Source organism: Apium graveolens, chromosome 7 (assembly GCF_009905375.1).
Source record: "Apium graveolens cultivar Ventura chromosome 7, ASM990537v1, whole genome shotgun sequence".
Lineage (NCBI taxonomy): Eukaryota > Viridiplantae > Streptophyta > Magnoliopsida > Apiales > Apiaceae > Apium > Apium graveolens.
Window position 1 is genome coordinate 221,113,076 of NC_133653.1, and position 144,179 is coordinate 221,257,254.

General features: G+C 36.4%; 3 protein-coding genes, 2 non-coding genes and 1 pseudogene across 5 annotated transcripts; 2 read left to right on the plus strand and 4 right to left on the minus strand.

Moving 5' to 3' along the window:
* Positions 1-43,368: 43,368 nt before the first annotated feature.
* On the minus strand, positions 43,369-43,475 carry LOC141676363 (small nucleolar RNA R71). Its single transcript, XR_012556957.1, has one exon. It is a non-coding gene; the product is annotated as a small nucleolar RNA R71 (small nucleolar RNA).
* A 13,104-nt stretch (positions 43,476-56,579) lies between these two features.
* Positions 56,580-56,686, plus strand: LOC141675719 (small nucleolar RNA R71). The gene has a single exon (XR_012556358.1). It is a non-coding gene; the product is annotated as a small nucleolar RNA R71 (small nucleolar RNA).
* A 23,814-nt stretch (positions 56,687-80,500) lies between these two features.
* Positions 80,501-88,396, plus strand: LOC141671497 (conserved oligomeric Golgi complex subunit 8). The gene is made up of 12 exons (XM_074477774.1): positions 80,501-80,755; positions 81,076-81,228; positions 81,839-81,987; positions 82,383-82,460; positions 82,794-82,887; positions 83,000-83,074; positions 83,487-83,783; positions 84,575-84,642; positions 84,732-84,786; positions 85,003-85,141; positions 87,631-87,815; positions 87,933-88,396. The coding sequence occupies exons 1-12, from the start codon at positions 80,606-80,608 to the stop codon at positions 88,248-88,250; spliced, it is 1,761 nt and encodes a 586-aa protein (XP_074333875.1). The 5' UTR covers positions 80,501-80,605; the 3' UTR covers positions 88,251-88,396.
* A 421-nt stretch (positions 88,397-88,817) lies between these two features.
* LOC141672644 (protein NUCLEAR FUSION DEFECTIVE 4-like) lies at positions 88,818-90,860 on the minus strand (annotated as a pseudogene).
* Positions 90,861-91,806: 946 nt separating this feature from the next.
* Positions 91,807-92,268, minus strand: LOC141674487 (secreted RxLR effector protein 161-like). The gene has a single exon (XM_074481191.1). It carries the CDS (start codon positions 92,266-92,268, stop codon positions 91,807-91,809), a length of 462 nt encoding a protein of 153 aa, XP_074337292.1.
* Positions 92,269-92,583: 315 nt separating this feature from the next.
* On the minus strand, positions 92,584-94,152 carry LOC141674488 (uncharacterized). The gene is made up of 2 exons (XM_074481192.1): positions 93,054-94,152; positions 92,584-92,939 (listed from the first exon to the last, which is right to left on the minus strand). Exons 1-2 carry the CDS (start codon positions 94,150-94,152, stop codon positions 92,584-92,586), a joined length of 1,455 nt encoding a protein of 484 aa, XP_074337293.1.
* Between the last annotated feature and the right edge of the window lie 50,027 nt (positions 94,153-144,179).

Here is a 144,179-nt window from a genome sequence, read left to right on the forward strand (position 1 = left end):
TATTCCCGAAGAGAGCTTTGAGCTACCAGATCAGGTGTAACAGGATAAGTAGTAATGTTTGATTGAATAAAAAGTTGTGGGGTGAGATTGTAGATAAAATAAAGTTTTGTAACAAAGAGAGTTTTTGAGACAGGTTGTTTTTATTTGGGATTGTAATAAAGTTAGTGTGTCGTTCTTGTTTTCAACTCTTAACCTTAAAAGATCCTAAGTAGCAGTAGTTTGGGATAATTATTATATTTATATTCCGCTTGTGCAGGTTTAGTTGGTAGTTGTTATTAATAATGCCCCAAATCTATACCCGGATTTGGAGGGTGTTATAATTTCTAATCCTGTTAATTATTCTAGAACCAAGCACATTGATGTAAGGTATCATTTCATTAAAGAACATGCTACTAATGGTAACACTGAGCTCATTTATGTTCCAACAAAAAAATAGTTAGCTGACATTTTCGCTAAATCTTTGGATGAAGTAACTTTCACAAGACTTGTAAGTGAAATTGGTATGCTTAATTCTTCGTCCTATGGCAAGAACTCAGCTAACATATTGCAGCATATTAATTCTCAATGAATTAAAACTAATTTGATTTAATTAGAAATTGATTGGAATATAATTTATAAATATTTTAGAAACCTCTGTATATTTGTTTTTTAAAAAATAAATCTAACTTGGAATTTTTCTAATTTAAAAAAAACTGTCCAAATATTAATTCATATTGTTGGTATGTGAAATTAATATAAGATAGAGTCATGTCAAAATAAAAGTATATAGAAAACAGAGTTCTCGGTAAGTCTAAATGACTTCTCGATAAGTCTTTAAGGACTTCTCAATAGAGTTCTCGATAAGTTTTTTATGGCTTCTCGATAAGTCATGTAGAGATTTCAACATACTTATCATTATAGAGTTCTCTACAATACAAATCTAGACTTCTCGATAACTAAGACTGGAATTTAATTCATTAAATTATTTCAAAAAAATGCTTTTAATATAAAATCTATTCTAATTCTGTGATGTATTTCTTACAATATAAATTAGAATAATTTAGTCCTAGTGGGCAAACTAGGAATTTGTATAATATATCGATATGTCACTATCTAGTTCTCGATAAAAGTCAAGAAAAAGACATCTCAATATGATTTCTCTACACGCTCCATGTGACTTCTCGATATACTTTTTCACCAATTCTAATTCTCTTGTCGTGAAGTCGCATCTCTACACTATAAATACCCAAACATCTTGACATAACCCCTCTTTATGCTTTCGAGATCTCAATTGACCTAATTACAACGATTTTTCACTATTCTCAACCTTTCAAGCTTTCTCTCTCTCTCTCTCTATCATAAACACTTACCCACTCATTTTTCTTAAGCTTTCTAATGGAATCCAACACAAACACCCAAAGAGCAGAAATTCACAAGGATAAAACCAACTATCTAGCCTTTGTAAACCCAACACAGGCACCTGATAATTTCAAGTGCTTTATAAAGTTTGTATCTGATTCCTATCTAGCAGGTGCTCTTACTGCAAACCCAACCTTGTACTTAGATGTGCTCAACAAATTCTGGAATAGTACAGTTCTTCACATCAATAAAGATGATAATCAAGCAGTTTCCATAATGGTGACTTGTACAATCAAAGGTGTATGTTAGATATATTTATGACGTCATGTCTAATAATGATTTGTGTTTAGTTTTCAGATCTTGACTAACAGGACAAATCGGGACTTAACTGGAAATCAGTACTTATAGTGAAGTCAGAACTTAAGATATCAGGACTTAAGTTATCAGAACTTAAGATATCAGAAGATATTCATCAGGAGATAATATCAGGACTTAAGAAGACTTTCAGATAAGGAAGGCGGCTGATTGAAGGAAAAGAAGATTGAGACTAACACAAGAAGAGATATGCATGGAGAAGAATTCTATGAAGAATAGAAGACTTGAAGGAAAAGATAACTAATTGATATATTTTAGGATGCAGAATTATATTCGATATCAATTAGAAGATTATCTTGTAACTGTGTGGTATATAAACGCAGCATAGGGTTTACACTAGATGTGTTATCATAATCGAGAATATTATTCATTGTAACCCTAGCAGCTCTCATGATATTTGTTCATCATTGAGAGAGAACGGTTCCATTGCAATACTGTTTTATTGATAATATTATTCTTTGTTATATACTTGTGTTCTTATTTCGATTTGATTGTACTATACACTATATTCAATCCCCTTCTACAGTGTGTGTGACCTAACAAGTGGTATCAGAGCCTATGGTTAACACAATTACAGTAAAGATCCAAAACAATCATGTCTGAAGAAGAACAAACTCCAACTAAGCCCACCAAAACTGAAGAAACTCCAAAAATTCAAATCCACAGTCGATATGAGACTATTAGGGTTCCCATCCTGAGACCTTCTTAGTATCCCATATGGAAAGTAAGGATGGCTATGTTTCCGGAAGCTACAGATCCAGAATACCTTGACAAAATTAATGAAGGGCCATATAAGCCAACCAAGCTCTCTATTATAGTTGCAGATCAGCCAGCAAAGACTGTACCAAAGGAGAAAAGTGAGTATACAGCTGAAGATATCTCATCTATTGCCAAGGATGCAAAGGTAAGGCATTTGTTGCATAATGCCATTGATAATGTCACGTCAAATAGGGTAATTAACTGCAAGACTGCAAAGGAGATATGGAATGCCTTAGAGACAAGATGCCAGGGAACTGATGCAATTAAGAAGAACAGGAGGACTATACTCACTCAAGAGTATGAACACTTTGACTTAAAACCTGATGAGTAATTAACTGGTTTATATGACAGATTTGTCAAACTCTTGAATGATCTATCACTGGTGGATAAGGAATATGATCTTGAAGATTCTAATCTTAAATTCCTTTTAGCTCTTCCTGAAAGTTAGGATTTGAAGGCAACTTCTATAAGAGACAACTATGCTCTTGATGAAACTACTCTTGATGAAATTTATGGTATGTTTAAAACTCATGAACTTGAGATGGAACAAAGAAGCAAGAGGCATGGGAGAAAGTCAAGAACAGTTGCTCTTAAGGCTGAGGAGAAATCCCCCAAAGTGGCTGCCTCAAAGAAAGGCAAAGGAAAGGCTCTCATAATAAAGTCTGATTCAGATTCATCAAGTTCTGATAATGATGAAGATTCAGAAACTGAAAGTCTATCTGAGATGGATGTTGATGAAGAGATGATGAAATTGTGTGCTCTTATGGTGAAGGGTATCACAAAGATAGCCTACAGGAAATTCAGAAAGGGAAAGAAGGTTTCCAGGAAAAGTGGAAGTTCTGATAAGAGGGGATTCAGAAAATCTGAAGGCAAAGCAGGAAAGTCTGACACAGGAAATTACTCAAATGTTAAATAATACAATTATGGTGAGAAAGGCCACATATCTCCTGACTGCAAGAAAGGAAAAGGTGACAAAGGCAAGGCACTTGTCACAAAGAAGAAAAGCTGGACAGATACTTCAGATTCTGAAGATGAGGTGAACTATGCCTTGATGGCAAATGCTGATAGTAGTTCTGAAGCTGCTGAGTTAAAGGTACCTCAAACAACTTATGTTTTTCATACTGATGATATTACTAAGTTGAGATCTTATCATAAAACCATATTCATTAGTTGTAGAGATCAGACCTTAACATGTGATAGGTTAACTTCTGAAAATCTGGATTTTAAGAAAAGGAATGACTATTTAGAAAAAGAGTTAGTTATGTTCCATCAAACTCAGAAAGAAAGAGATGATGCTTTTTATGTTAGAGATGAAGTGTTAAAATTGAATCAATCTCTAAAAACTGAGTTAGAAAAGGAAAGAGAGATTATCAGGACTTGGACTAACTCTGACAGAACAACTCAGAATTTGCTTAGGTTATGGAGATGATAAAAGTGAAATAGGAACTGAACTAATTAAGCCAATTATTGTTAAACAGACTAATAAGCCAAAGGTAAATCATGTTAAGTTTGTAGCTAAAACTGTAAAGTCTGATTCTGAAAAGATGAAGATATTGAGACAGAAGTTAAGGCAGAGTCAACTTCTGATAAATTAAAACAAGATAAACCAGCTGAAGTTAACATAGGCTTAATGACAAAGAAGCAGCTTAAGTATAAGCTGAAAGAGATTAAGAATGTAAACAAGGTCAAGCCACCTAGGAAAAATAGGAATGGAAAGGAAGGTGTGAATAAAAGCAATAATTATAAGCCAGTTCCTAATGCTCCTAGAAATAAATGTTATAACTGTGGAAACTCTAACCATCTTGCTTCTTTTTGCAGGAAGAATAAGGATATAAACTCTTTACCTCCTAAATCAGGAGTTAAGAGTCAGTATGTTAGATTTAAACCACAAGATCCTTGTTTTCATTGTGGTAGTTAATGGCATTCCATTTATACTTGTAAGGAATATCATAGTTTGTACTATGATTATTATCAAATAAAACCTTCTTTGAAGAAAGTTGCTTTAATTCCTTCTAGTGTAAGTTCTGATGCAAAGTCTGATACTGTAAAATATGATATGAAAAATGTTAGCATAAACTCTGAAGTTAAACCCGCTGCAAATGCTAACAAACTTAATAAGGCCAAAGGATCCAAGCAAGTCTGGGTCTTTAAAACTAATCATTAGTGGTTTTTGTGATTGCAGGGCAACAGGAAAAACATCCTAGTTCTGGACAGTGGATGTTTAGGACATATGACTGGAAATAAAGCCCTGCTATCAGACTTTGTGGAGAAAGCTGGCCCAGGAGTTTCTTATGGAGATGGCAACATGGGAAAAACTCTGGGATATGGCAATATCAATCTTGGGAATGTCATCATTGAAAAAGTAGCTCTAGTCTCAGGACTTAAACACAATCTGCTGAGTGTTAGTCAAATCTGTGACAGAGGTTATCATGTGAATTTTTTTGAAGAACACTGTGAAGTTGTAAGCAAATCTACAGGCAAAGTTGTTCTAAAGGGATATAGGCATGGTAACATTTATGAAGCCAAGCTTTCAACAAATTCTGATGGTTCTGCAATCTGTCTGTTAAGTAGAGCATTAATTGAAGAAAGCTGGGATTGGCACAAGAAACTCTCTCATTTAAATTTTAACAATATAAATGAACTAGTCAAGAAAGATCTTGTGAGAGGACTGCCAAAATCAGAATTTGCTCCTGATGGCCTTTGTGATTCATGTCAAAAGGCAAAACAAAGAAAATCTTCATTCAAGAGCAAGACTAAATCTTCAATTCTTGAGCCTTATCACCTACTACATGTTGATCTATTTGGTCCAATGAATGTCATGTCTATTGCAAAGAAGAAATATGCTATGGTCATAGGAGATGAGTTTACCATATACACATGGGTGTATTTCTTGCACACAAAAAGTGAAATTGCATCTATCTTGATTGACCATGTCAAACAACTGGATAAATTGGTCAAAGACTCTGTGAAAATCATAAGAAGTGATAATGGCACTGAGTTCAAGAATATGATCATGGAAGAGTTCTGCAAAGACCATGGAATAAATCAGGAATTTTCTGCTCCTGGAACTCCACAGCAAAATGAAGTTGTTGAAAGAAAGAATAGAACTCTTATTGAAGCTGCAAGAACTATGCTTGATGAAGCAAAGTTACCAACCTACTTTTGGGCTGAAGCTGTGTAGACTGCTTGTTTTACTCTGAATGCAACACCTATCAACAAGCATGTAAAAACACCATATGAGATGGTAAAGAAAAAGAATCCAAATATGAAGTACTTTCATGTATTTGGATGCAAGTGTTTTGTTCTTAAGACTCATCCTGAACAGCTATCCAAATTTGATCTAAAAGCTGATGAAGGAATTTTTGTTGGATATCCACTTTCCATAAAAGCCTCCAGAGTCTACAATTTAAGAACAAGGGTTGTCATGGAATCTAACAATGTCTCTTTTGATGATAAGAAGATTACTGGACTTGAAGATTTCAATGATCATGATCAGCTCAGATTTGAGAATGAAGTTTTAAATTCTGATTCTGTAAATTCTGATAGTCTAAATCCTGATGCTACAAACTCTGATGGGTTAAACTCTGATGTTATTGAAATTGTGATGACTACGCCAAAGGAAAATGCACCTGTGCAGGGGGAGCATGTTGAAGATCCAACCACATCTCAAGAAGCATCAGAACCTAGAACAGGCTCTTCAAGTTCTGATGGGCCAAGTTCTGATAATTCTGGAAACTCAAATTCTGATTCACCAAGTTCTGATGGGCCAAGTTCTGATAATTCTGGAAACTCAAATTCTGAAGGATCCAACTTAGAGAGCATAATTTCAGGAGGAGTATCAGAAAATATTGATGGAGACAGCATGGATCATGAGGGAGTATCCAGTTCTAGAGATCACCTTCCATCTGCAAGGAAGTGGACTAAAGCACATACACCTGACTTGATTATTGAAGATCCTGAAGCAGGTATTAGAACTAGAACAGCAATATCAAATAAATGTCTATATCATTCTTTTCTTTCTCAGGCTAAACCAAAGAAAGTGGAAGAAGCTCTTCAAGATGTTGATTGGGTGCAAGCAATACATGAAGAGTTAAATAAATTCGAAAGAAATAAAGTCTGGACCCTAGTGCCAAGACCAAAGAATAGATCTGTTGTTGGTACAAAGTGGGTGTTCAGAAATAAAACTGATAGTGATGGTATAATTACAAGAAATAAAGCAAGGCTGATTGCAAAAGGATATTCTCAACAGGAGCGAATTGATTATGATGAAAAATTTGCAATAGTTGCTAGATTGGAATCCATAAGGATATTTCTGGCTTATGCTGCTCACAAAAAGTTTAAAGTCTTTCAAATGGATGTAAAAGTGCTTTTCTTAATGGAGAATTGGAAGAAGAAGTATATGTTGAACAACCTCCAGGTTTTGTAGATTCAAAATTTCCTAATCATGTCTACAGACTTGATAAAGCACTTTATGGCCTTAAGCAAGCTCCAAGAGCATGGTATGAGACATTAGCTCAGTTTCTTCTGGAAAGTGGATTTGACAGAGGGACTATTGACAAAACCTTATTCTATCTCAACCATGGAAAGGACTTACTTTTGGTGCAGATATATGTTGATGATAGCATTTTTGGTTCTACAAATGACAGACTTTGTAAAAGGTTTGCCAAGCTAATGCAGTCAAGATATCAAATGAGTATGATGGGAGAACTTAGCTATTTTCTGGGCCTTCAAGTCAAGCAGAATGAAGAAGGAACTTCTATTTGTCAATCTAAGTACACCAGAAATTTGTTGAAGAAATTTGGAATGCAAGACTGTTCAAGTGCATCCACTCCTATGGCCACTGCAACTAAATTAGATAAGGATACTGGTACATCAATAGATATTACTAATTACAGAGGTATGATTGGCTCACTACTCTATCTAACTGCAAGTAGACCTGGTATTATGTATGCTACCTCTCTTTGTGCAAGATTTCAAGCAGATCCAAGAGAACCTCACTTAACAGCTCTGAAAAGAATTTTCAAGTACCTTAAGGGTACAGATGATCTAGGATTGTGATATCCTAGGGAATCAGACTTTAAGCTAATAGTTTACTCAGATGCAGATTTTTCAGGGTGCAAAATAGACAGGAAAAGCACAAGTGGAAGCTGCCAATTTCTTGAAGGCAGATTAGTTTCTTGGTTTAGCAAGAAACAAAAGTCAATTTCCATATCAACTGTAGAGGAAGAGTACATTACTGCAGGAAGCTGTTGTGCACAAATTCTTTGGATGAAGAATCAGTTACTGGATTATGGGTTAGAATTTTCTAAAATCCCTATTTACTGTGATAATCAAAGTGCTATTGCTATGACAGGTAATCCAGTTCAACACTCAATGACAAAGCACATCATCATTAGGTACCACTTCATAAGGGAACATGTGATGGAAGTTACAGTGGAAATGCATTTTGTTCCAACAGATCAACAACTAGCAGATATTTTCACAAAACCACTATGTGAAGCTACTTTTACAAGATTGGTAAATGAACTTGGAATGGTTTCAGGTTCTTTCTCTAAATCTGTTTAGTTTATGTTCTGTTACATCAGACCTTATAATCAGTATTTACAGATATTACTATCTTTATGTAATCTGTTCTTATATTGAAATTTACCTAAGTGCTGATTGTTGTTTGATGTGAATTTCTAAACTCTGATAGTGATATGAATGTTTCTGTGACTATTCAATCCAATGAGGATAACTGTGCTAGATGCTGATCTAGTAGTCTCTAATATACTAAAGATCTCATGTTTGAAGTAATTGTTTATATGGAAATCTTATAACACAAGAAAATTCTGATATTGAGCTTGGTTAGGTTTACTTTGTGTATCTTATTACTAAGTCAAAAACTAGAATAGTGCTTCTTATCTGTTAAGTTCTGATGTTGGTAAATCTTATGGATGTACTAAGTGCTGATAAGCCTCACTTATCAAAAGAAAAAGTAAAGAAAAGAAATAAATATCAGGTACTCCTTTGAGATCTAGAGAAAAATGTATGTGGAAGGGAAGACCCAAGTGCATTGCTGGTATTAAGTAATATGCATTAGAAAAGCAAAATAAAATTTTCTTGGTGACTTTTCACATTCTCTGATTACTAAAGAAATACTCTGATAATAGCATAAATTCTGATAAGCAGTTATGACTCACTTACACTGAGGAGCTCCTGTGAAAAATAATGTAAAAAGATGCATAAAATGAGCACAAAATAGTTGAGGTGGACTCATGCATGAACTCATTCTATAGTAGACTTCAGACTAATGACAGATTTTGAGCAAAGTTCTTAGTTATGCCTTATTTCTAAGATGTACTGAAGTGAATCAGACTTTTCTCTTTGTCTGATATTTAGCTTACAACACACACTTACACTCCATATGAATGATGAAAATTACTGTGGTGATCAATGTTGTTTTAGATGAACAGTTTAAGTGTCAGTTGTATAAATTCTGAGGACAAGTTTTGATGGAAGTTCTGATAATTAAGTTCTGCAGAAACCATATCCGTATTTTTGTGAAGAATTACAGAAATAAACATTCACTTTTTTAGTACAGAAGCCATATTCTAATGACCTTTAAATTCTGATAATAAGTCAAGTTCTGATGCTTACGTGGCAGTATTTATTTCCTTGATTTATTTTTGGGTCAATACTTGAACGGTTATATTTTATCAGAATATTGGTTTAAAGTGAGATAAAGACAGTCATAATTACTTGTTTAGTGGGAACAGTTTTTTTTTTGAAAAACTGCATGTGTATAGTAATCATTACTTATTTCTCGTGCCCATTAACTACTGTCTTAACTACTGCATTGCTGACAGGTGTAAAGACTGTTCAAATTCATTTTAACTGCTGTCAAGTGGCGTGTATAAGTAAAAGAGAGAAAAGATTTTAAATTTTTATCTACTTTTGTATTCAATACTCTCTCTTTTCTCTTATTCTCTCCATATTCACTGACGGTTTTTATACAGGCATTTTACCAAACACCTTTCAGGCATTCTTATTTCTCACTTCTTTTTCAATGGCACCCTAGGATATAATCTTTAATGGAGCAAAGTTCGTCCCCAACAACTACGCTGCCATTCTTACTAAGAGTGAAGCTCCTTCGGAACTTCATTTTATTCAGGATTTCTTATCTCATAGTGAAATTGGGTTCGCTTTGACGCAGCCATCCATTTTATCTGGAACTCAAGTTCTGACGTTCTAGCGAACGGGACTTTATGATGATGGTGGTAAGCATGGGACTCCAAGCATCGTGTTTATAGCAAAGGAGGTTGAGTATGTTGTTACTCCGGCAACAGTTCGAAAAGCTCTACACCTACCTGAAAACTGTCAATTCAGTTCTGCTGTGGAGGAGCCGTTGCTACAGCAAATGATGGTTAATCTAGGGTATGAAAAGAGTTTGGCTAAAATGGGTCAACTCAAACGCCCATATATTCAAAGGGAATGAAGCTTCTTCTTCGATTGCATCACGAAGACGTTTTCCAATAAGTGATCAAATTTTGATGTCATTCATATTCTGACACAACAAATTGGGTATGCACTCTTAAACCAGTCTCATTTTAATTATGCAAAGACTGTGTTATGTTTTATAGGAGATAGAATGAAAGAGGACAGGAATGTAGTTTACTTTGCTAGGTTCTGTCAGTTAATTTACAATTATTGTACATCAGATGAACCACAACTAGCAAGTGAACTCATAGAACCGTTTAGATTAGCTAAGAGAGCTTTTACTGATCTCTTATCTGCTGACAACAAGAAGGAAGTTTTGAGACCCCTTAGAATTCCTTTATCAGTAAAGCAAGCTCTGGTAAATGCTGATTCTGATACCTATTCATTGCTATATCCTGATGTCCAACCCACCAACACACAACAGCCATCAGCACCTACTACTGTCACTCAACAAACACTCACATCAGAACATGCCAACCAACCATCAGCACATAATCCAGTGAAGCCTTCTTCTTCTAGATCAAAGAGGACTAAGACAGTACCTCAGGCACAGCAGAAAAGAAGGAAGATTATTTTAAGAGATGAGTCTGATGATGAGATATAGGTTCAACCATCAGAACCTGTTGCTGAAGTAGCTGAGAAGGTCTCTTCTCAGAAAGCTCAAGAAACTGGGAGTTCTAGGCCCCTAAAGAGGCTTAGAAAGCTAAACTCTGATGATCAAGCTCCTAGAGTCTCTCCACCAACTAAGAGACTTAAAAAGTAAAGAGCAAGGAGGGCTGTAGAAGAATCAACCTCTAAAGAAGTAATGGAAGCAGCAGCTGTGGAAGGGGTCAGGAATCTCTGATCCCACAAGAACCTATTGTAATTGAATCTCCTCCAAGTGCTGAGCCAGAACTTCATGAAGCTCATAAATCTCCAATCAAAGAGCCAGAGACTTCTCAAATGTCTACACCTCCTGTGTCTCCAATAAACTCTCCAGTACATGCTGAAAACCCAGGCACGAGTGCTGAAATTGATATCAACAATTTGGATGTGCCTATGGTCTTGTATCTGGAAGCTCCATTCACTTCACACCTTTCTCAGCACACTCCACCAGCAACTCCACTGCTAGATGTTGATGTTCATGCAGATGAATCTTCTATTGCTTCACATACAATCATTATATCACAAGATGCTGATACTGAAGATTCTACAAGTTCTGTTGAAGTAAATGCTGACAATACTGGTGAAGCTGCTACAAATGTAAATGCCGATGCAGCTGGTCCTTCAGGACATGCACCTCTTCAGACAATTGATAAAGCTGATTTGATTAAGAAGTTTGTGAGAGAGGATGAACCAGTACCTTGGAGTGAAACCTCCAGAGGAAGAGAGTGGATCAAGGAGTGGAATAAAGTTGATTTTGTTCCTACTATAAATATTCTTGCTGAGCACCTGGCTAAAGCTGATGAGATGCTAATGAATGATAACTTTTAAAGCACAGCTCAGAGTTACTGTATTGAATACCATGAACCTTCAAGGTCAACACTCAATAACTCAAGCCAAGGTGGACAAACTTCAAGAAACATTTATTAAACAAGACATGAATGTCACATTGGACAAGAAAAGGTTCTTTAAGCCAGCCTTTGACCGTATTGGGTATATAGAAAAGACTCAAGAACAGCAGCAAGCTCAAATATCTGATATTTTAAAGAATCAAGCTGCTCAACAAATCAACTCAATGAAATTCAAATCTCTATGGAATTGCTTGTCTCCCTGCTTCTACCAGATGATGCCAAAAAGGGGAGAAAGTGATTAAGTCCAAATGCAAAACTGATCAACCACTGAAGGGTAAGGATGATGATAATGAAGACCGGGGAAACTCTGAAAGGAGTAAAGGTCTAAGTCGAGGCAGAGGTTCTTTATCAAGGGAAGCCAGAACTACAAGTCAAAGAACAAGTTCTGATACTGGTAAAAGGATAAATTCTGATGAACAAACTCTGAAGCTTGATGAAGAGATCTCCAAAAGGCTATTCCTAAAAGATAATCCAGGCATGGATATTGAAAGTCTGAAGGAAGAAGAGATTAGACTGAAAGCTGAAAATGACAAATCTAAGTCAAAGTTCAAAACTCAAGTCACATTAAAGAAATCACCTAAGCTTAAGGGTATTGTGATCAAAGAGAGGACATATACTGAAGCATCTAAGGCCAAGTCCAAATCACAGGTGGAAGTTGATCCTAGATTCAAGGGTAAGGCAAAAGTTGATGAACCTGTAAAGATATATATGCCAACCATGGATCTGGAAGCAAAATCTGATGAAGATACAAATCTGATTTTGAAGGATAAAAGGAATATTCAAGCAACCTCTGGCAGAGCTCAAGTTGTCTTGACATCAGAAGAAAAGGAAACCTCTGACATTGCTCATGGTAAACCTTCAAAAGTTCTACTACCTGGGTTTACTAAAGCTCAACAATCTGCTCAACCTATGAAGACTTCAAAAAATGTTTTTAAGGGTAGATTGCTCCAAGGGAAGGAAGCTAGAGATAAAACAGGACTGGGTAATGCTGATGAGAAAAGAGTAAACAACTCTACCTTAGATCCTACATCTCTTTCTGGAGTTGTCCCTAATCTTGGTTCAGATTTTAAGTAACTGGCAGCACCATCTGTTGACCTGTTCTTCACTTGCAGTTCTTCATAATACTTCAACCGAATTGCATCCTTTCTTATCTGGAATACTCTCCCATCTGTCATAAAATAAAGCATTATGTCTTCTTTCAGCTTGGAATTGTAAACCATCTGTACAGACTCCAATTGATGGCATCTGTAAAGTCTTTTATCCAAAGTACAGAGCTCACAGTGGTGAATTAGTTGAGATGAAGCCTAATACCGCCAAGATCACTACTTTTCTGGGTATTAAGGGTGTTGAATTTAATGTGGAGTCTGACAAAGCTTATTTGATCAGACTGGATCAGGAAATAAGGAAAACAAAGATTAATGATCTCAGGGCTGCTATCTTTCAGATAGGAGAAGATACAGTTGAAATTAAAGATGCTAAAAGGAGGATGATAAATGAACTTGAATATGCTGAGAGAACTCTTTTGAAGAACTATCTCAGAACAACTCCTGACATTCAAGAGATCACAAACTGAAGCCAAGTCAAGGACTACAACTGTTAAATTTTGAAGGATATACAGGCTAAAGCTGATATCAGACTTTAAGGATGGTAAAAGCTACAAGGACTGTGAGTTGTAGTTATCTAGTCAAATTATCATATGCATTTGTACTTAATGTTTTTGACATCATCAAATATCTATTGAACTTGTATATTATGCTAATTTACAAGTTGGGGGAGATTGTTAGATATATTTGTGATGTCATGTCTAATAATGATTTGTGTTTAGTTTTCAGATCTTGACTAACAGGACAAATCAGGACTTAACTGGAAATCAGTACTTATACTGAAGTCAGAACTTAAGTTATCAGGACTTAAGTTATCAGAACTTAAGATATCAGAAGATATTCATCAGGAGATAATATCAGGACTTAAAGAAGACTTTCAGATAAGGAAGGCGGTTGATTGAAGGAAAAGAATATTGAGACTAACACAAGAAGAGATATGCATGGAGAAGAATTCTATGAAGAATAGAAGACTTGGAGGAAAAGATAACTAATTGATATATTTTAGGATGCAAAATTATATTCGATATCAATTAGAAGATTATCTTGTAACTGTGTGGTATATAAACATAACATAGGGTTTACACTAGATGTGTTATCATAATCAAGAATATTATTCATTGTAACCCTAGCAGCTCTCGTGATATTTGTTCATCACTGAGAGAGAACGGTTCCATTGCAATACTGTTTTATTGATAAGATTATTCTTTGTTACATACTTGTGTTCTTAATTCGATTTGATTGTACTATACACTGTATTCAACCCCCTTCTACAGTGTGTGTGACCTAACAGTGTAGCTGCGAAGTTCAATGCAAATAACACCAACAAAGCACTGGGCCTCTCCACAGAGAACATAGTTGAAGCTCCTATCTCTTAGAAACTGACTGAATTCATGGACTTCATCAACTACAGTGATAAAATTGACTTGGCCGGGTTGAACAAGAAGAACCTAAGAAGAGAGTGGTCCTTTGTGTTTGACACAATAATCAGGGCCTTCACATGCAGGAAGATAGGCAATGACAATATATCAAGTGTGGTCCAAAAGCTGGTGTACTCAGTGGCCTATGACAAACACCTTGATGTTGGAAGCCTAATTCTTGGAGAGCTGAGCACAAGGATAACAATGCCTTTGGTAAATAGAGGTAAATAAATCTTCTTTCCCAGATTCATTATGCCCGCTTTAAATTATAAAGTGAAAGACATACACTTAATTGAAGGGATTTATGCTAGTCAAATAGGCATTTGTAAGTCAATGTCCAAAATTTTATTTAGATCACTAAATACAAAGAGCCAGGTAAAGGTGAGCCTAAATGTCACTAACTTAATGTTGTAGAAATTTAAGCTTTACCTTTACCTCATGCCTAACATGAGGAGTAGTGCAATTGCCAGTATTGCTATGGCTCATAGGCCTGTAGAAGTTCAAAAACAGGCATACCCACATGAGCCTATAACAGTTGCAGCCGTTCCTTCTCAACCCTTAGATAGTAGTAAACCAACTACTTCATCCTCTCAAAAGGGCGGAGTTAGTAAAAAGAAGAGAAAGCAAGTGACCCTAGCTGTTATCAATGAGAGTGGAGAGGAACCAAGTGAGGACTTGATTCACCTGGTCAAAAAGCCAAGGAAAAAGAAAATTATGTTGACCACTCAACTGGCCACCTCTGTATCTTCTTAAAAAGATGTAGTTATAAATAAGGAAATCAACTAGACTCTGGTGACATCTTCTCAACAAGATGTCACTATTGAACCAAGCACTCTCCCAAGTACATCTTGTATAGAGTTTGCACCCCCTCCTGAGCACTCTCAAGAGGATGAAAGATGTCAACATGTTGGCACACACAATATTGAAAGCATATCTCTTGAAACTCCCTCATCTATTCAAGGGGAGTTGCCAACACTCACAACTGAACTCACATACCTTAAATCTCAAATATCTTCTTCATACAATGAAGGACTTGAATCCACTTCTCAAGTCGTGCCAAAATCAAATGACATAGTTCATGAAACTGTGACACCACTCAGGAACTAAATCTAGATAGTGAGAGGTCAAATGCTGAGTTGGACCTTGATGACACCATAAAAAATACAGGGATTTAAGGGTAGTACTCCTGAGGGGGAGCTACTCAACACCTCTCCAATTCAACTGGAGGGTTCTCTAGGAGGATCAACTCCCCTCAAAACCCCAGGTTAGATTGCTTTGATAATAGAAGCTAGGAGTCTAATTGCCAATGATCCACTCACCGGGGAGGCAAGTACTCAAGCACATTCAGGTGCTAGTTTTTTTGCAAAAAGAACAGGGGGTTGAGTTCATGGTACATGATAGTAACCTGGTCAACTCACCTCCAATTCAAATGGATGTTCACTCACAAGGTGAATAACACACTGTCAAAACCACAGTTTCAACTATGAGTTCAACCGTGACTCCAGTCACAGGTAATACACTACAACACTTCCCATCCACCTCAACCATACATACTGAACAACCTTCCACCTCAACTATAAACTCAAATCAACCAACTACCTCTTCACAACAACCCTCTCACCTCTTGCCACAATGGCTTCAAGACACTCAAGCTCAACCTATCACTGTCAATGATTTACTTGTAGATCAATGTGAAGGCCTTGTATGTATAACTCAATAGCTGCTCACCACATATATGTCAAATCAAGACTCGCAGGACATCCTACTCTCATACAAGGAAGAAGTTGAAGATAAACAAGCCAAGATAGTGAGGAAGTTGAACAAGATGGCAATGTTGATGTCTGGCTATCCAAGAACTTCAGTATTGATATGGGGGAAGCATTGTCCAGATTCATGGAGGAGTATGTCACCATACTAGGTTGTAATGCCAAGGTGCTTACTTCTTAGGAGGTGTATGATGCATTAAAAGAGGTCCATAAAGCTCAGCTCAAAGCTTTCCATTTTATTGGTAAAGCACTGGAAAAGAATCTGGATGATCATCAAGGGGGTCAAGGAATTGGTAGGGAAGAAGATTGATGAGCTTGTTCATTCACAGATAGAAATAAAAATAAAGTTCAACAAGTTTTCTGAGAAGATGGCTAGTTTGAGTCTGACTGAGGTAGAGACAAGCATCAAAAACCTGAAGGAGTCATTTTTGGCCTTGCACAATGTTATCCAAACTCAAATCTCCAACAACAATGATACCAAGATCAAATTGGATCAATTCCACAAAGCTAGATATGAGCATTAAACTTCAATGATGGAAGAAATTAGAAGAGTGGTGCATGACACCTTTGGAACTGCAACTTCTACCAGTGTACCTTCCACTTCCTCATATGCAGAAATTAAAGATCTTGAAAACTAGGTGGCTGAACTTTAAGCTTCTAATTCAGCTCTTGTATCTCAAGTCAGTAAACTCACAGCTCTAGTCCACAACCAACAGAATGACATTAAATCCCTGATAGACTCCCAAAACTATTTCCAAATACAGACATGTGTGTCATTGGGAGCTATCATGGGTGCATTTAAAGTCCCTCTTCAAGAAACACCAAAAATTATCTGGGCACAGATCCCCCAAAATCTTATCTTTCCTGCTACCAAGTCTAAGGAGGAGATGAATTCCAAGCTAAAATCAAATCAAGAAGATGTTGGTATGGAGGGGAGACTCAAGATGGCTACTGAGGGCCATTGTTATGACAAGGAGTTCATTGACTTTCTAGAGGGCCTGAGAGTCTCTATGAATCACAACTATCACGTTTACAAAAAGTCCTATTAATAATAATATAAATTTTATGAGAGTGGTTTTAGTCACCGAGGACATGCTAAGGGAAAAGAGAGTCATGGTCAACATCAAGGACTTTGGAGTTAAAAGATGCATGCAGGTATTATTAGCATTTCTTAAATCTAGGAGAGCCTCAAAACTGTACATTGTTGAGTGGCATTTATGACACTTTATAATGCTCTAATAAGCTTTGAATTGATGTATTTGTACTCAAGTTGTTAAGTGTTTTAACGTTTTTCCGAGTGTTTTTGCATTTCAAGCATTATCTAGGTAATCAGGTGAATTAGCATTATTTTGGTGCTAATTTGGTGTCAAGGTGGTGTTGGAATAAAAGCTCGCGAAGAACGGCTCGAATCTGCAGAATAAAGAAAAGAAGTTAGTTTAGGCTGAAGCCCAGCGCGCCCGCGCTGATCAAGCGCGCGGCCGCGCCGTGTCGGGTTTCAGAATTCTTGTTTTGAATAGAAGACTGATTTTCTGGAGTTCTATGCTGATCAGGGCTACTATATAAACAACTCTAGGTCATTTTTAATAATATAACAAGCCAGAGACGAATCAAGGAGAGCCGTAAAAAGACCGTATTAGCACGATTCAACGAAGACGAAGAAGATCTTGTTTTACTTGTGAATCTTTATTTTAATTTGTATTTGGATGCTAGTTTTCTTATTTGTGAACCTTACTCTTGTTTTGTACTTGGTTTTATTTATTCATTATAAAGACTACGTTTGTTATACCATGCTTTCATCGGAACCCACGTTGATGATGAGTCCGATTATGGGCTAATCGTTATTGTGGGGTTCTAACAGATTTATTTATGGATTTCTTTAGCTAAATTGTTTCGATGCCTTAGTATATGGTGATTGTATGATAACCTACTATTGGTTGTGCGTATTCGTCTTATGAGCGTCGTGAACTTATAAGATAGTGTGTTAATTCTTAATGAAGTGACAGTGAATTTAAGGATTTAGAACTTGCCATGCTAGCATAGGTTCATGTAATTGTTATGCATGATTCATAGGTAATTTTAACCATCTTACTTGCCCTGTATAATCAAGATAGATAACTTGCGCTTAAACTATTATGTTGTCAAATTCTATAGACATAGAGGGTCTCAATATAATTGGTATCTATTCAGCTTCTATCTCTTTTGTGGATGTCTAGTAGTATGGTACTCCTGTAATGAAAGTTAGTGTTTATTAGTTTTCGTGTTGTCTGATTAGTGTCATCACCATTGTAGGCTAAGGTTGAAAAAAAAATGGCTATTGAATGAAGTATTTAATGAAGTTAGAATCCCATGTTTGTCATATATATTAATTTAATCAATCTTATTCTTTTAGTTATAATTGTTAGTTTAATTCTTAGTTATAAACAACCTCAATTTGTTATCGTCTTAGCATTGAATAATAACCATACATTGTTTCTTAAGTGCGTGAATTAATTAGTTAACCAATACAGTCTCTGTGGGAATGAACTAGAAAAGATTATATACTACTTGTGAACTCGTATACTTGCGTGTATTATTAGCGCGTATTTAGTGACTAACAAGTTTTTGGCGCCACTGTCGGGGACTACAGTGTTAATTTATAGTTTATGTGCTTTCCATAAGTGGTCGTTAAAGTTCATTGACTCGGACATTGTTACTTATCCATTTCCTTTTCTTATTTTAGGTACTCTAGTGAGGGTGTATTGTTAGGCACAAAGCATGCACTAATAATTCACGCAAGTATACGCGTTCACAAGTAATATAGAATGATTTCTAGTTCATTCCACAGAGACTCTGATTAATTATATTTAATTAACACTTACTCACCAATGTATGATTACTCTTCAATGTCAAGACAATAACACTTAAGGTTGATTAACTAATTATCAACTATGAGAATTAAACACTTAAATTAACACTTGAATTAACAATATTAAACACACATGAGATCATAACTTCATTACTACTTCATTCAATAGTTATTGTTATTACCTTTAGCATGTAACGGTGATGATATTAATCGAACAAACGAAACTGATAAAAGCCAACTTTCGTTGCACAAGTACCATTCTATCAAACATCCACAATTAAGATAGAAGTTGAATATGCATCAATTATGTTGAGGCCCTATATGTCTACAGAATTTGACAACATAACGATTTAAGCACAAGTTATTCATTATGATTACACAGGGCAAGTAAAACGGTTAGAGTTACCCACTAATCATGCATACAATACATGAACCTATGCTAGCATGGCAAGTTCTAAATCTCAAGATTCATTGTCGCTTCACAAGAGATTAACAGGCTATCTTATATGTCCGTGACATACATAAGACGAATAAACACAACCTATATTAGATATCATACAATCATCACATACCAAGGTATTAAATAATTAACTAAAGAAATCCATAGTAAATCCGCTACGATCCCATGATCACAATTAGCCCATAATAAAACTCATTGCAACCATGGGTTCATATGAAAACATGATATTAACACAATGATATAAACTAACAAAAATACTTAATAAAAACAGAGTACGTCACAAGAGTATTAAGGTTCAAAGTAAAGAAAACTAGCATCCACTGTTACAACGAATTAAAAGAATCACAAGATAACGTATGCTTCCTCTTCTTCATTATTGCGTGCTAAAACGGTCTTCTTAATCTTCTCTCCTTGTTACTTGCTCCTTGCTTGTTGCGAAAATATCTCCCAAGATTACTTATATAAGATTCCACAAGAAACAGCAGTCTCAGAAGCCCAATAGAACTCAAATTAGAAAATCCAGAATCTGAAATTCCGACCCCAGGCGGCCGCCTCCAATCCCACGCGGGCGCCTGCTCCCCAGGCGATCGCCTGCTCTTCCAGGCGGGCGCCTGCATGCTTTCTGGAAAATTCCACTTTTTACTTCTGATTTTTCTGATTTCTTCGCACAACTCCCCGCAACTGATTCCAAGTACTTCCCTAGGCTTATTATGATGAAATCTCCCTAGCTAAGCAAGTTATACCCTGAAATGCAAAAACACTAGAAAAATGCATCAAATACACAAAATACTTGAATTCAAGACATCAATTCAAGTCATTATAAGACATTTTAAGTGGTATAAAATGCCACTTATCACACCCCCAAACTTAAATCGATGCTTGTCCTCAAGCGTCACAGACTCAAAACAAAATAAAAACATGCATGAATGCAAACTACATGAATGCAGTGATCCCCATCGCGATGACTAAACCAACCAACACATGACATCTCAACAAATGCAATTAGGCGACTAAAGATCAATCAAATCATGAAAGCTATCATACAACTAGAAACGTGGTGTGTGCGAATGCTTAACAGATATGCTTCAAAACTAGATCAATTATCATACTCAACTATCCTCAAGGAAATCACAAGATTATACGAAGAATATATTCTAGACACAAAATGACTTATAACACTTCAAGATCACTGAAGCTTATTACGGAATCACGCTTTTATTCAACACAATAAATAAATGCTTATTTGATCGTGCAATGAGTGAGGTCCACAAAAGATTTATGCAATGGTATCCATTTAGCGAGCGTTAGGTTAGCGGATCTCAGACTATAAAAGCCTTAGGTCACTAGGCACAAAGTCCCCTAAGAACTTAATAACTCGAATACCAAAGAGCTCACTCGTAATCAATTATGCATTAAACCATAATTTTTTTCTTTTCTTTTTTTTTTCAATTTCTGAGCAAGTGTGTTTCGCTCCATCTTGCTCAACCCTAGACTACTCGCATACAATACGAGCCGGCTACTAGCCATTTGACGCCTAGCCACAACTAGCAATGAATTCCAATTTTTACTCCAATTTTATCTTTTCATGTCTTTTATCATTAAGAGCCTATCATACATTCTAAGCATAAGCAATAGATTAACCTTAAAAACTATCAAACCATGACAACAATCTAGTCCTTAAGCATACTTTAAGACTTAGTGAAATTATAAGTGTTTCTAGCATGCATGCCAACCTAACAAGATTTAACATCACTCTAACGCTATCACTACACTCGCATCAATATCACATATCAATCGGTAAAGCAACACAAAGGGATTATAGTATATGCATGAGCTAAATGACATGATAAAACTATAAAATAAATAATAATAAAAAAACTATATAGCAAAAATATGAAACTATATGAACTAACTATCATAAATATCTACATGACACACACACAAATATGTTCCTCAACTACCACCCCAAACTTAAAATCTTCATTATCCCCAGTGAAGGTAATAGAAAGGAACACAGGGTATACCTACTCAGAAGAATCATCATCATCACCCTCAGAGGGTGGAGTGTCAGGAGGTGGATAAGCAGAGTCCTCACCAAAAACGGGCCAATGGATGTCAGCTCCAAGGCCTCTGAAAGCAGTCCCAAGCGCTAGGGTGAGCTCCTGCACAAACCTACTCTGTGACTCATACATCGCATCCATCCTCCTGGAAAACCTCATGTACTGGACATCAGCCAACCCTGAACCATCTCCTCCCTGGGCTCTAGAAGAACCTGCCTCACCATGAGCCTGATTGGGCCTAGCCATCATAGCACCAGCTACTAGACGTCCTCCTGGGAGATGATATCCCAAACCATACTCCTCAGGCTCTCCACCCATCCACTCCTGCATCGCATTCAGCGTCGATGAATCAATAGGAGTGGCCGGCCTCTGCAGCTGCTCATAAGAAGGCCAATGGACTCCAACTGCATTGCACAACTTCGTGATAATAGAGGCATACAAGATATTATACTGCGACTTCCCCTCAAAAACTTCAAAATCCCTTGGTAGATGAACTCACCAAGGTCCACATAATACTCCTCATTCAAAATCCCCCACAACAACCTGGCTCTCTCAACTGTAACCTCATGTGCATGCGAAGAAGGGAAAATATTAGCACAAATAAAGGCATTCCATGCACGGGCATACCTGTTCATCGCAACAGCCAGAAAAGAACGGTACTCGTTGGATACCCTCTTAAACTTCCATACCGTGCCCGGCTGACAGAGAGTAGCAATAATCAAATCCGAGTCAAAATCCTCAGGGGCCTTTTCATTCCAATTCTCCTCATGGGGCTTCCTTTATCGCTGCCCAATAGCACAGCGAATCATCGCAGGCTGATAATCAACAGTAAGCCCACGAACAATAGAAAACCCATTCTTGTCGGCCTTGGCGTTCACATAGAACTCGCGAACAACAATCATCGGGACGGCCTCAAGTAACTCGCAAAAGCAATCCAACCCTTCTCTGCAATCATCGGCAACAACTCACCATTCCCCTGATGGTAAAAACCCCCTCTCCTTCATAATCGGCTTCGTCAGAAGCCTAGCATACTCCTCCTCAGCAGCCCTATCCACCAATCGGGGCCTCGCAACAGTACTCCTTGAAGAATCAGCAGTCGGAATGGTGCTGCTGCTATCTACAGTTCGAGATCTCTTTGGGGCCATTGAAACTGAGAATAAGAGTTGTAGAGTTGTGTTTTGTGTATAGGAGAGAGTTGTAAGTTGAAAGTATAATGGATGTGTATGGAGAGGTTGTCTGTATATATAGGATAAGATTAGGGTTAGAATTAGATTAGGAGTGGGGTTTGTGGTTGATTTGTAGAAGGAAATCGTGGGTTAATGGGGTTTGTGGTGCTGTGGTTTTGTTTTTGTGTTTTTTATTTTGTTTTTTTAAAAGGCTGAAACTGATTTTTCTCGGTCCAGGTCCGCAGGCGGTCGCCTGGAACCAGCAGGCGGGCGCCTGGAACCAGCAGGCGGGCGCCTGGAACCAGCAGGCGTGCACCTACAAGGTTCCTGGAAAAAAAATTTATTGCCCTCATTTTTCTGATTTTTTGGGTTTTTGGATAGAGTACTAAATTCTAAGGTGTCCTATGGTCTCATATATTGGGTTGCCTCCTAAGAAGTGCTTATTTTACGTCATTAGCTTGATGTAGAGTAGTGCGATCAAGTTGACAATAAAATGGTACTAACCACTTCCCGGTTTTCCGTATCCCCATAATAGTGCTTCAATCTCTGACCATTTACCTTGAATGCTTGGCTAAGATCGTTCTCAAAAATCTCCACCGCTTCATGTGGAAACACAGTTTTGACGATAAATGGTCCAGACCACCTAGATTTCAACTTTCCAGGAAAAAGTCGGAGACGAGAGTTGAATAGAAGAACTTGTTGTCCCGGCACGAATGACTTAGGAGGGAGCTTCCCGTCGTGCCACTTTTTTACTTTTTCCTTATATATTTTGTTATTCTCGTACGCTTGAAGTCGAAATTCATCAAGTTCATTTAACTGAAGCATTCGCTTCTTCCCAGCTGCATCTAGATCAAGGTTTAACTTCTTTAGTGCCCAATAAGCCTTATGTTCAAGCTCCGCAGGTAAATGACATCCCTTACCATAGACAAGTTGAAACAGGGACATCCCAAGTGGAGTCTTGTATGCTGTTCTATAAGCCCAAATAGCTTCATCGAGCTTCAAAGACCAATCTTTCCTTGACGGACAAACAACTTTATCTAGAATGCGCATGATCTCTCTATTGGACACTTCAGCTTGACCATTAGTTTGTGGATGATAGGTAGTAGCGATGCGATGATTCACATTGTAGCGTTGCATCATAGAAGTGAACTTACGATTGCAGAAATGCGACCCTTCGTCACTTATGATAACTCGCGGCGTTCCAAACCTTGTGAATATCTGCTTATGAAGAAAACTCAACACTACCTTTGCATCATTAGCCGGTAGAGCCTTGACTTCTACCCATTTCGAGACATAATCGACTGCCAACAAGATGTACTGATGATTGCAGGATGAGATAAATGGTCCCATGAAATCGGATCCCCAAACATCGAAGACCTCAACTTCAAGCATCACATTTAAAGGCATCTCATCCTTTCTAGTAAGATTCCCAACTCTTTGGCAATGATCACACCTTAAAATGAACTGATGTGCATTCTTAAACAACGTAGGCCAGAAAAACCCTGCTTGAAGAATATGAGCTGCTGTCTTTCACCACCATAATGTCCACCATAAACTGTGGAATGACAGTCTCGTAATATCCCCTTCGTCTCACAAAATGGGATACATCTCCTGATGATCTGGTCAGCTCCTTGTCTAAACAAATATGGTTCATCCCACATGTACCACTTCACCTCATGCAGAAGCTTCTTCTTTTGAGCCGCATTCATATTAGGAGGCATTATATTGCTGACAAGATAGTTCACAATGTCTGTGAACGATGGCTCTTCCTCTTGAACTGCGAACAACTGCTCATCCGGAAAAGATTTGTTGATCAATGTCTTATCATGTGAAGTAGAATCGGGATTCTCCAATCTAGAGAGATGGTCAGCTACTTGATTTTCAGTACCTTTTCGATTCTTGATCTCTAACTCAAATTCCTGTAGCAAGAGCACCCAACGAATAAGTCTAGGCTTCGAATCCTTCTTTGAGACCAGATAGCGAATGGCAGCGTGATCAGTGAATACTGTCACCCTTGTCCCAAGTAGATAAGATTGAAATTTTTTGAAACCAAAACTATAGCCAAGAGCTCCTTCTCAGTAGTGGTGTAATTCATTTGAGCTCCATTTAGCGTCTTACTAGCATAGTAGACCACATGAATGATATTATTTTTATGCTGCCTAAGAACTTCTCCCATCGCATAATCACTTACATCGCACATCATCTCAAAAGGTTCTGTCCAATCAGGTGCCGTAATGACTGGTGTAGTTATTAAACTCTTCTTGAGAGTCTCGAATGCTGCCAAGCATTCATCATCAAATTTGAAAGGCACATCTTTCTCGAGCAAGTTGCACAACGACTTAGATATCTTAGAGAAGTCCTTGATGAAGCGTCGATAAAAACCCGCATGACCAAGAAAACTACGGATTCCTTTCACAGAAATAGGTGGCGGAAGATTTTCAATGACTCCCACCTTGGCTTTATCCATCTCAAGGCCTTTGCTAGAGACCTTATACCCAAGAATGATGCCTTGTTGCACCATAAAATGACATTTTCCCAATTGAGCACTAGATTGGTTTCCACACACCTTTTGAGCACCAAACGAAGATTATTCAAGCATTCATCAAATGAATGTCCAAAGACGGAGAAGTCATCCATGAACACTTCGACATTATTTCCAATCATATCAGAGAATATGGCCATCATGCATCTCTGAAAAGTGGTAGGTACACCACATAAGCCAAAAGAAACTCTTTGAAAAGCAAACGTGCCAAATGGACAAGTAAAAGTAGTCTTCTCTTGATCTTCTGGTACAATGCAAATCTGATTGTAGCCCGAATAGCCATCCAGAAGACAATAATACTCATGACGAGCCAACCTGTCAAGCATCTGATCAATAAATTGAAGAGGGAAGTGATCCTTCCTCGTGACTTTATTCAACTTCCTGTAGTCCATGCATACCCTCCATCCTGTGACTGTTCGAGTGGGGATGAGCTCGCTCTTCTCATTTGCTACCACAGTAATACCTTCTTTCTTAGGTACACATTGCACGGGGCTCACCCAAGAACTATCGGAAATAGGATATATGATTCCTGCATCCAGCCACTTTGGAATTTCTTTCTTCACCACTTCTTTCATGATAGGATTAAGTCTTCGCTGTTGCTCAATAGTTGACTTGCTACCTTCCTCTGGCAGAATTTTATGCATGCAGTACGAAGGGCTAATCCTTTTTATATCTGTTATAGTCCATTTGATGGTCGATTTGAATTCTCTTAAGATCCTCAAGAGCTTGTCCTCATCACTACCTGAAAGGTCAGATACAATAATAACAGGCAAAGTAGATGAATCATCTAAAAAAGCATACCTCAAGTGTCCAGGCAATGGTTTAAGCTCCAAAGTAGGTGCTTCCTCAATAGATGGTTTGAGCTTTCCCTCAGCATTCTTGAGATCAGTATCACCAAGAGATTCCAATGGCATGTCTAGCTTTCCCTTCCAAGGAGAAGCATTTAGATATTGTAGTTAATCATTGCCTTCCTCATCATCACTGTCAAATTCCCCCAATAAGGCTTTTTCTAAGGCATCAGACCTTAGCACATGATCAAGTTCTGAAGTTACTACAGAATCAATCAAATCCACCTTGAATCACTCATCATCTTCTGTAGGGAATTTCATCGTATTGAATACATTGGATGTTACATCCCGATCTTGCACCCTCATAATAAGTTCACCTTTTTGCACATCTATCAAGGTACGGCCTGTAGCCAAGAAAGGTCTTCCTAAGATTATGGGAATCTTCTTATCTTCCTCGAAATCCAGAATGACAAAGTCTGCAGGAAAGATGAGCATGTCCACCTTTACTAACACATCCTCCACGATACCTCGTGGGTATGTAATCGAACGATCAGCCAATTGTAGAGATATGTAGGTGGGCTTCGATTCAGAAAAATTCAGCTTTTTGAAGATAGACAACGGCATCAGTTTGATGCTTGCTCCCAAATCGCAAAAGCACTTGTCGAATGACAACTTACCAATTGTGCAAGGAATGGTGAAGATACCTGGATCCTTAAGCTTTTGAGGTAATTTTTGTTACAGCAGGACACTGCACTCTTCCGTCAGAGCAACAGTATCAAGATCGTCCAATTTCACCTTCCTTCAAAGAATACCTTTCATGAATTTTGCATAACTAGGCATTTGCTCCAGAGCCTCAGCGAAAGGTATGTTAATGTGAAGTTTCTTGAACACCTCCAGAAACTTACCAAATTGCTTATTCAGCTTTTGTTTTTGCAATCTCTTAGAAAAAGGTGGTGGAGGATAGAGCTGTTTCTCCCCTGTATTACCCTCAGGCAGAGTGTGTTCAACAATAGTCTTCCTTGGTTCCCCCTCTTTCTCCTTTTGCTTTTCTTCTTCATCTACAACTTCAGTTTCTCCATCTTTTGCTTTTTCAGCTTCAGCAACTTTTCCAGACCTTAAAGTGACAGCTTTGACTTGCTCTTTAGCTTCCTTCCTGCCTGGCACTTCAGTATCGCTGGGAAGTGTGCCAGGTTGATAATTTAGCAAGGCATTGGCTATTTGACCGATTTGATTCTCCAAGGTCTTGATAGAAACAGCCTGACTTTTGCACAATAACTTTAGCTCCTCGAAATCAGCACTAGAAGGTGGAGCAACACCTCCTTGTTGAGCATATGATTGCCTTTGAGCATATGATTGCCTTTGAGCATATTGCTGAGGTTGCTGGAATCCAGGTGGATTAAACTGTTTACTTACAGCTTGTTGATATGGTTACTGAACAGCATTCTGATTGTTGCTCTAGCTGAAATTGGGATGATTTCTGTTATTAGGATGATAAGTAGCTAGCACAGGCTGTTGCGGTTGCTGAAAATTGTTCACATACTAAACATATTCATTAACAAGAGAACACTGATTTGTAGCATGAGAGCCTGCACAAAGCTCACAGACAATAGCTATTTGATTGACTCCATAGTTGGCTAAAGAATCGACCTTCATAGACAGCGCATGGAGCTGCGCTGCAATAGCTGTAGCTGCATCAACTTCCAAAATACCTGCTACCTTTCCAAGCATCATCCTTTGAGTTGGGTTTTGATACTCGTTTGCAGCCATAGTTTCAATGAGATTATAGGCCTCAATATAGCTTTTGGCCCACAAGGCGCCTCCAGAAGCTGCATCGAGCATGGGCCGAGATTGGGCCCCCAAACCATTGTAAAACCCAGTGATCACCATCCAGTCAGGCATACCATGATGTGGACACTCAATATCTTCTTATAGCTCTTCCAAGCTTCGCACATAGATTCTGTTGGTTGCAGCGCAAACTGAGTAAGAGCACTCCTCATAGCTGCAGTCTTGGCCATTGGATAGAACTTCACCAGAAACTTTTGCGCAAGATATTCCCAAGTAGTGATGGACCCAGCTGGTAAAGAATGTAACCGGTCCTTAGCTTTATCCCTCAGAGAGAATGGGAAAAGCCTCAGCTTGATAGCCTCATCAGTGACACCATTATATTTAAAAGTACTGCAGATCTCGACAAAATTCCTAATGTGCATGTTGGGATCTTCAGTCGCAGCACCTCCGAAAGAAACAGAATTCTGCATCATCTGAATAGTGCCCGACTTGATTTCGAAAGTATTGGCCTGAATAGCCGGATGAATGATGCTTGACTGAAGGTCATCAATTTTAGGCCGAGAAAAGTCCATAAGAGTTGGATCTGCTGGAACTATACGATCATCCATTGTTACAGGTTCTTTCTTTTGACTCTCTTTATCTGAATCTTCAAAATCTAACTTCTCCGGAATGTCAAGAGTTGCATCTGTCTCCTCAGCCGTATCTAGAGTCCTCTTGCAAGTGCAAGAACGTGTTTTCATAAACGCTCACTAGAGTACCTGAAACACAACCGAAAACAGTAAGTAACAAGTCTTAATCAATGAGTCCTAATGACCACTGATGGCAAGTACATAAACTAAACAAATTAACACCGAGTCCCCGGCAGCAGCGCCAAAAACTTGTTAGGCACAAAGCATGCACTAATAATTCACGCATGTATATGCGTTCGCAAGTAATATATAATGATTTCTAGTTCGGTCCCACAGAGAGTCTGATTAATTATATTTAATTAACACTTACTCACCAATGTATGATTACTCTTCAATGTCAAGACAATAACACTTAAGGTTGATTAACTAATTATTAACTATGAGAATTAAACACTTAAATTAACACTTGAATTAATAATATTAAATATACATGAGATCATAACTTATTACTACTTCATTCAATAGTTATTGTTATTACCCTTAGCATGTAACGGTGATGATATTAATCGAATAACATGAAACTGATAAAAGCCAACTTTCATTGTACAAGTACCATTCTATCAAGCATCCACAATTAAGATATAAGTTGAATAGGCATCAATTATATTGAAACCCTATATGTCTACAGAATTTTGACAACAAAATGATTTAAGCGCAAGTTATTCATTATGATTACACATGGCAAGTAAAACGGTTAGAGTTACCCACTAATCATGCATATAGTACATGAACCTATGCTAGCATGGCAAGTTCTAAATCTCAAGATTCACTGTCGCTTCACAAGAGATTAACAGGCTATCTTATATATTCGCGACGTACATAAGACGAATAAGCACAACCTATGCTAGATATCATACAATCATCACATACCAAGGTATTAAACAGTTAACTAAAGAAATCCATAGTAAATCCGTTACGATCCCATGATCACAATTAGCCCATAATAGAACTCATTGTCACCATGGGTTCATATGAAAACATGATATTAACACAACGATATAAACTAACAAAAATACTTAATAAAAACATAGTACGTCTCAAGAGTATTAAGGTTCAAAGTAAATAAAACTAGCATCCACTGTTACAAAGGATTAAAAGAATCACAAGATAACGTATGCTTCCTCTTCTTCGTTGTTGCGTGCTAAAACGGTCTTCTTAATCTTTTCTCCTTGTTACTTGCTCCTTGCTTGTTGTGAAAACGTCTCCCAAGATTACTTATATAAGATTCCATAAGAAACAACAGTCTCAGAAGCCCAATAGAACTCAAATTAGAAAATCCAGAATCTGAAATTCTGACCCCAGGCGGCCGACTCCAATCCCACGCGGGCGCCTGCTCCCCAGGCGGTCGCCTGCTCCCCAGGCGGTCGCCTGCTCTTCCAGACGGGCGCCTGCTTGCTTTCTGGAAAATTTCACTTTTTACTTCTGATTTTGCTGATTTCTTCGTACAACTCCCTGCAACTGATTCCAAGTACTTCCCTAGGCTTTATATGATGAAATCTCCCTATCTAAGCAAGTTATACCCTGAAATGCAAAAACACTAGAAAAATGCATCAAATACACAAAATACTTGATTTCAAGACATCAATTCAAGTCATTATAAGACGTTCGAAGTGGTATAAAATGCCACTTATCATGTATTGAAAGGCATATGTCATAGCCTATTTATTTATTCGAGGAATTAACTCAACTCAAATAAGAATGTAACAAGTAAATAGTGGTTCTATTGTCAGAGAGATCTCTCAAAGTAACATATGTCATAGATTAAGTAACATTGTTCATCTACAGACTTGATGACTTAATTCACTGGAAGAAGCTCAAGAAATTGATCACGCCTCAGTGATATAAATCAAGATTGTGGATTTAATCAAGTGATAGAGATCTCGTCAGGGTATCAATTAATTACAAGGATTTATTCTAAAGAAAATCAAGAGTATCAAAGTCAAGGCATGAAGAAACGTCACGGAAGTTAGTCACTCATGAACCAGACAGTACATCAAGTGTCAACATTGAAGTGGTGGAATTGATTCATAATTGACAGTGATTTTCAGAAGATTTTCAGAAGAATGGTTGTTGTTCAAGAGTAGTATTAATTCTCTATTAATTAATTAAGTCATAAAATTTAATTAAGAAAATAAATTATATCTGCAAAGATTAATTGAATTAATTGATTAATTAATTCTGAATTAATATTATGTATTTTCAGAATTGATTTTGAATTAATATTATATATTAATTCAGCAAGACTATCTTTTGTATTAACAAGACAATCGGTATGACAATCAATAGTCATACCGAAAGTCATGCCAGTTCAAATGAATTATCTTTCCAGTTTAAATGGATTGTCTTGCCGAAAGTCTTTCTAGTTCAAATAGATTGTCTTGCCGAAAGTCTTTCTGGATCAATTGGATTGTTTTGTTTACTTAACAACAACAGCTGATTTTATAAGACACATAATTGAATATAGCCAACTACTCAAGAACACAGAAAGAAAAACAGAAAGCAGTGAACTTATTATTCTCAACTGCAATATCTCAGGACATTCATTTCTAGTATTTATTGTTAAAACTTATCCACTAGAAATCCTTTTCTTGTTCTTGTGTAACTATCTAGCGGATCAAAATCCCTAGAACTTAATCTCAAATTGCAGTTAGCATTTAATCCTTTTATCACAAAAATAGAAAAAGTTCATGTCGAATTTATTCTAGATTTGGAATAATTTATTTGAGATTAATCCCTTATAAACGATACCGTTGTTGTAACACCTTTCAAGTTTAATAATAGTTTTATTTAACTTGAATTTTGTTTCACTTTTTTATTCCGCATTTTATTCGATTAAACGGTATTGTTTGTATTCAACCCCCCTTCTACAAACATATTGAGACCTAACAATTGGTATCAGAGCCTTTTGATTAACGAACAAATCAAGATCCTAGACTTTTGTGATTCTTTCACTCCTTGAATTTTTATTTACTCAAAAATTCATAATGACTACACAAAAAGTTGGAACCGTTAAAATTCCACTATTCGATAAAGAAAATTATGTTATGTGGAAGAAGAAGATGCTATTGTTTTTATAAGTTGCAAATTCCAAATATCTGGAAGTGTTAAAGAAGGGTCCTAAAATTCCGATGGTTATTGAACCAGAGGTAATAGAAAATGATGTGGTGATTACCAAAGCAAGAACTTATGTGAAAGATCCTGAGGATTTTTCTCCTGCTGTAAAAGAAGAAGCCTCCCTGGATGCTAGCCTTCAATTAATTTTAGTAGATTCCCTTGATGAATAGACATGTGATGAACTGTAAAGATTCCAACCACATCTGGGAAACTATTGAGGTTATTAATGAAGGCACAGAGGAAGTTAGGGAGAACAAGTTAGAAATCCTAAACTCTGAGTATGAATACTTTAAATCCAATCCAGGAGAAGGAATCACTGAAGTATTTGAGAGGTACAATGCATTGATCAACAACCTAAACATTAATGGTAAATACTATTCCATCAGGGAGGTCAACAAAAAGTTCCTTTTAACACTGCCAACTCATCTCGAACATAGGATCACTGCCATAAGAGAAGCAAGAGATCTGAGTGAGATTTCTTTGGAAAGGCTCTATGGTGTGTTAAAGACTTATGAGTTGGAGCAGATTCAGCAGAAGGAAGTCTACGGGAAAGGAAGAGTGGTCAGCACGTCTACTGCTCTAGTAGTTGAAGAACAACAACAACAACAATCTCAACAGTCAGAAAGAATGGTACAGTCTTCCAAGGTTGAAGAAAATGTGATAGTAGCAGAATTTGATCCTCCTACTACAAATCAATCAGGAGATGATTTTTATTCCTTCGAAGAACTGGAGCAATTGGAAGATGAGTCAATGGCCCTGATTGTCAAGAGATTCTCCAATGTCAGATTCAAGAGGAATCCCAAGTTCAAGTACAAGTCCAACTACAACAGATTCCAGAAAGGTGGATCTTCATCCTCTAACACCAGCAGTGGTGGGTACAAAACAGGGATGGTTGATCGAAGCACCATTCGATGCTTCAACTGCAATAAATTGGGACACTTTGCCATAGAATGCAGGAAGCCAAAACAAGCTAGGAAGAACTCTTATGATTCTAATCAGAAGAGTAAATCTGAAAGGGCTTACCTGGAAAAGGGAAGAAGCTGGGATGATACTGACAGTGAAGATGAAGAAGTTGGGAATCTTGCTCTCATGGCTAGTGATGCAAACACCTCATCGTCAAGAAAAGAGGTAAAATTTACTGATGCTGAATTAGTTTATCATCTAGGAGGTTCCTTAGATTGTGCTTGTCGTGATAATGAAATGTTAAATCAATAAATCAAAGACCTTGAGAAAGAGGTCAATGAATTAAGACTTGTGCGCATTAATCAAGATAAATTAAAAGAACAAGTATCTTTTCTAGAGAATAGAGTTGACTGTTATAGACAACTCGAAACTATTCTCAAAGACAAGATCACCAGTCTTGAGGCTAAGGTTAAAGCTTACTTTAATTCTTGTTCGAAGTCCAAAGAGTTTTACAATAAGCAAGCTGTTAATCAAACATCTGGAATAGGTTATGATTACAATGTTGCTATTGGAAAATTAGGCATAAACTCCCCTCCTCATATATGTGCTAAAGGTAGGGAAGTACCACATGTGCTTAAGGGTGTTGATGAACCCCTCTATAAAGAATCAATTGATGAACCATTTGATGAGACCTCATTTATTATTCAAGAAGAAATCCGTGTTGAAGATCTTGCTAATGAGAAAGCTGTTTCCAAGTCAAGTGTGTCAAAGGTTCCAGTCAAAGTTATGAAAGCAACTGAGACTAACTCAGACACACATGAGTTGGATAACACAAATGCCATGTCTACCATGCATAAGTTGCCTATTGTTAATCCCTCTCATAAAGCATGTGGTGTTGTTGATTGTATGTCTTGTGCTTTTCATTTGATGTATGTTTATTTTAATAGTAAGCATGTTTCTAATGATAAGACTACTCCTCGTCAGCATGTGAATAATAGGAAGCATGATAGGTCTAAGACTTCTAGTCCTCCTAAAGCTAGAAAGGAGACATTCGTGCCTAAGCCTAAACAGAAATTTGTCAAGGTTGTTCACAAGGTCAAATGTCCAGTCATTGAGAAAGTTGAGAACATTAAAGTTAAGGATGTTGTTTTGCCTGATAAAGGCCAATTTTACAAGTATGCCGGACCCAACCAAGCTTGGGTTCCAAAGAAGGTCTAATCCATTTGTATTGCAGGGCATTAAACAGGTACAACCGGTAGTGTGGATTCTTGACAGCGGATCGTCAAGACATATGACCGGAGATAGAGCCCTGCTATCAAATGTGGTTGAGAAAGCTGGCCCAGTGGTTACCTTTGGAGATAACAGCAAAGGTTTAACTGAGGGATATGGCTGTTTGCTAGCTGGAAATGTTATCATTGAAAATGTGTATGTTGTGCAAGGACTTGAACACAATCTGCTTAGAATTAGTCAGTTCTGTGACAACGGCTACAATGTTTTATTCGATAAGCTGAAGTGTCAGATTCTGCACAAGAAAAATGAAAAACCCTCCTTGATGGGAATCCGAAAAGGAAATCTGTTCGTAGCTGACATGAACTCTGGAAGCAATCCTGAAGTCAATTGTTTCTATGCAAAGGCATCGTCTGATGAGAGTTGGCTATGGCACAAGAGACTTTCTCATCTCAATTTCAAAACAATGAATTCTCTTGTCAAAAGAGAATTGGTCAGAGCTCTGCCTCAGCTGGAATTCTCCCCAGAAGGACTATGTGAGGCTTTCCAGAAAGGAAAGTCAAAGAAAGCAAGTCATAGAGGCACTGACACATCCTCCATAACTGGTGTTCTGCAATTATTGCACATGGATTTATTTGGACCAGTTAATGTTCTTTCGATGTCAAAGAAGTGTTACTGTCTTGTGATAGTTGATGACTATTCCAAGTATACGTGGGTTTTATTCCTTCACTCTAAGGATGAAACACCACAAGTTGTGATTGATCATATCAAGTTGATCGAGTTAGATTCTAATGTCCCTGTTAGAGCAATAAGGTCAGATAATGGAACAGAATTCAAGAATTCACTTCTCAATGGATTCTGTACAGACAAAGGGATTACCAGACAATTTTCAGCTCCTAGATACCCTCAGCAAAATGGAGTGGTAGAAAGGAAGAATCGTACATTGATTGAAGCTGCAAGAACGATGTTAAGTGAATCAGGTCTTCCAATGTACTTTTGGGCTGAAGCTGTCAATACTGCATGTTATACTTAGAATCGAACTCTAATCAACAAAGACTTCATGAAAACTCCTTATGAGATTTTGAATGAACAGAAACCTTCTATCAAATACTTTCATGTATTTGGTGCTAGATGCTTCGTGCTCAAGGATGGAGATGATCGTCGTGGTAAATTCGAGGCAAAAGCATATGAGGGTATTTTTGTTGGATATGGAAGAAGATCATACAGGGCGTATATCATTGATCAACACAAAGTAACTGAAAGTGTCAATGTTAGATGACACTAAACTCCCTAGTATCCAAACTGAAGATCCTTCTGAGAAACTGAAGTTTGATGCTATGTCAGATTCAGAATCAGAACATGATCAAGAACCTGAGGTTGTTGCTGGTGAAGAACCTGTTAATCATAATGATACTCGAGGTAATGGTGATGGAAACTTTGGCATCAATGGAGATACCACTGCTACTGACGGAGAATCTTCAAGTCAACATGGCAACAACTCAGGGGAGATGCTGAAGGATCAACTAGTAGGACACAACATCCCAATGAATTTCAAGGCGAATCATCAAGATCAAATCTTCCAAGACAGACTGTCTGGAAGAAAGCTCATCCTTTTGAGTTGATTATTGATGATCCAGATGTTGGAGTCAGAACTAGACGTGCTACTCAAAATGAGTGTCTGTTCTCAGGATTTCTTTCTGAGATGGAACCTAAGAAGATTGAGGAAGCACTGACTGATCCAGATTGGGTGATTGCTATGCAAGATGAACTCAATCAGTTTCAACATCAACAAGTCTGGAAACTGGTACCTAGACCTACACACAAGAAAGCTATTGGTACTCGGTGGGTATTCAGGAATAAACTAGATGAAGATGGTGTGGTTACAAGAAATAAAGCAAGACTGGTAGCTAAAGAGTATTCTCAAGCTGAAGGCATTGATTATGATGAAACCTATGCTCCAGTGGCTAGACTAGAGGCCATCAGGATATTTCTGGCATTTACAGCATTCTCTAACTTTAAAGTTTATCAAATGGATGTCAAGAGTGCCTTTCTGAATGGAAAGCTGGATGAAGAGGTATATGTAGAGCAACCTCCTGGTTTTGAAGATCCAGATCATTTGGATTTTGTCTACTTTCTTTTCAAGGATATCTATGGACTCAAACAGTCTCCGAGAAAATGGTATGACACTCTCTCTAAATTTCTTATTGAAAATAGCTTTGTTAGAGGTGTCATAGACAAAACTCTCTTTTCTAAAAAGCATAAGAATGATACTATATTAGTCCAAGTCTATGTGGATGATATAATATTTGGGTCTACTAATGATAATCTCTATAAGAGATTTGCTAAGTTAATGCACAGCAAATTTGAAATGAGCATGATGGGAGAGCTGAAGTTCTTTCTTGGATTACAAGTAAATCAAAGGTTAGATGGAACTTTTATTTCTCAATCCAAGTATCTCAAGGAACTCCTCAAAAAGTACAATCTAGAGGATTCTGCATCAGCAAGGACTCCGTCAACTACAGCTGTCAAGCTTGGACCATGTAAAAACTCCATTAAGGTATATGTCACAAGCTACAGAGGTATGATTGGCTCATTACTCTATCTTACTGCAAGTAGACCAGATATTATGTATGCTACATGCTTATGTGCAATTTTCCAAGCGGATCCGAGAGATATTCATCTCGTTGCTGTTAAATGAATCTTAAGATATCTTAAGGGAACACCAAATCTAGGTATTTGGTACCCTAAAGAATCTGGTTTTAACCTAGTTGGATATACAGATTCAGATTACGCAGGCAGTGTTGTTGATAGGAAAAGCACCTCAGGGAGTTATCAATTCCTAGGTAGCAGACTAGTCTCATGGTACAGCAAGAAACAGCAAACAGTTTCAAATTCAACGGCCGAGGCTGAATATATTACTGCTGGAAGCTGCTGTGCTCAGATCTTGTGGATTAGGAATCAGCTACGGGACTATGGCTCTGTAATGAACAAAATACTTATTCTATGTGACAATACAAGTGCAATAGCCATCACCAACAACCCTGTGCAGCATACAAGGACCAAGCACATTGACATCAGGTATCATTTTATTAGAGAGCACGTCATGAATGGTATTGTTGAACTATTTTTTGTTCCAACAGAAGAACAAATAGCAGATATTTTCACTAAACCTCTTGATGAATCCACATTTACCAAATTAGTTGGTAAATTGGGTATGTTGAATAGCTTTAGTGATTAAACTTGTGAATATCTGAAATCTGTTCTTGAGTGAATTTACAAATGAATTTTTCATAAATGAAAAATTCATTTGCAAATTTATTTTATCATATTTTCCATAATACTTGCTTATTTCTATGTAATTTTTATTATCTTATCTTATTTATTTATTCAACTTGTTAATTTTAATGTCTCAGAATATTTTATTTTCTCTAAAAATATTTTTCTATGAATTTTATTTGCTAAAATTCAAAAGAAATCTATTTTTGAACTGAAAGTATAATTATCTCTGAAATATTTTATTTGGGTAAATATTTTCTGCCATATCTATATTAGTATTTATTGTAGTTTTTTCTGTAATTTTCTTTAATATGTTATGTATTTGTTAAAAATTGTTAATATTTGTTTTATATAATATTTATATATATTTGTTTGTTTTCATTTGATACTTGAATGACAATCGGCAAGACAATTTTTAGTATATTTATATAAATATTTAATTTATTTTATACTAGAATGACAATCGGCAAGACAATTGAAATTGTCTTGCTGAAAGTCATTCCAGTACATATAAGTGTTTATCTTTTAAGTCAGTTTAATTTTATAACTGGCAAGACAATCGGTATGACTATTGATTGTCATGCCAGTAATAAAATTTATACCAGTTAATATTTGTTTTTATTTATACTGGTATGACAATCGGTATGACTATCAGATTGTCATACCAGTTATATTATTACTATGTTTTTTTTGTGTTTTGTTTTCTCAATTTGCCTGGTATGACAATCGGGAAGACAATCGGTATGACTTTCCTCGATTGTCATACCAGTTGTTCTACTTAGTGTTTTTTTGTTGTGTTTTGTAATTCATTCAGTTCTCTTTCAAAAAAAACCAACAGTCTTTTTCTCTCTTATTTGTCTCTCTCATTTCGAGCAGATCTTAATCAAACCTCCATTGTCTTCTTGCTCGAGTTTTTACTCAGCTTCTCAAAACTTCACTCTTGTGATATATACATACACGTATATACATACAGAAGTGCTGCCCATTTTTATTTGTTTTTAAATTTTCACTTCGTTTTGTTCCCCTCAAAATCGTTTTGTGTTTGTTTATTTTTGGGTGTGTTATTTAGTTAATTTTGTTTTGTGTCATGTGCATTTTTCAGATCTTGTGTTGAGAGTTAAGAACTTTAACGAGATACATTACTTTCTAAATTTTTCAGATTTAATTGATTTAATTCGAATTATTAAATTAATTTAATTAATTCGAATTTTCTTAATATTACTCTTAAAATTCTGAAAGTGTGTGTCTTATTATTTTTTTTAAATGGCTCTTCCAAATTGTTTCGCATAATCTTGTTGGTTATTTTAATCCAGATAAATGTGATGTTGAAAAATTTAAGCCGTGGATTAGATTTTTAAATGACCATTCGATTGTTAGCTCTGCTATTAAATCAAATGTGATTTTAAATGTTGATCTGCTCAGACTGATTTGCACAACCTCTACTGTGGCCGATGATTTTAAATCTTTTTCATTCACCGTGGCAAATACACAGTATGTGGTTGATAAAACAGTCGTCAATCGAGCGTTAAATTTTCTATTGGACAATTTCTGTAATTTGCCCTCTGAAAATGATATTTCAAACTTTTTCAATGCTATTCGCTATCGGGGGGTGATTAATTTAACCAAGTTGTCTAAATCCAATTTGGTTTCTGAATGGGACATTTTCTTCGATACACTTTCTAAAGTGTTTGCCAACTGCACTAAATCCAACTTTCACACAACATCACTTCCACTCTGCAGTATATTGGTCTTGCGGTTGTTTTCAATCAAAGGATCAATTTTGGCAAACTACTTTTACCCATTCTTCTGAGACGTCTCACTATTGCTTTACGTGATCATTTTACAAATCGTAGGGTTTCTTGCTACTACGCTCGTTTTCTCATGCTCATAGCAGAACATCTTCTCTCACCTGAGCATAAAGCTCTTTTTGCTAACTCTTCAGTAACCGAACCCCCTCCAATAAGCAAAAAGATTTACACTCGCCAAGACACAGCCTTCAAATTTATGCAAGTTCCAGTACTTGTATCTGCTTTCATGGCCACTTATATTCCTTTACCTATCTTCAATCTTCCCGGCATGAACAGCAAGCTCAACCTCCAGTGGTTCAAACCACCCAGGCTCAAACATCAGATGCTCTTCCTCTACAGGTAATAATTCCTCAAACTCAAACTATTCCTCCTTCTGCTGAAAGACCCCCAGTGGTTGATAGGACTGACCATGAAGTTGTAGAACCACAGCTTCAATCCCAGGTCATAGAGCTAAACACAGAGTCACAACCTATCTCAACCTCTTCCCCACTGTCTAAAATGTTGCCTAGAAGGTTAGTAGGAAGTAGTATATTAGTGGATGTGAATGAACCCTCAGCTCTACCTCCACCCAAGAAAAGAAGAACATTTACTGAGGCATCTGAAAGCCCATCCTTGTCCTCCCAACAGGACATGGACTTTGAAATGGCCACTGAACAGTTACTAGAGACATTCTCTCAACAGGATGAATCTATTGAAATTTGCCATAGGGCCATGGTTTCCTGTACTGAGTCAAGCACAATTCTATTAATCATAATGGAAGCATACAGACCAATAGATGATACTCAGGACACAGAGCGAGGAGTGCACATTGAGTCGGTTACAGTGTCTGCCATAGTTACGGCAGAAGAGCAGTCACAAGCTTCTGAGGGAAAATCTGACTCTCAGCCACCTTTAATAGAGTCATTTTCTCCCCTCCCAGATCCAACACCTCTGGCTCCCTCACGGGATTCTCCACTCGCAGATTTATCTGGAGAAAGTGGAGGGAAACTCGGTCAATCTATCCCTCAAGCAATTCAGACATCTATTTCACATGAAAAGATAGGTTTGACTGAGGACCGGGACTCGCGAATTCCCATTGCACCACCACAAACCTCTCTTGAAGAGGATAGGGTGATTTTAAATGCAGGTACAGAAGATCAGCATCAGGAAGACTCCTCACGAGCAATTATATTGAGAGATACACAAGCACGTGAGTTGAGTAAATCAAACAGGAGAGATATTCAGGTGAGCGCACACACAGACACAAACACTGAAAATCTGTTAGCTCAAATTGCTGATCTCAAGGAACAACTTGCAAAAAGTCAGGCTGAAGCTAAATCATTCAAAGCACAAGTGGTTGAACGGTCTTCTTCTTCCACCTCTGTCAATAATCAGCTGGCTCTCATCAGGACTGAAATATCAGATTTGAAGACATCTGTTGTACCAAAGCTTAACTCAATCCAGGCATCTCCAACGTTATCAGCTGAAGACATTTCAAACTTCTGCTCTCTCCATACAAGAATGACTTCTCTTAAAGACTTGGTTGAAATGAATCATTCACTGGATTCCTCCAGATTTCTGAAGATAGAGACGGGTATGGAACATCTGAATGAAGGGATGAAGCACTTGTACTTCATGATCAAAAATTCTCACTGCCCTAATGAAGAACAAAGGACTTTCTTTGAAGGGCCGTCTGGTGGAGGCTCAGGCTCTGGAGGTGATGGAGGTCATGGAGGATCTAAGGGAAAGTCTGTAGAGGATTCCTCAACTAAGGGGGAGAAGAAAGGGAGAAGTGAAAAGGGAAAAGAAAAAGATTCTTCTGCTGGAGGCACAGGCAAGGCTGATGATGTCTACTATAGTGGAGAACAGGATGACTTTGATATTTTTGACATTCCCACTAAACCAGTCTTGGAAGATAAAGATGGTGTCTTTGAAGCTGAGGAGGTAAGTGATTTTGGAGAATGGGAAGAGGAAGCTCCAGTGGATCCTGTGTTTGAGAAAGATTTTCAGCAGCAGCAGTCAGAGTTGAAAAGAATAGAAGCTGAACAAAAAAAGGTATCCCAAATCATTGACATGAGGAAAGACATCCAAAGAACAGAAACTCTTCAAAAGCAACGTCTTCATGACATTAAAGCTAAAGAAAGGAGAAGAGATGTCAGACTAAAGATTGGTGAGAAATAGGATGAAGCTAGGAGAGTACTTGATATGCTTCAGCTAAGTACAAACAATGATAGACAGTTTCTACATCTTCTTGACAAGCTGGAGATCTCTAATCCAAACAATGACGTGTACATGAATGCTATAAAGACTGAAGTCTCAAGGATCACAGCTGCCTTTGACAAATCTCTAAATGAAATGAGCATATTTGTATACTGTCAGAGCGAAGGATCTTTCAAAGTATCACTTCATCTGTTTGAGAATCATTCTTTATTAGAGATTTGGGTTCTTCTCAATAAAGTCAAGAGAAGCTCAGAATTGAATGAACTTCTTCGAGAAAGGCTCAAAGAGTTTGCCAGCAGCGCTAGTCCTTAAGTGGTCAACAATCCTCATCAGGTAAGATTCTTTAAGTCTGACTGTCTTCAAATCTGCCAGCTCGATTCACAATCTCTTAAAGACTACTCAGCTAAGCATCTTGTCTGGATGGAACATCACTTAAGAACTGCTGGATATTCATCTATGTTGAAAAATCAAGCAGCTGATCTGATTCAAGCTTATTGTGAAAAGAATATTAAAAGGTACGATCAGTTCGAGAATAAGCTAAAGTCAGTTAGAGTTCAACTAGTCAGACCAGTCAGCTTCACTTCTGAAAAGGATCGTGTCTTTGACAAGGAGTTGCTTGAAGATTTGGAAGAAGGTGAATTCGGAAGAGAAGACAACTGAATTCAATAAGCTCAAAACTTAATGTAATATGATTAGGGCTTTATGAATCAAGATAGACTAATGTAGTTATATGTTCAGTCTAGAGGAACAGCTATCTTGTATTCACTTGTAAATTTCTTTTGGAATCTGGAAAATATTAAATATAATCCAGAACTTTTCTGCTATTTACTTTGCATTACTGTTTATATCTTTTTCTTATTTGTTAGTTGACTTATCCTCTAGGTATTTGTTGTTATTGTCTAACAAACAAATAGGGGGAGATTGAAAGGCATATGTCATAGCCTATTTGTTTATTCGAGGAATTAACTCAACTCAAATAAGAATGTAACAAGTAAATAGTGGTTCTATCGTCAGAGAGATCTCTCAAAGTAACATATGTCAAAGGATTAAGTAACATTGTTCATCTACAGACTTGATGACTTAATTCACTGGAAGAAGCTCAAGAAATTGATCAGGCCTCAGTGATATAAATCAAGATTGTGGATTTAATCAAGTGACAGAGATCTCGTCAGGGTATCAATTAATTACAAGGATTTAGTCTGAAGAAAATCAAGAGTATCAAAGTCAAGGCATGAAGAAACGTCACGGAAGTTAGTCACTCATGAACCAGATAGTACATCGAGTGTCAACATTGAAGTGGTGGAATTGATTCATAATTGACAGTGATTTTCAGAAGATTTTCAGAAGAATGGTTGTTGTTCAATAGTAGTATTAATTCTCTATTAATTAATTAAGTCGTATAATTTAATTAAGAAAATAAATTATATCTGCAAAGATTAATTTATTGATTAATTGAATTAATTGATTAATTATTTCTGAATTAATATTATGAATTTTCAGAATTGATTTTGAATTAATATTCTATATTAATTCAGCAAGACTATCTTTTGTATTAGCAAGACAATCGGTATGACAATCAATAGTCATACCGAAAGTCATGCCAGTTCAAATGAATTGTCTTGCCAGTTCAAATGGATTGTCTTGCCGAAAGTCTTTCTAGTTCAAATGGATTGTCTTGCCGAAAGTCTTTCTGGATCAATTGGATTGTTTTGTTTACTTAACAACAGCAGCTGATTTTATAAGACACAGAATTGAATACAGCCAACTACTCAAGAACACAGAAAGAAAAACAGAAAGTAGTGAACTTATTATTCTCAACTGCAATATCTCAGGACATTCATTTCTAGTATTTATTGTTAAATCTTATCCACTAGAAATCCTTTTCTTGTTCTTGTGTAACTATCTAGCGGATCAAAATCCCTAGAACTTAATCTCAAATTGCAGTTAGCATTTGATCCTTTTATTACAAAAATAGAAAAAGTTCATGTCGAATTTATTCTAGATTTGGAATAATTTATTTGAGATTAATCCCTTGTAAACGATACCGTTGTTGTAACACCTTTCAAGTTTAATAATAGTTTTATTTAACTTGAATTTTGTTTCACTTTTTTATTCCGCATTTTATTCGATTAAACGGTATTGTTTGTATTCAACCCCCTTCTACAAACATATTGAGACCTAACATGTATGCATACGCGTTCGCGTACTCGTAAGAGAATACTGGATAAAGCTGAGGAAAAAGTTGTGGTAGTTCGTAAGAAAGTTTTCGAGGAAGAAAAGAGGGTAGAAGAAGAAGAGAAAGTTGAAGAACCAGGTTTAGTAGAGATGGGTGATCAAGCGGAAAATCCTAAGGCTTTGATGGACTATTCTCAGCCTAAGATTAATGACATTCAGTCAAGCATCATCAGACTAGCCATCAGGGCTAACACTTTTGAGATCAAATCAAGTATGATTCAGATGATACAAAACTCAGTTCAGTTTGGGGGTTCTCCTACTAAAGACCCCAACATGCACATCAGGGATTTCATCGAGATCTGCGACACTTTCAAGTTCAATGATGTGACTGAAGATGCTATCAAGCTACGTCTCTTCCCATTTTCTCTGAGGGAAAAAGCTAAGATCTGGTTACACTCTCTACCAGCAGGGTCTATCACCACTTGGGAGGATTTTGCGCAAAAGTTTCTCACTAAATTTTTCCCCATGGCGAAGACTGCTGCAATCAGGAATACTCTTACCCAGTTTGCTCAGCAAACAGGAGAATCTCTGTGTGAGGCTTGGGATCGATATAAGGAGATGCTAAGGAAGTGCCCACACCACGGCATGCCTGATTGGATGATTATCAACTGTTTCTACAATGGATTGGGTGCTACTTCTAGACCCATGCTGGATGTAACATCAGGAGAAGTCTTGTGGGCTAAGAGCTACGATAAAGCTTATGAACTTATTGAACTGATGGCTGCTAATGAGTACCATAATCTTACCCAGAGGCTGACTCAGGGAAAATTCGCAGGAATTCTGGAGTAGGACGCAGCAACTGCTATCGCTGCCCAACTTAAAGCTTTGATGATGAAGGTGGACACTTTGGCTAATTATGGAGTTAATCAAATCACTAGTGTCTGTGAGCTTTGTGCTGGTGCCCATGATACTGATCAATGTGCAATTTCTAGTGAATCAACTCAATTCGTGAGAAACTTCCAGCGATCGCAACAACTAGTGCCAGCCATCTATCATCCCAACAACTGCAATCATCCTAATTTCAGCTGGAGCAACACTCAGAATACGGTTCAACAGTCTTATCAGCAGTATCCAGCTAAGCAGTACAACCCCCTGGTTTTCAGCAACTGCAGTATACACCAAGAAAACAACTCCAGCTGCAACAAGCTAATGAAAAATCTGAATTTGAGGAGTTGAAGCTTATGTGCAAAAGTCAAGATGTTTCTATAAAGACCTTGGAAAATCAAATTGGGCAAATTGCCAATGCCTTGCTAAATCGTCAGCCTGGTACACTACCTAGTGACACCGAAGTGCCAGGAAGAAGGGAAGCTAAGGAGCAGGTAAAGGCAATCACTTTAAGGTCTGGAAAGGTTGCGAATCCCGAACAAACTCAAGAATTGACTGAAGAAGCTGGGACTGAGAAAGAAGTAGAGCAGCAGGATGAAGAAGTGGAACCAAGGAAGGCTACTATTGAGCACACTCCTCCTGAGGGTAATACAGGGGAGAAATAGATCTATCATCCATCGCATTTTCCTAAGCGGCTACAGAAGAAAAAGCTGGACAAGCAATTTAAGAAGTTTCTGGAGGTGTTCAAGAAACTTCATATCAACATACCTTTCACTGAGACTCTTGAGCAGATGACTAGTTATGCAAAGTTTATAAAAGGTATTCTCTCTCGAAAGGTGAAGCTAGATGATTTAGAGACTGTTGCTCTCACGGAAGAATGCAGCATTGTATTGTAACAGAAGTTACCTCTAAAGCTTAAGGATCCAGGAAGCTTCACTATCCCATGCACTATTGGAAAAGTGTCTTTTGACAGATGCTTATGTGACTTGGGAGCTAGCATCAATCTGATGCCTTTTTCAATCTTTAAGCAGTTGGACTTATCTGATCCCAAACCAACATATATGAACTTGCAGTTAGCCGACCGTTCTATTACATATCCGCGAGGTATTGTGGAGGATGTCTTGGTCAAGGTTGATAAACTCATCTTCCCTGCTGATTTCGTAATTCTTGATTTCGAGGAGGATAAGAAGATTCCCATAATCTAGGAAAAACCTTTCTTGGCAACGGGCCGAACCTTGATAGATGTGCAGAAGGGTGAGCTCACAATGCGAGTTTTAGATCAGGATGTTACTTTTAATGTGTTCAACGCTATAAAATTTCCTACTGATAATGAGGAGTACTTAAAAGTGGAGTTGGTTGATTCGGTGGTCACATCGGAACTTGACCAATTGCTAAGGTCCGATGCCTTAGAAAAAGCCTTGTTGGGGAATTCAGATAGTGAAGATGACAAAGGTAAAGAACAATTACAATATTTAAATGCTTCTTCCTGGAAGAGGAAGATTGATATGCCTTCTGAAACTCTTAGAATGGAGGAATTGAACAAAGCTCCTAAACGCCTCAAGCCATTTATTGAGGAAGTTCCCACTCTTGAGCTTAAGCTTTTACCTAAGCATTTGAGTTATGTGTTTTTATGTGATGCATCTACTCTGTCTGTTATTATTGCATCTGACCTTTCAGGTAGTGATGAGGAAAAGTTTTTGAGGATTCTGAGAGAGTTCAAATCGGCAATTGGATGGACTATAGCAGATGTCAAGGGAATCAACCCTTCTTATTGCATGCATAAAATTCTGCTAGAGGAAGGTAGCAAGCCTACGGTCGAGCAGCAAAGAAGACTTAATCTGATCATGAAGGAGGTAGTGAAGAAGGAAATTCTTAAGTGGCTAGATGCATGGATCATCTACCCTATTTCTGACAGTTCATGGGTAAGCCCGGTTCAATGTGAGCCAAATAAAGGTGGAATTAATGTGGTAGCAAATGAGAAGAATGAGCTTATTCCTACTAGAACAATCATAAGGTGGAGAATTTACATGGACTATAGGAAGATGAACAAGGCCACTAGGAAGGATCACTTCCCTTTGCCTTTTATTGATCAGATGCTCGACAGGTTGGCTGGTCATGAGTATTATTATCTTCTGGATGTTTATTCGGGTTGATCAAATTTGTATCGCTCCAGAAGATCAGGAGAAAACTACCTTCACTTGTTCATTTGGTACTTTCACCTTCAGACGAGTTTCTTTTGGTATTTGTGGTGCGCCAGCCACATTTCAGAGATGTATGATGGCCATCTTTTCTGACATGATTGGACAGAATGTGGAAGTGTTCATGGACGACTTCTCAGTCTTTGGCGATTCATTTGATGAGTTCTTGCAAAATCTTGGACACGTTCTCAAGAGGTGTTGTTGAGACCAATCTGGTTCTGAATTGGGAGAAATGTCACTTCATGGTGCGACAGGGCATTATTCTTGGGCACAAAGTTTCTAGTAAGGATCTTTAGGCGGATAAGGCCAAGGTTGGGGTCATTGAGAATCTTCCACCACCCATTTCTGTTAAGGGAATTCGCAGTTTTCTTGGTCATGCGGGGTTTCACGGGCATTCCATCAAAGACTTCTCTAAGATTTTGAAGCCATTGTGCAATTTGCTAGAGAAAGATGTTCCTTTCAAGTTTGATGACGAGTGTCTTGCAACTTTCAAAACATTGAAGAAGAGTTTAATCACGACACCGGTCATAACTCCACCTGATTGGAATGAACCTTTTGAGATGATGTGCGATGCAAGTGACTATGCAGTTGGAGCAGTTCTTGGATAGAGGAAGAACAACATATTTCATGTAGTCTACTATGCTAGTAAGGCCCTAAATGGTGCCCAACTGAATTATACTACTACGGAGAAAGAGCTTTTGGCTATTGTCTATGGTTTTGAGAAATTTCGATCTTATTTACTTGGGACTAAGGTGACAGTTTTCATTGATCACGCTGCAATTCAATATCTCGTCTCAAAGAAGGACTCGAAGCCTAGATTGATTAGATGGGTTCTTTTGCTTCAAGAATTTGAACTAGAGATCAAGGACAGAAAAGGAACTGAAAATCAAGTCACTGATCATCTCTCGCGTTTAGAAAATCCTAATGCTACTTCATTAGATAAGACATTAATAAATGAGTCTTTTCCTGACGAGCAGCTGTTTGGAGTGCAAGAAGAAGAACCGTGGTTTGCGGACATTGTGAACTACCTTGTGAGTAATATCATGCCTTCCGACTTATCTTACGCTTAAAGGAAGAAGTTCTTACATGAAGTAAAGTGGTATATTTGGAATGAACCATTTCTTTTTCGACAAGGAGCTGACCAAATCATCAGGAGATGTATTCCTTACAGCGAAACGAGGGGATCTTATGAGATTGCCACTCAATGGCTTATGGAGGACATTATGGAGGAGAAAAGACAGCAGCTCGTGTTCTCCAAGCAGGTTTGGTTTGGCCGACATTATTTAAAGATGCTCATCAGTTTGCTTTGAAATGTGATCGATGTCAACGTGTGGGTAATATGTCTAAAAGGGATGAGATGCCTCTTAATGTGCTTCTCGAGGTTGAAGTCTTTGATGTTTAGGGAATTGACTTCATGGGGCCATTTGTCTCATCTTATAACAATCAGTATATCTTGTTGGCGGTTGATTACGTGTCGAAATGGGTTGAAGTTAAGGCGTTGCCAACGAAGGATGCGAAAGTGGTACTTAATTTTCTTCACAAATAGACACTCACAAGGTTTGGAACTCCAAGAATCATAATCAGTGATAAGGGGTCGCATTTTTGCAATCGCAAGTTCACTGCTATGATGAAAACGTATAATGTGAATCATTGCATTGCTATGGCTTATTATAATATCCCATATTTTCAGATATTATTTTTATAATTATTTGGAATTGTTTATGTGATTTTATGTGAATTTTGGTGAATTATTGTTAGGGCGAAAACACGCACTAATATTCACGCAAGTATACGCGTTCGCAAGTAATATAGAATACTTTCTAGTTCGTTCCCTCAGAGACTCAGACTAAATTATTGTCTAATTAAACTCACTCACCAATGTATGATTACTTCTCAATGTTAAGATAATAACACTTAAAATTGTTGATTAAATATTAACTATAATTAACTACTTAATTAACCACTTAACTAACACTTCAATTTATCAATAATAAAACACTCATGAGATCACAACTTCATTATTACTTCCTTCTATAGCCATTGTTATTACCTTTAGCATGTGACAGTGATGATATTAATCGAATAACACGAAACTGATAAAAGCCAACTTTCATTGTACTAATACCATTCTACCAAGCATCCACAATTAAGATAGAAGTTGAATAGTCATCAATTATGTTGAGTTCCTATATGTCTACAGAAATTGACAACACAACGATTTAAGCACAAGTTATTCCTTTTTGATTACATAGGGCAAATAAAACTGTTAGAGTTACCCACTAATCATGCACAACGTACATGAACCTATGCTAGCATGGCAAGTTCTAAATCTCAAGATCCACCGTCGCTTCACAAGAGATTAACACCCTATCTTATATGTTCGCGACGCACATAAGACGAATACGCACAACCAATACTAGATATCAAGCAATCATCACACACTAAAGTATTAAACAATTAACTAAAGAATTCCATAATAATTCCGTTGCAACCCCATGATCACGATTAGCCCATAATAGAACTTATCGCCATCATGGGTTCATATGAAATCATGATTAACAAACACAAGAAAATAATAACTAAACTAATTATATTAAAACAGAGTACGTCACAAGAGTAAATAAGTCAAAGCAAGAAAACTAGCATCCAACGTTACAACGAAACAAGAATCACAAGAAAATATGCTTCCTCTTTGTTGCGGTGTGCTAAATCGGTCTTCTTCCTTATCTCTTTCGCTTCTTGCGTAAAACACAATCTAAAACATAATCCCCTTAATACTCTCTGTGAAAACGTCTCAAATCTACCTATATAATAGTCCCATAAAACTCAGATTACATAGAAGTTGGAAGCCAAACAGAAGTAGAAGTCTAAAATAATTTATCTTTTTCCCCGACCCTGCGCGGCCGCTCAGCATAGCTGCGCGGGCGCGCAAGCCTCTACTGGAAAAAATCCAAGTTTGCTCCGTTTCTTCACCGTAATCTGCCCGTTCCTTTCCTCTCGCAATGGTGAACACATGCCAAGACTTATTCTTGATGATTCCTCCCCCGAAATGCAACTAATACCCTGAAATGCATAAACACTAGAAAAACGCATCAAATACACAAAATACTTGATTTCAAGACACCAATTTAAGCCATTTTAAGACGTTCTAAGTGGTATAAAATGCCACTTATCACACCCCCAAACTTAAATCGATGCTTGTCCTCAAGCGTCACAGACTCAAAAATAAATAAAAATATGCATGAATGCAATCTATATGAAAATGCAGCGATCCCCCTTACTACAATTAACCAACCAAATTGTCACATCTCAACGAATGCAGTTAGACAACTAAAGATCAATAAACTCATGCAAACGGACATACAGCCAAAAACGTGGTGTGTGCAAATGCTTAACAGATATGCTTCGGAACTAGACCAATTACTATGACTAGACTATCCTCAAGGCAATCCTACAATTATACAAAGAATAAAAATTCTAGGCACAAAGTGATATACAACACTACAAGAACTCTGGAGCTTACTACGGAATCGTGCTTTTTATTTACAACTCAAATGCTTATTTGACCGTGCAATGAGTGAGGTCCACAAAAGACTTATACAATGGTATCCATGTAACGAGCGTTAGGTTAGCGGATCCCAGACTCTAAAAGCCTTAGGTCACTAGGCACAAAGTCCCCTAAGAACTTAATAACTCGAATACCAAAGAGCCCACTCTTGCTCAATTATGCAAATTTTTTTTTTTAATAACTTCTGAGCAAGTGCGTTTCGCTCCATCTTGCTCAACCCTAGACTACTCGCAACATATGCGAGCCGGCTACTAGCCATTTGACGCCTAGCCACAACTAGCAACAACTTCCATATTTTTTTTCTCCAAAATTTTTTCTTTTTTCATGTCTTTATCACTAAGAACCTATAATCGAATTCTAAGCATAATAAGTAGATTGACCTTGAAAACAACCAAATCATAACAACAATCTAGCCCTTACGCATTCTTTAAGACTTAGTGACTTACAATTGTTTCTAGCATGCATATCAACCTACACAACTTAATATCACTTTAATGCTATCACTACACTCGCATCAATATCACAATTCAGTCGATAACTTATTGCAAAAGGGATCATGGTAAATGCATAAGCTACATGACATTCATAAAAAAAACTAAATGGCATAAATTATGCAACTATATGAACTAAACTATCATGAATATGCAACTAAATGACATACACACAATATTCCTTAACTACCACCCCCAAACTAAAAATCTTCACTGTCCTCAGTGAAAATAGTAGAAAGGAACACAGGGTATACCTACTCGGAGTCATCATCATCATCACCCTCAGTGGGTGGAGTATCAGGCGGTGGGTATGCAGAGTCCTCACCAAAAACTGGCCACTGGATATCAGCTCCAAGGCCTCGAAAAGCAGTCCCTAACGCAAGGGTGAGCTCCTGAGCAAACCTGCTTTGCGTCTCATACATGGCATCCATCCGCCGTGAAAGCCTCCTATACTGGGCATCACCCATCCCAGCACCCTCCTGAGCTCTCGAAGAACCATCCTCACCACGCCCTGGCCTAGCCATAGTAGCACCTCGTGCTGGACGCCCTCCTGGAAGACGATAAACCCAGCCCATGCTCCTCAGGCTCACCACCGGTCCACTTCTGCATCCCATTCAGAGTGCCAGAATCAATCGGAGCTGCTGGCAACTGCAACTGCTCATGAGCCGGCCAGTTCACTCCCACTGCTAGGCATAGCTTCGTAACCGTGGATGCATAAGGGATGTTCATATGCTTTGCTCCCCTCAAAAACTTCAGAATTCCTTGGTAGATAAACTCACCAAGGTCCACATAGTACTCATCATGCAGAATTCCCCACAACAACTGTGCTCTCTCAACTGTGACCTCTTGTGCATGTGAAGAAGGCAAAATATTAGCACATATAAATGCATTCCATGCACGGGCATACCTGTTCATGGCGATCGCCGGAAAGTGACGATACTCATTATTGCCTGGACTGCGGGTCTAAACTATGCCCGGTCGACAGAGAGTCGCACAAATCAAATCCAAGTCAAAATCCTCAGCAGTCTTTTCATTCCAGTTCTCCTCCTCGAGCTTCCTCTCTCGCTGTCCAATCACACGGCGAATCGCCGCAGGATGATAATCAACCGTCAGCCCACGGACTACAGAAAACCCATTCTTTTCAGCCTTCGCGTTCGCGTAGAACTCGCGAACAACGCTCATCGGTACTGCTTCGGGTGACTCACAAAAAGCTATCCACCCCTTCTCTGCAATCATGGGCAACAACTCACCATCCTTCCCTGATGGTAAAAACCCCCTCTCCTTCAGAATCGGCTTCCCCAACAGCCTAGTGTACTCCTCCTCCGCAGCTCTGTCAGTTAACCGAGGCCTTACAGCAGTACCCCTCGATGAATCAGCAGTAGGAATTGTGTTGCTGCTGTCAATAGTGCGTGCTCTCTTGGGTGCCATTGATTCGTGAATTAAAGTGTGTAAGAACTGATTTTTGATGTTTGTGAGAGGGTTTAAGTGTAGGAAGTTTTGTGGGAGATAAGTAGGATAGGTGAATGTATATATAGGGTGTGGATTAGATTAGGGTTTGGGAATTAAGGGATAAAATGATGGGGTAGTGGGAACAATTCGTGGGTTTATGGGCTAAAACTATTTTTGTGTTTTTGTTTGTTTTTTTTTTCTGAACTGTAAAAAATTTTCTGGAACTCGACCCTTGCGCGACCGCTCAGCATAGCTGCGCGGGCGCGCAGGGGGTCACTGGAATTTTTTTTTTCAGCCCCTGTTTTCTGATTTTTTATGTTTTTGGATAGGTTATTAACTTCTAAGGGTTCCTGTAACAATAATTCATGGGTTGCCTCCCATGCAGCGCTTCTTTTTCGTCATTAGCTTGACGTTCCGTACCTTTCTCAAGTAGTCAACAAAATGGCACTAACCACCTCTCGGTTTGCCATGTCCCCATAATAGTGCTTCAACCGCTGACCGTTAACCTTGAATGTTTGGTCCGAATCATTCTCAAAAATTTCCACCGCTCCATGTGGAAACACAGTTTTGACAATAAAAGGTCCAGACGACCTTGATTTCAACTTCCCAGGAAAAAGTCGGAGCCGAGAGTTGAATAAGAGAACTTGTTGCCCTGGCACAAATAACTTTGGATGTAGCTTCCTATCGTGCCACCTCTTCACCTTTTCCTTATACATTTTGTTATTTTCATACGCTTGAAGTCGAAATTCATCCAGTTCATTAAGATGAAGCATTCTTTTCTTACCAGCTGCATCTAAATCCAGGTTCAACTTCTTCAATGCCCAGTAGGCCTTATGCTCAAGCTCCGCAGGTAGATGACATCCCTTACCGTACACCAACTGGAACGGTGACATCCCAAGTGGAGTTTTGTATGCTGTTCTATAAGCCCAAACAGCTTCATCGAGCTTTAAAGACCAATCCTTCCTTGACGGACAAACAACCTTCTCTAGAATACGCTTTATCTCTCTGTTAGACACTTCCGCTTGACCATTTGTTTGCGGATGATAGGCAGTAGCTACTCGATGATTCACATTATAACGCTGCATCATAGAAGTGAACTTACGGTTGCAAAAATGCGATCCTTCATCACTTATAATTACCCGATGTGTTCCAAACCTTGTGAAAATTTGCTTATGAAGAAAATTTAGCACTGCCTTTGCATCATTTGTCGGTAAAGCTTTAACTTCGACCCATTTTGAGACATAATCGACTGCCAGCAAGATGTACTGATTATTGCAAGACGCGATAAAAGGCCCCATAAAATCGATTCCCCACACATCAAAGACCTCGACTTCAAGCATCACATTTAATGGCATCTCATCCTTCCTTGACAAATTTCCCACTCTTTGGCAACGATCACACCTTAAAACAAACTGATGAGCATCCTTGAACAAAGTAGGCCAGAAAAAACCTGCTTGCAGAATACGAGCTGCCGTCTTCTCACCTCCATAGTGTCCACCATAAACCGTGGAATGGCAGTCTCGTAATATCCCCTCCGTCTCACAGAACGGGATACATCTCCTGATGATCTGGTCAGCTCCCTGTCTAAACAAATATGGTTCATCCCACATATACCACTTCACCTCATGCAGAAACTTCTTCTTTTGGGCGGATGTTAAATTAGGAGGCATTATGTTGCTGACGAGATAGTTTACAATATCTGCAAACCATGGTTCTTCCTCCTGAATTGCAAACAACTGCTCATCCGGAAAAGATTCATTGATTAACATCCTATCTTGTGAAGTAGAATCGGGATTCTCCAACCTAAAGAGATGGACAGCTACTTGATTCTCAGTACCTTTTCTATCTTTGATCTCTAACTCAAATTCCTGAAGTAAAAGCACCCAACGAATGAGTCTCGGCTTCGAATCCTTCTTGGAAACTAGATAGCGAATAGCTGCATGATCAGTAAATACTGTTACTTTCGTACCAAGTAGATAAGATCGAAATTTCTCAAAGCCAAAGACTATAGCCAAAAGCTCATTCTCAGTAGTGGTGTAGTTCAATTGGGCACCATTTAAAGTCTTACTCGCATAGTAGACCACATGGAAGAGATTTTTCTTGCGCTGTCCCAGAACTGCACCTACCGTATAAACACTCACATCACACATCATCTCAAACGGTTCTGTCCAATCTGGTGCTGTAATGACTGGTGCCGTGATCAAACTCTCCTTGAGAGTCTCGAATGCTGCCAAACATTCATCATCAAATTTGAAAGGCACATCTTTCTCAAGCAAATTGCACAATGGCTTAGATATCTTTGAAAAGTCCTTGATGAATCGCCGATAAAAACCCGCATGACCAAGAAAACTACGGATTCCTTTCACAGAATTAGGTGGGGGAAGATTTTCAATGACTCCCACCTTGGCCTTGTCCACCTCCAGACCCTTGCTAGAGACCTTATGCCCAAGGATAATGCCTTCACGCACCATAAAATGACATTTCTCCCAATTAAGCACCAAATTAGTTTCCACGCATCTTTTGAGTACGGCGCGCAGATTATTCAAACATTCATCATATGAGTGTCCAAAGACGGAGAAGTTATCCATGAACACTTCGACGTTATTTCCAATCATGTCAGAGAATATAGCCATCATACATCTCTGAAAGGTGGCTGGTGCGCCACATAACCCAAACGAAACTCTGCGAAAAGTAAATGTGCCAAATGGACAAGTGAAGGTAGTCTTTTCCTGATCCTCTGGTGCAATACAAATCTGATTATACCCGGAATAACCATCCAGAAGACAAAAATACTCATGACCCGCCAATCTGCCAAGCATCTGATCAATAAATGGAAGGGGGAAGTGATCCTTCCTTGTGGCTTTATTCAATTTTCTATAATCCATGCATACTCTCCATCCTGTAACTGTTCGAGTAGGGATGAGCTCATTCTTTTCATTTGCGACCACAGTGATACCTCCCTTCTTAGGTACACATTGTACGGGGCTCACCCACGAGCTGTCAGAAATAGGATAAATGATGCCTGCATCTAGCCATTTCAGAATTTCTTTCTTCACCACCTCCTTCATGATGGAATTCAGTCTTCGCTGCTGTTCCACAGTTGGCTTACTACCTTCCTCTAGCAGAATTTTATGCATACAATATGAAGGACTTATCCCCTTGATGTCTGCTATGGTCCATCCAATAGCCGATTTGAATTCTCTCAAAATCCTTAAGAGCTTGTCTTCCTCACTACCTGAAAGGTCAGATGAAATAATAACAGGTAACGTAGATGAATCACCTAAAAAAACATACCTCAAGTGTTCAGGTAATGGCTTGAGCTCCAAGGTAGGTGTTTCCTCTATTGATGGTTTGAGCTTCCCTTCAGCGTTCTTGAGGTCAGAAGTACCAAGAGATTCAAATGGTATGTCCAGCTTTCGCTTCCAGGGAGAAGCGTTCAGATATTGTAATTGCTCATTGCTATCTTCATCATCGCTGTCAAAATCCCCCACTAAGGCCTTTTCCAATGCATCAGACATTAGCATGTGATCGAGTTCCGAAGTAACCGCAGAATCAATCACATCCACTTTTAAGCACTCCTCATCTTCTGTAGGGAATTTCATTGCCTTGAATACGTTGAAGGTCACATCCTGATCTTGGACCCGCATAGTAAGTTCCCCTTTTTGCACATCTATCAAGGTACGGCCAGTAGCCAAGAAAGGCCTCCCCAAGATTATGGGAATCTTCTTATCTTCCTCAAAATCCAAAATAACAAAATCTGCTGGAAAGAAGAGCTTATCCACTTTGACGAGCACATCCTCAACTATGCCCCTTGGGTAAGTAATGGAACGGTCAACCAATTGTAGTGACATGTACGTGGGTTTTGGATCAGGCAGATCCAGTTTTTTAAAGATCGACAACGGTATCAGATTAATGCTTGCTCCCAAATCACAAAGGCACTTGTCAAACGTCAGATTGACAATTGTGCAAAGAATGGTGAAGCTCCCTGGATCTTTCAGTTTTGGTGGTAACTTTTGTTGCAGAACAGCGCTGCATTCTTCCGTGAGAGCAACGGTTTCAAGGTCATCCAGTTTCACCTTCCTTGAAAGAATAGTCTTCATAAACTTCGCATAACTAGGCATTTGTTCCAGAGCCTCAGCGAAAGGTATATTGATGTGAAGTTTCTTGAACACCTCCAGAAACTTCCCGAACTGTCTATCCAGCTTTTGTTGCTGCAATCTCTTAGGAAAAGGTGGTGGAGGATAGAGCTGTTTCTCCCCTGTATTAGCCTCAGGCAGAGTGTGTTCAACAGTAGTCTTCCTTGGTTCCGCCGCTTTCTCCTTTTGCTTAGATTCTTCACCTCTAATTTCAGCTTCTACTTCTTTTGCCTTTTCAGCATCAGCTACTTTTCCAAACCTTAAGGTAATAGCCTTGACTTGCTCTTTAGCTTCCTTCCTGCCTGGTACTTCCGTGTCACTGGGAAGAGTGCCAGGTTGATGATTGAGCACTGCATTGGCTAATTGGCCAATTTGATTTTCCAAGGTCTTGATAGAAACCGCCTGACTCTTGCACAACAGCTTAAGTTCCTCAAAATCAGCACTAGTAGGTGCAGCTGCACTTCCCTGTTGAGGATATGATTGTCTTGTAGCATACTGCTGTGGTTGCTGGAATCCAGGTGGGTTAAACTGTTTACTCACTCCTTGCTGATATGGTGGCTGAATAGCATTCTGATTATTCCCCCAGCTGAAATTTGGATGATTTCTGTTGTTAGGATGATAGGTCGCTGGCACAGGCTGCTGTTGTCGCTGATAATTATTCACATACTGAACAGATTCGTTTACAAGAGAACACTGATCTGTAGCATGAGAACCTGCACAAAGCTCACAAACCATAGCTATTTGATTAACTCCATACGTAGCCAAAGAATCAACCTTCATTGATAGCGCTTGGAGCTGGGCTGCAATAGCGGTGGCTGCATCAACTTCCAGAATACCTGCTACCTTGCCTGACGTCATCCTCTGAGTTGGGTTTTGATGCTTATTTGCAGCCATCATCTCGATAAGATTATATGCCTCGGTATAGCTTTTAGCCCATAAGGCGCCTCCAGCTGCTGCATCGAGCATGGGCCGAGATTGAGCCCCCAAACCATTATAGAAACCAGTGATCACCATCCAATCCGGCATTCCATGATGTGGACATTTTCTCAACATTTCCTTGTAGCGTTCCCAAGCCTCGCACATAGATTCTGTAGGTTGTTGCGCAAACTGAGTAAGAGCACTCCTCATAGCGGCAGTCTTTGCCATCGGATAAAACTTCACCAGAAACTTTTGCGCAAGATCTTGCCACATAGTGATGGACCCAGCTGGTTCAGAATGTAACCAGTCTTTAGCCTTGTCCCTTAGTGAGAATGGGAAAAGCCTCAACTTGATAGCCTCATCAGTCATGCCATTATACTTAAAAGTGCTGCAGATCTCGACAAAATTCCTTATGTGCATGTTGGGGTCTTCAGTTGCCCCTCCTCCAAAAGAAACAGAATTCTGCACCATCTGAATAGTGCCCGGCTTGATTTCAAAGGTGTTAGCTTGAATAACCGGATGAAGGATGCTTGACTGAATGTCATCAATTTTAGGCCGAGAAAAATCCATAAGAGCTGGATCAGCTTGAACAATACGATCTCCCATGTTTACTGGTTCTTTCTGCTCAGTTCCTGAATCTGAATCCTCAAAATCTAACTTCTCCGGAATATCAAGAACTTCGTCTGTCTCCTCAGCTGTATCTAAAGTCCTCTTGGGAGCACGAGAACGAGTTTGCATAAACGCTTGCTAAAGTACCTGAAACACAACCAAAAAAATATAAGTAACTACTACGTCCTAATCACTGAGTCCTAATGACCAATGATGGTAAGTACATAAACTAAACAAATACGCCGAGTCCTCGGCAGCGGCGCCAAAAACTTGTTAGGGCGAAAACACGCACTAATATTCACGCAAGTATACGCGTTCGCAAGTAATATAGAATACTTTCTAGTTCGTTCCCTCAGAGACTCAGACTAAATTATTGTCTAATTAAACTCACTCACCAATGTATGATTACTTCTCAATGTTAAGATAATAACACTTAAAATTGTTGATTAAATATTAACTATAATTAACTATTTAATTAACCACTTAACTAACACTTCAATTTATCAATAATAAAACACTCATGAGATCACAACTTCATTATTACTTCCTTCTATAGCCATTGTTATTACCTTTAGCATGTGACGGTGATGATATTAATCGAATAACACGAAACTGATAAAAGCCAACTTTCATTGTACTAATACCATTCTACCAAGCATCCACAATTAAGATAGAAGTTGAATAGTCATCAATTATGTTGAGTTCCTATATGTCTACAGAAATTGACAACACAACGATTTAAGCACAAGTTATTCCTTTTTGATTACATAGGGCAAATAAAACTGTTAGAGTTACCCACTAATCATGCACAACGTACATGAACCTATGCTAGCATGGCAAGTTCTAAATCTCAAGATCCACCGTCGCTTCACAAGAGATTAACACCCTATCTTATATGTTCGCGACGCACATAAGACGAATACGCACAACCAATACTAGATATCAAGCAATCATCACACACTAAAGTATTAAACAATTAACTAAAGAATTCCATAATAATTCCGTTGCAACCCCATGATCACGATTAGCCCATAATAGAACTTATCGCCATCATGGGTTCATATGAAATCATGATTAACAAATACAAGAAAATAATAACTAAACTAATTATATTAAAACAGAGTACGTCACAAGAGTAAATAAGTCAAAGCAAGAAAACTAGCATCCAACATTACAACGAAACAAGAATCACAAGAAAATATGCTTCCTCTTCGTTGCGGTGTGCTAAATCGGTCTTCTTCCTTATCTCCTTCGCTTCTTGCATAAAACACAATCTAAAACATAATCCCCTTAATACTCTCTGTGAAAACGTCTCAAATCTACCTATATAATAGTCCCATAAAACTCAGATTACATAGAAGTTGGAAGCCAAACAGAAGTAGAAGTCTAAAATAATTTATCTTTTTCCCCGACCCTGCGCGGCCGCTCAGCATAGCTGCGCGGGCGCGCATGCCTCTACTGGAAAAAATCCAAGTTTGCTCCGTTTCTTCGCCGTAATCTGCCCGTTCCTTTCCTCTCGCAATGGTGAACACATGCCAAGGCTTATTCTTGATGATTCCTCCCCCAAATGCAACTAATACCCTGAAATGCATAAACACTAGAAAAACGCATCAAATACACAAAATACTTGATTTCAAGACACCAATTTAAGCCATTTTAAGACGTTCTAAGTGGTATAAAATGCCACTTATCAATTATCTGATAAGTGGAATTGATGTTTGGGTGATTAGATGTGATATTATTTGAGTATTTGAATTTTTATATGTCCAGAATAAAATATAGATAATTATGATATTTTTCTGGTAATTTTTGGACTGTTATATGATTTTATATTGATTTATGAATTATTAATTATTTTTGAGTAATTACCAAAATTATTTTATAAAGCCGGGAATCTTCCGACTTCAACCGTTTTTGCCTTTTTACAACCCGAAACTCTTCCGAAAACTCCTTTCTAACCTAACCTGGTAATTCCGGACATTTTTCGTGTTTTGACTTTTTCGATCCGGATTACGGTTTGACCCGTGCGCGGCCCGGCGCAAGATTTTTGATACGATAGTTATTTCGGTAATCAATAAAACCCGTATTTTTGAGAGACGGGATATTTTTACATTATTTTCGTATATAGTGTTTTATAAAAAGCCCGGTTTGGATAATTATCCAATTTTGGTATTGAATCGGATCGTTATTGCAGTTACTTAGCGGCTAAGCAACTAATTTAATGATCCAAAATGATCCAGAACGATCCAATATTCCATAAATATAAATAGCCTATTTCTTATTTCGTTTATTCATTTTTAACCAGTTAAAATACCGTAAATACAGAGAAAACCCGAGAAAACCGATACGTTCCCGAGAATCAAACACACGAACGAAGGCGTTATCGAACTCCGATTCGGGCGTTCAGCATATCAAAACGAAGCTCTCGAAATCTTCTTTCTGAAACAATCATCAGTTTTTGTCCAGAAATCATGGTAATTTTCTTATTTATTTATTTATATTCGAATTATTTAATAATTAAATTATGAAAATTTGTTCTTGAGGTTGTTGATATGATTTGATGATTCCATGTTGTAGAGCATTTTTTCTGGTCAATTTGGTATATTATACTTCCAAAATAGAGTTCAATATCATGTAGTAATTAAGATTTGATTTTCTGAAAATTACTTGAATATGTGTTCTTGGTGTTCTTGAAGAGTTCTGAAAATCAAAGTCAATTTTGAAGGTGTTATTGAACACCAAATCACAAGTATTTGTAACCGTTGTGAAGCCCTTGATCTGTTCTACCTATTTCAACTATCAAATCGTTTAAACGACTGGTAAATTTCAAATTCGTATTTTAGGGTTCTAGACCCGAATTGGGGCTTTTTGATTTTGGAGTTATTGGACGAATTTGATGATAAGAATAGCTTCCAGATGTGATTTAGAATTGATTTAAATAATTATTGATATCAAACGATTCCTAGAAATACCTAGCCGAGTTCATGAAATTTTTAAAATTTTAATTCGATTTCTTAGGTTGATTATTAATGTTATGATGTTATAATTAATTGTAAATGATTATATGTATCCTCAGCTTTATTTTGATATGTATTTCATGAATTTTGGTTAAGAAATGGATGAAATTCGAATTTGGCCGGAGAAACTTGAACTTTGGATTGATTTTGGCCGGATTTTCTGTTGCGAGTGTTGTTTGATGATGTTATGATTGGTTTTGAGTTTCTGGTAATGCGTAGAATGAATTAGGTGCAAAAACGAGCTTGAATGGTGTAGGATTGGCTTCGTTTTGGTGTTGCCGGACGTCGGCCGGTTTCTGGAGTTTCCCAGATTCCGGCGACGTTCTTACCACGCCGGTCACCTTCTCCAGTTCTCCGGTGAACCTTTCCCCTGCTGTAACCACCGTTTGATCTTGCAAACCTGAAAAAATTTCCTGAAATCTGTTTCTGGATTTTCTTTTTATAAATAATTCAAAAATCATATTTTCATTTCTAAAAATTCATTTTTAATTCCTAAATTCATAATTTTAATTCCAAAATTCACTTTTAATTCAAAAATAAATCTAATTTATTTTATTAATTAATTTTAATTAGTTCTTAATTATTTTAATTAATTGATTAATTTAATATTAATTGATTAATTAACTTAATTAATTATTAATTGATTTTAATTGATTTAATAATTAGATTTAATTATTTATTATTGATTTAAAAATCCCGAAAAATAGTTCGAGCTTTAAAATATTATTTTAAATTATTTTCCAAGCTCGATAATTTTTATAAAATTATTTTAGGGTGTTCGAACCCTATTATTTTATTATTAAATGATTCGGAGATCGTTTTTTATTCCGAAAATGTTCAAAAATTCATATTAAATCAACCGTTCGTCCGTTTAATAGGAAACGAACGCGTACAGACTCTGAAAAATATTCTGCTTTCAATAAAAATACTTTCGAGACCCAAATCCTTTTGTTTCGAAAGGTCGCTTGTCTTACAAGTTATTCTGAGTCGATTATTGATCGATAAATCATGTTATTGACCCGATTTCAGTTTTAAACATACCGAGTCGGATGTTTTGATGAACCGAGTCATATGTGATATGAATTATGTGATACATGGACTATGTGCTTATGTGCTATGTGAATTATATGCATATGTGGGTCAAAAGTCCTGTGATTATCTGTTATAATTAAGTGTGGGCTATCGTATGGGTAGACGATAGGCTTTTGACGCGTAGTTCGTCGAGTGATTATCGATTAGACGATTAAAGTTTTATATTTTAATTATAGAGGCGGATCTCTCGAGTTGATCGGGACAAGACGTTGGATAAAGAGTAAGATGGAATGGCATTGGATGTCTGGCTTCTAGCAATCGCAGGAGCAGCATATCGGTATAGTGTTGAAAAGAAGACGGTGATGCTTTGAGACAGAATGTCAGAATAGATGCGTGTTTGCGAGTGTGACTAACTACTAAAACCCAAAGGCAAGTATTTCTATCATCACATATTGTTCAAGTGATATTTATTTTAAATCTTATCATGCAAGTATTGCTTTCCCTATTCAATTCAGAATAGATAAATGTTTTACATATCGCTGATTCCGTTCATGCAAGTATTCTTCTGCTATTCTATGTTCAAAATAGTTAAGTGATTTTACTTATCAAATTACTGGATTTATAAATATTTTGGGTTTTGAGAAAAATGAGTTGGTTTTGCGAGTATTCCTGCCCAAGTAAATGGGGAAATAAAAGTTTATAAGGGTGTCGAGTATTATGACCCCTCTCAATAAAATGTTTTAAGATTGGATGATCACAAATTGCGTAAGAGGCCGTGGCGGCGGTCCAGTGTGAGCTATGTGTTATACAGGATATAACAACTTGCTAGGCCAATATGTGCCTTGGGTGCCCCATTTGTTTAGTTGGATATGCTTAGGCATACCGGTGTTGCTCCGCGGCTGATCACCGGCGGCAACATACCGTCGTTCGAGGATTCCAATCTAAATTATTATATTGCTTTTGATAATCATAGAATAAATGATTTATCAAGTGTTTTGGTTTTGGATAAAAGGTGAAATGCAGTTTTGATTAAATTTCTGCCTGAGGTGGATATTTAGGTTGTTGTTATATATCAAAGGTGGTATTAGTATAGATGATTGATGTTGACTTTAGTATGGAATGTTGTGAGCATCAAAGTTCGTATTGATATCTAATTTGATATGACAACAAAATAAGTATTAATTTCAAGAGTTCAATTTTAAATAAAGTTTATGATTCAATCCATAATCATTGTTTCATGTTATTGTTGTTTACGATATTTCCATAAACACTGTTTTACGAGTTTTATTCTCGTCAAGATTCAAAGTATGGCTGAAGAATTTTGCTCGAAAATATCAAAAAGAGTTTTGAATACGGTGATAAACAATTATCCAATTCTTTAATAAAATTTTCTGATTCAGCAATTATGATTTTAAATGTTCTGCGCTATTGTAGATGTCGGTTTTATATCAAAATGACCCTATATATATTATAATGATCTTGCTGAGCATTTCTTTCGCTCATACTTGCCTGTTTTTAAATTTAACCTCTAGTGAGGATTAGCTTGCGCTATTTAGCTGCGTAATTCGAGGAAGCAAAGAAGAAGCTTTTGGAAGGTGGTTGGTCCAGGGTTTGCAGACTAGTGTAAGTTTTATTGTATAAAGTTGTTTATATTATATTATATAATAGTGAGTTGTATATATTATTTGGGCCTAGTATACTTCATTTCGAAGTTATACTAGTGGGTTTAGTTTTGATTTGGAATTTATTGAACAGAGTTTTGAAAGAAAGTGAAAAAATTATTTATGGAATTTGGATTTCTTGTTTCTAGAACTGTAACCTTAAAAGATCTTGGTTTAGTTTGGGGTCATTTATGATAAATATCTTCCGCTGACATTCATTTATTGATTTAACAGGTTAATTTGGATTGAGATTTCATAGTGACGACCAAATCCTCTGACCCCGGATTTGGGGGCGTTACAGGTTGGTATCAGAGCTGAGGTTATAGTAAACTAGAAACGAGAGTGTGTAGGAGTGTGTATAGCTATGTGTGAACGTTTGAGCTCATATCGAGTTCGTGTTGGACTATCGGATATAGTACCAACGATTAAGTTAAGATAAGGCAGATTCGTTTGAGATGATTATATTGAGCTGGATAGAACTCCGGGAGGCTGCAAACTTCTATTGTGGAATTTTCTGAGACTACGATTCGACGACGATGGAGATTATCGATATCCTTAGAACATGAAGAAGTGTCTAGAATCGGATGACGAGTCAACAGAAGAGTTCAAATAGAAGATAAATATTAAGAGCTTGGCAATACCTTCTCTTTTTATAATTTCTTTTGACTTCTCTCAGAAAGGGATATCTGTTGGAGGATATATTCCCTAACACTCATTTTCAATCATAACTGTGTTTTAAATGTGCCAGAGGTTGTCATGAAGCCTATTTTTTAGGTTTTGATAGCTCTGCTAAGTTATGATAATTTAACTTCCACTTTTCTTATTTGGTGGATAGTTTCTTGGTGATGTGACACCACTTGCTCATTTTGTGCCAGAATTTTATTCTCTGGATTTCATTTCCTTCAGAAATATCAGCTTTGAAATCTTTTCAGTTTTATTCATTTGATTTTGAATTCCTCTAATGCTCTTTTATTCTGACTGAGATGAACAACCCTAACTTTAGGGGACACAAGGTATACCTGTCTCTGTGATAGGAGTTGGATGGGACGTCATCACCTGTGTGTGTTGTGACTACAAGAAGGTTAACAACCTTTAGTAGTGTCTTAATTTGGACACGCAATACCAAGTTCATTTGATCATATTGATCTCTCAGTTATTCTTTCATTTTAACAACACTTTTTCACAAATTCAGATTATGTTCCTGTATAAAATTCTTTTCCCTTTGAAATTCCATGATTATATTATTTCAAATACTCGAAGGTATGCCAATCAAATTGAGATGAGTTATTTAGGTCATTGGAAAGTAAGATGTTGAACGAGATTACCAACATCAACAGTGGGATTGCAATGCGATTAGAATATCAGTGACGTATAACGAAGTTAATCTGTTTCTTTACTCCTCTCTTTTTCTTTCTCTCTATCTTTCTTTTCTTCTATCTATTTTTCTTTCTTTTCTTCTTTCTCGCGATCAGTAAAAAGTGATTCTACTGAAGAATTGGTCAAAGGGTGTGAATGGAACAGTGGTGCATAGTGAAGCTCCTGTAAGAGTTTTCTTATACAAGGAATACAAGATTTATTCGAGATTTTGGAAAATTGAGGTTATTTGGAAACGGAAATTTGTGATAAGATCCCTAGTGCTCTCTTCTGCTGATTCTGAGGACGGAATCCTTATAAGGGGGGTAGATTGTAATATCCCATATTTTCAGATATTATTTTTATAATTATTTGGAATTGTTTATGTGATTTTATGTGAATTTTGGTGAATTATCTGATAAGTGGAATTGATGTTTGGGTGATTAGATGTGATATTATTTGAGTATTTGAATTTTTATATGTCCAGAATAAAATATAGATAATTATGGTATTTTTCTGGTAATTTTTGGACTGTTATATGATTTTATATTGATTTAAGAATTATTAATTATTTTTGAGTAATTACCAAAATTATTTTATAAAGCCGGGAATCTTCCGACTTCAACCGTTTTTGCCTTTTTACAACCCGAAACTCTTCCGAAAACTCCTTTCTAACCTAATCTGGTAATTCCGGACATTTTTCGTGTTTTGACTTTTTCGATCCGGATTACGGTTTGACCCGTGCGCGGCCCGGTGTAAGATTTTCGATACGATAGTTATTTCGGTAATCAATAAAACCCGTATTTTCGAGAGACGGGATATTTTTACATTATTTTCGTATATAGTGTTTTATAAAAAGCCCAGTTTGGATAATTATCCAATTTTGGTATTGAATCAGATCGTTATTGCAGTTACTTAGCGGCTAAGCAACTAATTTAATGATCCAAAACGATCCAAAACGATCCAGAACGATCCAATATTCCATAAATATAAATAGCCTATTTCTTATTTCGTTTATTCATTTTTAACCAGTTAAAATACCGTAAATACAGAGAAAACCCGAGAAAACCGATACGTTCCCGAGAATCAAACACACGAACGAAGGCGTTATCGAACTCCGATTCGGGCGTTCAGCATATCAAAACGAAGCTCTCGAAATCTTCTTTCTGAATCAATCATCAGTTTTTGTCCAGAAATCATGGTAATTTTCTTATTTATTTATTTATATTCGAATTATTTAATAATTAAATTATGAAAATTTGTTCTTGAGGTTGTTGATATGATTTGATGATTCCATGTTGTAGAGCATTTTTTCTGGTCAATTTGGTATATTATACTTCCAAAATAGAGTTCAATATCATGTAGTAATTAAGGTTTGATTTTCTGAAAATTACTTGAATATGTGTTCTTGGTGTTCTTGAAGAGTTCTGAAAATCAAAGTCAATTTTGAAGGTGTTATTGAACACCAAATCACAAGTATTTGTAACCGTTGTGAAGCCCTTGATCTGTTCTACCTATTTCAACTATCAAATCATTTAAACGACTGGTAAATTTCAAATTCGTATTTTAGGGTTCTAGACCCGAATTGGGGCTTTTTGATTTTGGAGTTATTGGACGAATTTGATGATACGAATAGCTTCCAGATGTGATTTAGAATTGATTTAAATAATTATTGATATCAAACGATTCCTAGAAATACCTAGCCGAGTTCATGAAATTTTTAAAATTTTAATTCGATTTCTTAGGTTGATTATTAATGTTATGATGTTATAATTAATTGTAAATGATTATATGTATCCTCAGCTTTATTTTGATATGTATTTCATGAATTTGGTTAAGAAATGGATGAAATTCGAATTTGGCCGGAGAAACTTGAACTTTGGATTGATTTTGGCCGGATTTTCTGTTGCGAGTGTTGTTTGATGATGTTATGATTGGTTTTGAGTTTCTGGTAATGCGTAGAATGAATTAGGTGCAAAAACGAGCCTGAATGGTGTAGGATTGGCTTCGTTTTGGTGTTGCCGGACGTCGGCCGGTTTCTGGAGTTTCCCAGATTCCGGCGACGTTCTTACCACGCCGGTCACCTTCTCCAGTTCTCCGGTGAACCCTTCCCCTGCTGTAACCACCGTTTGATCTTGCAAACCTGAAACAATTTCCAGAAATCTGTTTCTGGATTTTCTTTTTATAAATAATTCAAAAATCATATTTTCATTTCTAAAAATTCATTTTTAATTCCTAAATTCATAATTTTAATTCCAAAATTCACTTTTAATTCAAAAATAAATCTAATTTATTTTATTAATTAATTTTAATTAGTTCTTAATTATTTTAATTAATTGATTAATTTAATATTAATTGATTAATTAACTTAATTAATTATTAATTGATTTTAATTGATTTAATAATTAGATTTAATTATTTATTATTGATTTAAAAATCCCGAAAAATAGTTCGAGCTTTAAAATATTATTTTAAATTATTTTCCAAGCTCGATAATTTTTATAAAATTATTTTAGGGTGTTCGAACCCTATTATTTTATTATTAAATGATTCGGAGATCATTTTTATTCCGAAAATGTTCAAAAATTCATATTAAATCAACCGTTCGTCCGTTTAATAGGAAACGAACGCGTACAGACTCTGAAAAATATTCTGCTTTCAATAAAAATACTTTCGAGACCCAAATCCTTTTGTTTAGAAAGTTCGCTTGTCTTACAAGTTATTCTGAGTCGATTATTGATCGATAAATCATGTTATTGACCCGATTTCAGTTTTAAACATACCGAGTCGGATGTTTTGATGAACCGAATCATATGTGATATGAATTATGTGATACATGGACTATGTGCTTATGTGCTATGTGAATTATATGCATATGTGGGTCAAAAGTCCTGTGATTATCTGTTATAATTAAGTGTGGGCTATCGTATGGGTAGACGATAGGCTTTTGACGCGTAGTTCGTCGAGTGATTATCGATTAGACGATTAAAGTTTTATATTTTAATTATAGATGCGGATCTCTCGAGTTGATCGGGACAAGACGTTGGATAAAGAGTAAGATGGAATGGCATTGGATGTCTGGCTTCTAGCAATCGCAGGAGCAGCATATCGGTATAGTGTTGAAAAGAAGACCGTGATGCTTTGAGACAGAATGTCAGAATAGATGTGTGTTTGCGAGTGTGACTAACTACTAAAACCCAAAGGCAAGTATTTCTATCATCACATATTGTTCAAGTGATATTTATTTTAAATCTTATCATGCAAGTATTGCTTTCCCTATTCAATTCAGAATAGATAAATGTTTTACATATCGCTGATTCCGTTCATGCAAGTATTCTTCTGCTATTCTATGTTCAAAATAGTTAAGTGATTTTACTTATCAAATTACTGGATTTATAAATATTTTGGGTTTTGAGAAAAATGAGTTGGTTTTGCGAGTATTCCTGCCCAAGTAAATGGGGAAATAAAAGTTTATAAGGGTGTCGAGTATTATGACCCCTCTCAATAAAATGTTTTAAGATTGGATGATCACAAATTGCGTAAGAGGCCGTGGCGGCGGTCCAATGTGAGCTATATGTTATACAGGATATAACAACTTGCTAGGCCAATATGTGCCTTGGGTGCCCCATTTGTTTAGTTGGGTATGCTTAGGCATACCGGTGTTGCTCCGCGGCTGATCACCGGCGGCAACATACCGTCGTTCGAGGATTCCAATCTAAATTATTATATTGCTTTTGATAATCATAGAATAAATGATTTATCAAGTGTTTTGGTTTTGGATAAAAGGTGAAATGCAGTTTTGATTAAATTTCTGCCTGAGGTGGATATTTAGGTTGTTGTTATATATCAAAGGTGGTATTAGTATAGATGATTGATGTTGACTTCAGTATGGAATGTTGTGAGCATCAAAGTTCGTATTGATATCTAATTTGATATGACAACAAAATAAGTATTAATTTCAAGAGTTCAATTTTAAATAAAGTTTATGATTCAATCCATAATCATTGTTTCATGTTATTGTTGTTTACGATATTTCCATAAACACTGTTTTACGAGTTTTATTCTCGTCAAGATTCAAAGTATGGCTGAAGAATTTTGCTCGAAAATATCAAAAAGAGTTTTGAATACGGTGATAAACAATTATCCAATTCTTTAATAAAATTTTCTGATTCAGCAATTATGATTTTAAATGTTCTGCGCTATTGTAGATGTTGGTTTTATATCAAAACGACCCTATATATATTATAATGATCTTGCTGAGCATTTCTTTCGCTCATACTTGCCTGTTTTTAAATTTAACCTCCAGTGAGGATTAGCTTGCGCTATTTAGCTGCGTAATTCGAGGAAGCAAAGAAGAAGCTTTTGGAAGGTGGTTGGTCCAGGGTTTGCAGACTAGTGTAAGTTTTATTGTATAAAGTTGTTTATATTATATTATATATAGTTGTATATATTATTTGGGCCTAGTATACTTCATTTCGAAGTTATACTAGTGGGTTTAGTTTTGATTTGGAATTTATTGAACAGAGTTTTGAAAGAAAGTGAAAAAATTATTTATGGAATTTGGGTTTCTTATTTCTAGAACTGTAACCTTAAAAGATCTTGGATTAGTTTGGGGTCATTTATGATAAATATCTTCCGCTGGCATTCATTTATTGATTTAACAGGTTAATTTGGATTGAGATTTCATAGTGACGACCAAATCCTCTGACCCCGGATTTGGGGGCGTTACACTTATCATCCTCAGACGAATGGTCAAGCTGAGGTATCTAACAGAGAGATCAAGCGCATTTTGGAGAAAGTCGTATGTCCATCAAGGAAAGATTGGTCTTTGAAGCTTGATGAAGCTGTTTGGGCTTATAGAACAGCTTACAAAACTCCCTTGGGAATGTCACCATTCTAGTTGGTTTATGGTAAAGGGTGTCATTTACCTGTGGAGCTCAAGCATAAAGCATACTGGGCTTTGAAGAAGTTGAATCTGGATTTGGATGCGGCTGGAAAGAAGAGGATGCTTCAATTAAATGAATTCGACGAGTTTCGACTTCAAGCTTATGAGAACAACAAAATGTACAAGGAGAAAGTCAAGAGGTGGCACGATCGAGGTCTAGTGCTCAAATTATTTGTACCGGAGCAACAAGTTCTTTTGTTCAACTCTCGTCTCCGTCTTTTTCTTGGAAAGTTGAATTCAAGATGGTCAGGGCCGTTTATTGTCAAAACCGTGTTTCCACATGGAGCGGTGGAAATTTTTGAGGATAATCCGGGCCAAGCATTCAAGATAAATGGTCAGAGGTTGAAGCATTACTATGGTGATACGACAAACCGCGAGGTGGTTAGTGCGAGATTCTACGTCGAGCTAATGACGTAAAAGAAGCGCTTCTTGGGAGGCAACCCAAGTATGTTATACAATAGTAGATAGAGGAAACAAGAAGAAAGGAGAAAAATACAAAAAATCAGAAAAAGAAGAAAATTCAGGGCCAACTCCAGTGACCAAGCGTGCCCGCGCTGATCCAGCTTGCGGCCGCGCTGTTTTTCCAGAAGGTGAGCGCGCCCACGCTGATCTAGCGCGCGACCGCGCCGATTTTCCAGAAAGTGAGCGCGCCCACGCCATCCTAGCGCGCGGCCGCGCCGGGTCCCTGTTTGAAAAAAATAAAAAATAAAACAACAGTTTTAAGAGAAAATCGGGATTTTTAATTAAAAATCAATTCCAAACCGATTTTTACTCTTCCACATCCCATAATTCCCTCTCCAAATTAAACACATTATTCCCACGATTCCCATAATCAATTCCCACTTCTATTCCTTATCAGATTATGTTAGTCCCTTAATAATATGACAAGAATTACAGAAGGGGGGTTGAATGGAATTCTTGAAACTTTTTCTTGAAATAAAATGTTATAACTCAAATATAAATATAAGTGTATTGATTAGCACAATGCGGAATAAAAACTTAAGTGAATCAAAACACAAGTAATTAAAAACAAGAGTATTTAAAAACTTTCTGGTGGATTTGAATGATTCCACCAGAGATATACATTATATATCGAGAGAATCCTGTGTGCAGAAATGCTCACAACTGCTTACAACAATTGAACTTCTAAGACTACATAGAAATGCTAGGAATCCTGCTTACAAATGTTTCTCTGCTTTCTTGCTTAGATTGATAGTGTCTTAGTTGCTACTACTTGGTTTATATATCACCAAGATTACAAAGTAATAAGGCAAGATAATAAAACAAAAACTATCTAGTCTATTACAATGCTACTTCATTACTCTATTTCAGCATCTTTGAATATCTTCATAATAGCATGAAAATGGCAATGCTTCTTTGTTCTCGAAAACCCAGTTGAATAGGCTACCACATTCCATTTGCATCCACTCGACGCATGTGACTGTGTTGTCACTGTCAACAGATATTTGAATTCTTTATCCGTCGGATTCATGATCATCCGTCGAGTTATTGATCATCCGTCGGGTTGTCTATTTGATCATCCGTCGACTTCATTGTAGGTTATCTGTCGGGTAGCAAACTGACACTTGACTTCATTTCATTTATGCAGAATTACAAGACATCATCTATGTACAATTAATCAACCTATTCTGCATATCTAGTTAAAGTCAACAAGACTTGAATACTACTTACATAATTTATACAATGGTGAATGCAGAATCTATACACTTAAACTTTTATTTTCTCTTATTCAATCCCAATGGCACCCAAGAGACAAAGAACACAAGTTGGCAGCAACACCACCGATTCTTCATCTGCGGGTGGTGTGAGGCCCAGGTTTTCTACTCTTGAGGCTGTGGAGGAGTACACGAGGCTTATCTCAAAGCCTATTGCTAGGGAGCGAGGTTTTCTGCCATCAGAGAAGGATGGTAAACTGTTAGAGATGATTCTCGAGATGGGCTGAGTTTCTTTTTGTGAGGCGCCCGGTGTTGTGCCCATGAGTGTTGTGCAGGATTTCTATGCTAATGTCAAGACGGAGAAGAATTGCTTCACGGTGGTGAGAGGGAGGACTGTTAATTACAGTACTGATGCTATCAGGACGGTGATTGAGTAGCCCACGAGGAAGGTGGGTCAGGATACTTGGAACGATAAGACTCCAGAGGACTTTGATTTGGATCTCGCCGTTGCTACTCTCTGTGTGCCTGAGACGCATTGCAAGTTCAAGAGGGGCACTACTGATTACTCCACGTTCTCTGCTTCGTACATGAACAGGTTTTCATGGGCCTGGAACTCATTTATTTGTGCTAACATCATGCCATCTTTGCATGTGTATGAAATTACTATGGAGCATGCTCGTCTGCTATGGGGTATTCTTTAGGGTGATTACATTGATTTGGGGATGGTGATATATCAGGGGATTTTGAGATTTTTGAGAGGAGGTACTACAGATACTATTCCGTATGCATCCGTTGTGACGAAGTTGTGCGTGGCGGTTGGTGTTCATTGGCCCGCACATGAGCAGTTTCAGCTTTCCAGCACTCCTATCGACAGTTCTACATTGTTGAGCATGCAGGAGTGGTATGGAGGGAAGCCCGATCCTAAGGGGCTTGGGTACCCGTATGATCACCTGTCATGTGGTAAGCCTATGGAGGCAGCTACGGCGGGAGGTTCTCAGTATGCCCGTCGAGCAGCTTGGAGAGCTCAGTTAGGAGAGGAGGCTGGACCGTCAGGATCGCAGCAGTAACAGCAGCAACAGGAGGCAGCATATATTGGAGCTGGTTTGAGTTCGACGCAGTATAGGCGTCTTGCGAGGTGGATGGATGCGATGCACGACATCCATAGTTGGTTTGCACACCATCTCACCTAGGCACTTGGGACAACTTTTAGAGCCACCGGAGTTGACATCCAGTGGCCAGTTTTTGGTGAGGATTCCGTGTATCCGCCTCCAGAAATGCCTGACACTCCACCCGTTGAGGGTGAGGATTCTGATTCGCAGTAGGTATGTCTGATTCCGTACTATTACCTTCACTGAGGACAGTGAATATTTTAAGTTTGGGGGTAGTAGTTGAAGGAATATATTTTTGTGTGAGTCACATATAGTTGCATGTTCATGATAGTTTAGTTCATATAGTTTGCATATTTTGTCATATAGTTTTTTTTTATTATTTATTTTTGATAGTTTTATGTTATTTTGTTCATATAGTTTTCAAGCATTTGCATTATAACATGATCCCTCAGATAATTTTTCCGATTGATTTGTGATGTTGATGCTAGTGTAGTGATGTCATGTTTAGAGATGTTAAGTCGTATTAAGTTGATTTGCATGCTAGAGACACTTGTATTTCACTAAGTCTTATAGGTTGCTAGAATGCTAGATCATGGTCATGTTTTGTTTGTTTGTCGAGGTGTAATCGCTTATTTATATTTAGAATTTAGGATATTCTCTTAATAATAAAAGACATGGATATTTAAAAAATTGGAGAAAATTGTATTTCATTGCTAGTTGTGTGGCTATGTGTCAAATGGCTAGTAGCCGGCTCATATTCATATGAGTAGTCTAAGGTTGAATGAGATGGAGCGAAACGCACTCATTCAGAAATTCGTTGAAAAAAAAGAAAAAAAGAGAAGGAAAAAAAATAAGTGTTATGTATAATTAATCAGGAATGGGCTCTTAGTACTCGAGTTTAAGTTCTTAGGGGACTTTGTGCCTAGGGACCTAAGGCTTTTATAGTCTGGAATCCGCTAACCTAACGCTCGCTACATGGGTACTATTGTATAAGTCTTTTGTGGACCTCACTCATTAGACGATCAAATAAGCATATCTGTTTGTTTTATTGTGAATAAAAGCATAAATCTATATAAAACTCTGATATAAGAATTGAAGTGTTGTAAGTTATTCTGAGTCTAGATTTTATTCTGTTTATAAACTTGCGATTGTCTTGGTAAGTAGTGAGTCATGATTGTTGATCTAGTTGCGATTGTACATCTATAAGCAATTGCGCACACACACACACACACACACACACACGTCTCTAGTTTGTAAGTTGCTTTGTGAGGTTTGACTGATCTTTATGCGAATAATTGCATTTGCTGATGTATTGCTTGTCGATTGGTTTAGTTATTCTATGGGGATCGATGGATTCATATAGTTGCATCTATGTATTTTTGTTCTTGTTCTTTGAGTCTGTTTATGCTTGAGGACAAACATCGATTCAAGTTTGGGGGTATGTTGAGTAGCATTTATGACACTTTATAATGCTCTAATAAGCTTTGAATTGATACATTTGTACTCAAGTTGTTAAGTGTTTTAATTTGTTTTCGAGTGTTTTTGCATTTCAGGCATTATCTAGGTAATCAGGTGAATTAGCATTGTTTTGGTGCTAATTTGGTGTCAAGGTGGTGTTGGATTAAAAGCTCACGAAGAATGGCTTGAATCTGCAGAAAAAAGAAAAGAAGTCAGTTTAGGCAGAAGCCCAGCGCGCCCGTGCTGATCAAGCGCGCGCCCGCGCCCGAAGTACAGAAAGCCAACGCGCCCGCGCTGATCAAGCGCGCAGCCGCGCCGTGTCGGGTTTCAGAATTCCTGTTTTGAATAGAAGACTGATTTTCTGGAGTTCTATGCTGATCAGGGCTACTATATAAACAACTCTAGGTCGTTTTTAATAATATAACAAGCCAGAGACGAATCAAGGAGAGCCGTAAGAAGACCGTATTATCACGATTCAACTTAGACGAAGAAGATCTTGTATTACTTGTGAATCTTTGTTTTAAGTTGTATCTGGATGCTAGTTTTCTTATTTGTGAACCTTACTCTTGTTTTGCACTTGGTTTTATTTATTCGTTATAAAGACTACGTTTGTTATACCATGCTTTCATCGAAACCCATGTTAATGATGAGTCCATTATGGGCTAATCGTTATCGTGGGGTTCTAACGGATTTATTTATGGATTTCTTTAGCTAAATTGTTTCGATGTCTTAGTATATGGTGATTGTATGATAACCTAGTATTGGTTGTGCGTATTCGTCTTATGAGCGTCGCGAACTTATAAGATAATGTGTTAATTCTTAATAAAACGACAGTGAATTTAAGGATTTAGAATTTGCCATGCTAGCATAGGTTCATGTAATTGTTATGCATGATTTGTAGGTAATTTTAACCATCGTACTTGCCCTGTGTAATCAAGATAGATAACTTGCGCTTAAACCATTATGTTATCAAATTCTATAGACATATAGGGTCTCAATATAATTGGTGTCTATTCAGCTTCTATCTCTTTTGTGGATGTCTGGTAGTATGGTACTCGTGCAACGAAAGTTGGCGTTTATCAGTTTCGTGTTGTCTGATTAGTGTCATCACCATTGCAGGCTAAGGTTGAGAATACAAAGGCTATTGAATGAAGTATTTAATGAAGTTAGAATCCCATGTTTGTCATATATATTAATTTAATCAATCTTATTTTCTTAGTTATAATTATTAGTTTAATTCTTAGTTATAAACAACCTCAATTTGTTATCGTCTTAGCATTGAATAATAACCATACATTGTTGTTTAAGTGCGTGAATTAATTAGTTAACCAATACAGTCTCTGTGAGAATGAACTAGAAAATTTTCTATATTACTTGCGAACTCGTATACTTGCGTGTATTATTAGCGCGTATTTAGCGACTAACAGACATCTTCATTAATAAAATTAAAGTGATGATCCAGGAGGACACTCATTTGCTAAGGGAGCTCAAAGCAGGCCAAGAAGGAGATTTTCCTGAGGCATATCTTAAACCTGGCAAGGGAGTGACCTACATATCAACTACCAAGAAATGCAGACACTTTATAATCCCAAAGCATCGTGTCATGAAGAACAAGAAGATAATGACGGTGATTGAGACTGGGCTGAAAACTAAGAAGAATAAGAATGTTGAGGATCTTGAGATGATCATCATTTTTGGTAGATATCTTAGAAATGCTGATGTTAAAACTGCTACTAATGAAATAGAAGATGACAAGTATGATAATAAGCAAAAACAAGATAAATACAAATCTTTTGGCTCAAATTCGAGTCAATCTAGCAAGAGCAGTGGTAGTCAAAAAGATGTGAAGAAGAGGAAGGATGAAGACAAAAAGAAGAAGAGTGGAAAAGATGGAAATGGAAACAAGAAAGAAGCCACACAACAACGATCTACAACTTAACAAACTCAATGCAAACACCTAGCCAAACAAAAACTCAAACCATCCAAACCTCCAAGCCTAAATACCTTTACAAACTCACATCCAACTCTCTACTTAAAATACCTATCTTAGCCAACAAAACCTTCTTAAAAAAATTGACTAAACCCCCATCATTCAGACCACCATCCAAAACACACTTCAAGTCTACTGGAAGAAAGTCAAAGAAAACAAAGATTATAATAGGTGCACTATGGAACTATTTTAATCAAAAAGATTTTCTACCAATTTCAGAAGAAATTTCAGAACATGACTAAACAATCAACTAGCTGAAGATATAGTCAAAGTCCGTGTGGAAACTCTGGGAGAGGTGAAAGATGGCACATACAACTTACTCAACAGATAAGTAATTGAAAATTACTCAACCGTAGAACTTGAAAGAGTGATTAATCTGATGACCGATAAAGATGATTTTACTAGAATGAGGAAGGTTGAGCTAGCTAGAAGGTTGAAAGAAAGAGATGAAAGAAAAGCAAGGGAGAAGACTGAGATGAAATCAAATGCTATTAAAAAAGTTAAGGAGATGGAAATGTTTGAGAAAAGGTCAAATAAGCTGAAAGCTAGAGGATTGGACAGAGTTTCTGAAGATGGTGTATTTCTAAATATCAAGACTTACAGATTCTCAAGGTTCAGAGTCAAGTATCTTGATAGTTACCCAGTAAATGAATGGCTAAAGCTTGTGGAAGCACTCAGAGGTACTAAGATCATTAAAGAACTAGAGTGTCTTGATAGACTCAATGACTTGATTAGGTCTCAGCCTGGTTATGAAGACTTTAGCTAATTAAATAAACTCTTATCTCTTTATAACTGTTAAGTGACATCCATGTATAGAGGTCTATATCTTTATATTTCTGTTTGTCTTTCAAATTTTAGCTTAGGATTAGTCTTGTTATCAGGCATGAATTTGTGACAAATAGTCTTCTCACAAATTGGGGGGAATTATTGTGCAAGACATGCCTTCACATAACAACACTAAGTCACTTTGACAATACCAAGATTTAGTTGATTTGTAATCTTATGTATTCTGTAATGATGTTTCTTGAGTCTATAAAATTGTTAAGTAGACTGGACTGAAATATTTTTCAGTAAACAGCCACCAAGCCAATAATAGATTTCTGGAAGAAGATCAAGCCTAATCATGTCTCAGAATGAAGATAAAGTACTTGGTGAAGAATAATATTGTAGATTAAAAAATGTTCTAAGTCAAGTGTCAAGAAGAAATAGATCAAGTGATTTCGAGAAGTCTATCGAGAAGTCGGATAAACTTAAAGAGAAGTCACTCTAATTATAGAGAAGTCATTATACTTGTAGAGATGTCACTATACTTGTAAAGAAGTCCAAGGCTATGAAGAGAAGTGGAGATTGCGACAAGTGAAAACTGCATGTAGAGAAGTGAAGATATCGACAAGTCAAAACTGCATGTAGAGAAGTGGAGATATCGACAAGTCAAACTGCATATAGAGAACTAAAGATATCGACAAGTCAAAATGCATATAGAGAACTGGAGATATCGACAAGTCAAAATGCATATAGAGAAGTGGAGATATCGATAATTCATTCGACATATCGATATGAGACATCTCTATACAGTAATGCAGGTCTCGATAACAGCTTAAATTACATAATGCAACCAACTTGAAGATCCAATATTATCAGTCAACAAACCGTTCGATCATCAGAATGGAAAGTCTATAAATGCAGCTTGAGAAGTGCAAGATCAAGGGCTAAGATGAATTGGACAAAGGAAGGTTACATACCTGGAAGATTATATGCAGATTTGCTGCGCTTAAAATGGATATAGACAAAAGGACTTGAGAAAATGTGTTATTCCATTTTAGTACAATTTCTTTAAACTGTGCATGTTAATCTATAAAACATGTCACGGGTCCTTAGTTCAGTGGTAACAAAACAGATCTAAAAAATCTTGTATTTTTCAAGAGAAGTAGTTGAGTTCTTATTATTCAAGAACACAGATTTATAGCGCAACTAATTTGATTTTTAATAAAAGATATAGTAAGTTTTGATAATTGCTTATGTGTCTTCTACATTAAGTCAATTATCACTGCAAACAATATCTAGCTATTAAGTTCCATAGCCTAAATACCAAACTTAATTTTTAAGTAAGAAAAAACAAGAAACACACATTAACCCCCTATGTGCATTTCATACCTAACACTGGTTAAATTTAATTTTACATGTTTACTCGCTCTAATATAACTTGTTAATCTTCGTTGTAATAATTGTTAAGATATATTCTCTCTCGCTCCCTCTCCCTCTCCCCCCTCGCTCCCTCTCCCCCACCTCTCTCTCTCTCTCTCTCTCTCTCTCTCTCTCTCTCTCTCTCTCTCTCTCTCTCTCGCTCTCTCTCAATACACTTTGATATATCTTATCAATTGTTAGTTGATTTATTTGCTAGTCATATCTGCTCTCTGATTTTATAATGCCTTGATATAACTTGTTGACTATTTGTTCTTTAAATTGCATGTTATACTTGTTCTCTCATTTTAATATGCTTGAATATAACATGTCAATTTATTCGTGGTATATATATTGATTTTATTAGAATACTAATATAAGATTCTACAAAGGGTCTGCCTCTAACACCTTAAGATTTTAGAGTGACTGATTCCTTAACATGGTATCAGAGCTCAGGCTGGCAGAGGACTCGGGTTCGATCCCTGCCGCCCCCAATATTCTCACAATTTATCGTGGCACGAAGGCAAATTTATGCCCCAAAAGATGGCGTCTGTGATCCGCTCTCGACCCATAAAAGGGCTTTCGAGTGAGGGGGAATGTTTGAATACTAATATAAGATTCTGGAAAGGGCCTTTCTCTAACACCTTATGGTTTTAGACGAACTTGTTACTTAACTACTTCCGCTCTAGTTCTTGTAATTGCATTCATGATATATATATGTACATATTTGGCACACACTACAAATATATGTATTAACTCCCATGTTTATATATATATATATGCTTACTTGATTTAATGTGCCTTAAATTATATATTTATATATATATAATTTGTTTATTTACACTTGTTATATACATTCTTAAATATATTATTTATTATATAACATCTTACTAGGTTATTTGCACTTATTTTATTAATTAATAATTTGGTTACTATTATATTTGCCTATTGTATAATATATTCTTATATATTATATGTCTTATTTTACTCTTGTTATATCATGCTTAATTGTTTTATCAATTTATATAACTTGTTGTAAAATTAGTGCATGTATATTTCTAATAAGTTGGACTTGTTAGTTGTATGTTTGCTCTCTCAGATTAATATTTGTGTAATATTAGTTCATTTATTTACTTGTGTTATACCATGCAAATCGCCATATCTTTTGTATAACATGTTGTAAATTCCTTGCACTTATATTTCTATTAGGTTGGACTTGTTAGTTATATATTTGCTCTCTTGAATTAATATTGTTGTAATATTAGTTCAATTCTTTTATTTTATAAAAGGGAATTTGTAAATGTTGTATATTAACTTTTGCAGTTAGGTGAAGTGAATTGAGGTGATCTTTGTTCTAAGATCCAAGTCTTAAACACGCCGACGGGGAGTTGGGTATTTTTGCACCGTGAGGAAAAAGAAAGACCCAAGACCTATGAGTTAAGATACAAGACCGACAAAGGTTAGTGATACAAGGAATACACAAGGCTTACATAGGCTTTGAAGAGGTAACAGAGAGTTATCGTTTAAGATAGGTCGTGTAAGGATTCTTTATACATCAATTTGAGCAGGTAACGCGGAGTTACGCTCCAAGATAATTCTAATATATTTGCTACTTTACTTTGAGGGGGTAACGGGGAGTTACGGTCCAAGATAGGTTAGTAGTGGTTTCTACCTATATTTGAGATGGTAACGGGGAGTTACGCTTCAAGATAGATATTAGTAGGGTTCGTAAGGCTTCTCCGCCTACGTGAAATAGTGCGTTTTTAGTGATAACTTTCGAGATCGGGGAAGGTCTCGGGGACTGGATGCAGGGATGTACATATCTATTAGAGGTATATATATCGCGAACCAGGTGAAAAATCATCCCCGTGATTTGTTGCTCTTTTCTCTTTACTTGCACTTACAATTTGTTATATTGTTAAAACACATTTTCAAAAAGAGAAAATTTTGTTTTGGCAAAGTTTTTTGGGGCAAGTCATCTTAGTTTTTCAAATCCGCTCTACGGGGAGTTTACATAATTGTTCTCGCAGGGTTAAAATCAATGTCTTAGATCGGAGGATTTTAATAGCTCTCTAGCTTTCCTCCGGAAGTGGTTGGTTGATCTCGAACGGTTATAGATTACTTGTTTTCGTTAGAGTTACTTTAACGAAATTTTTTAAAAGCGCAATATAAATTTAAATCGGTGATAAGTTGTTCAACCCCCTCTAGCTTATTATTACGTCATAGCGGACTTCACAATAACAGAGATTGCCTTTGTTTATATCGAATAGCAAAATAGTATTTTTGCAAAAAAATAAAAATAATCATGTTTTTTGCAAATAACCCAAAAAAACATATTATTTGCAGAATTTTCAAAAATTGTAATTAAAAACTTTTTTTTGGAATAATGACCCTAAATCTCACAATTTGAGAGTAAATTATCTAAAATATGACAATTTAGCAAAATGACCCTTACTATATAACTGAATAACGCAACCAAATCTTACATTTATCACTTGTTTTATAAACCCCTCTTTTTAACCGGGTTGTGTGCCTATGAATTTTTTGAACGCATTATATACATGTGTTGAAATGAGAGAAACATATTAAAGAACCGCAAAGATTGCGTTTACTTGTAAAACGCACTTATAATACGTATTTTCAGTAAAAGAATAATTTTTTTTTCTATATTAAATATTTTAAAATTAATGAAAATGCAAAATATAGTTGTGTTTTTCAAAAACACGTATAAAAAAAATATTTTTTAGAGGGATAAAAATGGGTCATTTTTAAGTCATTCGAGATTTGGAGCATTTTTTCTGCAAGCTTTTTGTTATTCTCGTATTATAAATTTAAGAGAAAGAAAAAGAAGAAAAAATAATAAAAATAACCGATTTTTTTTTAAATTAACAAAAATAACTGTCCTCAAAAAATTTAATACTGCACTCTCAATTGGCTCTCAATCAGGTATTTCAATTTTATATATCATCCTGTCAATTTTTTATTTTATATAAAAATAGGTTAAATAACGATATTGAGCATTTGAAAAAGCAAGGCAAGCCAAGCCGTGAAATAGCGGAGATCTGAAGGGTGAATTGAATTACGAAGGGAACCAGAGAAGAATGGTAGATTCCCAAAATCCGACCAGATCGTCGACGGCAACAGTTGATGATAATGATGAACTTTCCGGTGGTTTTCTCCCTCTTGCCTCCGGTCCTCAGCAACCTTATGTCTCCGAACTCCTCTCTTTCACTCTCGATCGGCTCCACAAAGTCAATTACTCTCTCTCTCTCTCTCCAGTAGATTAGTATAATTGTAATGTGTGCTTACGTAGTAATGTGATTGAGTAGTTGAAAGAGAGCCGGAGCTAATATGTGTTTGTAATATGTGTGTGCTAGTGTGTGTATTTCAGTATTGATGTGATTAAATAAATAATTCGAAAACGAGATGTGTAGTGTCTCTTTGTGTCTGTATGTGTGTCAATATGTGGCTTGATGTTGACGTGATTGAGTAAATGATGCGAATGTTTTATTTATTTATTATATGTTTGTGTTAATGTATTGTTCTGAATTGATGTGTTTGAATTAAAAAGGAGCCGGAGCTTCTACGAGTAGATGCCGAGAGAATTCAGAAGCAGATGCAGGAGGTGGCTGTTAGTAATTACCGTGCTTTTATTTCTGCTTCCGATGCATTGCTTGCTGTTCGACAAGAAGTTTCTTCTATTGACAAACATCTCAGTTCTATGGTACTGTATTTCTCGGTGCTTTTACTTCAATTGCTTATTTGAAATGCATTTCTGCTAGTATAGAATGGGATTCATGAATGTCACTATTAATTTGAACTTGTTACCTATTATGAACTATTTGAAAGTTATATACGGTGATAATGTACCTTATAGCTTGTATCTATAAAGTAACAATTGACTAGGGAGGCCACTGTTTGCGTATCTTGTGGCTTGTATGTCGTAATGAAAAATAAAAAAATGAAAAAAAATGATACTTGAGACATATTATGAAATTGCAAAGAATAGGCTATAGCATTCTTATTTCAGTGAACACGTTGAATTAACCTTCAGTGCGTCAAAATGATTCCATCTGTCATATTCCAAGTGTTGATGGTTATATTAGTTGTATAATGCTAAATAACATGCACAAAAACTGACGCTTGAGCATTTTTGAAATTGCAAAGCAGAGGCTATAGGCCTACATCATTCCTACTTCAGTGAATACGTTAAATTTACCTTCAGTGCATCAAAACGATTCCATCTGTCGTATTCCAAGTGTCGGTGGTTGTATTAGTTGTATAATGCTCTAGTTTATTTTCTTTTGCACTTATCTTTGTTTATTGCTGTGCAGATTGGTGAGATCCCGAAGCTAACATCTGGTTGCACAGAGTTCATCGACTCGGCGGAACAGATTTTAGAAAAGCGGAAGATGAATCAAACCTTGCTGTCTAATCATAGTACTTTGCTTGACTTGCTTGAAATTCCTCAACTTATGGACACGTATGTGTTAAATTTTTATAACCATCACATGCAAAAATTAAACTAATTATAAAATTCCTTCGTTTGAGGGTTAAATGTTTTACTCTCCTATCAAGCATTTAGGTACATTACACTTTCAGTTGCAATGTTATGCAAGGAAATCCATATCTTTAATTATGCAATGATAAGTTGAATAAAAACGAACTGCCTTGAGCCTTCTGCATTTGGCCATTAATTTACCACTTAAATTCCTCTTCATTCTTTAATTATTATGGAAACACAATCGTTCTGGTCTAGGTCTTCTGAAAAACCCTTTTAAATATGCTCTTATCTGTATATAGTTGTCGATTTCCCTTGTAGTTTTTCTAGCAGTTGCTGTCATTGCTTAGAGACATATATCTTTTACGTCAATATAGGTGTGTGAGAAATGGAAACTATGATGAAGCTCTTGACCTTGAGACTTTTGTTAGCAAGCTTTCAACAATGCACCCAAAGTAAGTTCATTTTTCTTGTTGATCTGGCTGCATGCTCTTTCTTTATATGCAAATATCATAACATTCTGTAAGGGAACAACATGAAATTGATTACAAATGATGGATTTTAATGACATGAACTGAGTTATCATTTCAAGTTTCCATACATTTGAATGTCTTGGAACTGAATTAAATCCAAATCGAATATTTTTTTTTGGTTATGCAAGCATGTCATGCATACCAAATCCAGAAATTCCAATGAATTTTAGGTTCCTAAACAACACATAGGGGTGTTCCGATTACCCTCCACAGGCTCCACTACATTCATTTATTTTGCGTGTTTGCCTTAAAAAGGTTGCCTGTTATTCAAGCACTTGCTGCAGAAGTTAAGCACACCACCCAATCTCTACTCACACAGCTTCTCCAGAAACTCAGATCAAACATTCAGGTATACCACATAAGTATACTAGAGGGTATCAATATCTCAGTGGATAGCTATTACACTGTGAAAACTAGGGTCCAACCCCTTAACAAACCTGCATATTTTATCTGTATTGCAGTTGCCTGAATGTCTCCGCATAATTGGATATCTACGTCGCATAGGAGTATACAGTGAATATGAAATGCGCCTACAGGTAGATTTTAATAAGCTAATCATATTTGTATAAACAATTTTTATGTTTATAAGATCCATATAGTTGCTTTTCTCAACACCTTAAGATTTTGAGAGAGATGGTCAGCCACCATCGTGCCGTAGCTCGGGTATACCGAGAGGTCTCGAGTATGAACCTTGGTATCCCCAAATTCTCATAAGTAAACTTGAACAATATAGTTTATTTCTGGCCCAAAGATGGGCTACTAGTGATCCACTCTTCAATCCCAAAAATGGGCTTCGAGTGAGGTAGAGTAGTAAAAGTTTTTATCAACACCAGTTGGTTTTAGAAGAGATAATCTTTTAACAGTACTTTCTTGAATGCATTGCAGTTTGCAAATGCTTTTAAGATTTGTTTTATGCTCCTAGATTCAACAATATATTTTCTTTTACAGTTTTTAAGATGCAGAGAAGCATGGTTGACTGGAATTCTTGATGACTTAGACCAGAGGAATGCATATGAATACTTAAGGGGGATGGTCAATTGCCACAGAAAGCATCTTTTTGATGTTGTAAACCAGTATCGAGCCATATTTGCCGATGATACATCAGGAAGTGAGGAGAACCATGATGGTGGCCTTCTATTTAGCTGGGCCACTCATCAAATTACCTATCACCTTAAAATGCTAAAGGTGATGCTTCCCAAGATAGCAGAAGGCGGGTCATTGTCGAACATCCTGGAACAGTGTATGGTAAGAAAGTTATGTTGCGGTTTAGTGAAGTAGTGAGAGACGGTCAATTTTTTAATATTTAACTTATATAATATACAATTGACTTCTTATTTTGTGGCACCTTAGTGAAGAGGCTTGCATATAAGTTTGCATGTTTGGTTGGCTTTTCTTTTTTAAGTGATAGCCTTAATTAAAGTCTAAAGATATTCCTTACAGGCAATACTTTCCGAGGATATTTTAGTGAGCTAGAATTATAGTTTCTTTTTGGATTTTTATAATCCTGTTTTGGAAGTGAGTTTTTGGATTCGTTCATTTTCGATTTAAGTAGTTTTAAGTGTTCTGTTTTCAGGTCTGACCAGTGACCAACTTATGTGCTCCAGAAATAATTGATATACAATATTCGTCAGGGTAAAAAATATGTCAGTACTATTATTTATTTTTTCGCATGGTCGATAAAATTGCCTGTCACGTCAAATTTCGATAAAAAAGGCCTCTCTACCTGAAACCCTGCTAAATGAATGGTAAAATGATTAATCGAGCATGAAGTATTGCTAGATGAATGTTCACCCCGTTAGATGTTATACCAGGATCTGGTAAAAGGTCTCGCCAAAGTTGGATATGAATACTCTTGTTAATATTGTAGCATGCATCTACCTGCCTATTTTTTGTTACAGCTACAAGTCAGCTATCTCTTACTAGATTAGTTTGTAATAATGCTAATTTACGTGACATACTAAAGGTCACAAGTAAAATATATCTCAGTGTACAATCTAAAGTTGGAAGATTACGTTCTCTATGTTTGTTGTTGACAGTATTGCGCCATGGGGCTTGGTTGGGTTGGACTAGACTTTCGCGGGTTGCTTCCACCACTTTTCGAAGAGTAAGCAAATACTTTAATTTTTCCTCTTATATGCCAACACTTGTGAAACTCATCCATAATATTTTTTGTTGTTTTATGTGGTTCTACAGGGCAGTCTTCAACTTGTTTTCAAAGAACATGGGTACAGCTGTGGAAAATTTTCAGGCATGATCCCATTTACTTTAATTTTACATCTGATTTATTAGAATTATAAAATTCTATGTATTTATTGTTTTCTTATAAGAATATTATTACATCATTGTAGATTTGTGTTAACCATATTTGATTTGATAATATTTAACAATATGCTAAAGTTTTCCTTTAAGCTACACATCGTCTCTGATAGGTAATAAGCAATCATGTTTACTTCCTTCCATGCAGTTAGTTTTGGATTCTCATCGCTGGGTACCGCTTCCAGCAGTTGGTTTTTCAGCCAATAGCTTTGGTGATGAAAACCAGGAAGACGTAACTCCTCCTCCAGATCTAATGGACCATCCACCTCTTGCTATACTTGTAAATGGTAAGTTTTTAATGAAGTTTCCAAGCTGGTCAGCTGGGTATTCTAAGTGCTACTGTAATGTGTTTAAAACTGATTTTTTTTGACAGTTCTATATATTAAGATGTTAGATTTTTTAGGTCTCTGTGTCAATACTTCATCTAAGAATCTGATTGCTAAAGAAGTACATCATTTACTTATAGTTTAATAATTTAACACGACATATACTTCTAGCTTTTTCTTCGAACCTACCTTGGGCAATTTGAGTTCACTTGGTACTAGCAATTCCGTCAGGAAATTTCTCATCCTAGTAGGAGCATTTTAAAGTAAACATAGAGATAAGGGAGTTGTGAATTGAGATCAAGGAAATTGGAAACTCTAGCCTCTACTAATCCTCTTCTGTTCGACTTTGCTTTTACTCCTTTTCCATGATAGAGAATGTGAAAGGGTTCTTCCTACTATATCTATTCTATTGCTATTTCTTCAGTCTCTCCCCTTCGCATCTCGCATATCTTCCCTGGAATTTCGACACTTCTAGGTCTCAGTTCTCTCTATCTCAGATCTGATAATCACCAATGTCTGTCATCCATTGAGTCAGGTTCTTGCTATCCTAATTTGGAACCAGTTTTTTTACTTCTGTAGTTTAGTGGTAACATTTAAGTATTAAGAGGCACTTGAATGGTTGAATCTGAGCAGCTGTGTCCTATGGAGATGGGTGAAGACATCTTGCTAGTGTTTAAGCTGAGGGAAAGGGTGAATGATGTCGAGAAACAAGGCAGTATGATGTCAGAGAGGTAGAATGCCGTTTAGATTGGATCTATCAGTATTTATGCACTTTTTTTCTGTCACGACTCACGAGTCATCTTATAATTCATATCTTTATGTGTGTTATTATAAATATTTTGTTACTCACCGTAACAAAATTGCATAATCTATAATAACATAAAGTAAAATAACAATTGTATCCGAAAGGTAGGCAAGTAAGGCAACAGTCGTAGCTTACTGTTACTATACCAATTTGGCAGTAAAAGCTATACACGTAGTGACAAACATCACATTGTAGCTTCTTTATTATTGTTTATAGTAGTCTAGACAAAGGATAATGCTAGAGAACATTGAAAAGGTTTAACGAGATTTGGTTGGATCAAGACAAACAAACAGTGTCCAAATCCCAATAATTTTTACAGGCTAATCAAGTATAACAAGTGATTAAAATTTTGGTTGTTCCTAATAATTTCCTTATGTTGATAGAATGTAGATAATTGCTAGGAGATCTAGAATGAAATCAATTACAGTTTTGCTTAGGAATTTAAGGTATTATATTGCGTGGTGTTAGTGATTTGTGTTATGATTAAATTTTTCAAAATTTGGCGAACACACAGATTCTAAAGGCTAGTAATGACAGTCAAAACTGTGAATGGTACTTGAATTGCGTACAGAGTGGGTATTCAGTGTTTACTATTTTGCTATAATTTTATACCCTGTAACACTTGGCAAAAGAGGAGAACAAGGTCAGCGACTCCTAGTCTTATAGAATGATTATCCTCTATCCTAGTAGGTTCCGCATGTATAAAATTATAGCAAAAGAGGAGAACAAGGTCAGTGACTCCTAGTCTTATAGAATGATCATCCTCTATCCTAGTAGGTTCCTCACAAAAATATTTTTCAACTAATACAGCTGAGTGAGGTCTTCCAATCCAAGTATTAGGATGATAAGATAGAGATTTAGTGAAGATGGGAAAAGAAAGAGAAAATATATGGTAGAGAAGCAAGTAAAATATGTGCTCTTTTGCTTGTTTTTGAGACGTTTCCCAAACTAATTTAGGGTTCTTCTACTTGTGTCAATTGTGTATTCTGCTTGCTTATCAGTGAATTTATCAAGATTATTCATCCCATGTCCTATGAGAAGTTTTGATATATTGATCTTTTGCAAACTAGAAAGAAGCTTTGATCTTTGTTACTGATTTATTGATTTTCTGCAAACTAGATAGAAGGTTTGATCTTTGTTACTGACAAAAGAAATTACATTGTTTTTGACAAACAGAAAAGAAAATACATTGGCTGGGGCCTTAAATATATTTTCCCTAGAGAATCCAATCCTTAAACCGTCTCCTTCCTGCTTCGTTCTGTGAATGTTTTATATCCAAAGAAAAATTTAAAGTATCCAATTACCCTACAAACTGCTTCAGGAGATCCCTCACTGCCTGACACTGCTTCCAAATTTTTCATTTTTTATAGAAAAATTCTTGCTTATTTTGTTCCTTGGATATTGTTTCCATGTGTTTTCTTTCTATTTCTAGACTTGGCATGTCTACTTCACAGCCTGCACAACTAGGATGTATTATAGTTGCTTTGAGATTCTCTTCTATCTATTTGGATTTTGATTTACTTTTTTACCGATAATATATCTAACCAGGTTGAATTCTAATATTATGTCTCTTACCAAGGCTAATAACATCAAATTATGAAGTGTTTATTACTGTATGAACTCTCCCTATGTCTCTGTGTTGTAGGTGTATCAGCAGCAATGAACGAATTACGTCCATGTGCCCCGATACGCTTGAAACATATAATTGCGCAAGAACTGATAAAGGGATTGCGTGCCGTTTCTGAATCTTTGTTGAGGTACAATACTACTAGGATGCTGAGGGAGAACGAGTCTGTACTTTTCCTTTCTCTTTGCCGAGCATTCATTGACGTGAGAACATACTACGAACTTGAACTCATGTTATGTTATTACAAGTTGTACTGTATATAATCACAGACTTCAGATTCTCCTACAAAACATACTGTAACCTGTTTCCTTGCTGCGCAGGTTGCTTTTTCGCATTGTGCCACATGCTTTGGTCGTTGTTACCTAGGTGGAGCTTCACTTATCACAGATTCCAAGGGTTTATTTGACGGAATTTCCCGCCTTGTAACAGCATCCACCTCTAGGGACTTGCCAAAACCAGTCAATAACTCGGAGACCAAGAATGCAACAGAAAACGGGGATGCACCACCAACTGAAAATGGAGTTGTGGCTAATGGAGAAGAACATACAGAGAGCCTCGGTTCAGATGAAAAGGAGGAAAATGCCACCAGTCCACAAACTGAGGAGAAACCTGTGGATGATGATGCTACAAGAGCTTAACTTATACAAAACCATGCAACTCGTACGAATCCTAAAATGTTGATCAAGGTTATGATAGAGAGGTGTGTAAAGGTATTACTACTCATTAGACTGTATAAAAAATTTTGTTTTAAATTTATAACATGTTGAATATATTGAGTTCTCCAGTCAGAAGTCTTTGATAAAAGTGGATTAACACAGTGTAATCAACCAAATATAGTCAATGTATGATTCACAGTAATATGATCAGATTTACTGATGATAATCAACGAATTCACATGTGGCCTCTTTCGCAACATGAAATTCATTTGAAATTTTAAATTTGATAAAAAACATGGGGCCTCTTTCACAACTTGAAATTCACTTGAAATTTTAGATGTGGTCAAAATACATGTTTGGATAACTAAAATAATTTGAATTTGGTTTTGATTTATTAAAAATTCTGTGCTGCTAATATGTATATATTTTATGTATGATGCTAACCAATTACCATCAAGGTATAATTTATAGCTTTAAACTAATATATGATCGCTAATATTGCATAAATACATATTTGAGATTTGACAAGATCAGATAACAGAGCAAAATGGTCAAAAGAGGATAATCTGCTTTACTATTTTATTAATCATTTGCATCAGTTTCTTCTCTGAACTTCTTGTATATCCCCCCCTTATAAAACTCTCTAGTTCTTAGCACCAAAACGAGAGAAGCAAAAGCTCCAAAGCACGGAGCAGCAGCCAGGATAATGAAAGATTGCCTGTAACGAGTACCAATGCAAGTCAGCTGCCCACCTGATGATCTGTGCATGGTTTTTTGCGAAAGATCTTTTAGTGCCTCGTGATCATACAAAACTCCAGTGATCCTTACGTTAAGTACGAACCAACAGGACTCGCCAACTGCCCCACATTGAACAATATACGGTAGTGCTTCAGGCCAAATATTTCAGATATTATGGCCGTGAGTAATGGAAACTGTGCTCCAAATGAAAATCCAATGATTACAGATGCCACGTAAACTGATCTCGGGACAGGAAAGGCTATAAGGAGGTGACCAACACATGACAAGAAGAGGAAGATTGTTGTCATAAGAGGCCTAGGAAATTTATATTTAACTAGAAGTTTTTCGGAGATCAGACCAGCAAATATTCTTCCAAAGTAGTTCCATATGCTTACTAGTGATACGAAAGAGTTTACTGTTTTCATAGGATATCCCAGTGACTCTCCAATTTGACCCAAGTTATCTACTGCAGTCAAGTTTGAACCGATTCCACAAGCTGTTGAGATTGGCAAAATTGGCATGTCTACACCAAATAGCGCTTGTAAGATTGTGTAATCTTCTCCTCTTGGTGGCTTACTGCATATCTCAGAGAAACAAGAAGTTCTTGATAATTCTTCTGATCTTATTGTTGATTGTGGTGGTATCTCAATCCTCACATCACTAGCGGGAATTTTCTTTTGGTTCCACAGAAATAACTCCTCTCGGAATATGATAAATAGAGGAAAAAAGAGCAGAACACAAACTATAGTAGCACTTGCATCATAAGCAACTGGTGGAAAAGTCACGAGCTTCTGAGTTATAGTCATGGCCATTAAGAACAATGCTAATACAATTGATATGTATATAAACTGATACAGAACTCTGACCTCATTTGCCTGTCTACCAGCGCTTATAGTACGAATTGTGTAAACGAAAGCCACTGATACGGTAGCCGGAAGCCAAGCAATCAGAAAGATAAGGGAGCGAGGGTCATTTCCATAGAGAGCCAAGTAAATCTGAGTCATGATAGCTCCACTTAGTCCTGCAAACCCCCCTCAAGAGGCCTAACAACACGCCACGATTCTCAGGGAAGTTCTTAACACTGGTGACAAGAACTCCAGTATTTGCAAAGTTATAAGAATTGGCTGCAATGCACATATAACTACACATCTGCCACACTTTAGGCTTGGCTATTTTTCCAGTAACAGCAAGCCATATCACAAAGTAACCAACAAAATTCAGAGACGAACCAATTACCAGAAGAAACCAAGTTGGAGTTACCTCGGCAATTAGGCCCGAGAAAATCCCAACATTTGCTCCGAGATCCTTGAAAAATCCAATAAGATTGAGTGTGCTCTGATCATAGCCTAAGGAAGCCTTAATCTCCTTGGAGTAAATTCCAAATAAATAATTTCCTCCTAAACCAGCCATTATCGGAAAAGATGCGAATAGAGAGAGCCATCGACCTCGAAAAACTTGTAATGGAAATTCAAGCCTGCTGCCTTCAGTCATGCTGCTGCTACTATGTCACAAGAACAAAATACACTCTAACCAGGCATGATCACCTCACCTCTTATATATAGAACTATACAAAGCTCATTTAGCACCACATGAAATGTGTTTTTCGCTGATAAGTGATAATCTAGAAAAAAAGTTTTGAATCTTTTCAGTAAGGTTGTACATATTCATTTAAGATTTCAAAGAATTAAATAAATGGATTATTGAAAAATTTAACTGACATGGAATCTTGTAAAGTTAGGCTGATTTTAGTTATGAGAAATCCTTCACCAAATTCTAAAAGTATAAAAAATTTGGGGCTTAAAATTAAAATTGAAAGCATTAACGAGTTTTAACATTAAAAACACTTGAGCGCGATAGGATAAGATAGATAGATCGTCCCATAAAAATCCTTTAGAATCTAAATTTAATGCATGAAGATCCAAACTTTGTAAAATCAAACATTCCTGACAAAAGAAATCCAAAATTGAATGCACCTTCAAATTAATATATATCTCCGTTTGTTATAAACCTTGAATTGAAAATATTAGTTATGTTTAATGTAGAGGAAGTATAGGAATAGAAGATGAAGACAAAGTTGTGTTTCATTTCATTAGCTAAATGAGCTATTTATAGTAGTTGGTTTACAAGGCTTACTAAGTAAGTTATTCAAATCTTCTTCATCAAGTATTACAAAACTTCCTCAATAAGCTTTACAACTCTTCCTTGATAAACTTTACAAGTCTTACTCGATAAGTTTTACAAGTCTTCCTCGGTAAGATTTGAGAGACTTCCTCGACACGCTTTGACAATCACTTTATATTCATTCAAATATTTTAACACTCCCCCTTGATTGTCAAATGCGAGTTATTGCAAAGATTCACTGCCTCGTTAAAACCTTGCAAGGAAAAACCCAGTGGGATAAAAACCTTGACGAAGGAAAAAGAGTACAGCCTCCCCCTGAATAAAATATCTCACATTCTGACATTTTGATGTAGCAAACTTTTAACCTCCGCATACCCATATTATTTCTCAGCTTCTCAAATGTTGATGTAGGTAGTGACTTTGTAAGTATATTCGCCAGATTATCGCATGAGCGAACTTGTTGAACATCAATATCACCATTTTCTTGAAGTTCATGAGTGTAGAAGAATTTTGACAATATGTATTTTGTTCGGTCCCCTTTAATATATCCCTCCTTAAGTTGTTTGATGTAGGCCGAGTTATCCTTGAATAGAACTGTCACTTGATAATCCACATGATTCTCGAATATGTTGAATGACCGACCTTAGCCAAATACATTCTCTGCTTGCTTCATGAATTGCTAGTAATCTGCGTGGTTTGATGAAGTTGCAGCCATAGTCTGTTTTGTAGACTTCCAAGAGATGGCAGTTTCACAATATGTAAATAGGTAACCTGTTTGTGATCGCCCAAAATGAGGATCTGACATGTATCCAACATCTGCATATCCAACTAGTCGTGATCTTGAATTGTTTGGGAAGAATAGTCCAAGATCGATTGTCCCTCGAAGATATCCGAATATATGTTTTATTCCATCCCCATGCCTTTTAGTAGGGTCAGAATTAAATCTTGCCAACAGGTTCACTGCAAATGCAATATCAGGCCGTGTGTTGTTTGCAAAATACATGAGAGCGCCAATTGCACTGAGATATGGAACTTCAGGTCCAAGAGTCTCTTCATCTTGTTTTCTAGGATGGAAATGATCCTTTTCAACCTCGAGTGATCGAACAACCATTGGTGTGGTTAGTGGATGAGCTTTGTCCATGTAGAACCGATCAAGAATCTTTTCGGTGTAGTTTGATTGATGAACAAATATTCCTGAAGATAAGTGCTCCACCTGTATACCTAAACAAAATCTTGTCCTTCCAAGATCTTTCATTTTAAACTCATTTTTCAAATAGTTAGCAGCATTAGTAATATCTTCAGTATTACCGATAATATTCAAATCATCCACATATACATCAATAATAACAAAACTAGTTGATGACCGTTTAATAAAAATACAAGGACACGCTTGATTATTAACATATCCATCATTCAATAAGTATTCACTAAGTCTGTTGTACCACATACGACCAGATTATTTCAAACCATACAATGATCGTTGTAATTTAACAGAATATAAATATCGAGGCTTAGTATCCTCAATATTTAACCCTTCAGGAATTTTCATATAAATATCACTATCAAGTGATCCATATAGGTATGCTGTCACAACATCCATCAAATGTGTTTCCAGTTTTTCCATACAAGCCATACCCATTAGAAAATGAAAAGTAACTCCATCCATCATAGGAGAGTATGCTTCCTGGTAATCAAAACCAGGTATTTGAGAGAATCCCTGGGCTACTAGCCGGGCCTTATATCTCACAATTTCATTTCTCTCATTTCGTTTTCGTACAAACACCCATCTATTCCCGACAGGGACTATACCAGCTGGTGTTTGGATTGCATGTCCAAATATATTTCTCTTGCGCAAAGATTGCAATTCTTCTTGAATCGCAATTTTCCATTTTGGCCAATCATCTCGGTGTCGACACTCTTCCACACTTTGTGGTTCAGGATCGGAGTTCATAATAATATCAGATGCCACGGAAAAAGCATATACATCATCAACCTCAATACTCCCACGATCCAGTAATTTTGCGTTATGAACATAATTTATTGAGATCTTATAATTTTCAGGTACCTTTGCTTCTGTAGAAGCATTTGCCACTTCTGGGGCATGTGCCACTTCTGGGGCAACATTCTCTTCTGGAGGCAATCCCACATCTGGGAGTTTTGTTACGGCCACTTCAGGGCCTTGAACCTCTTCAGGAGGCAATACCACTTCTGGGGTATTTTCTGAAACTTTTGCCACTTCTGGGGCAATTCCAATCAATTTCCGTTTTCGTGGTACAATATCTTTTGCACCAATAGGTCTACCACGCTTCTGGCGTGGCTTTGAATCACCAATCAATTCTTCAGGAATTGATTTCTTAGTAGGGATTTCAACTCGTATCGGAGCATTAACAGCATGTATATGTGACCTTATAATATGTCTAGAGTCACTAAAGGCATCCGACATTTGATTAGCAATATTTTGCATATGAATAATTCTTTGAACTTCAGATTCACATTGATTAGTACGTGAATCAATAGAATTTAATCCTGATGCATTCCATGATATTTCGAAATTTAATTTATGCAAATCATTATCTTCCCCTAATTTAGGGAACATGGATTCATCAAAATGACAATCAGCATAGCGAGCAGTAAAAACATCACCAGTTAATGGTTCCAGATACCTTATAATAGACGGAGAATCAAAACCAACATATATACCAATTCTTCTTTGAGGTCCCATTTTATTTCTTTGTGGTGGTGATATAGGAACATACACAACACAACCAAATACTTTTAAATGAGATATATTAGGTACTTGACCAAGAACTAATTCTTGAGGGGATTGTTTGTGGTAAGCAGAAGGCTTTATTCTAATTATATTTGCAGCATGAAGTATTGCATGACCCCAAACAAATATAGGTAACTTTGCCCTTAGGAGTAAGGGACGTGCAATAAGTTGAAGTCTTTTAATTAAGGATTCTACTAAACCATTTTGTGTATGTACGTGAGCCACCGTGTGTTCGACTGAGATTCCTACTGACATACAATTATCATTAAAAGTTGCAGATGTAAATTCAGCAGCATTATCTAATCGGATTGATTTAATGGGATGGTCAGGAAATTGAGCTTGGAGTTTAATTATTTGGGCAAGTAATTTGGCAAAGGCTGTATTTCGGGTTGTAAGTAGACATACATGAGACCATCTAGTTGACGCATCAATTAAAACCATAAAGTACCTAAATGGGCCAGAAGATGGATGAATAGGACCACAAATGTCACCTTGAATTCTTTCTAAGAATTTTGGGGACTCGGTTTGAAGCTTAACTGGGGATGGTCGGACAATCAGTTTTCCTAAGGAACATGCTGAACAATGAAGTTCATCTTGGGATATTATCTTTTGAGTTTTAAGAGGATGTCCCACAGAATTTTCAATGATACGACGCATCATAGATTGTTAGGTCACACACACTGTAGAGGGGGTGAATACAGTGTAAAGTACAATCAAATCGAACTTTAATATCTCATGTAACAGAAAATAAACTTTATTAAAATAATAAACTCTGTTACAGTATGGAACTGTTACCTCTCAGTGATGAACAAATATCACGAGAGCTGCTAGGGTTACTACGAATAATCTTTTCGAATATAATAACACTTATAGTGTAAACCCCATGTCTGTGTTTATATACTACACATTTACAAGATAATCACTAATTGATATGGAATATAATTCTGCTTCCTAAAATATATCAATCAGATATCTTTTCTTCCAAGTATTCTATTCTTCATAGAATTCCTTCTTCATGCATATCTCTTCTTATGCTTATCTCGATCTTCTTTCCTTTAATCAGCTATTGTCCTTATCTGAATGTACTTCAGCACTTAAGTTCTGATATCCATCTTCTGATGATTATCTCCTGATAATATAAGTACTGATATCCTTAAGTCCTGACTTCTAGTAAGTACTAATTTATCCTGTTTAAGTAAGATCTGAAAACTAAACATAAATCATATTAGCCATGACATTATCAAATATATCCAACAATCTTCCCCAACTTGTAAATTAGCATAATATACAAGTTTAACAAATATTTGATGATGTCAAAATTATTAAGTACAATTGCATGAGAATTAGACTAGATAACTATAACTTACAGTCCTTAAAGCTTTACCAAAATTTAACTACTGATAACAGCTTCAGTCTGTACAAATATTAGAATTTAATCAGTTATAGATCTTGACTTAGATTCATCTTCTGATCTCTCTGATGTCAGGAGTTGTTCTGAGATAGTTCTTCAACAAACATCTCTCAGCATATCTAAGTTCATCAATCATTCTCCTTTTAGCATCTTTAAGCTCTGCATTATCTTCACCAATTTGAAAGATTGCAGCCCTGAGATCATTAATCTTTGCTTTTCTTATATCCTGATTCAGTCTGATCAAATAAGCTTTATCAGACTCAAGATTGAATTCCACAGCCCTGTAACCCAGAAAGGTAGTTATAATTTTAGCAGTGTTGGGCTTCATTTCAACTATATCACCCTTGTGATCTCTGTACTTTGGAACATATGTGCTGTCAGACTTAACATAATAAAGCCTTTTCTGTCTCTGAATCTGATCCTTCAAATAGTTTGCAGCACTTCCTGTCAATCTGTCATCCACTTGAAGTAAGAATAGTACATGCTCCAATTCTTCAAAATACTTCAATGGAATGGCATTTTGCCTTATATGATAAACCCTACCATCTGTCATGAAGTACAACAAGATGTGTTCTTTCAAGTAGGTATGGTAAACCATTTGTACAGATTCCAGTTGATTCAATCTCTCAGGAGTTGCTCCAATACCTGGTTCACTCAAGGAAGTTGGATCATTGGTAGTGTTCTGTATTCTTCTTTCATCAGCACTTCCCTATCCAGTTTTATCTCTTGCTTCCTTTCCAGTAACTACTCTTGCTTCAAAACCACTTGCAGCAGTCTTCAAAGGTTAAGTCTGTTTTGCTTTAGTGAATCCTGGTAGGAGTGTCTTTGGTCTAACTTCTGATATCAAGTTAACTTGAGCTATGTCAGAGGTTACTTGCTTCTTTGGAATATCAGAACTTACTGTCTCTTGACTCTGAACAACTTGAGCCATGTCAGAGGTTGTTTTAAGAACTTTTCTTGAAGTCAGAGCAAGATCATCCTTTTCATCAGTGATTTCTTCATTCTCTGGAGGCACATAAACCTTGATAGGTTCACCAACCTTTTCTTTACCCTTGGATCTTGGATCTATCTGCGGTTGTGATTTAGCCAATGTTGCTTCAGTATTTGTCCTTTCTTTTATCACAATGCCTTTGATTTTTGGAAGTGTCTTTTTATCAGAAGCTTCAGATTTAGATGTGACTTTTTCTGATTTAATTCTGGCTTCTTCTTCCATTAAACTCTCTAAGTCCATTCCTGGATTTTCCTGAAGAAATAACTGTCTTGACATTTCTTCATCAAGATCTAAAAGTTCATCAGGACTTATCCTTTTACCAGTAGCAGAACTAATTCTTTTCCCAGTATCAGAACTTGTCCTGTGACTTGTGATTTCAGCTTTTCTTGATGAGAAACCTCTACCTTGACTATGACCTCTACCCATTCCAGAGTTTCCTTGATCATCCTTTTCATCATCCTTCCCTTTCAGTGTCTTGCCAGTCTTGTATTTGGACTTAATTACTTTCTCCCCCTTTTTGGCATCAGCATGTAGTAGAAGAGAGACAAGCAATTCCACTGAGGCTTGGATTTCAGTAAGTTGAGATTGCTGAGAAGCTTGATTTTTCAGAATATCATCAATCTGAGCTTGTTGTTTCTCTTGAGTCTTCTCAATATAAGCAATCCTGTCAAAGGTAGGTTGGAAGAACTTTTTCTTGTCAATTTTCTGAATTTGGTCCTGTTTGATGAATTCTTCCTGAATCTTGTGTAGCTCTGCATGAGTAGTTGAATGAAGACCTTGTAGATGTTTAGTACTCAATGCAGTGACTCTAAGCTGGGTTTTGAAATCATCAGAAATGAACATTTCATCAGCTTTTGTCAAGTGCTCAGCAAGATGCTTTGCATTTGGAACACAAGAAACTAAGTTCCATTCCTTAGTCCACTCCTGTCCTGCAGGAGTTTCACTTCAAGGCACTGGTGCTTCTCTGGTAACAAACTTCTTAACAAGTTCAGATTTAAGAAAATTTATTGAGGAGCATGTCCTGAAGGACCTGCTTCATCAGCATCTATATTTGGAGCAGCATCACCAGTATCTTCAGTATTTGCAGCATCAGAACTTACAGAATCAGTATCTTCTGATAAAACAACAGTGTGAGTAGCAATGGAGGCTTCAGCATCCTCTAATTGCTGATCTGGTTCTAAGTTCTGATCAACAACCATATCCTGATGCTCACCTATATTCTGATCATCAGCATCGAGATGCAGAGAAGGTATAGAAGAGAAGACTGAATTTTGAGCAGCATCAGTAACATGTATTGTTGATGGATTAGTTGCTGTTGGAGCTTCTAGGAGAATTACTTCAGGCATAACCAGGTTCTGAACATCAATTTCAGTACTGGTGCCTGTATTAACGGGAGATACAGACTTTTAAACAGGAGACACAGATGGTGTGTTGGCCTTTTCAGGAACAACTTCCTGAGAGGAAGTTGATGAAGAAAAAGTGACTTTAGCAAATTCATTTTCTTGTGAGATCAGAGATTCCTGATCTCCTTCCTTAGCTGCTGCTTCTTCATTATCTGAAACTGGCCTTTTTGCCCTCTGTTTCTTGTATCTCTTTGTAGATATGGATTCCTTGGGAGTTTCAGGAACAGTCATTCTTCTAAGCCTCTTGAGAAGCCTAGATCCCCCAATTTCAGAATCCTTCTGAGAAGTCACTGTCTCAGCTTCTTGGACAACTGGTTCTGATGCAGAAACCTGTTCCTCACTGTCAGACTCATCTCTCAAATTAATCCTCCTTCTCTTTTGAGGTGTTTGAGGAACAGTCTTTGTCCTCTTAGGTTTGAAAGATGAAGGCTTCACAGTAGGTGCTGAGGATGAGGGTTGAACTGTCTGTGAAGGGGAGAGATAGGATTTGATATATTGCCTGAGGGTTGGTTGAGTAGTATGAGTGGTAGGTGCTGATGGTTATGTGGGAGGTGTTTGTTAGTTGGACATCAGGATAAACAGATCTATAGAAATCAGGATCAGCATTTACTAAGATCTGTTTCACAGACTGAGGAATCTGTAAAGGTCTAACCACTGGTTTCTTAGTGTCAGCATTTACCAGGTCATTAAAGTAACGTTTTGCAATTTTAAAAGGTGAAGTTAAGGTACTGGTTAGTCGAGGTTCATTAGTACAAAAAGTATATATAAGTTGACAGAATCTAGCAAAGTAAACAATATTCCTATCCTCTGTCATCCTATCCCCAATAAAACCTATTATAGCCGTTGCAAAATCAAAATGAGTTTGGTTTATAATGGCATACCCCATGTGCTGACTCATTATGGGGATGGCATCAAAATTCGAACACTTGTTCCCAAAAAGCTTTAGCGATGCAGTCGAAGAAGAAGCTCCATTCCCTTCTGATATGAGCCCGTTTCAACTGCCCAAGCTTTGCCAAACTTTGTTCATACCCCAAACTGGCCATTAACTCCTGAAGAGCTGATTCCTCTGGAATTGAAAAAGTACATCCTTCTGGGAGATGTAGAGCCTTGCGTATTGTACCAGGATGATTGCATATGAAGAATCACCCACTTCGAAAACAATACTAGGAGTACCATTTGGACCACCATTATCAAAGTTTTCAATCCTCCAAAGTGTCAGAACTTGTTGGCTTGAGAAGACGGAAGGTTGGGTCAATGCATACCCGATTTCACTGTGTGCAAGAAGATCTTGCACAAAATGCAATTCCGACGGAGATTCAGCATTATCAAGAATTGCAGCATAGTTGTTTGGAACAAATTTAGCTTCATCAATGATCAAATCCTTAGGTGCCATGAAAATAATCGAGATGTAAAAGTGCCTGTTAGGTGTTTGATAGAATGTCTATATGAAAAACCAACGTTAGAAGAGAAAAGAGAGTAAAAGCAAATAGAGAGAAAAAGTATGAAAGGAAATAAAAGATTAAAAAATCCTCTCTCTATCTTACTTGTAATATTGGAAAAAAAATATAACCATTGGATACCTATCAGACATGCAGTAAAAACGAATAGTTAATGGGCACGAGAAAACAGTAATCATTACTTACCCACTTGCAGTTTTTCAAGAAAGAAAAAAAAACCGTTCCACTTACCCAGTTATTCCATTAATCAAGGTGAATCAGTTTTAATTCAAAATTGAAACTGTTCCCACTTATTTAATTATTTTTTTCACTGCAACATCAATATTCTAAAAAAAATCGAGTGAAAATGACCATAATAAATCGGACGAGCAAGTACTGATAAAATAAATTCAGAACTTAAGTTAAAACATAATTTATATGGTCATCAGAATATGAATATATATCAGGATTTATCAATACATTACAAAATATCTCAGAGACAAGATCTTGAAACAAAAACAAATTTCATTAATATATCAAGAGAATACATTCATGAAATTTAAATTACATCAGAACTTGTACAAGATTTCCCTAAGCTGCTAAACCTAACGTCAACAGCCTTCGTCCTAGCTCAAGAAGCAGGGCAAGGCTGATGATGAAGAAAAACAGGAAAAAGAAAATAAATTATTTCTTCTTCCTACTCTCGACAAACAGAATAGCGAGTCGAATGATTCGCTCTTGCTGACGGAGAGCTTCCAGCCTTTCCTCCTCCAATCGCTCCAGATGGCGATGGTAGTCCATGTAGAAGAACAGGAGGTGTGTGAGTACCTCTTGGGGAACGGAGTCCCATATCTCATCAGGAATGGCAGTGACGTGCCATTCCTGCTGCCAATCGGCACAACTCAACTCCATGTTGAATGTTTCGTAGTTCAAAAACATATTGTAATTGACCATGGTGTTTTTGATAGAAAAAGTATGAAGGTGAGTTTGTGATAAAAGAGTTGATGGGAAGGCTGATGTGAAATGGTTGTTTATATAGGCAAGAGAAAGCCAGGAGATGCAAAGAAATTTAATGCTGACAGGTGGAATTAATTCTACCTCGTCTCCCCAGACTTGGAAAAAGAAAAACATTCATTGGAAAGAGAAAACATGGTTTAATGCGCACAAGAAGCAAGTAAAAGTTGACTGTTCATGTACGAGTACCACTATCCCTAACTATAGTGAATATTAATCTTCCACTTCAACAGTATTTAGGTTTAAACTGAGACTGTTGTCAAATTTTATCCAAAAATAAGTCAAGTAAAGAATCAGACTGTAATATCAGAACTTAGACTTATATCAGAACTTAACAGTCATCAGAACATAATTTCTTAACTCGAAAAAGGAATGCCTATTTTAGTAAGTCCTCACACAAATTCTGATTTATATTCTTCAGAACTTGATCATCAGAATATGCAATCAGAACCTGTCCTCAAAATTTTTGCAATGTGACACAATGACTGTTCATCTAAAACAACATAGATCCCCACAGTGATTTTCATCATTCATATGAAGTGGTTAGTGTGTGCATTAAGCTAAATATTAGACAAAGAGAAAAGTCTGATTCACTTCAGTACAGCTTAGAAATAAGGCATAACTAAAACTTTACTAAAAACCTGTCAATATTCTGAAACCTACTATTGAATGAATTCATGCTTGAGTCCACCTCAACTATTTTGTGCTAATTTTGTGCTTCTTTTTTTTTAAATTCTATTTTACAGTGGCTTCTCAGTGTAAGTGAGTCACGACTGCTTATCAGAATTTATGCTATTATCAGAGTATTTCTCTAGTAATCATAGAGTGTGAAAAGTCACCAAGAAAATATTTTATTTGCTTTTCTGATGCATATTACTTAATACCAGCAATGCACTTGGGTCTTCCCTTCCACATTTTTACTCTAGATCTCAAAGGAGTACCTGATTTTTAATCCTTGTTTCTTTTTTTTTTGATAAGTGAGGTTTATCAGCACTTAGTACATTCAACAGATTTACTAGCATCAGAACTTAACAGATGAGTAGCATTATTCTAGTTTGTGACTTAGTAATAAGATAGACAAATTAAACTCAACTAAGCTCAATTATCAGAATTTGCTTGTGTCAATAGATTTCCACAGAAATAATTACTTCTTACATGGGATCCCTTGTTTATTGAAGACTACTAGGTCAGCATCTAGCACAGTTATCCTCATAGGATTGAATAGTTACCTAAACAGACATATCACTATCAGAGTTTAGAAACATTGATCAGACAACAGTCAGTACTTAAACATATTTTTCAATTAAGCACATAATACACAAAGAGATTAAATTCTGTAAATACTGATCATAAAGTCTGATGCAACAGAACAAAACTAAGCAGATTTAGAGAAAGAACCTGAAACCATTCCAAGTTCATTTACCAATCTTGTAAAAGTAGCTTCACACAATGATTTTGTGAAGATATCTGCTAGTTGTTGATCTGTTGGAACAAAGTGCAATTCCACTGTACCTTCATCTACATGTTCCCTGATGAAGTGGTACCTGATGCTGATGTGCTTTGTCATAGAGTGTTGAACTGGATTACCTGTCATAGCAATAGCACTTTGATTATCACAGTAAATAGGGATTTTGAAATATGTTAACGCATAATCCAGTAACTGATTCTTCATCCAAAGAATCTGTGCACAACAGCTTCCTGCAGTAATATATTCTGCTTCTGCAGTTGATGTGGAAATTGACTTTTATTTCTTGCTAAACCAAGAAACCAATCCGCCTCCAAGAAATTGGCAGCTTCCACTTGTGCTTTTCCTGTCAATTTTGCAACCTGCAAAATCTGCATCTGAGTAACCTATTAGTTTAAAATCTGATTCTCTGGGATACCACAATCCCAGATCAGCTGTTCCCTTAAGATACTTGAAAATTCTTTTCACAGCTGTTAAGTGAGGTTCTCTTGGATCTGCTTGAAATCTTGCACAAAGACAGGTATCATACATGATATCAGGTCTACTAGCAGTTAGATAGAGTAGAGAGCCAATCATACCTCTGTAATCAGTAATATTTACTGATTTACCAATATCCTTATCCAGTTTTGTTGCAGTGGCCATGAGAGTGGATGCACTTGAACAATCTTGCATTCCAAATTTCTTCAGCAAGTTTCTGGTGTACTTAGTTTGACAAATAAAAGTGCCTTCTTCATTTTGCTTGACTTGAAGGCCCAGAAAATAGCTAAGTTCCCCCATCATACTCATCTAACACCTTGACTGCATCAGTTTGGCAAACTTCTTGCAAAGTCTGTCATTTGTAGACCCAAAAATGATATCATCAACATAAATCTGGACCAGAAGTAAGTCCTTTCCATGGTTGAGGTAGAACAGTGTTTTGTCTCTTGTTCCTCTGTTGAATCCACTTTCCAGAAGAAACTGAGCTAAAGTCTCATACCATGCTCTGAGAGCTTGCTTAAGTCCATAAAGTGCTTTATCAAGCCTGTAGACATAATCTGGATATTTGGAATCTACAAAGCCTGGAGGTTGTTCAACATATACTTCCTCCTCCAATTCTCCATTGAGAAAAGCACTTTTCACATCCATTTGAAAGACAGTAAACTTTTTATGAGCAACATAAGCCAAAAATATCCTTATGGCTTCTAACCTAGCAACTGGTGCAAATGTTTCATCATAATCAATTCCCTCATGTTGAGAATATCCTTTTGTAACCAGCCTTGCCTTATTCCTTGTAATTATGCCATCAATGTCAGTTTTGTTTCTGAATACCCACTTTGTACCAACAACAGATCTATTCTTTGGTCTTGGCACTAGGGTCCAGACTTTGTTTCTTTCAAATTCATTTAACTCTTCCTGCATTACTTGCACCCAATCAGCATCTTGAAGAGCTTCTTCCACTTTCTTTGGCTCAGTCTGAGAGAGAAAAGAATTGTAAAGACATTCGTTTGAAGTACCTGTTCTAGTTCTGACACCTGCATCAGGATTTCCAATTATCAAATCAGGTGTATGGGATTTAGTCCACTTCCTTGCAGATGGAAGGTTTTCTCTAGAACTGGATGCTCCCCCATGATCCATGCTGTCTTCATTTTCATTTTCTGATGCTCCCCCTGAAACTATGCTCTCTGAGTTGGATTCTTCAGGATTTAGATTTTCAGAACTATCAGAACTTGGCTTATCAGAACTTGACGAATCAGAACTTGAAGAGCCAGATGTATGTTCTGATGCTTCTTGAGATGTGGTAAGATCTTGAGTATGCCCCCCCTGCATAGGTGCATCTTCCTTTGGCGTACTCACCACAGTTTCAATAACATCAGAGTTTAATCCATCAGAGTTTACAGTATCAGGACTTAGACAGTCAGGATTTTCAGGATCAGAATTTGAGTCTTCATTTTCAAATCTCAGCTGATCATGATCAGTAAAATCTTCAAGACCGGTAATCTTCTTGTCATCAAAAGAAACATTGATAGATTCCATGACCACTCTTGTTCTCAAATTATAGACTCTGAAGGCTTTTGTGGAAAGTGGATATCCAACAAAGATTCCTTCATCAGCTTTTAGATCAAACTTGGATAGCTGTTCAGGATGAGTCTTGAGAACAAAACACTTGCATCCAAATACATGAAAGTACTTCAGATTTGGATTCTTTTTCTTCACAATTTCATATGGTGTTTTTCCTTGCTTGTTAATGAGTGTTGCATTTTGAGTAAAACAAGCAGTCTGCACAGCTTCAGCCCAGGAATAGGTTGGAAGCTTTGCTTCTTCAAGCATTGTACGTGCAGCTTCAATAAGAGTTCTATTCTTCCTTTCAACAACTCCATGGTTTTTGCAGAACTCTTCCATTATCAAATTCTTGAACTCAGTGCCATTATCACTCCTTATGGTTTTCACAGAATCTTTGACCAATTTATCCAGATATTTGACATGATCAATCAAGATAGATGCAGTTTCACTTTTTGTGTGCAAGAAATACACCCATGTGTATCTGGTGAACTCATCCACTATGACCAACACATATTTCTTCTTTGCAATAGACATGACATTTACTGGACCAAGTAGATCAACATGTAGTAGATGATAAGGCTCAAGAATTGATGATTCAGTCTTGCTCTTGAATGAAGATTTTCTTTGTTTGGCCTTCTGACAAGAATCACAAAGGCCATCAGGAGCAAATATTGACTTTGGCAGTCCTCTCACAAGATCTTTCTTGACTAGTTCATTTATATTGTTGAAATTTAAATGAGAGAGTTTCTTGTGCCAATTCCATCTTTCTTCAATTGATGCTCTACTCATCAGACATATTGCAGAACCATCAATACTTGTTGAAATCTTAGCTTCATAAATGTTACCATGCCTGTATCCTTTCAGAACAACTTTGCTTTTAGCTTTACTCACAACTTCACAGTGTTCTTCAAAGAAATCAACATGATAACCTCTGTCACAGATTTGACTTATACTCAGCAGATTGTTTTTAAGTCCTGGGACCAGAGCTAATTCTTTAATGATGACATTCCCAAGATTGATATTGCCATATCCCAATGTTTTTCCAATGTTGCCATCTACATAAGAAACACTTGGGCCAGCTTTCTCTACAAAGTCTGATAGCAGGGCCTTATTTCCAGTCATATGTCCTGAACATCCACTGTCCAGAACTAGGATATTTTTCCTATTGCCCTGCAATCACAAAGACCACTAATGATTAGTTTTAAGGACCCAGACTTGCTTGGATCCTTTGGCCTTATCAAGTTTGTTAACATTTGCAGCGGGTTTAACATCAAAGTTTATGTTAACAATTTTCTTATCAGAACTTACACTATCAGACTTTGAATCAGAATTTACACTAGAAGGAACAATAGAAACTTTCTTCAAAGAAGGTTTTATTTGATAATAATCATAGTACAAACTATGATATTCCTTACAAGTATAAATGGAATGCCATAAACTACCATAATAAAAACAAGGATTTTGTGGTTTGTATCTAATAGACTGACTCTTAACTCCTGACTTTGAAGGTAAGGAGTTTATGTTCTTATTCTTCCTGCAACAAGAAGCTAGATGGTTAGAACTTCCACAGTTATGACACGTTTTCCTAGGAGCTTTAGGAACATGCTTGTAATTATTGCTTTTATTCACACCTTCCTTTCCATTCCTATTTTTCCTAGGTGATTTTACCTTGTTTGTATTCTTAACATCTTTCAGCTTATGCTTAAGCTGCTTCTTAGTCATTAAGCCTATGTTTACTTCAGCAGTCTTTTCCTGTTTTAGTTTTTCAGAAGTTAATTCCACTTTAACTTCTGATTTCTCATTATCAGACTTTTCAGTTACAAACTTAACAGGTTTTAACTTTGATTTTTGCTTGACAACAACTGGCTTAATTTCTACAGTTCCTTTATCATTCTTATCCTCTCCATAACCTAAGCCCTCTTTCCAATTTTCACTACTTAGCAAATTTTGAGTTGTTCTGCCAGAGTTAGTCCAAGTCCTGATAATCTCTCTTTCCTTTTCTAACTCAGTTTTTAGAGATTCATTCATTTTTAGCACTTCATCCCTAACATAAAAAGCATCATCTCTATCCTTCTGAGTTTGATGGAACATAACTAACTCTTTTTCTAAGAAATCATTTCTTTTCTTAAAAGCAAGATTTTTAGAAGTTAATCTTTCACATGTTAAATTTTGATCTCTATAACTAACAAACATGGTTTTAAGATATCTTCTCAACTCATTAATATCATCAGTATAAAAAGCATAAGTAGTCTGAGGTACCTTTGTTTCAGCAGCTTCAGAACTGCTCTCAGCACTTTCTTTATCAGCATTTGCCATCAAAGCATAGTTCTCCTCACTTTCAGAGTCTGAGGTGTCTGTCCAGCTTTTCTTCTTTGTGACCAGAGCCTTGCCTTTGTCACCCTTCACTTTCTTGCAATCAGGAGATATGTGGCCTTTCTCACCACAGTTATAGCATTTGACATTGGTATAATCTCCTCTTTTAGACTTTCCTCCTCTACCCTCAGATCTTCTGAAATTCTTTTTATCAGAACTTGTGCCTTTCCTGGAAAACTTCTTTCCCTTCCTGAACTTCCTGTATACAATCTTTGTGATCCCTTTCACCATAAGAGCACACAACTTCATCATCTCCTCATCAGCATCAGTCTCAGGCAAGCTTTCAGAATCTGAGTCATCATCACTTTCAGAGCTTGATGACTCAGTATCAGACTTTGTGAAAAGAGCTTTACCCTTGTCTTTCCTTGAGGTAGCTTCCTTGGGGGATTCTTCTTCAGCCTTAAGAGCAACTGTCCTTGACTTTCCTCCTTTCCTCTTGCTTCTTTGTTCCATCTCAAGTTCATGAGTCTTGAGCATTCCATAAATTTCATCAAGAGTTGTTTCATCAAGATTGTAGTTGTCTCTTATTGTTGTTGCCTTCAAATCCCAGCATTCAGGAAGAGCTAACAAGAATTTAAGGTTTGAATCTTCAAGATCATACTCCTTATCAACCAATGACAAATCATTCAAAAGTTTGACAAATCTATCATATAAATCACTCAATGACTCATTAGCCTTTGAGTCAAAGTGTTCATACTCTTAAGCGAGTATTGTCTTCCTGTTCTTCTTAATTGTATCAGTTCCCTGACACCTTGTTTCCAGAGCATCCCATATCTCCTTAGTAGTCTTGCAGTTAATTACCCTGTTTGACATTACATTATCAATGGCACTATGCAGTAAGTGTCATACCTTAGCATCCTTAGCAATTGATGCTATATCTTCAGCAGTATAATCACTCTTCTCCTTTGGTACGGTCTTTGCTGCTTCACCTGCAACTGCAACAGCGAGCTTGGTTGGTTTGTGAGGCCCTTCCTTGATTCTATCAAGATATTCTGGATCTGTTGCTTCCAGGAACATGGTCATCCTTACCTTCCATATGGGATATTCAGATGGTCTCAGTATGGGAACTCTGATGGTCTCATACCGACTTTGAATTTGTGTCTTTGGTGGTTCTTCAGTTTTGGTAGGCTTAGTTGGAGTTTCTGTGTCAGACATGATTATGTTTGAATCTTTAACTGTATGTGCATTAACAGATAGGCTCTGATACCACTTGTTAGGTCACACACACTGTAGAGGGGGTGAATACAGTGTAAAGTACAATCAAATCGAACTTTAATATCTCAAGTAACATAATACAAACTTTATTAAAACAATAAACTCTGTTACAGTATGGAACTGTTACCTCTCTGTGATGAACAAATATCACGAGAGCTGCTAGGGTTACTACGAATAATCTTCTCGAATATAATAACACTTATAGTGTAAACCCTATGTCTGTGTTTATATACTACACAGTTACAAGATAATCACTAATTGATATGGAATATAATTCTGCTTCCTAAAATATATCAATCAGATATCTTTTCTTCCAAGTATTCTATTCTTCATAGAATTCCTTCTTCATGCATATCTCTTCTTATGCTTATCTCGATCTTCTTTCCTTTAATCAGCTATTGTCCTTATCTGAATGTACTTCAGCACTTAAGTTCTGATATCCATCTTCTGATGATTATCTTCTGATGATTATCTCCTGATAATATAAGTACTGATATCCTTAATTCCTGACTTCCAGTAAGTACTGATTTATCCTGTTTAAGTAAGATCTGAAAACTAAACATAAATCATATTAGCCATGACATTATCAAATATATCAAACATAGATACTCCTGGATGACCGAGTCTTTCGTGCCAAAGGGAAAGTAGTTTTGGGTCTATGACTTTGGGGATGTTGACACTATGAGATTCAAGAAGTCGTATACTCGTAACATATAATCCTGAAGAAATCGAGTGGAATTTTTCTAGGACCCTTTTATTGTCAACGGTGTTTGAGGTGATGAGAAGGTATTCTTTTTCATTCTCATTAGTAGTTTTAACGTGAAGCCCATTAAGACGGATATCTTTAAAACTCAGTAGGTTTGTAGTTGACTTGCTAGAGTATAGAGCCTCTTGTATGTGTATGTGTGTCTTGTTTGGTAGAAGAAAACTAGCTTTCCCAAAACCTTCTATTATATTTGATGTACCCGATACTGTCCAGACATGTGAGTTGGTTTTAGTTAACTGTGAGAAGTATTTTTGACTCTATAAAATAGTGTGTGTGGTTGTGCAGTCAACAATGCATATATCTTCCATCTCTATACATATATAAACGAAAAACATCTTTATTAAAAACACACCGAGTACATAGAACAACAACATGAAACAAGTATATAAAATGAGTACATAATGGAAATAAGTAATACACAAAGGAATACATATGAAGTCTAGTCATCTAAACCATAATAAAGATTAACACCAGTGTCTATTTCATTTGAGGCCTTATTGACTGGTTCATTAACTAGATTATAATTAGCGAAGTTGGTTTCTACTCTCTTTCCATTATTCCTTTTGGATGACTCGTAGAGATCAACAAGATGTTTGGGTGTGCGACAAGTACGTTGCCAGTGCCTCTCAGATCCGCACCTATGACAGATACCTCGGTTCTCTCCTTCTTGGGGTGCCTTTCTTTTATCTGGCACTTCACGTTGCCTTTTCTGGTGGCCATAGTTGTAACCATCACGTTGCCACTTCAGGTGGCCAGAATGATATTGATTGTGAAACCGACCACGGAAATTTCCACGTCCACGGTTTCGTCCATAACCCCGTCCTCCTCTATGCCCTTTTCCACGTTCATTCTTCAGGAATGACGTGTTATGTACTTCAGGTAACTGGGCAGAGCCTGTGGGACGTATCTGATGATTTTTCAGTAGCAACTCATTATTCTTTTCAGCCACAAAAGGAGAGATATCAGCTCGCCATATTTCTAAAAATTACGCTCCCTATATTGTTGAGCCAGGATCATAGTGTTGGGGTGAAAGGTTGAAAGGGTCTTTTCAATCATCTCAGAATCAGTAATATTTTCACCACATAAATTAATTTTGAGCTTATTTTGAAAAGAGCAGAATTATATTCAGCTACAGATTTGAAATCTTGTAACCTCAAATTAAACCAGTCTTATCAGGCAGATGGCAAGTGAACAAGTTTCTGGTGATCAAATCTATCCTTGAGATTATTCTAAAGGGTGAGTGGATTTTTGATAGTGAGGTATTCAGATTTTAGATCTTCGTGGATGTGATGCCTAAGAAAGATAATTGCTTTTGCATTTTGTTCAACAATTGAGATTTTTTCCGGGTCAATAGTATCTTTTAGGCCATTAGCACTAAGGTGTAATTTCGCATCAAGGACCCATGGCAAATAATTATTCCCCGAAACATCCAAGGCAACAAACTCTAATTTTTCAAGATTCGCCATTCTGAATAGATTTTAAATAAGATATAATATGTCACATAATATTTAAACAGGCAAGTTGAAATAATAACTTTATACAAAAGTTACGACGGCATAGCCGGCCAGAAAACTTTTGATTATTACTTGACGGCAGCGCCATCTTTATAGTAGTATTACTTGACAGCAGAGCCATCTTTATAGTATTATTTGACGGCATAGTCATCTTTATAGATTTCAATCAGTAACATAAATATGTAATGATATTTAGAATACAATAAGGAAAATAAAACGTACCTCTTTTATGAAATAGTTTTAGTTGATAGGGACTCGTGGATCAGAATAAGTCATAGCTCTTTCGAGAATAAAGTTTTAGTTGGCAGAGACTCGTGCTGATAACGTGTTATAAACCTTGAATTGAAAATATTAGTTATGTTTAATGTAGAGGAAGTATAGGAGAATAGAAGATGGAGAGAAAGTTGTGTTTCATTTCATTAGCTAAATGAGCTATTTATAGTAGTTGGTTTACAAGGCTTACTAAGTAAGCTATTCAAATCTTCTTCATTAAGTATTACAAAACTTCCTCAATAAGCTTTACAAGTCTTCCTTGATAAGCTTTACAAGTCTTTCTCGATAAGCTTTACAAGTCTTCCTCGGTAAGATTTGAGAGACTTCCTCGATACGCTTTGACAATCACTTTATATTTATTCAAATATTTTAACACTGTTGATGTTCTTTCCCTGATTTTAATATGCAATACAGATTCACACAATTGATATTTTTTTTCTAGAATAGCTCTGTTATAAATATTCAGAATATTTTTTTTACATCCAACTAATTAAGAAGGTAATAAATATATAAAAAAGGAAAGTCATAATCAAATAATTGGATAATAAATGCTATGTTCCCGGAAATAGTTTAACGAAATTTTCAAAATGCTTAGTTGACAACGTATGATTGAATATTATTTCATTAATGATATAGGCCCCATGTGCATACATATGAGTTATATCAATAACATTACACCATGCTTCATTTTGGGACCCAAATCATTTTTGGGTACTAATCTGTTGTTGGTTAGAATCGAACACATGTCTTGTAATTATCATACACATAATAATAGGTGTGCTTATGTGTCTAGAGGAAGTAAATATTTTGTATAATATATCTTGAGACTATTTAATAAATTCTAAGCATCTTTTATTATATAGTTATATAATATAAATTAGTAATGTGTGGATATAATCAACTTACATATTTTAAATCATTTAACTTAGTGATATGTCATTAGCAGTACATATTTTCTATATAGATAATTGTTTAAAATTCATTATAGAGTAATGGTTCCAAGATAAACTTAGTAAGGAAGTGGTCACAATTCGATTCTTGATACCAACACTATCTATGTTATTTGTTTTACTTAAATTACAAAGTGGTGGCATTTTTGAGATTTTACCGTATATGCGAGTAAACTGGAATTTTATAGCCCTTACAAGGCACAAGTCATTATATGGGAATGTCTCGGAATATAGAGCTTGTAATTTTTGAATTTTCAGCTTGTGCAAGTTTTGCACTAAGGAAAAAATTCAATAAACATCATCACATATACATCGCCGTAAAACATAGTAGATGTTAAAGATATTTTTAAAATCACTAAATCAGAAATAATGTTAAAGGGTCTTTTATATATCAATTATAAACAAAAACGATGTCTAAACTACTTTTTAAAAATCTAAAAAAAAGACGTGGACAAGTCCCCCCATCTTGATAAAAACATTCCCCCTTAAGTTTTTTTTATTCCCCTCCCCGATATTTTTCCAATTATCCTCCGTCTATTTCTCAAATCTCTTTTATCATCTTTCTTTCTCTCGACTCTCTCAAACACAAACATACCCACATATATTTTCATGATTTACATCGCTTTCTTTATTGCTAATATGATATTTTTATATCATACAACAATTGATGTCTTGGTATGTATACCATATCTTTTCTATTTATAGAAGTGTTGTTATATAATCCAATTGACATTGTTTTTTATTTACATTTTAACACTTAACTTCTCAAGAGTGTGCTTATTCTCAAAGAAGACATACTGATAGAAAAATGAATTGGTATCTAATTGGATGAGTCACCAGCTTCCTCTGATTTTTTTCATTAAGACATAGTTACCATACTCACCATCGTCATCTTCATTAGTATCATTCCAGCATTTTCCTTATGCTATGCAAGCTTCACTATGTTAATTCTTGAGTAGTGGCTCGTACTTTACTTCTAACTCCAAATAGGCTTTATCTTTCTTAACTTGCTTTGACTTTTTGCACTCAGTGGCAAAATTATCAAGTTTATTGCAGTTAAAACATCTTATCTTAGACATATCAACACATTCAGTTTTGTAGCGATCTTCTTTACAGATTTAGATCCCTTTTCTTTGTAACCACTTTCAATATCAGCAGCTCTACTCCTAGACTTAAATGACTCATTCCTTTTGAATCTCATATTAGAAAATTTCTTAGCCAAAAAAGTCATGGATTTGTTGTTCATCTTTTCAAGTTTCACAATGGTATAAGACTCATCCTCATCATGGTCATTTAGATAGTTACAACAAAGTTAAGTGCAAAAAAATTGGATAAATCTATCACACGCCAAATATTAAGTATTAGGTCTACTCATTTCGTAACTCAAAAAATTTTCAATCATAAATGATTTTTATTGATAACCAAATAACTACATAGCTAAAGTTTAACAAATTCATCACAAATCATGAACATCGCACACACCACAATATCTCAGAACTTTAAAATTTATATTAGAACATTACCCGTACCTCGCATGGGTTTTTATGCTAGTTTCTTTTGGTAAGTTAAAGCACTTCGGTTAACAAACGATTTGGGAAATCTATGAATTTTTTATAATCCCTTCGTCCCAATTTATCTGTCCAATTTGATTTTTAACAGTAAAATGACTCAACTTTAACTGAAAATTTCACATATTATAATATTAAAAATATTTATAAAAATTACATCATTATAAAGTATGTTTAATCTACTTTAATGTGCATTTTTTAGGTTTTTAAAATAATGAAAGAATGAGTTTTTTTATGGTCAAAATTGAGTTTAATTGACCATCAAAAATAAAAAAGCAGATAAATTAGGATGAACATAATAATTTCTTTCAATTCGAGCCAATATTTCACGTACGTATAATTAGGCTTGCATAGGTTTATCCGGAATCAGGAACGTGGGGTGTAGGCGGCTGGCTATAATCACCGAATTTATATTTATTTATTTCGGTAATTCTATTTAATTAAATCTAAATAATAGAGAAAGTAATAATTACTTATAAACATTGATAAATTAATAAACTTGATTTATCAATAAATTTTTATGATCCGGACTTAGGCACTTTAACGTAAATTATTTATTTGAAAAAATTATAAGATCTTATTAAAAGATGTAATTCTCATACAATATATAAATTAAACATTCTATCTTACATCAATTTTTTTTATTATAAGATGTGCTTTTTTTGATATAAAAAGATGTGCTTTTAAAAATAAGATTATAATGTAGTCTGTTTCCTTTTATAATTGATTTTTTCCATTTATAAGATCTAGTATCCTTCTAATCATGGAGGTGTGTTGTACTAGGTACATATTGCAATAAAAAATCATGTAATGATATTATTGTTTGAGCAATACTAGATTTCCCAAATATTTTTTCCAATTTTTCTCAAATGATGTGGCATCACACATGTCAAATATTTTAATTTGGGACGCATATTTACATACACTTGGTTCCATGTTATTATCAAATAAATTTACTATTTATATACAACACATCATCATTTAAGGGAAGCTAGGGACTTTTGCCTGCCCTACGCATGCTCACTAATTTTCATTTTTTGAAAAAATAAGTTTAAATATAATGTAATGTGGTAATATGAAATTTTATTTAAACATAATTAACTAATTTTATATTTTGTTTGGAGTAAAAGCAGCACACGCTTCACATTTTTTTATATGACATACATTGCTTTTGCAATGTCTACAGTTTTATGAAGGAAATTATCAAATAAATAAATTATTTAATTTATCAAAAATTTAAATAATCTCACTATGTGTATCTTCGATATTTTTAGTTTTTTAATGAAAAATATTTTATAAAATGTGATAATTATTCATTTATAACTATATAAGAATTGTTATTCCCAATTAATGCAACAAGAAATACAGAAGGGGGGTTGAATGTAATTCTGGCTCCTTTTTTGATTTTAAGAATGTTATTATTTAATATATAACTGTGTTTGATTTTGCAAGAAGTGCGGAATGAAAGTCGAATGGAAATCAAAACACAAAGTAATAAAACACAAAGTTTTAAAACTTTCTGGTGGATTTGAACTTATCCACCAGAGATATATATATAAAGATGAGAACTCTGTGATGCTTGAATAGCACACAACTGCTTACAAGTTGAACAACAAGAACAACTGAGAAATTCTTTACACATTTTGCTTTTTTTTATTTCTCTAGTTTTTCTTTCTAACTTGGATACTTTTCAACTTGCTACTCTTGGTTTATATATTACCAAGTTACATGATAGTAAGACAAGACAATAAGACAAAATGTATCTAGTCTAACTTCATGCTGCTACATTACTCTATCCAGCATCTTTGAATATCTTCATAATTGCATGGAAATGATAATGCTTCTTTTTTCTCTAAGACCTGCAATTAGGCTGTCACATTCCATTTACAAACACCAGACGCATGTGACTGTGTTGTCACTGTCAACTATTATTTTGAATATGATCATCCGTCGGGACTATGTTGGTCATCCGTCGGGAGCCTTGTTGATTATCTGTCGGAAGCCTTTGTAGATCATCCGTCAGGAGCCTTTTCTGCCACTTGACTCTATTTCACTTATACATAATTACAAGATATCTTATATTTACAATTAGCCAACCTATTCTGCATATCAATCTAGTAGTCAGCATGACTTAAAAAATCCTACAACATCTACTCAACTAAAACATTATTGTTTCTAGAAATGTGCTACAATACTTATTGTTACATAAACTACACTCTCGATGGATGTTCATAGGTCATCCGCCGGGACTATAAAGTTCATCCGTCGGGACTATTGTAGAACATCCGTCGAGAGCTACAAAAACACTAAGTTAAATCTATTAAGGTTTTTTGTTCAACTTATCATCAAGTTCACAACATATTCCTAACAATCTCCCCCAATTTATGTCTACTAGAAATGTAGCCATAAATTAAGAGAAACTTGATGATAACAGAACACCCTAAATGTACAGATTGAATTATGGTAGATAAAATTAGTAAGTGCTATAGATAATTTGAAAATTTGAACAAAGTAAAGTGTACAAAGAGTTCTCACAATAATTATCAAGGTGCTCCTCTAGTCTGAGCAAATGTTTTTTATTTCCTTGATTGTATTGATTTCTTCCCAAGCTTCCAGTTGTTTTCTTCTATTTGATTTTATAGTTGTCTGTGAAATTCAAATTCTTCAGCATTTGATAGATCCAGCTTTTCTTGCATTTTCAATAGAGTCTCATTGCTTGAGATGCTCAATTGGTCATCCAGACTGAAGAATCTCCTAACACCTTTATCATCCATGAATTCCATCAGCCAGTAAGGCCTCAAGTGCACTTTATATCCTATGAAGGGAATTGATAGAGTCCTTGGGAGTGCATTTGAGGCTTTTCTGCTCCTTAGGTCTTCTATCTTCTTTTGAACCAATTTCTTGGCAATCACATTGAATCCAAAATTTTTCTTGAAAGATGAGAAGATCTTTAAAAAAACAATACAACTTTCTTGAAGAATCCTATGAAGGGGCCATATGATCTCTTTCCCACTGTTGTATTTGAACACCAGTCTTTCAGGGAGATTTCTCTGAGTATCAATTCCCCTCATTTCTTCTAATTCATCCATGTAGAGATTTATATCTGAAAATTCCTAGATATCACAGATATATAGAAGATCTCCCTTGTTGACAGTTAGTTGAGCTTTGGTTAAGGTTTTGGTTCTTAGACTCACAGGCTTGACCTTCTTGATTGCTCTTGTCTTTGTCTTCTTTAACTTGTTGAAGATTGGTAAATTAAGTCCAGGAAGAGGCAAACTTTCCCAGTGTATTGGCTCATCCTTAGGAACTATAGGCTCACCATGAAAATTCTTTGTAGGATCCACCTTAAATTCCTCATGCACCACTAAGGGCTTGGATGTTTGAGTTGTAGATGTAGACTGGTTGGGAATGTAATCTTCCATCTTATCATCATTGAAATCCAATCTTCTTTTGGGAATAATTTTGTATCTGAACTTCCTTTTCTGTTGAGGTTCCTTGTGCATTTTCTGATCCTAATCTTCAGCTACCACAGGTCGTTTCTCAGAAATCTCAGTTGCAGTTTTCACAGCTTGAAGCTTGGCTACTATAACAGCTTGCTTTTTCTTCTGTCTGAGCTTCTTAGCATCTAAAGCAGCTTGCTTCTTTTCTTTCCTGATTCTCTCTTTTTCTTCCTTCTTAGCTTCTGCAAACTGAGGGTGTCCAACCACCACACAGATTTCTTTCCCATTCCTGTAGATCTTAGCAATTCTTCTATTTAGCATTGAGTTTGTTGGATCTTTGAAGAATGCAATGGAACTTGCCAACAGCTTCTTTTCATCTGGCCTTGGAGTCTCAAACATAAGATCCAAGGGATTCTTGTCAGATGACTTTGGATAATTTCTTTTGGGCTTCAAAACCAAGTTGGCTTTTGGAGACTTTATACATGAAGGTTGACCCTTTTCCAAATTACCCAGACTTATTTCATTCACAAAAATTTGTCTCAATTGAGAAAAGTGAGAAAATACCTTGTCTTTCTTCTCAATTGGACCAATTCTTCTGGATTTCTTCATCAATTTGCTTCCACTTATCATCCAGCTCTTTCTGAACTGCTTCTATATCAATCTTTATCAGTTTGTCATTTGATTCCAGCTTTGCTGCTGCTAGATTGATTAGATTAATGCTATCCATAGCTGGTGGCTTAGTAAAAGCAATTGTTGGCACAATCACTTTACTAACTTGAATGTTGAGCACTTTCACCCCCTCACTTATTGACTCCCCTTGACTAACTGAGATGATTGAGTCTTTCTCCCCCTTTTTGTTAGCATCAAGTTGAGTAGAGGTAGAGAGTTGTGCAGCCACCAACTGTTGAAGTAAACTGGTTTGAGCTTCCTAATTTGCAAGTATCTTGGCCATCGACTTTTCCACATTTGACACTCTAGAGTCCATGGCCTCAACCTTTCTGTTCAAATCAGCTTCTTTCCTTAGCTTTTGAGCTACTTCAGTCATAGTGGTTCCTGGAAGTCTAGCATCCAACCTTGCTACAAAATCTTGTTTGACTTCAGAAATTTCTTGCTTGATTGTATCCACATTTTGACTTTATTGGAGAGCCTAAATCTTGTGCAGCTGTAGAGATTCCAGGTGTGCTTTGAGTAACCTTTTTGTGCTGGCACTTGTGGATGCTTGAATTGCTGTTTGGGTGTCATGAATAAGCTCGAATAAGGTGGATTGGAGATGTGAATATGAATAGTCTTTGCTTAGTATCCAGGAAGGAATGTCTGCATCTCCCCCTATGCTCATGCTATCATCCTCATCATCCTCACCATCATCCCCAAATGATTCTTCAGCTAATTCAAAGTCACTACTAGCTGTGGAAGGCATAACAATTATAGCATCCTTGGCCCTTTGCATTGAAGCAGTAGTATATACCAAGTTTAACATCCTTTCAGCAACCACATTGTCCTATTTAGCTAAGGCTTGATATGCTGGCACAGGGTGAGTAAATGCCTCAGCTTCATAAGAAACATAGTCTAAGACAGCTTGATATTCTTGTTGAAATAACTGTTTCTTGTCAGCCTCATTGACATCCATTAACTAACTTACAATGGGCTCTTACCAAATTTCATTACCTGCATTTCTCTCATTTTCTCTATATTCTTGCATCAAGGGCTCCCGTTGGCTCACCACCCTCATACCCTCACCTTCACCTACTAAGGTGGAACTTCCCTCACTTACTTTTGTCAGGCTGGAAGAAATAGTCTGCATATTTCTCTCTTTTCCTCTCATTTTTCCTGAGAGCAACTCAGCCTTTCACTCTATTCACTCCCTTCCCTCATACCTAGGAGTGATTGTAAAACTACTAACTCATCTACACTTGTAACAATTGTTGAAAATTCAGCTTGTGTAGTGAGTACCGACGGATGAGAGACATCCATCGGGGTAGTAGTTAGGATCGTCGACGGATGACTACTGTTAGGCACATCCGTCGGGATACAATCACTAGCCGATGGATGAACAATATCCACCAGAATAGAGAAAATGATAGAGTTTGGAGTGGAAACTATTGTGGACTCTGTGCAGATTGATGATAATTTAGGCACAGAAATCTCAACAGTTCCTGAATGAATTGGCAAGTGAGCCCACAAATCATCTAAAAGATGATGCTCACTTGCACTGAATTTTGGCTTCTCCAACAGAGTTAAAGAAGGAGAATCAGAAAGTGATGTCTGAATCATGTCCACATCCAGAGAATTGGTGGGAGAGTTTTGTGTGTTTGGTGCTTCTATTGTTAAAGATTTTGGCTGTAACTCCACATTTATTGGAGCCACATCACACTGAATCTGAGAAGGTGTAGTGACTGAGTCTTTAGCTGTAGTTTGCACTGTGTGTGATCCCAGTGCATCCCCAAGTTTTCTAGATTTCTTATTTCTTGTATAAGTTTGGGGTGAATCTGTATCCCTAACCCTTTTGGCCTATGCTCCTGGTTGGGAGCTTGTTTCAATAGTAGCATCCTTTTGGGAGGATGAAACTAGAGATGTGCTAATTTCCTTATTAAGCACCATATTTTGTTGGGAAACTGTGGTGTGGCTAGGTTTGGATACACTCACCTCACCATCCTTATTCTTAGGGTTTCTTTTATGTTCACCCTGTCCCTCACCAACCTCACCACCCTTCACACTCCCCTTTTTGATTTTGGTGGCTTTTGAAACTGGCATCTTTTGAGAGACACCAGAGTGTGGTTTCTTTGATTTAATTTTTGAAGTTTTAGATTTTGTGGCTTAGGTAGGAATCTGTTGGGTCAATGACACAGATGCCATAGCCACAATCAATGACAAAGAAACTTGAGAGATGGAAGGAGTAGGGACAGAAGTATTAACCTCACTTACCTGAGGGCCCTCCATGATAGGCAAATAAACAAGGGGCACCTCCTTGTGGTGATTGGTTCCGTTTAAATCTGCAATCACTCTTCTTTCTTGAACCTAAAAATCCAGTTTGTTGGTTGGGTTCTCAATCACAAGATCCTCACATATATGGTTAGCAATAATCATAAAGAATCTAGCATAGTAAACATTCCTAGATCTCTTTTTAATCTCCCCTAACTTGTAGCCTAATGTTATTTCCTAACAATACAACAAGAATTACAAAGGGGGGTTGAATGTAATTCTGGCTACTTTTTTAAGATTTTAAAACAATTCTAACTCGATAAATATATAAGTGTTTGATTTACAGAGTGCGGAATGAAATAGTTATATGAATCAAAACACAAAGTAATAAAAACACAAGTTTTTAAAACTTTCTGGTGGATTTGAAAGTATCCACCATATATATATATATCGAATGAGAAACCTTTGAAGCTTGAATAGCTCACAGCTGCTTACAGGTAGAACAAACAAACTACAGAGAAATTCTTGACAAGTACATCTTTTTCTATTTCTATTCTAAAATGTGTTTGCTTAGTTAAATGTTCTACTAGCTACACTTAGTTTATATATCACCAAGTTTACATGACAATAAGACAAGATAATAAAACAAATCATATCTAGTCTAACTCCATGCTGCTTCACTACTCTATTCCAGCATCTTTGAATATCTTCACAATTACATGGAAATGGTAATGCTTCTTTGTTCTCAAATTCCTGCTTAACAGGCTGCCACATTCCTTTTGCAAACACCCAAGGCATGTGACTGTGTTGTCACTGTCAACAGATATTTAAATTTGATCATCCATCGGGTACATGTTTGTCATTCGTCGGGTAGCTTTGTTGATCATCTGTCGGGTAGCTATTTGTCACTTGACTCCATTTCACTTATACAGAATTACAAGACATCTCATATTTACAATTAATCAACCTATTCTGTATATCCACTAGTAGTCAACATGACTCATATACTCCTACAGAATCTACACAAGGTTGTTTGCAGAAATGTGCTATAATACTCATTTGTTACATAAGCTACTCACCCGGTGGATGTCAATTTGTCATCCGTCGGGACTATAATAAATCATCTGTCGGGACTATAATTGAACATCTGTCGAGTGCTACAAAATTCACTAAGTCAAATCTACTAAGGTGTTTTGTTTAACTTATCATCAAGTTCACAACATATTCCTAACAATCTCCTCCAATTTATGTCTACTGGAATTGTAGCCATAAATTAAGAAAAACTTGATGATAACAAAACTCCCCTAAAAATACAGAAAAAATAGTAGATAAAACTGACAAGTGCTACAATATTTACTGAAAATTGAACAAAGCAAAGTATACAAAGAAGTTGCTCATAATAATTATCAAGGTGCTCCTCTAGCCTGAGCAGATTTATTTCCTTGATTGTCTGGATTTCTTCCCAAGCCTTCTGTTGTTCTCTTCTATCTGACTTTAGAGTTGTCTGTGGAATTCAAGTTCATCAGCTTTAGATAAATCCAACATTTCTTGCATTTCCAAAAGAGTCTCATTGCTAGAGATACTCAGTTGGTCATCCAGTCTGAAAAATCTTCTAACTCCCTTATCATCCATGAATTCCATCAGCCAATAAGGCCTCAAATGCACTCTATTTCATGTAAAGGGAATAGCTAGAGTTTTTGGAAGTGCATCTTTGGCTCTATTGCTCCTTAGCTCCTCTATTTTCTTTAGGACTATCCTCCTTGCAGTCACATTAAATCCAAAGTTCTTCTTGAAGGATGAATAGACCTTTATCAGTATAGATTGACTTTCTTGAAAAATCCTGTGAAGTGGCTATGTGACCTCTTTCCCTCCCTTATACTTGAATACTAGCCTTTCAGGAAGATGTCTGTAGGCATCAATCCCTCTTACTTCTTCCAATTCTTCCAAGTAGAGGTTTATTTCAGAGAACTCCTTGATGTCACAGATATATAAGAGATCTTCCTTGTTGATTGTGGGTTGAGATTTGGTTAGGGTCTTGGATCTAAGAGTCATAGGCTTCACTTTCTTGCTTGCTCCAGTCTTTGTCTTCTTTGGCTTGTTGAAGATTGGAAAGTTTAGTTCATGAATTAGCAAATTATCCAAGTCTACTGGCTCATCCTTTGGAATTATGGGCTCACCATGAATATTCCTTGTTGGATCCACCACCTTGAATTCTTCAAATACCATTGAGGGTTTTGATGTCTGAGTGGAAGTTGTAGACTTTTTGGGAATGTAATCTTCCATTTCCTCCTCACTGAAGTCCAATTTTCTTTTGGAGTGGAGCTTGTATCTGAATCTTCTTTTCCTGTTGTGGTTTCTATTGCATTTTCTGATCTTGAGGTTCAGCAATCATAGATGGTTGTGCAGAAATCTCTGTTGCAGTTTTTATAGCTTGAAGTTTGGCCAAGATAGCAGCTTGCTCCTTCTTTTGTTTGAGCTTCTTAGCATCTAAGGAAACTTGCTTCTTTTCTTGCCTGATTCTTTCCTTCTCTTCCTTTTAGCTTCTACAAACTGAGGGTGTCCAGCCACCACACAGATTTTCTTACCATTTCTGTAAATCTTGGCCAATCTTATTTTAAGTGCTGATTTAGATGGATCTTTGTAAAATGCAATTAACCTAGACAACAAGTTCTTCTCATCTGCCCTAGGTGTTTCATACACAGTATCCATAGGATTCTTGTCTGAAAATTTAGAGTAGTTTCTTTTAGGCTTCAAGATAAGATTTGCTTTTAGAGATTTGATGCAAGATGTTTGACCCTTTTCTAGATAATTCAAACTCATTTCATTCACAAAAATGTGCTTGACTTGAGAGTGATGATTGAAGACTTTTTATGGTTTCTGAATTGGTCCAAATTTCTATTGAATTTCTGCATCTATTTTCCTCCATTTTTCTTTTAATTCCTTCTCAGCTAGTTCCATATCAATCTTTAGCAGTTTGTCATTTGTTTCCAGTTTTGCTGCTGCCAGATTTATGATGTCAATGCTGTCTATGGCTGGTGGCTTTGTGAAAGCAATTGTTGGCATAATTACTTTGCTGGCTTGGATGTTGAGCTGTTTCTCCCCCTTACTAGATGAGCCTTTCTCCTCCTTTTTGTTAGCATCAAGTTGGAGAGTGGAAGGGAGTTGAGCAACCACCAACTGTTGGAGCAGAGTAGTATGAGTTTTTTGATTAGAAAGTATCTCGGACAATGACTTCTCCACATCAGATAATCTAGAGTCCATGGCCTCAACCTTTCTATTGAGATTAGCCTCCTTCCTTAGCTTCTGAGCTATCTCAGTCATGGTGGTTCCAGGAAGTCTAGCATCCAACCTTGCTATGAAATCCTGTTTTACTTCAGAGACTTCCTGCTTGATTTCATCCACACTTTGACTGTGTTGGAAAGCTTGAATCTTATGCAGCTGAAGTGCTTCAAGATGTGCTATAAGTAGCCTCTTTGTGCTGACATTTGTAGATGCTTGAATGGCTATTTGGGTGTCATGGATCATCTTAAATAGTATTGATTGGAGATGTGAGTAGGAGCATTCTTTAGTTAGCATCCAGGCAGGAACATATGCATCTCCCCCTATGCTCATGCTGTCTTCCTCATCATCCCCACCAGCATCCCCAAATGAGTGTTCAGCCAGTTCAAAATCACTGTCAGTAGTTGAAGGCATAGTAGTGATTGCATCCTTTGCTCTTTGTAGAGACTGAGTAGTGCGCACCAAGTTGAGCATCTTTTCAGCCTCCTCATTGCCCTGTTCAGCTAGAGTTTGATAAGCTGTAGTAGGGTGAGTAAATGTCTCAGCATCTAGGGAAATAGAATATATGACAACTTGATATTCTTGCTGAAATAGTCTTTTCCTTTCTGCATCACTGACATCCATTGACTCACTAGCAATGGTGTCCATCCTTATATCTTCAGTACCTGCATTTCTCTCAATATCTCTCTCTTTTTGCATCAAGGGCTCCCCTTGGCTTCCCACCCTCACACCCTCACCTTCACCATCTAAGGTGGGACTCCTCTCACTCACTTTTTCCAGTCCTGAAGAAATGGACTGCATTTGTTCACTCATATTCTCTCCTTTTTCCTGGGAGCAACCCAGCCTCTCACTCAGTTCACTCCCTTCCCTCAGTCCTAAGAGTGATTGTACTACTAAGTCCTCTGCACTTGTGATAATTGAAGAAATTTAAAGTTGTGCAGAGACTCCTGGCGGATGAGGAATATCTATCGGGTAGTAGTTTGGCTAGCCAACGGATGACTGCTGTTAGGCACATCCGTCGGGATACAATCACCACTCGACGGATGAATGATATCCACTGGGATAGAAGAAATGAATGAGTTGGAGTGGAGACTATTGTAGACTCTGTGCAGATTGATGAAAATTTGGGCACAGATGTCTCAATAGACTCAGAAAGGATTGGCAAGTGAGCCAACACATCATCTAAAAGATGATGCTCACTAGCTTGGATTTTTGGCTTCTCCAATAGAGTTCAAGATGGAGAATTTGGAAGTGATGTATTGAACATGTCAACATCCAGTGAGTGTGTGGGTGAATTTGGTGTTTTAGGTACTTCAATTATTAAAGATTTTGGATGTGACTCCACATTTATTGGAGCCACATCAATCTGACTTTGAGAAGGTGCAGTGACTGGGTCTTTAGCACCAGTTTGTACTGTGTGTGTTCCCTGTGCATCCCCAAGGATTTTTGATCTTTTCTTTCTAGCATAAGTCTGTGGTGAACTAGTGTCCCTAACCCTCTTGGCCTGTGCTCCTGGATGGGAGCCTGTTTCAATAGTAACATCCTTTTGGGAGGATGAAACTAGAAATGAGCTTATTTCCTTATTAACAACCACAGTTTGTTGGGAAACTGTGGTGTGGCTAGGCTTAGGTACACTTATCTCACCAGCCTTATCCTTAGGGTTTCTTTGATTTTCACGCTGTCCCTCACCTTGCTTACTCACCTTCACACTCCCCTCTTTGTGTTTAGTAGACTTTGCAACTGGTTTCTTTTGAGAGAAACCATAGGGGGTTTTCTTAGCTTTGGATTTTGAAATTGTTGGTTTGGTAGCTTGGGTAGGCATCTGTTGGGTCATTGACACATATGCCATAGCTACACTAGAAGGCAAAGAAATGTGTGAGGTTGGAAGAGTGGTGACAATGGTGCTTACCTCACTTACCTAAGGTCCCTCCATGACTGGAAAATAGAAGAGGGGCACTTCTTTGTGGTGATTTGCTCTATTAAGATCTGCAATAATTCTTCTTTCTTGAACCCAACAATTCAGCTTGTTGGTTTGGTTCTCAATTGCAATGTCCTCAATAAGATGGTTAGCAAGCATCATAAATAATCTAGCATAATAGACACTTTTACCTCTCTTATTGAGTTCTCCAAACTTAAAACCTAACTCAAATATGATTAGGTCACTGAAGTTAAATTACTTATCAATAACTAGCATATAAAGCATGTTAAGCATGGAAATATTAACAGAATCAAAGTTACTAATCTTACCAAAAAATATCTTAGTTACCACATCACACAAATAACTCCATTCCTTTCTAAGACCTAACCTCCTAATTTCACTTAACTTAGAAGTAGAAAGTGCATAGCCCATAGAATTAAGCATGGTAACTATATCGGCATCAGTGTGTGGAATAGTGGTAGTGTTATCTGGAATTTTAAAGCATGCTTTGATAATATCACTATTAATGCAAAACTGCTTACCTTTGAGAGTGAAAGTTATGGTTAGTAGAGTTGTACACAACAGTTGTCCATATCTCCTCTTCAACCTCACAGTAGATTGTGGGAGATTCCAGCATCGCATAGTTGAGTTTACAACCTTTCACAAAATCCATCATTTTGTGATAATCTCCAGACTGTTGAATCTCCTTGTTCACAAGAGCTGTGAAGTTGTTCTTTTTATAGATAAATCCGGACTAGGACATGATTTTGACTACTGGTGCCATTGCTAAAGATTTGAAATTTTCAAAGAGAGTATTTGCTTTTGAGGAAGAAAGAAATTAGAGCAATTGATTCTTGAGAATGATACACGAGTAGAATAAAAATGAATTATGCTTTTATACTATCTCAGAAATAAACAGACAAAAATAATAAAGTGAAATAAAGTAACCAATTAAGATTGCCCAAAATAGCCGTTTGAAAATAAATAAACTTTAAAAAATCTTTCAATTATCCGTCGTGTTATGCTTACAAACTGTAAGTATACTCGATGGATAATGTCTAGAATTCCGACGGCTAAGATTGAGACAATTCGACGGATGAGGATAAAGCAATTATCCGTCGAGTTATAAAATACTCCAGAAAAATAATTGATTTTATCAACAAACAATATACCGACGGATGACCAAACTCGATGGATAATGAGCATCCGTCGGGATGTAAATTTTGACTTGGCCAAAATTTCATCCAAAGCTGAAAAATCAATTAATTTTCTGGCTGCATTATAACTTGCAAAAATATCTGAAATGATTCAAGAATAATTAAGCATACCTAACTCACTTACCAACCTTGAAAATGTGGATTCATCAAGTGGCTTGGTAAAGATATCTGCAAGCTGCTTTTCACTTGGAACAAAATGAAGTTCCACAGTACCATTCATCACATGTTCCCTTATGAAGTGGTACTTGATGTCTATGTGCTTTGTTCTTGAATGCTGCACTGGATTTTCAATGATGGCAATTGCACTTGTGTTATCACAGAAAATGGAAATTCTGTCCACTTGTAGACCATAGTCCAACAATTGATTTTTCATCCACAAAATCTGTGCACAGCAACTCCCAGCAGCAATATATTCAGCTTCAGCTGTAGAAGTAGAACTGAATCTTGCTTTTTACTGAACCAGGACACAAGCTTGTTCCCTAGAAATTAACAGGTTCCTGTTATACTTTTTCTGTCTATTTTACAACCTGCATAATCTGCATCTGAATAACCAGTTAGATCAAAACCAGATTCTCTAGGGTACCAAATGCCAAGTTTTGGTGTTACCTTGAGAAATCTGAAAATTCTCTTAATAGCTACTAAATGAGATTCTCTAGGATCAGCCTGAAATCTAGCACAAAGACAAGTAGCAAACATTATATCTGGCCTACTAGCTGTTAAGTATAGAAGTGAGCCAACCATGCCTCTATAGCTTAAAATATCCACAAACTTTTCAGTAGTGTTTAACTCAAGCTTAGTTGCAGTGGCCATGAGAGTTTTTGCAGATGTGCAATCCATTAGATCAAACTTCTTTAAAAGATCATGAATATACTTAGTTTGACTAATGCATATTCCATCACTAACTTGCTTAACTTGTAAACCAAGAAAGTAAGTTAGTTCTCCCATCATGCTCATTTCATACTTACATTACATCAATTTGGAAAACTTTTTGCAAAGTTTTTCATCTGTAGAGCCAAATATAATATCATCTACATAAATTTGAACAAGTATACTAGAGCCATTAACATTTCTAAAGAATAAAGTTTTATCAACAATACCTCTTGTGAAGTGATTTTCCAAAAGAAACTTTGATAAAGTATCATACTAGGCTCTAGGTTCTTGCTTCAGTCCATAAAGTGCTTTCAAAAGATAATAGACATATTCTGGAAAATTTGGATCTTTAAAACTAGGAGGTTGACTGACATAGACTTCCTCCTCCAAATCTCCATTTAGAAAAGCACTTTTGACATCCATTTGATAGACCTTGAAATTGGCATGGGCTGCATAGGCTAAGAAGATTCTGATGGCTTCAAGTCTAACAACAGGAGCAAAGGTTTCATCAAAATCTATTCCTTCTTGTTGACAATAGCCCTTAGCAACCAATCTAGCTTTGTTCCTGACCACAATGCCATTTTCATCCATCTTGTTTCTGAATACCCATTTGGTGTTAATTGGATTCTTTCCTTTAGGTTTGGGTACCAGCTTCCATACCTTGTTCCTTTCAAATTGGTTTAGCTCCTCCTGCATAGCTAAAATCCAATTAGGATCCAACAGAGCTTCTTCTACCTTCTTTGGTTCTTCCTTGGTTAGGAAGCTGCTGTATAGACATTTTTCTTGAGTTGCTCTTATTATTTGAACTCTAGAAGATGCATCACCAATGTTGAGATCAAAAGGGTGATCCTTAGTCCATTTCTTTGTTGAGGTAGATTAGTTTTAGATGAAGAGGCCTCATTGTTGTCTTGGTGTGTGACTGAGTTTTGATTATGAGAAAATCCCTTGAATTTGTGAATCTTTGATTTGAGAAATGGGAACTTTCTGTAAGTGATCTATTCTGACTTTCAGCTTCTCTTAAAGTTCAGACGGATGATACATTTTGTGTCCCGATGGATGAAGCTTATTGTCTCCCGACGGATAAGGCAGTTTGTCTCCCGATGGATGAAGCATTTTGCAACTCGATAGATGTTGAATTGTGTGCTTCATTAGTTGTAGATTTTTATGCATTATCCTTATTCACGGTTTCTTGATCACTTTCATCATCACTGTCATCACTAACCATCTCCATATTGTCAAACTTGAGGCTTTCATGGTAATCTCCATCTTGCAGCCCTTCAATCATTTCATCATCAAACATAACATGTACTGATTCCATAACAATGTTGGTTCTTAGATTGTAGACTCTATATGCTTACCCACAACATATCCAACAAAAATTCCTTCATCTACTTTAACATTAAACTTCCCATGTTGATCAGTTTGATTCCTCAAGATATAACATTTGCAGCCAAAGACATGAAGAAAATTTAGAGTTGGCTTCTTATTCTTGAACAATTGGTAGGGTGTCATGCACTTTGCTTGATTAACCAGAGATATTCTGAGTGTAGCAAGCAGTATTCACAGCTTCATCCTAGAAATATGTTGGTAACTTTAATTCTTCAAACACTGTCCTTGCAGCTTCAATAAGAGATCTGTTCTTTCTTTCCACAATACCATTTTGTGTGGAGTTCTTTCTGCAGAAAAGTCATGCATAATCCCATTCTCTTCACAAAATAATCTCATCACAGAATTCTTGAACTCAGTTCCATTGTCACTCCTGATTCTTCTTACTTTAAAATCAGGATGATTGTTAACTTGCCTTATGTGATTGATGATGATTTCACTAGCTTCATCTTTAGACTTTAGGAAATATGTCCAAGAGAACTTTGAGAAATCATCCACAATTACTAGGCAAAAGCTTTTCCTTGAGATGGATAACACATTGACTGGTCCAAACAAATCCATGCGTAGCAATTGCAAAAGTTCTTCAATTATTGAATCAAGCTTCTTTCTGAATGTTGCTTTGATCTGCTTTCCTTTTTGGAAGGCATCACACAATCCTTCCTTTGTAAACTCCACTTGAGGAATACCTCTAACTAGTTCTTTCTTGACAAGCTTATTCATGGTCTTGAAGTTTAGATGGGACAGCTTCTTGTGCCATAGCCAACTTTCATCTTGACTTGCCTTACTGAGAAGACAAGTGACTGATTCTACATTTGATGAGTTGAAGTCAACTAAGTACACATTTCCTTTTCTCACACCAGTGAGAAGCACTTTGTTGCTCCTTTTATTTGTCACAACACAGGCTTCTGAATTGAAGGTTACTGAATTGCCCTTATCACAAAGCTGGCTGATACTCAACAAATTGTGCTTGGGACCATCCACTAGGGCAATCTCTTCAATGATGACATTATCTTTTGAAATCAAGTCATATCCCACAGCCTAACCTTTTCTGTCATCTCCAAAAGTAATACTTGGGCAAGCTCTCTCCTTGAACTCAGTGAGCAGGGTAGAATCTCCAGTCATATGCCTTGAGCAACCACTATCCAGATACCAAAGATTCTTTCTGTTTCCCTGCACACATCAAAATCAAATCAAGTTGATTTTGGTACCCAAGTTTCCTTGGGTCTTGCCTTGTTAGCTTTCTTCTTTGTTTTCTTAGGTTTGATCTCATTTGACTTGGGAATTTTCTGATTCATCCTTAGTCATCTGAGTTGGACCTTTAAAACCAGTCATTAAAATTGAATTATCATGCACATTTTGATTGACAGGAAATGGCATGCAATTTGCAAACATGTTATTCCAGTTAGGCATGCTAAATAGCATTTGAGGCATACTAAATGCATCATAGTAAGGATTAGGTGCAAATGGCATATTAGGAAATGTGCATTCATATTCTGAGTAGACATAACATTCATAGGCATAGTAGGTATGGTAGTCATGTTGAGAAAAGGAGAGGGTGCAGACATAGGAGTAGGCATGACAAGTTTGCAATTAACAAATAAATGATTAACACTGCCACACTTAACACAGATTTTTCTTGGTGCATATTTATCAAGTGTGTAGTTATTATGTTTGTTAATCCCTACTTTCCCATTTCTATTGTTTTTCTTTTTAGATTCTGTTTTAACCTCAATATTTTCTAATCTGTCATTCAATTGCTTGATAGAAAGATGACCAACATTGACTTTCTTCTCCTTCTTCACTTGACTTGATTCTCCCGGAACAAAGTTTTTAGAAACTGATCCATATTTCTCATTCAGCTTGGCAAGCTTAGCTTGGCTTACTGGTTTGCTCACAGCCGATGAATGTGGCTCTTTTTCACTCGACGGATAATCCTTTTAATTATCCGTCGGATGATTTTCATCATCCGTCGAGTCCATATCTGTCAGAAATCCTTCAACCAAATTGGATTCTAGCTTCTCCTTACTCTTCTTCCAAGCTGCATCACAAAATGACTCAATACCTTGAACTTTAGTGATTTGAGCATGGACATCTCTGGATGATTTTCATGCCTCAATCACCTCTTGTTCTCGTTCAATCTGCTTCTTTAAAATCTCTTCTTTCTTCAAGGACTCAATTAATTCATCCTTAGCAATCTTACACTCAATTCTCAATTTTTCAAATTCAATAAACTAAGACTCTAGAAAAGTTCTTCAAGTAATCAGATAATCACCACTAACCTAGCACATTTATCTAAAGCTGAGTGTAATGATACAATCAATGACATGTCCATAGAATTATATCACTTGCGTGTTACACTTAAGTCCCTTACTAAGGAAAATGCTAAAATTAAAGAAAACAATTTGTTTTTAAGTGAGAGGAATAATGACATAGTTTGTTTCTTCATCTTCATCCAATCCATCAGCTGCCCAATCATTTTCTTGTGTAATAAAAGCCCTTTCCTTTTGCTTGAGCACCTCAAAATATTTTTGTTTATAATCAACAGGCTCAAACTTCTTCTTGCTAGAATCTGACTTTCTACACTCATTGACAAAATTCCCTGCCAAGCCACATTTGAAACATTTGAATTTGGATTTATCCACCATGTTTCTATTTGGCTTGGCTGCTCCAAAATTCTTTTTGAATTTGAGCTTGGAAAATCTTCTGGATAGGAATGCTAAATGTTCATCAATATCATCCATGTCATCTTGGCTCAAGTGATCTTCATTTTCAGCTACCAGCCCTTAACCCTTGCTTTCACAGACCTTTGATGTAGACTCAACAACTTCTACCTTTATCTCTTTCTCTTTCTCTAACTCAGCAACCAGTGCTATGGACCCTCATTTCTTCCTTCCTTTCTCCATCCTCTCATCTTGCTCTATTTCAAGCTCATATGTTTTCAGGATGCCATACAGTCTCTCCAAGGTAAACTCCTTGTAATCCTGAGAATTTCTCAATGAGACTGTCATTGGTTTCCACTCCTTTGGAAGAGATCTCGGGAACTTGAGGTTAGAGTGTTTTGTTTGATAGACTCTTCCATGCAACTTCAGAGCATTTAGTAGTTTTTGAAATCTACTAAATATATCAGTGAGAGACTCACTATCTTCACAGTGGAAGTGCTCATATTGCTGAATTAGCAGCTGCATCTTATTCTCCCTTACTTGCTTAGCACCATCACAAATAATCTGGATTGTGTCCCAAACCTCTTTGGCTGTTTTGCAGTTAATGATGTTATCAAACATATCGCCATCAACTCCATTGGATAATATATTCATGGCCTTCTTATCTTTCCTGACTTGCTCAATATCAGGGTCTGACCATTCATGCCTTGGCTTTGGAACAGATGGCTCATTGCCAGTTGCAGCTCTCATTGGTACAAGAGGACCTCTCTCTATGCAATCCACATAGGCCTCATCTTGGGAAAGAAGATGTAGGTGCATCTTCACCTTCCAGTGATGATAATTATCTTTGTCCAGAATAGGAATTTTAGCTCCAACATCCTTCTTGTTCATCTTGCTATTTTTTGTGATCTTTACACTCTTTGTACTTCAATAGCTGGCTCTGATACTAATTGTTATTCCCTAACAATACAACAAGAATTACAGAAGGGGGGGTTGAATGTAATTCTGGCTACTTTTTCAAGATTTTAAAACAGTTCTGACTCGATAAATATATAAGTGTTTGATTTGCATATTGCAGAATAAAATAGTTATATGAATCAAAACACAAAGTAATAAAAACACAAGCTTTTAAAACTTTCTGGTGGATTTGAAAGTATCCACCATATATATATATATATATATATATGGAATGAGAACCCTGTGAAACTTGAATAGCTCACAGCTACTTACAGGTAGAACAAACAAACTACAGAGAAATTCTTGACAAGTACAGTTTTTTCTATTTCTCTTCTAAAATGTGTTTGCTTAGTTGAATGTTTTACTAGATACACTTGGTTTATATATCACCAAGTTTACATGACAATAAGACAAGATAATAAAACAAAGCATATCTAGTCTAACTCCATGCTGCTTCATTACTCTATTCCAGCATCTTTGAATATCTTCACAATTGCATAAAAATGGTAATGCTTCTTTGTTCTCAAATTCCTGCTTAACAGGATGCCACATTCCTTTTACAAACACCCAACACATGTGACTGTGTTGTCACTATCAACATATATATGAATTTGATCATCCGTCGGGTTCATGTTTGTCATCTGTCGGGTAGCTTTGTTGATCATCCGTCGGGTAGCTATTTGTCACTTGACTCCGTTTCACTTATACAGAATTACAAGACATCTCATATTTATAATTAATCAACCTATTTTGCATATCCACTAGTAGTCAACATGACTCATATACTCCTACAGAATCTACACAAGGTTGTTTGCAGAAATGTGCTACAATACTCATTTGTTACATAAGCTACTCACCCGGTGGATGTCAATTTGTCATCCGTCAGGACTATAATAAATCATCCGTCGAGACTATAATTGAACATCCGTCGAGTGCTATAAAATTCACTAAATTAAATCTACTAAGGTGTTTTGTTTAACTTATCATCAAGTTCACAACATATTCCTAACACTTAACTCAAACATGACAACATCACTAAAATTATAGTAATTATCATTATCCAGCATATAGAGCATGTTAAGCATAGTAGTATTGACATAATCAAAGTTGCTTATTTTACCAGAAAACACCTTGGTAACTACATCACAAAAAAAACTCCATTCTTTCCTCAGACCTAGCCTCCTAATCTCACTTAACTTAGTGGTGGAAAGTGCATAGCCAATAGTATTAAGCAAGTTAACTAAATCAGCATCTGTGTGTGATTTAGTAGTAGTGTTATCATGAATTTTAAAGTATGCTTGAATAGTGTCACTGTTGATGTAAAATTCCTTACCTTTAATGGTGAGAGTTATAGTTTTGTCAGTTTCCCAATAGACAACAATAGTCCACATCTCCTCCACAACTTCGTAATAGATTGTGGGTGATTCCAGCATGCCATAGTTAAGCTTGCATCCCTTCACAAAATCCATCATTTTGTGATAATCTTCAGAGGCTGGAATCTCTTTGTTCACAAGAGCCACAAAGTTGTTCTTCTCATAAATGAATCCTGACTGAGACATGATCTTGACTACTGGTGCCATTGTTAAAGTACGGAAATTTGCAAAAAGAAAGAGGGTTTTGCTTTGAGGAAGAAGAGAGCAGTTAATTGCAATAGAGAAAGATAAAAGTTAAAATGAACTTGAACTAAGGCTTTTATGTATTCTCAGATAAAATGGGATATAAATTAAAGGTAAAAATAAAAGACCCAATGAGAATTGCCCAAAATAGCCGTTTAAAAGTAAAATAAACTATCAAAATTCTGTCAATTATCCGTCTTGATATACTTACAGACTGTATGTATATCCGATGGATAATGTTCAGAACTCTAACGGCTAAAATGTAGACAATTCGACGAATGAGAATAAAGCAATTATCCGTCGGGTTTAAAATAATCCAGAAAAGTAATTGATTTTTACCATGCTATTCTATTTCGACGGATGATCAAACTTAATGGATAAGGAACATCCGTCGAGATGTAAAAATTTGACTTAGCCAAATTTTCATCCAAAACAGAAAAATCAATTAAGTTTTTGGCTGCATTTCAACTTGCAAAATTATCAAAAATAATTTAAGAATAATTAAGCATACCTAACTCACTTACCAACCTAGTGAAGGTGGATTCATCAGGTGGCTTGGTAAAGATATTTGCAAGTTGCTTCTCACTTGGAATGAAATGAAGTTCCACGGTACCACTCATTACATGTTCCTAATGAAGTGATAATTGATGTCTATGCGCTTTGTTCTTGAATGCTGTACTGGATTTTCAGTGATGGCAATTGCACTTGTGTTATCACAGAAAATAGGAATTCTATCCACTTGCAGACCATAGTCCAACAATTGATTTTTCATCCATAGAATTTGTGCAGAATAACTGCTAGCAGCAATATATTCAGGCTCAACTATTTTTCTTTTTACTGAACCAGGATACTAGCTTGTTTCCTTGAAATTGACAGGTTCTTGTAGTGCTTTTTCTATATATCTTGCACCCTGCATAGTCTGTATCTGAATAACCAGTTAGATCAAAACCAGAATCTTCAGGGTACCAAATTCCAAGTTTTAGTGTTCCCTTGAGATATCTGAAAATTCTCTCTATAGCTATCAAATAAGATTCTCTAGGATCAGCCTGTAATCTAGCACAAAGACAAGTAGCAAACATTATGTCTGGCCTACTAGCTGTTAAATACAAAAGTGAGCCAACCATGCTTCTATAGCTTGAAATATCCACAGACTTTTTAGCAGTGTTTAATTCAAGTTTAGTTGCAGTGGCCATGGGAGTTTTTGCAGATGTGCAATCCATTAGATCAAACTTCTTTAAAAGATCATAAATATATTTGGTTTGACTAATGAAAATTCCATCACTAACTTGCTTAACTTGTAAACCAAGAAAGTAAGTTAGTTCTCCAATCATGCTCATTTCATACTTACTTTGCATCAATTTGGCAAAATTTTTGCAAAGTTTTTCATCTGTAGAGCCAAATATAATATCATCTACATAAATTTGAACAAGTATACTAGAGCCATTAACATTTCTAAAGAATAAAATTTTGTCAACAGTACCTCTTGTGAAATGATTTTCTAAGAGAAACTTTGACAAAGTATCATTCCAGGCTCTAAGTGCTTGCTTCAATCCATAAAGTGCTTTCAAAAGATAGTAGACATATTCTAGAAAATTTGGATCTTCAAAGCCAGGAAGCTGACTGACATATACTTCCTCCTCCAAATCTTCATTCAGAAATGCACTTTTGACATCCATTTGATAGACCTTGAAATTGGCATGCGCTGCATAGACTAAGAAAATTTTGTTGGCTTCAAGTCATGCAACAAGAGCAAAAGTTTCATCAAAATCTATTCCTTCTTGTTGACAGTAGCCCTTAACAACCAATCTAGCTTTGTTCCTGACAACTATGCCATTTTCATCCATCTTGTTTCTGAATACCCACTTAGTGTCAATTAGATTTTTTCCTTTAGGCTTGGGTACCAACTTCCATAACTTGTTCCTTTCAAATTGATTTAGCTCCTCCTGCATAGCTAAAATCCAATCAGGATCCAACAGAGCTTCTTCTACCTTCTCTGGTTCTTCCTATGAGAGAAAGCTGCTATACAGATATTCTTCTTGAGTTGCTTTTCTTGTTTGAACTCTAGAAGATACATCACCAATAATGAGCTCAAAAGGGTGATCTCTAGTCCATTTTCTATGTTGTGGTAGATTAGCTCCAGATGAAGAGGCCTCATCATTGTCTTGATGTGTGACTGAGTTTTGATTAGAAGAAACTCCCCCTGAGTTTGTGGATCTTTGATTTGAAGAAAGAGTTCTTTCTGTAAGTGATCTGTTTTGACTCTCATCTTCTCTCATTGTTCCGACGAATGATGCACTTTGTATCCTGAAGGATGAAGCTGATTGTCTACCGATGGATGATTCATTATGTAACTCGGCTGATGCTGAATTTTGTGCATTATTGGAGATAGTCTTTTCTGCATTATCCTTAGCCACTATTTCTTGATCACTATCATCATCACTGTCATCACAAATCATCTCAACATTATCAAATTTGAGGCTATCATAAAAACCTTCATCTTTTAGTCCTTCAATCTTCTTATCATCAAACACAACATGTACAGATTCCATAACAATGTTTGTGCTAAGATTATAGACTATATATGCTTTTCGAACAACATATCCAACATAAATTCCTTCATCCGCTTTAGCATCAAACTTTCCATGCTGTTCAGTTTGATTCCTTAGAATGTAGCATTTGCATCCAAAGATATGAAGAAAATTTAGAGTTGGCTTCCTATTCTTGAATATCTGATATGGAGTCATGCCTTTTGCTTGATTGATCAAGGGGATATTCTGAGTATAACATGCTGTATTCACAGCTTCTGCCCAAAAGTAAGTTGGAAGCCTTGATTCTTCAAGCATAGTTCTTGCAACTTCAATGAGTGATCTATTCTTCCATTCCACCACACCATATTTTGTGGAGTTCTTGATGCAGAAAATTCATGCATGATTTCATACTCTTCACAAAACACTCTCATCACAGAATTCTTGAACTCAGTTCCATTATCACTTCTGATTCTTCTAACCTTGAAGTCAGGATGGTTGTTAACTTGCCTTATATGATTGGTGATGATTTCATAAGCCTCATCTTTGGACTTTAGAAAATATGTCCAAGAGAACTTTGAAAAATCATCCATAATTACTAGGCAATATCTCTTCTTTGAGATAGACAACAGATTTAATGGTCCAAACAAGTCCATGTGAAGTAACTGTAAGGGTTCTTCAATAGATGATTCAAGCTTATTTTTGAATGCTGCTTTAATCTACTTTCCTTTTTGGCAGGCATCACATAATCCATCCTTTGAAAACTCCACTTGAGGAATACCTCTAACCAATTCTTTCTTGACTAGCTCATTCATGGTTTTGAAGTTTAGATGGGACAACTTCTTGTGCCAAAGCCAACTTTCATCTTGACTTGCTTTACTGAGAAGACAAGTTACAGATTCTGCATTTGTTGAGTTGAAGTCAGCTAGATACACATTGTCTTTTCTCACTCCAATGAGAACCACTTTGTTGCTCTTCTTGTTAGTCACAACACAGGCTTCTGCATTAAAAGTAACTGAGTTGCCCTATCACAAAGCTGGATGATACTCAACAAATTGTGCTTGAGACCATCCACTAGGGCAACTTCCTCAATGATGACATTATCTTTTGAAATTAAACCATATCCCACAGTATAACCATTGCTGTCATCTCCAAAAGTAATACTTGGGCCAACTCTTTCTCTATACCCAGTGAGCAGGGTAGAATCTCCAGTCATGTGCCTTGAGCAACCACTATCCAGATACCAAAGATTCTTTTTGTTTCCCTGCACACATCAAAATCAAATCAAGTTGATTTTGGTACCCAAGTTTCCTTGGGTCCTGCCTTGTTAGCCTTTTTCTTTGGTTTCTTAGGTTTGACCTCATTTGACTTGGATATTTCAGATTTATCCTTTGTCATTTGAGTTGGACCTTTGAAACCATTCATCATTGCAGATTTATCATGCACAGATTGGTTAACATGAAAAGGCATACTTTGTGCAAACATGTTATTCCAGTAAGGCATGCTAAATGGCATTTGTGGTATACTAAATGCAGCATAATATGGATTTTGTGCAAATGTCATATTAGCATATTGTACATTTAAATTACGTGCAGGCATAACGTTAACATGCATTGTAGGCATGCTGGGAAATGAAGGCGGTGCAGACATAAGAGTATGCATAACAATTTTGCAATTAACAGACAAATGATTAACACTACCACACTTAACACGGATTTTTCTTGGTGCATTTTTATCAGGTGTGTAGTTGTTATGTTTGTTAATTCCTACTTTCCCATTTCTATTATTTTTCCTTTTTGACTCTGCTTTCACTTCAATTTTCTCCAATCTGTCATTCAATTGCTTGATAGACAGATGACCTACATTGACTCTTTTATTCATATTAACTTAACTTGTTTCTCCTGGAACAAAGTTCTTAGAAACTGATCCATACTTTTTATTCAACTTAGCTAGTTTAGCTTTGCTAACTGGTTTACTTATACTGAACGGATGTGGCTCATTGTCTCTCGACGGATAATACTTTTGATTATTCGACCGATAATTTTCATCATCCGTCGAATCCACATCAGTTAAAAGTCCTTCAACCAGATTGAAATCAAGCTTCTTCTTGTTCTTTTTCCAGGCTGCATCACAGAAAGATTCTATACCTTGAACTTTAGTGATTTGAGCATGGACATCTCTAGATGATTTCCATGCTTTAATCACTTCCTGTTCTCATTCAATTTGCTTTCTTAAAATTTCCTCTTTCTTTAAATTCAGTTATTTCATCCTTAGCAATCTTACATTCTATTTTTAATTTTTCAAACTCAAAAAATTGAGCCTCTAGCACATTGTTTCTTTCACTTAAAAACACATTGTTCTCTTTAATTTTATTGTTTTATTTAGTGAGAGACTTGAGTGTAACACGCAGGCGATATAACTCAGTAGACATGTCATTTATGGCATCATTACACCCAGCTTTAGATAAATGGGCTAGGTTGGTAGTGATTACCTGATTGCTTGATGAACTTGTCTCTGTTTCATCTGATTTGGCCGTAAGTGCTAGATTGACATAGCTTGTATCTTCATCCTCTTCCAATCCATCTGCAGCCCAGTCATTTTCTTGTGTAATGAAAGCCCTTTCCTTTTGTTTGAGCAACTCAAAATATTTCTGCTTATACTCAACAGGCTCAAACTTTTTTTTACCAGAATCAGGCTTTCTACACTCATTAGCAGAATGACCTGCCAAGCCACATTTGAAACACTTGAATTTAGACTTATCAACCATGTTTCTGTTTGGCTTAGTTGCTCCAAAATTCTTCTTGAATTTGAGCTTGGCAAGTCTCCTGGATAGAAAAGCAAGATGCTCATCTATGTCATCCAAGTCATCTTGACTAAGCTGGTCTTCATGCTCAGCTACCAGTCCATTTCCTCTGCCTTCACAATTTTTTGAGTTTGGTGCAGATTCAACAGCTTCAACCTTTATCTCCTTCTCCTTTTCTTATTCAGCAACTAGTGCAATGGACCCTCCCTTCTTTTTTCCTTTCTCAATCTTGTCATCTTGCTCTATTTCAAGCTCATAGGTTTTTAGGATACCATATAGTCTATCCAAGGTGAACTCCTTGTAATCTTGAGAATTTCTAAATGAGACTGTCATTGGCTTCCATTCCTTTGGCAGAGATCTAAGGAATTTGAGGTTTGAGTCTTTTGTTTGATAGACCCTTCCATGCAGTTTTAGATCATTCAGTAGTTTTTGGAATCTACTGAAAATGTCAGTGAGTGACTCACTTTCTTCACTGTGGAAATGCTCATATTGCCGAATCAAGAGTTGCATCTTAATCTCCCTTACTTGCTCAGTTCAATCACATATAACTTGAATTGTATCCCAAACATCCTTAGTAGTCTTGCAGTTTATTATGTTATCAAACATATCACCGTCAACACCATTAAACAGAATGTTCATGGCCTTTTTATCCTTTTGAACTTGTTCTTTGTCTGGATCTGACCATTTTGTTTGTGCTTTTGGCACTGATGCTTCATTTCCTGTAGCAGCTCTCATAGGGACATGTGGACCTTTCTCAATACAATCCACATATGCTTCATCTTGAGATAGGAGATGCAGGTGCATCTTCACCTTCCAATGGTGATAGTTGTCTTTGTCCAGAAATGGAATCTTTACTCCAACATCTTTTCTGTTCATCTTGTTAATTGTTGTGATCTTTAAACTCTTTGTTCTTCAAGTGCTTGCACTGATACCAATTGTTATTCCCAATTAATGCAACAAGAATTACAAAATGGGGGGGGGGATTGAATGTAATTTTGGCTCCTTTTTCTATTTTAAGAATGTTCTTACTTAATATATAACTGTGTTTGATTTTGCAAGAAGTGTAGAATGAAAGTCGAATGGAAATCAAAACACAAAGCTTTAAAACTTTCTGGTGGATTTGAACTAATCCACCATATATATATATATATATAAAGATGAGAACTATGTGATGCTTGAATATCATACAGCTGCGTACAAGTTGAACAACAAGAACAACTGAGAAATTCTTTACATATTTTGCTTTTTTTTATTTCTCTAGTTTTTTTCTAACTTGGCTACTTTTCAACTTTCTACTCTTAATTTATATATTACCAAGTTACATGATAGTAAGACAAGACAATAAGATAAACTGTACCTAGTCTAACTTCATGCTGCTACATTATTCTATCCAGCATCTTTGAATATCTTCATAATTACATGGAGATGGTAATGCTTCTTTGTTCTCTAAGACCTGTAATTAGGCTGCCACATTCCATTTGCAAACACCCGACGCATTTGACTGTGTTGTCACTGTCAACTGCTATTTTGAATATGATCATCCGATGGGACTATGTTGGTCATCCGTCGGGAGCCTTGTTGATTATCTGTCGGGAGCCTTTGTAGATCATCCGCCGGTAGCCTTTTCTGCCACTTGACTCTATTTCACTTATACAAAATTACAAGACATCTTATATTTACAATTAGCCAACCTATTTTGCATATCAATCTAGTAGTCAACATGACTTAAAGAATCCTACATCATCTACTCAACTAAAACATTGTTGTTTGCTGGAATGTGCTACAATACTTATTGTTACATAAGCTACACTCTTGATGGATGTTCAGAGGTCATCCATCGGGACTATAAAGTTCATCCGTCGGGACTATTGTAGAACATCCGTCGAGAGTTACAAAAACAATAAGTTAAATCTACTAAGGTGTTTTGTTCAACTTATCATCAAGTTCACAACATATTCCTAACAAGAATTTAAATGTAAATAAATTTAATTTTGATATTATTTTGATGATATGTTGTAAAATTTAATTTAATAGTCTTTATCAAATTTCAATAGTATGTAGAATTTTACTATTGTAATTTTTTTTAAATAATTTAGATTTATATTTTAAGAGTAGGTAATTCATACCCAACATATCTTTATCAAACTATTAGGTTTGCGCCTAATAAACATACTGATAACGACCAAAAGAACACGGAGAACAGAGCTCGGTAATTCAGGAGGATCGATGACGACTACGGCAACTCACGCACAACAACTATCGAAATAAGAAGATTATGAAAATTTTATGGAGGTTAGTAACCCGATCCTTTTATGTATGTACTTATCATCACTTGTTTTTAAAGGTTTATGTTGAATAGTTTGATTAGGACTTTAATTATGATCCAAATATAATATTTTAGTGTATATAATGAAAAATTTGTATGCGTAAGAGTATTCCATGTATTTATGTTGACTGCAATGTAAGTTGTGAGTAATATATATAATGATTTGATTTCATGTTTTATTACATTAGTTCTTAGAGTTAGTAGATTGATCACAATTTCATTAAGAATTCCGTATATCCTATTTTGAATTGAGTTTTAAATTTAAATGTTCAGGAATTTAAGAGAAAGCATAACTCACGGAATGTTGACTGGGATATGGGTAATAAGATGGCAATTATTTTTCATTGCTTCTGGAAAACTGAATGTAAATTTTAGGTGTACATGATTAATCAATGTTATATATAGGTAGAAGACGAAAACCATTAGCCAGCTTTGTTTCTGCAAATATCGAGAGAGATGAGGATGGAGCATTTGTAAGTGATTGAATGCTTGTATTTAAACATTTTAAGAAGCTGGAATTTTATTGTACCTGACTGCGTCATCTATCTAAAATTGCATAGGGTTCCTTCTAGTTTTATTGATAAATTTCAGAGTAAACTTCATTCCCACACATAAAATGCAAGACAATTGTTTGGAACGCGAATTATGATAAGTATAGAAATAAATTTTGTGGACTTGAAGAATTTATGAGATTCTATGATTTAAAAATGTATTCTGTTGTTGTATTTGAATATTATGGGCATGGGAACTTTACTGTCCACTGTTTCAACCATATGGCGATTTCAATTACGCATCCATCATTTGAGCCATTATTTTTTTCAACAAAGAGAAGTATAACAATAGGATGATGGATGAGTTTATATATTGTCGTAATCATGATGTCACTGAAAGGTACCTCGCTTGTATTCACTACAATGCTATAAGACCTGATCTTGAACAATTTTTTATGGTGATCAAACAAAATTCAAGTATGGAAGACTTGGAGAATATGGCGACCTTTCATTCCATCTATACGTTCATTATTAACCTCATATGTATAAACATTGGTTTTATATCCTTAAATATAATATTCAATGTGTTCAATTGAACATGAATTGCCTACTCATGTGGAAAATGTGTATAAGCGATGGAAAGGATTGTCCAAGATTTGTTTAAAGCATGGATGCATAAAATGGGATGTACTCATCCATTGGGTTGAAGATACGTGTTTGCTTGGGAAATAATGGGATGGAGTTCTGAAAGAGTTGGATATATGCGTATGTGATGTTATTGCTATGAATATGTCTGAAGAGTTACCAGAGATTGTTCTACTTTTTATTTTTAAAAAGAAAGACGTGGAAGTTGAGAAAAAAGAAGGTACCTTAATAATTTTTTATTATTGTTATGAGGGTGCAACATTTTATGTGAAACATCAGATTTTTAATGCATAGATGATAAAAGTATATTAACTAATAAATCAAATTTGATAATTAACAAATAGGGGACAAGAATGGAAGAAGATCGTTTTATAAGATTCTTTTCAAGGGCCCTTTAAAACATGGATATGTAGTTAGTAAATTATTGTTTTTTTATAATATTCTTGTAGCATTTTTAGTAAATCATCAATAATTCTCTTATGTTTCAACATTATAACAGACAATCCCAAGGTTTGTAGGCCAGGAGACTGAAAATAGCTCCTTGGTGTTGAACATATTGTAATCAATAGGATTCAGTGGGAAGTGAGATACAATGCTAAATTAAGAATCATTTATGGGTTAAAAGAATTGATTAAATTGTTTGGTCTGATGGAAAATGATATGATATTGTTTATTTTTTATGTGAATGGTGGCTTGTGTGAAAGGATTTTTATGTGTGAATGAATAGAAATTACAAGTTCCACGGTTGAAAGTAGCGGGAGGAGTCTGCCGAGTGCAAAAATTTTTCTTTTTGAGGATACTGGTCGAGATCCAGTTGCTGAGATGGGTATGAAATATGTTATATTTCCTTTATTAGTTTGCAGGCTTCTTTTAGATATGCATAAGTCATATTTTTAACATTGTCTTATATTTGTACTTAGAACAAAATGTGGAGGTTGTGGATGTGGCAAGTGACATGGAGGTCGATGGAAATGATAATTCTGAAGAGGCTAATGTTGGAATACCAAATATGGAGATGATTGAAAACCACAATCCATATTATGCACAAGATGAAATGATTCTTCAGTTTTTTAAAATATTGGCGGAAAGCCTCTTGAACTCTAGATGTCATGGAGCGGTAACTTTCAATCTATAAGACTATAATATAACTATTTTGATTATCTAGTTGTATTCTGTTCAGGAACAGACAAATAAAATTATGCTAACATTTTAACTGTTTGTGCAACATATTTCAAGAAATATAAGATTTTGAGATCAAATGTGGAAAAACGGAGACATGGTGAATTTCTGAACGGTCGAAGGAGTTTGGGATATAAAAATAGTTCTAAATGGTACAGCTGCTAGATTGTTGCGTGGATGGAGCAAATTTGTCAAAGAACTTGACTTAAAGGAAGATGACAATATGCACTTCACATTGCAGGAAGACAGTGATGTTCCAACTTTTAACATTAAAGTCAATCATCCCTATTAGTAATGGAATTCCATATATTTGATAGCACCTAATTGTGCTACTTAATAATATCAAGATATTTTGGAGAACGAGACATGATATTCTGAAATTGTCAGAATACTTTGTGTATCAATTTGAACGTGATCCATGTGGTTATGCTTTAAATTACTTTCAATGATTACTGTAATTTCCTGTTTGTATATGTGACTTAGGTTTTCAAGGTGGTCATTAGACATTGAACCGAATCCTTCAAATGATTAATGGAGTGCCAATTTATTGTCAGTATCAGATATGCTGCTAGATATTTTAGATATATTTTTAAATTGATGACGCATATGCTTTGTGTAAATTGAACCTTTTTCGTTTTGTTATGTTTACTATGACTTTGGATTATTCTCGTAATCCTCTCTATGTTTGAAATGATTTGGATATTGTAATGTACAAACATTAATTTTGGAAATCACTTCAGGTTGATATTCGATTTCAAGTATTTGTTACACTTTTATTTTTTATTTTATTTAATTAGCACATATCTTTGGAAGGTAAATTACAGTAGCTACAATGTGAGAAAATATGTTTTAAAGTTAACTACATCACGAACATTATTAAACTACAATATATGGATATTTTTTAAAAAATGCAATATATTCGTAGGTGAGAATAGATGATTACTACATAAGAAATTGAAGAAGATGACAGAGTGAAGTGAAATATAAATGCTCTTCATTTTCTATCTAACTTTAAAAATGTAGATATAAGAAGATGCAAGAACTACGATAATGTGAGAAACGTAAAAAGATCCACGTCAATTCTTAATGCTGTGCTACTAAAGGTTTAAGCTGATATTATTTAAATCCAAATTCCAAAACATAATAGAACCAACATGAATAGATAATTGACAAAAATACTTTTATGTGGCTGATTACCCGATTTGAAATCTGCCTTTTTTAGTAAGGACATCGATTTAGAAATGTTTTTTAATGAAAGAATTATTTAGAATCCATTATATATCAACTAAAATATTGATAAATTGGAAAAATCAGACCGAGAGATTAAATCAAACTTGTGGCATGCTATTATGAGAGTGTCCACAGACTCCACATCGACCATATGCACTTTGCGGACCTTACAGGACTATAATTTCCAGCTGGTGGCATGATACCGAGGTTTCTGATACGTTATAAGGTACCTGGATTTTTAAGTCCATCAAACTGATTCCAAATAGTTGATGGCACGATTGCCAGCATATGTGTATTCTAGAATTGGTTTTTAAAAAAAGTTGTCAAAAAACAAAAATGTGAAACAATATACTATGCGTATTCACATCCTGATTAAATTCCTGATGCTAAGAAACTGATGCA

What these genes read in the sequence shown, in the direction of transcription:
- LOC141674487 (XM_074481191.1), bottom strand. Translation starts at nt 92,268, where the DNA reads ATGGACAAAGCTCATCCACTAACCACACCAATGGTTGTTCGATCACTC.
- LOC141674488 (XM_074481192.1), bottom strand. Translation starts at nt 94,152, where the DNA reads ATGTCAGTAGGAATCTCAGTCGAACACACGGTGGCTCACGTACATACA. An exon ending in CTCCGATCCTGAACCACAAA is followed by an intron (nt 92,940 to 93,053) that starts GTGTGGAAGAGT and finishes TCCAAACACCAG; the next exon opens with CTGGTATAGTCCCTGTCGGG.
- LOC141671497 (XM_074477774.1), top strand. Translation starts at nt 80,606, where the DNA reads ATGGTAGATTCCCAAAATCCGACCAGATCGTCGACGGCAACAGTTGAT. An exon ending in AATATGAAATGCGCCTACAG is followed by an intron (nt 83,075 to 83,486) that starts GTAGATTTTAAT and finishes TTTCTTTTACAG; the next exon opens with TTTTTAAGATGCAGAGAAGC. An exon ending in CAGCTGTGGAAAATTTTCAG is followed by an intron (nt 84,787 to 85,002) that starts GCATGATCCCAT and finishes CCTTCCATGCAG; the next exon opens with TTAGTTTTGGATTCTCATCG.